At 39.6% G+C, this 144,179-nt stretch overlaps 1 protein-coding gene across 1 annotated transcript; it reads left to right on the top strand.

The window, feature by feature from the left end:
• The first annotated feature begins 120,859 nt into the window (after window positions 1-120,859).
• Window positions 120,860-123,513, top strand: LOC132219735 (E3 ubiquitin-protein ligase RNF4). The gene is made up of 2 exons (XM_059672254.1): window positions 120,860-120,906; window positions 120,962-123,513. Exon 2 carries the CDS (start codon window positions 121,107-121,109, stop codon window positions 121,677-121,679), a length of 573 nt encoding a protein of 190 aa, XP_059528237.1. The 5' UTR covers window positions 120,860-120,906; window positions 120,962-121,106; the 3' UTR covers window positions 121,680-123,513.
• Window positions 123,514-144,179: the final 20,666 nt, after the last annotated feature.

Below are 144,179 nucleotides of genomic sequence, written 5' to 3'. Positions count from 1 at the left end.
CATGATGGCTGTGATGACCAAACAACTGGTCACCCTGGCCCACGAGCGCGGTGGGGCGGGACTGGGGACTGGCGAGCGGGCTGAACGGCTGACCTCTGGGTCCCTACCCCCAGCCCGCAGGCTCCGATGGATCAGTGGTGGTGAACGGGGGAATCCAGGTGGGTGGTGGGAGGATTGGGCTGGCTGTCAGGCCGTTGGGATCGCCAGCTCATCCCCGGCTGCTCGGGGGCTCAGGCCTGTGGGAAAGCAGGCACCGGCAACTTCACCTCCATGCGCTGCGCCAGGCTGACCGCTGATGTAATGCGCTGCCCATTCTGGGCCACTCACGCAGGCGCCGCGGCCACTGCTGCTGGGGCTTGAGACGCTGACAGAAGCTGCAGGGTGCGCCCACGACCTACCCGCCCGGTCATGAGCGGCCCGAGCTGGAAGTGTGTGATCCCAACGGCCTGACAGCAGAAGCGGAGTTCAGCCTGGGGACTGGTGAACGGGCAGAAGATGGCCCTGAACGCAGGAGGCTAGGCCCTCGGGACCCGACCCGCACGATTTCATGCGCTGGGCCTCTAGTTTATACATAATGAAGACAAACCTATAGAAATATCGTGTTAACAATGTGAAATGACTTAAAATGATGTTCTTGAGATGTTTGTTCATACACATATTAGAATGGCAGCATTTTATTACACTTAAACTCACAAGTGATGTTATTTTTTAAGAAATTATTTTGTGCTATTTCATTATAAGTTAATTTCCCTTGAGTATTTAAAATGTTTTTTTCTATAAAACTAAAGGTTTGACTTACTTTCTATAAAAATAGGGTGTATTATTCAAAATAAAAGGTGTTGGTTGCATTCCAAAAAATTGGTATCAACTATCTCGTTCACATCTGGTCTGTAATACAGCATTGTTTCTGTCTTGACTGCTGTTTTGAATTAAACAGAATCATTCTCTATGTAATGTCCAACAAATGTTACATTTGAGGATAGAATTATATATATATTGGATTAAAGACAGTATATAAATAAATGCAGTATGCTGCTGTTTAAGGACTGAGGTGCACTGGAGAAGAGGAGGTAACACTATCGAAATCAACAGAATCAGGCATACCCAGTCACCAATTTGGGCTGGAAAGTTAGCAGCGAAGATTAAAACAAAAAAAAAACTAAAAAACAAACTACTGGTAAAGCTGGCAGAATGACAAGGTCCACACACACAGCCATGCGCACTCTACAACTAGGGATACAAATGTCTACCTAACAGAGGGGTAGCGACTAGGGAATCTAGTTTTTCTATAGCCCATTCTAAGTTGCTTTCGCATCATTTGCTGGTCTCTCACAGCATGATACCTATTTAGAGGCAATGGAACTACCTTGACATATTTCATGCAATGTTTCCTTTTTCTGGCTAGAGGCCAATGTATGTGGTCAGGTTTATATTATAATCTCTCTGTTGTAAAGCTCAACTTCAAATTTGAACTATTTAAAACCAGGACAAACTTTACAGAAATAAAAAAAGTTGCAAACATTTGTTTTTTCTTCGTTAGCGGGATATAATAGATTCAAAACGTGTGTCACCGTGGTGCTTTGTGGCGTTTGGGTAGGATTTAGCAAAAGCAGGCATTCTTGGCATTTCCAAGAGCTTTCATTGCTATTATCTCCAATACTTTAAGTTTCAAAAAACAGTTTTGGTGCTAATTACTAGATTTTGACTTTTATGAAAACCCCACACCACATGTCCCGATTTTATAGTTGCATGTGGAATAGGAAATGTGGTTTCCTCAAAATAAACTTACACTTGGTATGCGGAATTTCACTTGTAAAATAGAGATCAGGATTTCAAAAACAAACATAATTTGCACTGGGTTTTGCTTGAAAAAATAAAACACTTGGCTGTGATCAGATGAAAAATGTACTCGAGTATCGGATTTCCTCTAAAACTCCTCTGTGGCTGGAGCCAAGTGGACGTGAAAAGCATCACCACCCATGTAAGCACCTCGCCATCTCCTTATGTAATGGGCATTTTGAAGGAGGTTTTCCCCCCTTACCTTTAAGTTGTGTTTTGAGATGGTCCTAAACCGGTGATGGCGAACCTTTTGAGCTCGGCGTGCCAGCATTTTGAAAAACCCTAACTTAACTCTGGTGCCGTGGCACATATAGAAATTTTTTGATATTTGCAACCACAGTAAAACAAAGACTTATATTTTTGGTATTTATTTTATATATTTAAATGCCATTTAACAAAGAAAAGTCAACCAAAAAAATGAGTTCGTGTGTCACCTCTGACACGTGTGTCATAGGTTTGCCATCACTGTCCTAAACTATCATTGGAGTGATTGGAGATGGCAATCAGGGCCCCTTAATGCTATATTTTCCTGTCAGAATTCTACATTATCTACACATAAGCCTTAGTATAGAAATGGTTGTCAGAGATTATTATGTGTTCGTTGGTAAAATTATACTGTGGGGCTAGTAGCCTATGAAAAGACAGACATGGGTGCTAGATGTGGTGGAAGATATCCCTGGCTTGTAAGTCCCAGTCACTACCTGGTCACCAAAGATGGTTCTTTAAAAAACAGGACTCTTGAAAGACAAGGATCAAGAAAGATCCTGCTTATAAGAATATGCAGCAGATCTATTTATTGGAAGCTGCATAATTTGAATATCCTCATGATATACTATAAAAGCTCCACAAATGGCAGGTTCATTCAGTGAGATATCTCTGTAATTGTGGATCCTACCCTGATTAGGATCAATTGGCTTAGCTCTGTTATGATATTCTGGGTGTGCTAGACAAACATAAAGAACAGTCCCACCCTAACCGGTTTGGCTCAGTGGATAGAGCATTGGCCTGTGGACTGAAGGGTCCCAGGTTCGATTCGGTCAAGGGCATGTACCTTGGTTGTGGGCACATCCCCAGTGGGAGGTGTGCAGGAGGCAGCTGATCAATGTTCCTAACTCTATCCCTCTCTCTTCCTCTCTGTAAAAAATCAATAAAATATATTAAAAAAGATTTTAATTAAAAAAAGAATAGTCCTAATATAAAAGTTGATAAGAGAGGACTCAGACAAACATCATTTTCACCTCAACTTATTGCTGAGCTAGTAAACAAGCACGCTGAAAAGAGAAATGAATACATGAGGGTGGACATAGCTATTCAATGACTCCATGGTTTCTCTCCTCCAGGAGGAGTACCTAAAATTCCGTGATCTATGTATTCGGCACAGAGAGTAATTCATTGTGGTGCATGAGATTAAAGACAGCTGAGTTTACTTCCTGTGGGCTGGGGTTGTAGCCATATCAGCCCACAAACTTATTACTCTAGGAGACAATTCTTACTGCACTGAAGTCATATATTTGTGGGATGCCGTTTTTGCTGTGTCACCAGAGTGGGAGTAGGTCTGATTATGGATACACACCTGCCCAGGTATTTCATTAATATATTTTATTATTCAAAACCCATTTCCAGGCCAGTGAACAAGACAAATACGGTAAGCAGACACCGAGCTTCATTCCTAAAATGAAACAAGCTAAGGGCCACTGTATCTATGATGTTTTTATTTGAATTAGGTATTTTTGGTCTCCAAGTATCTTTACTTCTTAGTTTTTATTTTGGTTATTTTGCTCTCCCCAAATCTTGCCCCTGGTTCTGTGGTGAATGCCTTAGGAATGAGCCTACAATCTTGCTTGGTCAATAGAACATTAAGACTCAATCTCAGAACTTTTATTGGCAACACGACACTCACTCTTTCTTGCTGCTTTTGAACAGGGGGTGATGTGAGGCTGGAGCTGTGGTGGCCAATTTGTCAAGAGAATGTGCCTTTTTGAAAACGAAGCCAGCACAATGGGACGAAAGTCCAATGGTGGAGGCAGAAAAAACAGTCTACTGATGATATCATTTTATTCAGATGGTTTAGCCCTGCTTGTATGTACCTGGGTTGGTAAATCCTGTTGGCTTAAGAAAGTTTGAGTTGAGTACTTGTCTGTTGTAGAGTCCTATCATACAGCATGCCCAGTCGAAGGAGAATCAGCGGCTCTCATTCATGCACAAAAGGGGTGTATGTGTGCCTTAAGCATTTGCGCTCTTACCTATGACCTTGTCCGTGTCTCTCCACCTAAAGCAGCGATTGTTGACGCTCACTAACCGTAATCGTATTCATGGACTTCACAAATGAATGTGTTTCATAGTCTTTGTGGCTCATGAATCTTGCTGGTCGGCTGCGTACCAGCTTTCAGAGCTTGAGGGGGCTGTCCTCCTATTAGTGCTGCTGTGGCCAGCCATCCAGGCCTCAGATACCCCCTTACAGATGTCGCGTAAGTACTGGTGTGTGAAAAACTCCAGCAATCCCTTTCTGTGAGTCAGAGATAATCCGAGGCATCTGAACAGGCCTCCAGTGCATCTGTCTTGTATGCTGCACTCGTGAGATGGGTGAGAAGTATCCCTCCAGTTTTCTCATAAAACGAACATCAGTGTTTACCTATAAACAGACGCAGAAGTAAATGCTGACTGCACTCTGCTTTGTATACAATCCCATTATACAAAGAGCCCAAGCCGCGTGTCTGTCTGCCGAAATGTGTGTATTCTTCTCCAGCTGCCAACCACCTAAATTATTCAGGAAGCCCCGATCATGCCAAGTTTTTTTTTAGTCAACAATGGAGATCCTGCCAAAGAGCTAATAATGTTAAAAAAATGTTTTTGACAATTAACAGAGCCTGCAGCCTGCAACACGCGTTGGACTCATTTACAAAGAAAAATGTAAATGATATGCTTTCTTATAAATGGTCCCACGCAGCCCATTGCTAATCAACCGGGGCAGCTTCCTTTTCTCTCCCACCTTCTCTTCGGTCCGATCCACCCCAATGGCAGCCCTGTGTCAAGGCTCTTGGCCACTGACTGCTGTAGCTACGTGTGATGTGGTTATCTATCACGACTCTCATCAGCGTAGGTCAAACTGAATAATTAGCTCCATCATGGATGAATAAGGCGCCAGCCCCTTATCTCGTCTATTAATAATCACAAGTATAAGTTCACAGCCCAATCAAGAGGGATGTTACTGCTCCTCTGAGAGTCCGTTTGGGGTAAAAACCCCCGTGACTACACCAGTCTAAGTGGTGCAGATGGGACAGTGAGCCCATAATGATGGGTTGACAGCTGCCAAACCTGCAATTCCTTCCCCGCTCTTGGTAGAGAGAGAGAAAGAGGTTGATTGGGGAAGTGGGGCTGATTCTCTATGCCAAATAACTATTATTTACCAAATAATGGTTGGAGATAAAGGGAGAGGAAAGAGGAGAAGGAAGACACAGACTGTGGCTGGATCTTCAAATTACAGATTCCACAGCCCAGCCCAGCCCAGCTCATGGGCAGCACATGGGCATACATACCTTCATTTAAAAAAAAAATTTTTTATTGATTTCGGAGAGGAAAAGAGAGGGAGAGAGAGACAGAAACATCAATGATGAGAGAGAATCATTGATCGGCTGCCTCCTGCATGCCCCTACTGGGGATAGAACCTGCAACCCGAGCATGTGACCTTGACTAGAATTGAACCCAGTACCCTTCAGTCCGCAGGCTGATGCTCTATCCACTGAGCCAAACAGGCTAGGGCACGTACCTTCATTTTAAAGCACGTTTTTCTCTGCTAAGATACCTCACATAACTAGACTTTTCAGCCATAAAAATTTGTCATTTATAGAAATGTGCCTTTTTAAAATAAATGGTCAAAGTGTTTATAAGGAAAAACACAACTCGATATTTAGTATGTTACACTTTTAAAATCAAGTTCTCGTATACACTATGGTTTTCATTTTCTTTGGATAATACCCAGAAGTGAAATTGCGGGGTCATACGGTAGATAGATCTTTAGTTTTTTGAGGATTGCCAGACCTTTTTCCATAGTGGCTGCACCCATTTGCAGTCCCACCAAAAGTGTACAAGACCCTTTTTACCACATTCTTGTCAGCACATGTTATTTGATGACTTTGTGAGAATAGTTATTATGATTGGTGTGAGGTGCAGTATCTGATTGTGGTTTTGATTTGCATTTCCCTGATGATTAGTGATGTTGAGCATCTTTTCATATGTCTGTTGGCCATCTGTATGTCTGCTTTGGAGAAATGTCTTTTCATGCTGTTGGCCCATTTTTTCAATTGGATTGTTTATTTTTTGTTATTGAGTTGTATGAGTCTCATATATTTTTTATGTATTTTGGACTATATCCACCCCTTATTAGATAAATTAATTCCAAATACATTCCCCATTTAGTTGATTGCCTTTGTTTTGTTTATTGTTTCCTTTGCTGCGCAGAGCTTTTTAGTTTGAGGAAACCCCGTTTGTTTAGTTTTGCTTTTGTTTCCTTCCCTGAGGGAACATATCCAAAAAGATATCACTCAGGCTGATGTCACATGGATTACTACCTGTTTTCTTCTAGGAGTTTTATGATTTCAGGCCTTACATTTAAGTCTTTAATCTATTTTGAGTCTATTTTTATACATGGTGTAAGAGCGTGGTCTAGTTTCATTTTATTTTTACATGTGTCTGTCCTGTTTTCCCAACACCACCTGTTGAAGAGGTTGTCATTACTTCTTGTATATTCCTATCTCCTTTGTCATAGTTTAGTTGACATATAAGTGAGGGTTTGTTTTTGACTCTGTTCTGTTTCATTGATCTATGTGTCAGTTTTTTTGTGCCAGTAACATACTGTTTTTATTATTCTAGCTTTGTAGTATAGTTTGAAATCAGGAAGCATGGTACCTCCAATTTGTTCTCCTTTCTCAAGATTGCTTTGGCTATCAGGGGTCTTTTGTGGTTTTAGGATTATTTGATCTAGTTTTGAGAAGAATATCTCCAGTATTTTGGTAGGAGTTGCATTGAATTTGTAGATTGCTTTGGGTAGGATAGTCTTTTTAATGATATTAATTCTTCCAATCCATGAGCAGAGTATATCTTTCTATTTATTTGTGTCCTCTTCAATTTCTTTCTTTACTTATTATACTTTTCATAGTAAAGGTTTTTCATTGCCTTGTTTAAATTTATTCCTAGGTATTCTTTTTTTCTTTTTGATGCAATTGTAATACAACTATTTTATTAATTTCTCCTTCTGGTTGTTTGTTATTAGTGTATGGGAACACAATGAATTTCTAAATATTACTTTTGTATCCTGTTAATTTACTGAATTCTGGTGGATTATTCAGTTTTCTATATATTGTACTTTCTCATCTGCAAATATATAGTATATACTATATTATATATAGTATTATGTCATCTGTCCTATTTAGATTCCTTTAACTCCTTACTAGAGGTGCAGTGCACAAAATCCGTGCATGGTAGAGTACCTAGGCCTGGCTGGCGATCAGGGCCAATCAGGGCCTTCTGGCTGCTGGCTAGGGCCTCCCTTTATTCTGCGCCACCTCCTGATGGTCAGCACATGTCATAGCAAGTGATCGGTCTCCAGGTTGAACTCCCGTGGGGACAATTTGCATATTAGGCTTTTATATATATAAATTCTTGCACTAGAGACCCAATGCACGAAATTCCTTCTTTCCCCCAGCTGCTGGAACTGGCTTCCCTCTGGCACCTGGGACCCAGGTTTCCCTCGCAGCCCAGGCTCTGTCCAGAAGGTCGTCCAGTCTAATTAGCATATTATGCTTTTATTATTATAGATGATTGCTATGACTAGGATTTCCAATACTATAATTGAATAATAGTGGTGAGAATGGGCATCCTTGTCTTGATCCTGATCTTAAGGGAAATGCTTTTAGCTTTTCACCATTGAGTATGATATTAATTGAGTGCTTGTAATATTCATATAGCCTTTATCAAGTTAAGGTAAGTTCCTTCTATTTTCACTTTGTTGAAAGTTGTTATTATAAATACATGTTGTATTTGTCAAGTGCTTTTTCTGCATCTTTTGAGATAATCATATGATTTTTGTACTTGCTTTTGTTGATGTGATGAATCACATTGTTTTGCAGATGTTGAACCAATCTTAGATCACTGGTTTAAATTCCATTTAATCATAGTGGATAATCTTCTTAATATACTAGTATTTTGTTGAGAATTTTTGCATCGATGTTCATCAGGTTTATTGGCCAGTAATTCTTTTTTTTGATAGTGTCTTTGTCTGATTTTAGTATCAGGGTAATGCTAGCCTCATAGAATGAGTTTAGAACCATTCCTTTCTTCTCAGATTTTTGGAATAGTTTGAGAAATATAGGTAAAAATTCCTCTTTAAGTGTTTGGTAGAATTTACCTGTGAAGCCAGCTGGTCTTTGGCTTTTGTTGTTGAAGGTTTTTTTGATTACTGCTTCAGTTTCATTACTAATAATCGAAGTATTCAGATTCTGTTTCTTCCTTGTGTAGTCTTGAAGTGCTTCTAGAATTTTTTCCATACCTCCTAGATTGTCCAATTTATCCTATATAATAAAAGCCTAATATGCTAAGTGTCCAGTCATCTAGTCATCTGTTCAACCAATCAAAGTGTAATACGCTAATGATATGCTAAGGCTGCTCAACTGCTCACTATGGCGTGCACTGACCACCAGGGGGGAAGACAGTCGACTGGTCGACCAGTTGCTATGACGTGCACTGACCAAGGGAGCAGATGCTCCAACCGGTAGGTTACCTTGCTGCTGGGGTCTGGCTGATTGGGACTGAGTGAGATGGGCCAGACACACCCTGAAGCTCTCCTGTGGTCCCTCCCCTGCTGGCCAACCTCCCATGTCCCTCCCTGGCCCTGATCGTGCACCAGTGGGGTCCCTCAGCCTGGCCTGCACCCTCTTGCAATCTGGGACCCCTCAGGGGATGTTGGAGAGCCGGTTTCAGCTCGATCCCATGGGCCAGGCTGAGGGACCCCAGTGGTGCATGAATTCATGCACCAGGCCTCTAGTTGATACATAATTGTTCATAGTATTCTTTTATTTCTGTGGTGTCAGTTGTAACTCTCATCTTTCATTTTGATTCTATTTCTAAATTTCCACTCAAATCTTTATTATTTCTTTTCTGTACATACTTTATGTTTTGTTTGGTCCTATTTTTTCTAGTTTCTTTAGGTGTAAATTTAGATTATTTATTCAGGATTTTCCCACCGGTATAGCTATAAACTTTCTTCTTATAACTGCTTTTGCTGCATTCCATAAAGTCTGTAGGGTTGTGTTTTCATTTTAATTTGTCTCAGGTAGTCTTGTATTTCTATTTTGATCCACTGATTTTTTAAAAGGATGTTGTAAATGTATTTGAAATTTTTTTTTCTAGTTTTCTTCCTGTAGTTGATTTCTAGTGCCATGCCAATGTGGTCAGAAAATATACTTGATATAATTTCAATCTTATTAAATGAATTGAGACATGTTTTGTGGTCTAGTGTGTGATCTATCCTTGAAAATGTTTTATTTGTATTTGAGAAAAATTTGTAATCTGCATTTTGGGATGCAATGCTCTCTAATTGTCTACCAAGTCAAACTGGTCTAATATGACATTTAAGGCCAATGTTTCCTTATGAATTTTCTGTCTGTATGATCTATCCATTATGCAATTGGAGTACTAAAGTACCCACCTATTATAGTATTGCTGTTCATTTCTGCCTTCATGCCCATTAACTTGTGTGCTGCTAGGTTGAGTAGGTATATATGTACAATTGTTATATCCTCTTCTTGGTTTTTATCCCTTTAAAATTATGTAATGTCCTTGTCTCTTTTTTAAATTATTTATTTTAAAGGCAATCCTATATAATAAAAGCCTAATATGCAAATCAACTGAACAGCAGAATGACCAGCAGAACGACCAGTTGCTATGATGCACGCTGACCACCAGGGGGTAGATGCTCAACAGAGGAGCTTTCCCCAGCCCACAGGCCCCAGGCCAGCCAAGGTGGGTGCCAGCGCAGCGCCCCCCCCCCCCCCCCCCGCCAACCTGATTGCCCCACCATTTGCCCCACAGATAGGCCCTGATCCCCAGGCCTAGGGACCCTACTCGTGCACAAATTTTGTGCACTGGGGCCTCTTGTTTGATATAAGTACTGCTACCTAAGCTTTCTTCTTTTTTCTATTTGCATTTTTATCCCTTCACTTTTGGTCTGAGTGTGTCTTTTGATTTAAAGTGAGTCTCTTATAGAGAGCCCAGAAATCGGCCCGAACCAATATGCTCAATTAATATTTGACAAAGGAGGCAAGAACATACAATGGAGCCAAGATAGTCTCTTCAATAAATGGTGTTGGGAAAATTGGACAGATATATGCAAGAAAATGAAACTAGACCACCAACTTACACCATACACAAAAATAAACTCAAAATGGATAAAGGACTTAAATGTACGACAGGATACCATAAAAATTCTAGAAGAATCCAAAGGCAAGAAAATCTCAGACATATGCCGAAGCAATTTCTTCACTGATACAGCTCCTAGGGCACTTGAAACTAAAGAAAAAATAAACAAATGGGACTACATCAAAATAAAAAGCTTCTGCACAGCAAAAGAAACCATCAACAAAACAACGAGAAAACCCACTGTGTGGGAAAACATATTTGCCAATGACATATCTGATAAGGGCCTAATCTCCAAAATTTATAGGGAACTCATACAACTTAACAAAAGGAAGATAAACAATCCAATCAAAAAATGGGCAAAGGACCTAAATAGACACCTTTCAAAAGAGGACATTCAGAAAGCCAAGAGACATATGAAAACATGCTCAAAGTCACTAATCATCCGAGAGATGCAAATCAAAACAGCAATGAGGTACCATCTCACACCTGTCAGACTGGCTATCATCAACAAATCAACAAACGACAAGTGCTGGAGAGGATGTGGAGAAAAAGGAACACTTGTGCACTGCTGGTGGGAATGCAGACTGGTGCAGCCACTATGGAAGACAGTATGGAGTTTCCTTAAAAAACTGAAAATGGAACTCCCATTTGACCCTGTGATCCCACTTCTAGGAATATATCCCAAGAAACCAGAAACACCAATCAGAAAGGATATATCCACCCCTATGTTCATAGCAGCACAATTCACCATAGCTAAGATCTGGAAACAGCCTAAGTGCCCATCAGTAGATGAATGGATTAGAAAACTGTGGTACATCTACACGATGGAATACTATGCTGCTGTAAAAAGGAAGGAACTCTTACCATTTGCAACGTCATGGATGGAACTGGAGAGCATTATGCTAAGTGAAATAAGCCAGTCAATAAAGGAAAAGTACCACATGATCTCACTCATTCGTGGACAATAGAGACCATTATAAACTTTTGAACAATAATAGATACAGAGGCAGAGCTGCCTCAAACAGATTGTCGAGCTGCAGCGGGAAGGCCGGGGAGGGTTGGGGGGCAGGAGGTAGGGGGGTAAGAGATCAACGAAAGGACTTGTATGCATGCATATAAGCATAACCAATGGACATAAGACACTGGGTGATAGGGGAGGCTAGGGGACTGTCTAGGGCGGGGGGATAAAATGGATACATATGTAATACCCTTTGTAATACTTTAAGCAATAAAAAAAAAAATAAAGTGAGTCTCTTATAAGCAGTATGTAATTGAGTTTTTTTTTAATAAACAACCTTAATCTTATAATGCTAATTTTTTTTTTTTGCACATACAAATACAAAACAACAATAACACCCCATGTTTGTATTTTGAGGGATTTCCAAGAGGAAACGAAAATAGCATCGTATTTTTTCTGATATTCTCAAACAAGAAGTCAGCAATCATTTCTTAACATGTTTATTGTAGGAGACATTTATACTTGAACTGGAATCTCAGAGTTTTCCTAGTATCATGAGAAACTGATGGAAGAGAGATTTTGGCCAGGGGCACTTTCAAACTTTCTAAATCGACATCTGGCAGAGGCTACTAATTATATTAATTCATCCGCTGTCTGTGCTGATCAGGGTTCCTTTTGCTCAGAAAGAAACGCTTTTCCAAATATCTCAGCCCCAATGTGGCATTTGTTGCCGCACGTGACCAGATTACGGGAAGGTGAAGAGTAGAGCTGACTTTCTGGACAAATGAAAACGGGGATTTAAATGTCATTGAGCTTTCTTTTGCTGTATTTCTCATGTTTGTTCCCTCATGTGTCAGCTCTAATCTTTTGGACTGGCTGAACCCACTGTAGGGGATTCAGAGGTAGGTGGCTCCAAACGTGCGTCTTTACAGTGCCGTGTACATCACAAAAAGACTATTCTCCTCTGTCAGCACCACCGTGGAAAACCTCCCCGGGGAACAATTCTGATCAAGCTGGATAGACACCTGTAGCTGTCCCCGCAGCTCTCATTTTAGCTAGGCTTTGCCTTGCCTGTGTCTAACCAATGTCCAAAAGAAGCGTTGGTCATTACTGGAAGACTAGAGGCCCGATGCATGAGATTCGTGCAAGAATGGGCCTTCCTTCCCCTGGCTGTCGGCACAGCCTTCGCTCCGGCTGAAGCCGCCTTTCTGCCTTCCCATGCTGCCCAGAGGCCTGGAGCGGCTGGGGCAGTGTGGAACACCTGCGTTGTTGCCATGGCGACGACGCAAGCATCCCGCCCCACCCCCGGCTGCTCTGCGCCTACATATGCAAATTAACCTGCCATCTTTGTTGGGTTAATTTGCATACCCACTCCTGATTGGCTTGTGGGCGTCATGAAGGTATGGTCAATTTCCATCTTTCTCTTTTATTAGTGTAGATCAGTGGTTCTCAACCTTTTGGCCCTTTAAATACAGTTCCTCATGTTGTGACCCAACCATAAAATTTTCATTGCTACTTCATAACTGTAATGTTGCTACTGTTATGAATCATAATGTAAATATCTTATATGCAGGATGGTCTTAGGCAACCCCTGTGAAAGGGTCATTCGACCGCCAAAGGGGTCGTGACCCACAGGTTGAGAACCGCTGGTGTAGATGGTAGTGGGGAGGAAAGACAGGGAAGGTTCCAAACAACAGCACTACACAAATCTGTGGTTGTAAGACATTATGGAGTTGTTTTTCATGTTGTCTTTTTAAGAGCCATGTTGTATATATCATTTATTTAGTTTCTTTCAGTTGATAAGAATTAAACAGAAATGAAATGATTGTACCAGTGGTGGGAGGGGAGAGAAAAAAAAACTCACTGATACAAAAATTTGCCCTGTTTAATTTTTCAGGATAGTTGCACTTCACTGTGAGATCAAGTGTATCTACCTTTTTTATACTATAAAAGCATAAGGTGACCTTTATAAACCATATTATTTGTTTGAAATCTCTTTAAAGACATATCCAAAATGATGCTCAATTTCAAAGCATGTGACAAATCAGCTGCTAAAGGGTAAATGATAGCCAGCTCTCAAAAGAAAAATGATCTAAATTTTATTTTATTTTGTTCCTTTGAATAGCTTTGTAACTTTTCCCCAATCAGTCGTGGAGTAGTTTCATTCTATTTATCAGATGAATGGAAATCTCAAAATTCCTTCTTTCAGGGAAAAACAGCTGGAAAGAAGTAAAGTGAGAAATGTTTTCTTATTCTTTTGTGAATTTTATAGAGATAGTAACTTGGCACAGGTCCATATTTCTAGCATCTTACCCCTAAGGAGCTAGTTAGTATAAAAAAAGAGAAAAAGAAAGAAAAAAAAAACACTTGGGCAAATGCAAGCACCAATTTCTTCTCTCAAAAACAAGAGAAGGAGAAATAATCCATTTTCCTGGTATGTTACCTACAAGTGCAAACATGACTTTTGGTAATCATGCCTTTGTTGCACACAGGCTATAAAATATGTATGGAGACAATGTGATTTGGGTCAAAACATTAAATAAAGTAAAAGTTGCTTTATTCAATATGTGATGAACAGTATCCATATTAAAAACCATAGGGAAAAGTGTTCAAATGAAAAAATATGTTTGAAACAGATTTATATGGTCAATGTTCATAAATGTTTTAAGAAATGCAGACAAACAAGTCTTAAAATCCATATTTACTGTCCACAGTTGAAAATCTAATTGCATTTATTTAATCCAAAGGGTGAAGTAACTAAAAATTTGGCTTTTAATGATCAACAGGAAATACTTTTCCTAAGAAATTACCGAAGTTTTTGTTGTCAACTAAGCTACAATATTATTACTCTTCTCTTGGCAAACTGCTAATGCTATTAAACTAAGATTGATTTACAAAGGAAAGGTTTCTGCCAGATCTGCAGAAAATCTTAAAATCTGCCTCAAAATTCTGTCTGGGTTAAGGGAATGTGTGTCTGAAGGATGTAAATTCAAGTGTTTACTTGAGACTTGGGTATTACTCAATGGCTATTATACAGCAACTTAAGAAATATTCACTCTGATATTATCAACTGCTGACTGGGGTCAAACTGTGAGGTCTTATTCTGCTGGGTTATCCTCCAATGTCTTTTCAGAATTCTTTTTTTAAAATAAGCTTGTTTATTTAAACAAGGAAGTAAAACACAGCTCCGCCGGTTAACTGTCTTTATCAAATCTGCCCTCTGTAGCCTACGTTTGGCGTTACCCAGTAAAAGTAAGGTTAAGTTGATTATGACAGTTTCACTCTCTCATTCATTCCATATTTACTAATTATTTATAAATTCCCTCTTGAGAAGAAACAGAGTTATCTATTTTCACCAAAGCAAACTTCACATAGGTGTGAATCCAAATTCGGCCTTAAGCATTATACAAATTAGTGCGTGCTTTGCTTTCTGGTGTAAAAATTGCAATTGTAATTTAAATGAAAGATGTTGAAAAGCCTATATGACTTGGTTTGGGTAAGCTTGAATCAAAATTCAAGTCATAAACTAATAGCCAACATTTATTAGTAGTGAAGAGTATGGTATACATTAAGCCTGTACTACCTGCTAGGCACGGTTCTAGGTGCTTTATTTACATTAGCAAAGTGGTTCAAATAATTTTTGTCCTTGACTGAATCATGAAATTTTATATAACATGGCAAAGACATCTTCTATTTGTTTATTCTGCTTTTTATGGGCACAAAGCTTTGTGAACCAATACAAACTAATCATAGGTATAACGCTTATCTGTGAGAGGGTTTCATGGAAGAATAAGACAAAAAAAAGAGGCTTAAAGAATACATGCAAAAATAATTAAAATCATTATAGTTCAAAGGAAATTTAAAAGTTAAGGGATAGCAACTGCCTCTTTAACTAGGTGTTCTGTTTGCTTCTTGGATTCAGGATCTAGTTCTTTCCATCAGTTTGGGAAGTTCTCATCCACTATTTGTTTGAATAAGCTCTCCATTCTCTTCTCCCTCTCTTCTTCTTCTGGTATGCCTATTATTCGGATATTGTTTTATCTGATGGAGTCAGATAGTTCTTGTAGAGTGCTATCATTTTTATGCTCAGGTCTCTCTCTTCTTCCCTCTGCATCATTTATAGGTTCCTGTCTTTGAGATCACTAATACTTTCTTCTACCTGGTCGGCTCTGTTTCCTAAGCTTAGTAGTCTTTTTTGCTGATCTCCTTAATTGAATGCTTCATCTCCAGGATTTATATTTGGTTCTTTTTAAAAGTTTCAATCTCTTTGGTATAGTACTCATTTTGTTCATTAATTTGTTTTCTGGGTGCATTCAGTTGCCTGTCTGTATTTTCTCACATCTCATTGAGTGTTCTTAGAGCTGCAATCTTGAATTATCCATAGTTCATATCACATAGTTCCATGTGTTCCAGTTTGCTTCCTGGAGATTTTCCACTTTCTTCTTGAGTTGCCTTGCTACCTTGGTTATTTGTGATATTTGATGGGCTCCTTCTCTGTCCAGGCATCTATGTACTGGCAATTCTCCAGCAGGTTTCTATGAAGAGGTCTTTCTACTATTTTCCAATAGGTGGTGCTGGATCACAAGTTTTTAAGCCCTGTGGAATCCCAAAGTTGACCTTGTGGCTGCCATCAATATAGCTGCACCTCTTCTGGGTCTCCCCCACCATGTACCCCAATAGGAGATCAGTCACAGAGGGAAATAGTGATTCTGCACTAATAGTTTTCAGTTTCCAGGTAATGTGCTCTCAACCCAACACCAAGGCTGACTGGACGTGAGTTTTGGGATTCTAATTGGCGGCAGAGTTCTGTGACGCCATTTCTTTGGAATACCAACAGCCTGATAGCAAACAGCTGTGGTGGAACCCCGGTGCTGTGTCCTTGCCCCAGTCTATCCACTGGCTCAGCCACAGTCTGCACTGCTCACTTCTGATGGAGTGCCTACTGAGACGCTCTGCTCTTCCCAGCTGAAGAAAGCACCTGTCACAGCCAGCTTCCTCCCCTCTCCAGGCCACGCCCACCATAAGCTCCCAGCTGCAGGTCTGTGTCCTTGGCCATATGAGCTCTTCTCCCTTCTTGCCTCCCCTATTTGTTCCCGTTTATCCACCTTTAGATAGTTCAATGCACGAATCTCTTAGCCATGTCTTTATGTTGAGAAGGGACTCCTTTGTTGAGTTATGACTGATCAACGTGTTGAAATTTCAGGGGGAAAGACCAAGAGGATCTCTTACATCACCAGTCCTCTGATATCACTGCTCTAAATGTTTTTGTCTGTAATTTATTAATCTACATTTTGTTAATCAGACTTACTTATGTACATATATTTTCCAAGAGGAATTATGATGGCTGGTTTTGTTTTATTTTACTGGTATTAACTAAACATTGTTGCCCACTCTTGTTTCATTTTTGTGGTGCTAGTTCTCCTGTTCAATGAAAATATACATGGGAAATATTGATTGAGAAAACAACCTGTCTAGGAAAGAAGGGCAGAATCAAGATTTGGAGGACAACCTCTGCCAAAGTCATAAGAAAACTTTTCTTTTACCCTCATGGCTCTGAGCTTCCTCACGCCCCATATACTGAAGATATCTATCACTCAGCGAGGCAGGAGGTATACCAGTGGGAGGATGAGAGCCAGCGATTGCTATACTGGCTGCTGAGCTCTAACAATAAACTCATAACTATATTGTGGGTTTGGTTCCCAAAGGAGAAAAAAAAAACAAATAAAAAGCTCAGGGCTCCTTAGTAAGTTATTTCAGAGATAAGATGAACAGTTATTAAAAAATTAGAACTTGATATTTTGAACAGATAAGTAGTCCATTCTCATTCCTTCCAAATTGTCTAGGTGATTTGCAGAAGAATGGGGAATTACTTGATTCCCCTTTACTTTCAGAAATAGATGAAGTAATTAAAAATCTTTCCCAAGAGAAAGCACGGGGCCCTGGAAGAGCTACAGGATATATCTCTAAAACCTTTGACTTAGTCCTCTCTATAAATTTTCTTGATGAGCTCAATCACATGAGGAACTCAGGTGGACTCATCCCTGCCAGCCCTGACCTTCAGATGATCTTAGTTACTAAAAGGAATAAAGATATAGAGATACCACATCTAGGGTCACACCCCAGATCAAAGTGGATACCAATCTCGGGAAGGAGCCTGACACTTATCATTATTTGGAGTCTAGGACACAGTGATTGGGCAGTTGTTTGGAGTTGGGTCATTCTTTTTTTTTTAAATATATTTTATTGAGTTTTAACAGAGAGGAAGGGAAAGGAATAAAGAGTTAGAAACATCGATGAGAGAAACATCGATCAGCTGCCTCCTGCACACTCCCTACTGGGGATGTGCCCGCAACCACGGTACATGCCCTTGACCAGAATCAAACCTGGGACACTTATAAGTACCGCGCGCTAACCGATTGCGCCACTGGAGCTCCGGCCAAACCTGGGACACTTGAGTCCGCAGGCCGACGCTCCATCTACTGAGCCAAACCGGTTAGGGCTGGAGTTGGGTCATTCTTTGCATAAGGTGATAGTTTGTTTTTAAGCCTGGATCCCGGTTCTGTTAAAATCACAGAGCACCAGCAAACCCATTATTTTTCTATTTCTCAATGTCCTCAGGGCTGCAGTGGGAGGCTGATCTTACATCACACCATTTTCCTACTGCACGAACACACACACACACACACACACACACACACACACACGGAAGGGACAAATAAAAAAACATCTTGCAGTGTGATTCCAATTATATAACATTCTGGAAAAGGCAAAACTATGATGCAGCCTGACAAATACAATCCATCCATAGGCTGCTGGCAGGAGATTGCAGGTAATTAGAACTGGTAGGGTTAACTAAAACAATAGCTGAACAAACAAATAAATCAAACAAAATATTGGGTATATCTTGGGTAAGTAGTGGGATGTGAAGTTCCCCCATCATTTTGCTTATATAGAACAGGACAAATTTAAAATGTGAAAAATAACATTGTATCCCATGTCCTACATATCAGAAAGTAAATGGTAGGAAAGGGAGAATTTGGGGACAAAGTTTGAATGGGAAACTTTGCAATAGGACAAAGGGAAAGAGAAAAAATAACTTGAAGACATTAAATGGTTCTCCTTAGCATTTCAACATAGACACATTAGGGGGTGTACTAAGGGTAGTTAATAAAAGAAATTAAAAGCAAGTAACATTTAGACTAAAGTGCAAGAAAAGTGCTTCATGTTAGAGAACTTTAAATTTATAAAATGTCATTCAGAGCAAAATGAGTGAAACTAGGATTTTTGGCAGCCGTTAAATGTTGGGCTTTAACAAAAGATTGTCTAATAATTTTCTAGGTGATGAAACTAGAGGCCACACGGGGCTTTTTTGCTCCACCTATATTTCTTTATATAATCTAAGAATCAGTTTACCTATCTGTAAAGAGAGCACATTATCATATCAAAGCTTTTGTCTATTTTTACTTGGATTTAGAACCAAAATTATATATATATTTAAGTAATCCATTTCCTTGAGTCTGGTTGTTTTGCTCTAATATTTTCAACTACTTTATTCCTCTACTATTGTAAAAGTAGTATTACATTTTACTTTATCATTTCCTCCCCTGTGTCTGTATATTTTTTTCCCTTCATCCAGTTCAATTTACTCTGCTGATGTTTAGAAAGAATATTATAACTCAACCTTTGTGTAATGGTTTATAACCTCTTGATTTGTGATCTTTTCAAGGGCTCTGACAGGTAAATTACACTTACTTCAGCTAATTGTATGTATTTATGTCATTTTAAGTTTAACTTTATCACTAGTTGTCAAATTCTCTCCTGTGGCCTTTTTAATGTTCTGATATACTTGGCAATATATTTTTATTGACATTTCAATGTTGTTTTGCAGTGTGCTAAAGTTATAAGAAAACAAACGACAGAAAGTTAAACCTGAGCCAACCCAGGCTAAAGTTAAATTGTAGGACTCCTTGGGAAGACATTAGTTTTGTTGAATGCGTTGACTTCTGGACCAATGAGGACCAGGAATCATTCAGTGGAGATCTGGATGTTGAGCTCTGTTTGGTAGGGCATAAGAACAGGACAAGAGAGCCTCGCAAAACAAGCGCAAGGTTTAGATTCCATTACTAGCTTTATGTTCTCATTTCTTGTTTGGTGGTCAGTGAAACCAGCTTTTTTAAACATGTTGGTTTGTTAGTGATTAGCATTCACCATTAGTACATTAATTAATATTTTGCTTACTTGTTTACTTTGTTTCTTACTCCATGCTCAGTTTATCCCAGATGTTATAAATTGCCTTTTGCATTCTTGCTTGTTCTGATCTCTGCTATTTTTCTTGTGCACTTAGGACCATGCCTGGTCCTACTAAATAATATATGTTTGATGATTTTCTGTTGCTATGTCTCTCACACAGACAATTCACACTTTAAACAGAAACATAGATTGCACAGTACAGATTATGATTTGTGTGTTTTTCCTTTAATTTTATTAATTTTTTTTTTTGGGGGGGGGAAAGCAGTGAACTCTTGATTTTCTCCTTCTATTGGCTGTAACTCCTCACAGCCCACGCTGCCCAACACAGTAGCCACTAGCCACATGAGGCTATAAAGATTTAACTTTAATTAAAATTAAATGAAACTTGATTAAGAATTCCATTTATTTATGATTTTATATTCCTTTAGGAAATATCTGCTAGTTCATATCTATAAAGACATAGATAGATATGAACTAGCAGATATCTACGGTGGCCAGCGGAACAAAATGATATTAACATTACTGTCATCAAAATCTCAGAATAAGATTAAAATGCCAGGAGCTATATTTGTCAAATGATTTTGTAGTGGTTCTTTGGTTCTTTACAGAGCAGTTTAAATCATGCATTAATGTCTTTAGAGGTTGGCTTGCTTTTTTGTAAGGGATTGCTGTTGGACAATGGTCCTACTAAATAATATATGGTTAATGATTTTCTGTTGCTATGAGGAATTTATACATATAGCATGTTTCTGGATATTCTGTCTTCAAATAGAGACAAAAATCACTCAGAATAATGAGAGTAGCGACCTCATCTCTTATGCCACCTCTCTTAGCTGCTACAAAAGGAGGCGTTCTGTTCACCCTAAGGAGATACTCATTTTTCAGTTGAGAGACATGAGGAAGTTATGCTTCCTGCCAAAAGGAGATTTAAAGACTGCACCCTCTGACTGGCTTATTTCGCTTAGCATAATGCTCTCCAGGTCCATCCATGCTGTTGCATATGGCAAGAACTCCTTTTTTACCACAGCATAGTATTCCATTATGTAGATGTACCACAGTTTTTAATCCACTCATCTGCTGATGGGCACTTAGGCTGTTTCCAAATCTTAGCTATGGTAAATTGTGCTACTATGAACATAGGGGTGCATATATCCTTTCTGATTGATGCTTCTAGTTTCTTGGGATATACAATATAATGAACAACATAAACTGATGAACAAAAATAGATCCAGAGGCAGAGAAGCAACGATCAGACCATCAAACCTCAGAGGGAAGGTAGGGGAGGGTGGGGGTAAGGGGGAGAGATCAACCAAAAGACTTGTATGCATGCATATGAGCCTGATCAATGGTCACACACCAGGGGGATGAGGGCATGAGTAGGGGGTGGGGGAGCAAAGGGGAGATAAGGACACATATGTAATACCTTAATCAATAAAGGGGGAAAAAAGAAAATGTTAAAACCAAAACAAACAAACAACAAAAAAGAACTCACCCTCCCTGTATCATAAAGAGAAAACAGATCACCCAAAATCCAGATAGCAAATAACAAGGAGATCACTCTAATAGAAGAAGGAGATCTAAGAAACAGAGCCCAACCACTTTGGACTGTAAAGAGAGAACCTTTAAGAAATCTCTTGTTGGTTTTCCTATAGTAAGCTCTTGATAAACTATACACAATGACTAAGATTAAAGGCCTCCATATGAAAAATTGACTATCATAAGCCAGCAAAAACCTACCTAGAACAGTATGGGCTATTAAAACAAAAAATAAAAGAAAGATGCAGATGGAATCAGAACACAAGCTGTTCTTTTTGCCATTCTAGCTGAAGGGTTTTCATCAGCTCTTGATGAAGAGAAACTAGAAGTGGGTATCAGAAGCCCAGTATTTTCTCGTTAATTTTTTATGCAAACACTTTCAAAATGTGTTCTCTAAAACTACTGGCTATAGAAAAAAGGTTCCACGGTAAAGAAATTTAGAAAATACTGGGATAAGATTAAATAAGTTGGAAAAATAACTGAAAGACTTCTCAAGACTTGGTATACAAATGTTTGTTGTGATTCTCTAAAAGGCTAAAGGAGGGATAAAGAACTAGTATGTCTTAAGCTTTCGTAATATTTACTTGGGATTTTAGATAGAGCCCTTGAGGCAGAGAAAACTTAGTGTCAGTAGCTTTATACTACTAAGGGTAGCTACTAAACACATTGCCAAAGGACTTCAAGGGTGACCGTCTGAGCATGATAATGTGAGCATATAATGAGTGGATACATATAAAACTCTTAGGGTCCTTGAGATCCAAGACAGCAGTGGAGTAGATAGAAACCACACTCACTTCTTCCCAGGACCAAACTGGAATTACAACTACATTACAGAACAATCATCCTGAATAACCAACGGAAGTCTAGTTGAAGAGAAGTCTGATAGCCTAGGATTTCCAGTCATTCACCTTGAGACTGACTGGAAGGGCAGAGACATGAAACAGGATGGCCCTATTCCCACGGGTGGCAGCTAAGATTCCAGAGGAATATGCCAGCTGTGGGGGGTCTGCTCTGAGAAGGCCATGCTGGGCTCCTCAGCCCAGAGCCCAGAGCCGGGAAGAAGTGCCTACATAACATCTGGCTGTGAAAAGCAGCAGGGTGTCTTTCTGCTGGGGAGAGATGCCAGTCCTAGAGACATAGGTGCTGTCTTAAAGGGCCAATGTACCAAATTTCATTCAGAGCCACTCATCTTGGAGGGAGGTTGGAGCGGACTAGAGTGGCATGAGGAGAGTCTGGGGTTGGTGGTTCTGGGACAGCCCCCAGGACTCCTGTACTGAGCCACTCTCTCATACTGCAGACACAACCTTCCCTCCCTCTTGGTGAGTGTGGTCCTACACTGGCAGGTATGTGATCTGTCATCATACTGGGGTAGCCTTGACTTGACCAGTCTTACCTTCCTATTTCCTCATGACAACTTGCTTTTCCATTTTATGTAGATGGGTTCCTGCCTCCTCCTATTGTTGTCTTCATATTTGCAACACAGTGTCTCATCTTAAAATAAAAATCTTCCATTTATGTGATTGCTATCACCTGCTGATGGGACTCGGGCCACCGACATTTCATCAGAATGAATGCAGAGGAGAGTGAGTGCAGCAAAAGCAGGGAAGCCAAACGCAGAGCTTCTGAAGGCGGGGCCCTAATCGCAGGCATCAGAATCATTTGGGTGCTGGTTGAACATTCAGATCCCTGCATCTTACAAAATCAGAATCTTAACTGACACACCAGCCCATGAGATTCTCAGAAATTCAAGAACATGTGCATCAGGATATAGTTTTAAAGTGTAATATTGAGAGGATTTTTAAATTTAATGTACCTCACGGTTAAGCAAAATTTGGAAAATGATGAACATCAGGAAGGTGCTTATAAACCTACAAATTAGTGAGTTTTCTTAAGTTGTAAGCTTCTTGAAGGAAAAACAAAAGCCTTAGCATCATCTAAGCTCAACATTAGAGGAGCTCAGAAAACAGACATCCAACCAAATTGTATTTTGATTGAGTAACTTTGAAAAGCAGAAATGTCAGGTAGGGAACTTGCTATTTAGACATTGGATTTTTACCTGGTGCTAAAGGCAATTTCTATACTTAATTGGCATTTTCTAGGGACACAGAAACTCCATCAGGGTTTGGCCCTAAGATTAATTGCATGTGCTGTTTAGCAAATTTTATGTTATTTCTGTGCCTAAAGGTTTTTATCTCTCAAATGAGGAGTGTACCAGTACCTACGGAAATTTCTATTTCAGGGTTTGCTATAAATATTAAATGTGGTTTGACATGGAAAAATGGTTTTTCTTCAACTATATTTAATAAAATCTGTACCAAAGTATCAGTCACATTTATTTTTTAATCAGTAGTATTCACTTAAGTGGTTGCTGATTCAAAATCTGCAAATCTTTTCCCATATAGGCCTTTAATAACTGCCTACTTAGTGAGTGAATGATGTAATGGTGGACCCATAACCTGCAAAACATGCCGGCTGTTTTCATGCACCCAAACCTTTCTAAACTGCTTTTTTGAAAGTTATTAGACACCATCATTTAATTACTATATAGTTTTAGAAAATGTACTTTATCTGAATATTGCTAATTTGCTTCAGCATGACAGTAGCAATATTAAAAATATTATCCATCCCATCAAGATTTGGCTCAAATTTATGATCTTGTAGTTACTCTATAAATAAGTGAATATAGATAGTCCTCATCCTGCAGTCCTTAAAATTACCTTTTTATCTTATATGTTGTTTTCTATGGGTTTTGTTTGTTGTCCTTTCTCCTTCTGTCCCCATATTTTTCCCAGGAAAAGGCTGAAAAGGATCTGATGTTATGCTTTCTGTCTGATGGGGACCACAGTTTGGTCTGTTTGGAGTCTGGACATTTTCGCACCCCCTTCACGTTCCCAAGGCACTGGGGTGGAAAAGAGAAGAGAGGAAAAGGGCCAGTGGGGGCACCTTTACAGCTTTCATTTAGTTCCTACTCTGTCTGGTTCCCTTGCTGATTCAAGGATGCTGCCTTCTGCCCCGCCTCTCTCAGGGTTGTTAAGCAATGGTCGTTCCTGCCTCTTCCTGGGAACCCCAACATTGGAGAGGGTATACCTCAGGGCATTGGACCCCACCCTCAACCCTCACTGTGGGTCACTTGGTCAATAAGGAAGTGCTGCAGGCAATGGAACAGGTACCCTACCTCTAATCAGCTCTGGACTGAGAAAAAACAAAGGAAACCAACCCGTTTCAGTGTTTTGCTAATGAATGTACACTCGGCTAAGGCGTTTACAACTGCCCTATACTTGGGCATTATCCAGCTTATTTTTGCCTGAATGTAGCTAATATTGCTGAGTATGTCTACCTAATACCTTCCTCCTAAAAAGATTATACTGCATTCACTGTATTGCTAAGGACGAATTCTATTTCAAAACAAGTTCCAGTGTAGACACTTCCTTTGTTTCCAGTATCTGGATTTCCATGCTCGTCATTCCTATAGTTAGTGATGTATACTTAATGATTACTACAAAGCAAGGATCGCATTTATGAAAAGGAAAGAAATATTGCATTCTACATGTATTTAAGTCTTAATCGCACACAAAAGAAGCACACAGCACAGAATGTTATATAATTTGGAATATGTTCAGGGCTGACCATTGGGACAATAATGAAGTGATGTCACTTGCCTTTCAACATCCTTAGCTCCCGTTTTCTGAGTTCTTTGTAACATTCTATACTGCATATCATTATTCTTAATGACCAAATATTTAAAAAGCCAAGTCAATGAATCTCTAATTGTTACAACTTTTTAAAATTAAAGGAGATATTGGGTGTTGGTTGAATTGGTTTGAAATCACAACATGGAGGTAGGATCCTGTAGTATTTGTGAGAAAGGGTGACCCGTAGCATTGGCCTCCCACAATCCTAGAAGTAAGGTCCCACATTTTAACGGCTGCAGAGTATAAACAAGGCAGAAACACTGAAATCATTCTTTGAAGAATAAAACCAGGCTGATAAGATGGCTGGCGCTCATGCCCAGCAGCACTAAAGCAGAAGCCTGTCCCATGCTGGTTCTGACTGTCAATGCACTCAGAGTTATCGCTTTACAGCTGCTGTCAAAAACGGGTGAGGACAAACTCTTGCTTTTCTCCAAAATTGTTTTTCTTCCTATCAAGGTAAGGACAGACATCTCAGTTCGAGGTCTTCTATTAATATTCCAGAATAAGCAGGCAGAATTGTAAAAGGTTCTATAAGCCTTTAAATTTCCATTAGCTAATCAGAATCATTGTTCAGTGATAATTATCTTTTATTAAATGACCATTGAATCAGAATGTTCATACTGTTTTTCAATTAAAGTGTAGAATAGCCAGAACTGATTCAATAGCAACAATATGACCCACTGAAGCAGCCATTACCCAGAGCTAATTGGCCACTTAAGAAGTTAACTTCTTGAAGCAGCCAGTTATTTCTGCTATCATTTCTAAAGGCTTTTCCTTTATAAGAAAGAGCATTCTTTTAAGCAATATAGCCTGTAATAGGGTGTTCAAGATGAAAACTGCTCATAATTTTTAAAATTTCATCACAGCATGATGCTATTTTTTTTTCTCATTATTTGTTAAAAATTCATACCATATCCTAGGGTAATGAAACCAAGAAAGGTGATAGCAAAATAGAGGCACTATGGAGAGATCAAGTTTGACTAGTAAAGGACTTTATATTAAATTAAAATATATTTACACACATGCCTAGACATACGCACAGATATACACAACTCTCTGAAAGATCAAAGCAATTGACGGCAAAATGAAAAACTCAAACATGGCCATTAATTCAAACATGACAGCAGATTAACTTTACCCACTTCTTTCTCACAGAATTAACAGAATTGTCCTTTTAATTGTTTTTAGTGTTGTCCCATGAAAAGTAGAAAGAGCCTAAATTTACCAAGATAGAATGAACTAGCTACCAAAGAGTTAAGTTTTCTATGGGAAAGAGAAACACAGTTAAATACTACATCACAAATTACCATTTTTATGTCACTAACCCAACATGACTTTAGCACTAAGCCTGCTACATCTTCACACTCTCATTAGGATATAATGCATATTCATGGTCCTAATTATATAGGCACTTTCTTGACTTGTTTTAATTGTGCATAAAGACACTGTGACAGGAGACCTGACCTTTTCAAGATCATTTTCTCTCCACTGCTTTTCACAAAGCTATTAACTTGTCTTCTTCCCAAGGATTGCAATAATTTATTTCCCATTAATAAAAAATTCCTGGTGCCATGCAAATTAAAATTTATTCAGCAAATAGAATTTTTTTTGGATTATTTTCTAATGGCTTTAAATACTTCCAGCTTAGAAAGAAAAATAGTATTAATGAGTACAGGCTGAGTGGGTAATTGCATACATTAGAGAAAAATTAATATAAAACTGATGCTGTAGTTTGCTTCACATCAATTACCCAGAAAAGTTGCTTCACTTCTTTTCCCCCCAAAAAATATATTAAATCACTTATTTCAGGGGGTATCATTATGGTCTTGAAATTATCCCTATTGTATGAAAAGCTCAGCAACTTACACATATAAATAACACATATTGGTATAAGAAAACAAGACCAAGTTAAATGTGTGTAGGTGTAAATGAGATTATTTTAAGGGGATCACTTAGCTAAAGTGGCAACTGAACTCCAATTTACCGTAATCAAAGGATAAATAAAATGAAAGAAATTGGAACTAGGTATCTGCCTTTCTCTTTGTAATCAAGATTACCCCATGAGAGAGAGAAATAGCAGAGAATGTTACTTTTGAGCATCATTATCTTGAAGAAATATATCTTCTTCATACTATGCTCTTTTTTCTTTTTGTTCCATGTTAATGTGATGAAACTCTGGTGTTCAAATGTTTATGTACAAAATGTTTTAGACCTAAAGCTCTGGGGGTATCACAAAATAATTACTGTCAACCTATTTGCTCCATATAAAAATAATCAGTGCCTAAAGGGTGACATTTCCATATGACATGATACTGCTATATATATAGAAAAAAATTACTAACACTGATAAATGAGTTCAGCAAAGTAGCAGGATACAAAATTAATATTCTGACCTGTACTCAGAAAGTTATGACATTCAAGAAATTGAAGAAAATACAAATAAATGAAAGCATATACCATGCTCATGGATAAAAAGAATTAACCTTATTAAAATGTCCATATTACTCTGGAGTAATCTATAGATTCAGAGCAATCCTTATCAAAATACCAATGGCATTTTTCACAGAACTAGAACAAATAATCCTAAAATTTATATAAAACCACAAAAGACCCTGAATAGCCGCAGCAATTTTGAGAAAGAATCAAGTTGAAGGTATCATGCTACTTGATATCAAACTATACTACAAGGTTATAGTAATAAAAACAGCATGGTACTAGCATAAAAACAGACACATGGGTCAAAGGAATAGAATAGAGAATAGAAATAAACCCACCCCTATGTGGTGAATTAATATATGACAAAGGAGGCAAGCACATACAATTCAGTAAAGACAATCTATTCAATGAATGGCATTGTGGGAAAAAGACAGATACATGCAAAATAATGAAAATAGACAACCTTCTTATACTATATACAAGAATAAACTCAAAATGGATTAAAAACTAAAATGTAAGATACAAAACCATAAGACTCCTAGAAGAAAACATAAGCAATAAATTCTCTGACATTGTTCTTAATAATATTTTGTCTGATATATCTCCTTAGACAAGGAAAACAAACAAATGAGACTACATCAAACTAAAAGGTGTTTGCACAGCAAAGAAAACTATCAACAAAATGAAAAGACAACCTATTGTAGAATAAGACATTTGCCAATAATATATCTAATAAGGGATTAATATCCAAAATTTATAAAGAACTCAGACAAACTCAACACCAAAAAACAACAACAAGCAATCCAATTAAAAACTGGGAAGAGGACCGAAATAGACGGTTCTCCAAAGAGGACTTGCAGACAGCCAATAAACATATGAAAAAATGCCCAACAGAGAAATGCAAATTAAAACCATAATGAGATATCACCTAACAGAATGGCTATCATCAATAAATCAGCACAAGTGTTGGCAAGAATGTCAAGAGAATGGAACCTTTGCACACTGTGTTGGATTGCAAATTGGTGTAGTCACTACAAAAACACATTCTTTAATAATTAAAAATAGAACTACCTTATGATCCAAAAATTCTGAAGAAATCTGAACCACTAATGTGAAAAGATATATGCACCACTATATTAATTGCTTCATAATGTAAAATAGCCAAGGTAAGACAATTGGATAGGCATATATATGCTATGAAACATTAAATAATGAAATCTTACCATTTGCAACAACATGGAAAGACCTAGAGCTAGAGGTCTTTATGCTAAGTGTATTAAGTCAGACGGAAAAGACAAATACCATGTGATTTAATGTATATGTGAAATCTAAAAAACAAAATAAACTAACAAACAAAACAGGAAAAGTCTCATAGATACAGAGAACAGACTGAAGATTGCTACATGGAAGGAGGGTGAAAAAGGTGAAGAGATTAAGAAGTACAAATTGTTATTTACAAAAAGTTATGAGAATACAAAGTACAGAATAGGGAATATATTCAACAATATTGTCATAACTAGGTATGATGCCAGGTAGGTATCAGAATTATTGGGGAATCAGTTCATAAATTATATAATTGTTTAACCACTATGCTGTATACCTGAAAATAATATACTAGTAAAATAACATGGAATGTCAAATGTAATTTAAAGATAAAAAATTAATAAAAGAATGACATTTCTTTTATATATTTTATTGATTTTTTACAGAGAGGAAGGGAGAGAGATAGAGAGTTAGAAACATCAATGAGAGAGAAACATTGATCAGCTGCCTCCTGCACACTCCCTACTGGGGATGTGCCTGCAACCAAGGTACATGCCCTTTACTGGAATTGAACCTGGGACCCCTCAGCTTAGGAATCAGACAACCTGAGAAGAGGACATGAAGCCCATCTTTAGCTCTTATTGGTTTATGCATTGCAAAAATTTCCAGTGTCTTCAAACATCTGTTTCCTATTTGGTAAACTAGGAATAAGATCAACTATCTCCAGGAGAGTATTAAAAATATTTTACAACTGTTATAGTATGGATCCTGACCAAACAGAGTGAGTGCACTGACCAGTCAGAACGAATACAAGCTGTTAACAACCAATATGGCCAGACCAGTCACTCACCATCAGCCCTGCCTTGTTCACAAGATAGTAAAAATCAGCATATAATCAACATTTAGTTGATAATGTGTTGAATGGATGGGCAAATTAATGAATGTGTGATCTGTCATGTTCTTCCCAACTCCTCAAGGCACAATTGTCTGAATTCCCACACACTGTTAGCTGTGTTTGTCTTTTGGAGCCCAGCTCTGGATTCTCAGTTTAATTCCTCTATCATTTCACCAATCACTGCTTTCAAGAGCGATCAAGAACCACACTAAAACATCAGGGGAACAAATATTTCTTCCTCTCACTAAAAATGATTATTTTGCTTGACCATGGTTTGTTTCTACCTATGTCATCTCATTATTCCTGTTTAAACAAAACTGTGACTTTTAAAAAGATATACCTTCAACAATACCTTCGCGTTAATCCATTAGCCCAACTTAAGGAAACTCGTTTTCTTCTGCACCTAGATAAAAGTAAAGGAAAGGATGCAGATTGAAACGGAAAGGACGGGAACCCTGCTGTTTCTCATTTGCCAGTGTAATCAAGGCCGCGGGAGGAAGTTTCTGCCTCCATTAGCTCATGTTTTCATTTTCTATTTCTCTCTTATTCTTTCAGTCTTTATTTTTTTATGCCACACACCTGCGTCTTTTACACCTTTTCAGCACAAAAATGAATTTTATTCAAGCTTAAACTAGCCAAAACACTGTACTAATTGTAGTACAGTAACAGAGAATCATTGCAAAGGCATACAGAGTAACGTGTTTTATTTTTATGAGCACTTTTCCTAAATAAGAAAGTATACGTGTCCATTTTTAGTAAATTTGGAGACCAGAGAGGGGGAAACACACTAGACAGCACATACCGAGTGCTAGGTTAGTGGTGCTGACCATGGATAGTTCAGCGATGCTCTCATGGCTGATCATATAGAATCGGTGCTCTGAAGTTCAGGAGAACCCTGACCTTTGTTATTTTGAAGGAGACAGCTCTGTCCTCACAAATTTCCTTAATTTATCTACATTTTAATCTTTTGGTCACATTTCAAAAAGATTCCCTATTTAGCTCCTTTTCTTACTCATCACTCTTCTGTAACTTTTGATTCATTGCAAAGTTTTATATTAGTCTTAAACAAAATGCTCCTGATCATGGAAACTGACACGAGAACTGCTGCCACAACTTGGCAGATCTGTTTGGGGGATTTCTGTCAGCAAAGGCCATTTTTGCTGAAAGTGACTTTGCAAGCATTTTTCGGAAGATAGCCATGAGATATCCACCCCCTACACCCACCCCTCTGAAAGCTTCTTATGGGTGCCCTAGCTTATGTGGCCATTTAAAACTATTGATTTATTGCCTAGTGGACCTGGAGATATGGGTGCTGAAATCAGGACTGAATTATGGATTACTTAGTTGAAAATTCACTCTGCGGATTCCTATCTGCTTAATTAAATAGAAGTCATATACTCTTATGTGAGACACTTGTTCAGCTTTGCTTATCAAAACAAGAATATGAAGCAAAGATGTCTGCCTAGGAAGATGAAAGGCTGCCTAATATAACAAGCCTGTAGCTATTGATCAGCCTCAAGCTCCAAAACACATTATAATTTGACGTCCCCAGCTGAGTAACCAGTCTTTGAGTTCCACTTTTACCTCTGCAGGGAATTGTCTTAGCACTTCCTGGTGTATCTAAATAATGAGGCTGCTGCCCCTGTGAAATAATCATCACACAACCCACCACTGCCTATGGGACGCTCAGTGCAGCAGATGTTTCAACTCTGTTCTACTGGTGGGCTGTTTTCCTCCTTCCACTATCTGCTGCCTCTTCAATGCAAACATGTTATTTAATCAAATGAAAACGAACTCAGCAAATAGCATAAAATTCATTGGCACCTTCTTCAAACAAGCACTGAATACAAATTTCCTCATCTTCAATTTTCTGTTTGAAATATGGTATGAGAATAAGATGGATACATTCAAGGGCACCAGAGCCTCTCTGCTAAATGATAAAGGGACGTGAGAAACGGATGGGAACACCCATAGGGCAAATCTCATTATTTGAAAAGAAAAATCAACAAATCATGAAGTATTTTTTCTTTCTCACACTGAGAAAATGGCAATTTCGTTAAACACATGGTGATATAAAAATTTCCCTTTTGGGTCCTATGCAAATTTCCACATATGAAATGCCTAAGTAGATTGGGACATTTTTGGACTCCAGGACATGGACAACTTCATCGTAAACTTAATTTCCACATAATAACAATATATATGTGCAGTAGAGTCTGTAAATCTCTTAAACAAATTCATAGTAATTTTTAAAATCAACTCATAATAATGCATCAATGATTTATGTCATAGCTCTGAATATTAAATATCTGGGTTAGCTTTCTCATCCTCCATCTAACTCTCTTCTAATTAGAAATTTGAAAAGTTTAAAACTACCTTTTTTTAATGTTGCCTCGCAAACACTATTCTGATTTCAAAGTCAGAATTATACTTAATAAGAGATTTGGAAGGTAGACTTCAGGAGAGGATCACCTTCTGATACCTCGACCTAGGTCAGGGGTTCTCCAATTTTGGTCCCTGGACCAGCAATAGTACCATGACACGGGACCTTTTCAGAAGTACAGATTCTTAGACCTCCTGAATCAGAGATTGCTGAAGTGGGCCCATCAGCCTATGTTTTCACAAGACCTCGGTGTAGTGCTGATGCATGCTGAAGCTGGACAACCACTGCAAGGTTGTTGGCAGTTGATCAACAAGATGGTAGACACGTATGCCTTCCTTGAAAACAGTCTGTTTTCCAACTTCCTGGATGTTGAGAAGAAGTGAGAACAGTGACATTTTCGTGACCTGATGTCTTAATTGAACAGATGGATGTTCACGCTCTAGTTTTTTTTGGATGTGAGAAGCAGATATACCCCTCACACTGGCATCTTGTGTTCAACAGAGTTCTACAGGTTGATCTCCCAACTATAGCTGCCCTAATGAATCGCCTGTGTTGTTCTGGAAGTCATTTGAGAGGGACCAGCCTAGAACTTGCTTCTTCTGTCCTTGTAATCTCGTGAACATCTGCCTATATTAAATACTTGATGCTTAAAATATCTAAAATGGTGTCTGTTTCCTATACTGAACTATGATTGAGGCATTCACCGAGGCAGTTTTGAAGCATGACCTCAATATTTCTTGAACTTGTTTTCATGGAGAGGCAAAATCTATGTGCTCTTTTCTTGATTCGGAGCTTTGTGATTGCTAGACCAATCGCATACAGCAGAGGTGACATGGTGCTAAGGTTTTAAGAAACTGGCAATGTCCTGTCTCTTTGGACACTAGCTCTTGCAACTCAGACACCAGCCTGTGAGGAAGCCAGGCCACAGCCAGCACTGACTTACCAACCATATAAGTGAGCTGTCTTAGATGTGGATTCTCCAGCCCCAGGCAAGCTGCCCAGCCTGATGGCACAGAGAGAAGATGAACTTTTGCTGCTGAGAGCTGCCCAAATAGCAGACTCATGAGAAAAAAAAATTAAAAATATGTTAAATGTATAGCAAATATCAGCTTGTCATTTTAAGAAGTCTGATATTCTTGATCTGCCTTTCTATTATTCCTAAATCCATAGTTTTGTAATATATGTTACATTTAAGGTAAAGCTAATTAAGTGTAAACCTTGCTCCTTTTATTTGGATAAAGAACCTGCTATTGTTATGTCATGATCTTTTATGCAGCAATAAATATTTGGAACAGTTTCTAACTCAGAATATTTGTAAAATAAGAACAAAGATGTCAAATACAGGCCAAAGTGTTGTCATAGTTTGGATTTCTCTAAAGTGCACCCAGATGTGAGGTCGCTGGGGTATAACAGACATTAAGAACAGATAGGAAGGAATTTTGAAAACAAGAGGACCTTCCATGGCTCTCACATCACAAAGTTAGTTCTAATATTTTCCCCATTTAAGCCTGGTTTTGTAAAAATATCCTATTTTATGCCATGGAAGCACCTGTTAGGGAATGTATGATTTTTTCCTTCTTCCAGCTTAAGTGTTAATGTCTATTGCAAACCTCTAGAATTAGGGATGATAAGAGGTAAATCAAGAAATAACAACTTCTTAGCCAACAGATGACATTTGCTGTAACCCGAACAATTTCACAGCAATAAGTCCTAGAATGTCACATCTTCCCCTGGTAGATTCTTCTTCATAGACAAACCATCTCACATATTTTCCAAGAGGCATGATTATCCTCTTTTCCAGATGAAAACATAGAAGTGCAGGAAGGTTAGGTAACTCTAACAACATCATATGTTTAACAAGTGAATAAAATAATTAGGTACCTGGCCCTGGCCTCTCGGAACCCTAAGCAACACGGTGACAGAACACGGTGAAGTGAAGCAGAGATGTGGCTATACTTATAGAAACTATAGGCTTTCTTAGTGTGATCAGGCACATTATACAATTTGAGATTATAATAATTAAAACAAATTATTTATAGCTATTAAGTATTATTGCCTTAAATAGGCCACATATATTTTAGTTGGTTTTCAAAAAAAATATGTGATGGATGGGGCAAGGACTAGGCTTCATGTATTTTATTGTAGTTTAGAGTAATAAGACTCAGAATGTATAAGAGATTTTCCCAAACCAATGTTTGACCTGAGTCATCTATTTTGATTATGAACATGGAGCAAATTTTGTAGGTGATTCCTAATTTTCCACCATTAAGGCATAACAAATAGGTCATTTTAGTACCCTTTATTAATAATTAATTGTTCTATGTTTTAATGACCCTTTCCTTTGAAATATTTTGTTTAATTCTATATTTATATCTTTACTAGAGGCCCAATGCACAAAATTTATGCAATGGGCTCAGCCCTTGCAGCCCTGGCTGCCTCAGCTGGCCCTCACAGCTTTGGCTGGCCCTCACAGCCCTTCACAGCCTCAGCCAGCCCTCGCAGCCCCAACTTTGTCCAGAAGGTCATCTGGATGGTTGTCTGGAATGTCATCCGGATGGTCGTTCGGCTGTTCAGCCTAATTAGCATATTAGCTCTTTATTATATAGGATTTATTGAAGTTAAGGATTAAGTGTAATTAGTTTGAACTCTTTATTTTTTAAATAAAAAAATCATAGAACCACAGAAATTTAAAACTTGGAAAAGACCTTCAAGAAGATCTTTTCAAATGTTCCCCTTTACAAATAAAGAAATGAGAGCTCTGAGAAGTAAAGTGACTTTTTCAAAGGTCAGGGTTAGATTATGCAGTGGGACCTAGACTCAGAATTTCTGACTTTTGCCTTCAAGACAATGCATAGACATGCTGTCTGCTTTAGGTGTGTGTACAATGCCTGTAGCAGTGCGGGCCTTTAATGTTTACTGAATAAACATTATTCAGAACCGACTGTTTTCAGTTCTATGATAAGCCACTTGAAGGCAAGATTTATGTTTTATTTAATTCGCATTTCTTACAGTGCATAGGATGGATTTTAAGCTTAAATCAAATACCCAAACAATTAGTTGAATTTGATTTGAATGACAACCTGAGAAGGCACATCTGTATACAATAGTAAGCCATTCCCTAAAGAAATATGTATGCTCTCTCCACAAACACTTTCAGTTGTCACAAAATGACTAACAAGTGAGGTTTGTATGTCTTCTTCCAAAGTACTTTTGCATGTATGCTTTTATTTTCCCCACCACAATCACATGAAGGTTTGCGTGTGAAGGGAACACGTTTTGTAGAAAGTAATTGCTTTATGCAAAGCTATGAAAAGCAGGGATTTAAACCTAGGCTTTGTGTTCCAGAAGTTATGCTCTCTTCAGGTCCTGCCTTACCAAGGGACCACAGAGAAGATCATGCCGTTAGGACAGTGGGGCAAGAAAGAAGTCACCCTGGCTGGTGTGGCTCAGTTGGTTGTATTAAACCATGGTCTGGGGCTCAGTCCCCAGTAGGGGACATGCAAGAGGCAGCTGATCAATGCTTCTCTCTCTCTCTCTCTCTCCCCCCCTTCTCTCTCTAAAATCAACAAAAACAAATTTAAAAAGGAAAAATAAAATAAAAAGTCATGTTTGAACAATAGTTTTACCAAACATATCCTGTTACCTCTAATAATTCTAATTTGTTTATGGAAAAATCCCACTTAAGGCAATCCCAGAAGGAAAAAGAAAGGTGTGGAATGAATAGGTACTTCCCCCTTTGTATGTAGTAAATACCACCTTTGTTTCTAAACGCTGTGGTTCAAGATGAAAAATTCTAAGTCCCCTAACATCTCAAACTATTTTATTATCAAATAAAGATTTTTGATTGAATTTGAAAAAGAAGATAATACTTTATATAGGTACTAGGTTTCAGCTAATAAAAATGTGAGAATACTAGTTCACAGTGAATATTGCTTTCATTTCTTCCAGAGAATAAATAGCTGGGTGTTCGTGTTCTATCTATTATGCTATTATCACTTTATTTGTAGCACATAATAAAACCCAAAGAGACATCTCTTTTGTTCACAGTGTGACTCTGCAAAAGAGTTGGCCAGTCCGATATTCCAGGAGAGAAGGGCTGTCATTAAAATCTTGCATACTATCAAGTAAGAAAGCAGACTGATATTGCAATTACTTTCCTATTAGCTGCTGCCCATTGCTCCTGACAGGTATAAATTAGGTCTCACTAGGTTGCCTACAGATTAATGAGTTCCAAAATTGGCATTCAATTGTTTGAGAGTGAAAGGCAGAAAAGGGAGGTAGAAGCAAACTCTTTATGTACCTGCGATTAGAGGATATTTCCTTTCATTTCAGATTTTTTTCTGTCTGCCTCAGGATGGCTCGGGTGCTAACTGACACTTCTATCCGAGGATTCCTTTCCACGCAGCAGAAACTTGCAGCTGAGGCAAGGCCAGAATTAATAATTTGCGTGAGCAAACACACAGCTGCTGTTTGTGGAGAGAGATTCTATTAACGAACAGTGAATTCTCATAATTAGCCGAGCGGTTTCTGCAGCTGCCTGCCTGACCCCCAGACTACGCAAATTGTGGGTGGTGTTCGACTTCAAAATCAATCTTACCTAATTACTATAAGCATGCTCCTCCAGTTCTAATAACTGCAAAAATAAGTAGACTTTTCTTCCTCATTTAAACACTCTTCTTATTAGATTCTCTTTTGTACCGAGATTCATATTTGTCTATTAGGCTTTCTAAGAGTGCACAGGTGTAGTTACAAATCAGACACAGAGAAGTATCGGTTGTGTTTCTGCAAGCGTGGGCCCACAAACATCTCCCTTGTATAAACAAGAGCAGGATCTGTGCTCCCTGAAAGCATCCTTTCCCAAAGAGCATTTAGAGAAAATTACTCAAGGTCCTGCTTCTATTCTACCTCAGCCCCCCCCCCCCCCCCCCCCCCGCTGTTCACTCACCTGCCACTTCTCCCCTCTTCCCTCCTCCAGGGCTCCCAAACTCTATTCAATTAAAACAGAAGAGAGTGTGTACGTGCAATAAGCCCAGCCTCCTGGGAATCAGGGTTTGGTTTGGTTTTTCTTGCCATTTTGTCACCTGAGAGCAAACCAACTCCTCTGACATTGATTTTTCTTGACAAGGGTGTGGCCTAGTGCCCCACTCTCCACACGGCCCACCCACACTGCAGAATGTATAAGACATGGTTGGTTTAGGTTGTTCAGGTGACTCACTGAGTTTTCTTTGTAGAAGCAAATGGAACAGTCTCCCTGCTAGCCTGAACATCTTGCTAGTCTTCCGTCTGCAATGACGGGGCATTAGGAATTGTTTGCTGCTGCAATGGGAGTAGGTGCCCATAGCCCACATGGATTCAGCTACACTATTTTTCACTGAATCTTAAGAAATGCAAGACTGATGATTTTGAAGTGAAGTTATTACACTCAGGCAGTGCAGTTTGGGCCACATTGTCCAGTCTACACTTAGAATAGGGTTTGAGTTTTTCCTTCCATAAATAGTCTTAGCCAGGTCTGAGATGAAGGGGTGTGAGCACCAATGAAATTAACTTTTTGGTCAATGATAAGATCATTCAATATTGAGTTAGTTATCTTCTGCCCCCCTCCCCATCTCCCTTCCCGCCTCCCCCCCCCCCCCGCCCCTTCTCTCCTTCCTTCCTTTCTTCCTCCCTCCTTCCCTCCCCCCTCCCTCCCTCCCTCCCTCCCCCCTCCCTTTCTTCCTTTGTAAAGTGCCTAGTTACTATCTGCCAAATACTGTGCTAGGTATCAGGTTAACATATGGACAGAATCAATGTGTCCCCTCACTTCATGAATCTTCTACCTGAGAGGGGGAGACCTAAAATAAATGAGCACATACATGCATACATTTATAATTACTAATTAAAAGAGGCAGTACAGTGTTATTTGACAAACATGAACTCTGGGATCATGAGGCTTGCTGTTTGTAAACAAGTTATTAAATATATAATGTTTCATTCCTCAATTTCTTTATTTTTAACATCATAAAAATATGTGTACTCATTTTTAAAATGAGAAGTGAACTGAAAACTGCTTAAAACAAAACATGGTTTGTTAGGTGGGAAGAAGAAGAATATTAGATACTATTATAATTGTCATGAAGGAACAAAATAAGCTTTCATATCAAATAAAGGGGAAACTGGATGGGAAGGGTAGGACTTGCATTGGAATAAACATTAAGCAGAGACTTCGAGTGTGTGGAGGAGCTGACCAGGAGGAGATTGACACGTGCTCTCTAGGTAGTGAAACCACACGGGCAAAGGGTCTGAGGTAGGATATGCTTGATGTGTTGCAGAAACTAAAGAATGGCCAGTGTAGCAAGGGATCCATAACAAGGTAGATTAGAATAGTTGAAAGACAAGATGCTCCAAAGAGTAAGCATGAGGAATACTTTTTAATATTCTTTTGAGAAATATATGTCACAATTCCATGGTTATCTTAAATTCTATTAGAATCTTTGATGTAAAGATGAGAAAATATAATCTTTTAAAATGACATTCTGATGATAAAAGAATTACATGTAAGGTGTGAAACCATAAAAATCCTAGAAGAAAACATAGGCAGCAAAATTTCAAACATCTCTCCTAGCAATATATTTGACGATACATTTCCTAGCTCAAGGGAAAAAAAGGAGAAAATAAACAAATGGGACAACATCAAAATAAAAAGCTTCTGCACAGCAAAAAAACATCAACAAAATGAAAAGGGATCCCACTGTATGTGAGAATATATCTGCCAATGATACATCTGATAAGGGGTTAATTTCCAAAATATTGAAGAACTCATACAACTTAACAAGAGAAAGACAAACAATCCACTTTTAAAAAATGGGCAAAGGACCTAAATTAGCGGTTCTCAACCTGTGGGTCGCGACCCCTTTGTGGGTCAAATGACCCTTTCACAGGGGTCGCCTAAGACCATCAGAAAACACATATTTGTAATTAGGAATAAATATTTCACATTATAATTACATATTGTTTTTGTGATTAATTACTATGCTTCAATTATGTTCAATTTGTAACAATGAAAATACATCCTACATTACAATTCATAACAGTAGCAAAATTACAGTTATGAAGTAGCAACGAAAATAATTTTATGGTTGGGGGTCACCACAACATGAGGAACTGTATTAAAGGGTCGCGGCAATAGGAAGGTTGAGAACCACTGACCTAAATAGACACTTCTACAAAGGGGCCACACAGATGGCCAAGAGACATATAAAAAGATGCTCAACATCACTAAACATCAGAGAGATGCAAATTAAAACAACAATGAGGTATCACCTCACATCTTCCAGAATGGCTACCATCAACAAATCAACAAATGATAAGCACTGGCAAGGTTGTGGAGAAAAGGGAACCCTAGTACATTGCTGGTAGGAATGCAAACTGGTGCAGCCATTATGGAAAACAGTATGGAGTTTCCTCAAAAAATTAAAAATAGACATGCCATTTGACCCAGTAATACCACTTCTAGGAATATATTCTAAGAAACCCAAAACACCAATTAGAAAGAATATATTGCATGGAGGGACCTGGAGAATATTATGCTAAGAGAAATAAGGTAAGTATTTCAGAGAAAGATAAGTATCACATGATTTCACTTATATGTGGAATCTAATGAACAAAATAAGCTGATGAACAAAATACATCCAGAGATACTGAAGCATGGAACAGACTGAAATCTTAGAGGGAAGGGGTAGGGGATGGGAAGGCAGAGATTAACCAAAAAACTTACATGCACATATGCTTAGTGCAGGGACACACATAATAGTGCCCGGAAGGCCTGGGGAGGGGGAGGGAGTAGGTGGAGGGGGTCAACGGGTGGGGGTGGGGGGAGAGGGAAACATCTGTAATAATGTCAACAAAAAAGATAAACTTAAAAAATAATTTAAAATGAAGAAAAAAAAAGATCCTCGGCTGTGTGTATGTGTGTTTTGCTTATTCCTATAAGGACTATTATGATGCAAGTTTTCTCTGCATTGTTTCTGTAAGTTAATTTTGTTACGTGAGTATAATATCCAGGGGTCAGCATTAAGTTACTGTTTCCAATTTTGAAGGAAATATTCTGATTTTTACTCTTGAGATATTGCTACCAGAAAAGACCCAATAAGAAAATGAGTATCCAGAGGATGTAGACTTGTGTCCATTTGAAAGAATAGGTTGGGAATCAACCCTCTGTTTGCTTTTCTCATCTTAGAAGAAAGAGTTTCGATGAGTATTCTCTTCCCCAGAGGTTTCTCAGACAGAGGAAAGGGCATCATCTACCCCTGGGCTGGCGAGGGCAGCTTTTCCAGGCATTAGCCCAGGGGTGGGCAAACTTTTTGACTCGAGGGCCACAATGGGTTCTTAAACTGGACCGGAGGGCCGGAACAAAAGCATGGATGGAGTGTTTGTGTGAACTAATATCAATTCCAAGTAAACATCATTACATAAAAGGGTACGGTCTTTTTTTTTTTTTTAGCTTTATTCATTTCAAATGGGCCGGATCCGGTCCGCGGGCCGTAGTTTGCCCACGGCTGCATTAGCCTCTGTAAGTTGGGGAAGAAACATTTCCTTCATTTAAAAAATTTTATTGTTAACCAAAGTACCAGAATGTTCCTATTTTTCACAATTGAGTCTGAGTTCCACATGTTCAGGGATCTATTAGGAGCTCCAGTATGAGGACGTATTATTCACAGTAGAAATATCTGTAATGCAAACATCCACTCATTAACATAAGAGAATTTGTTGGGCTAGCTATGGATGTTTGCTTTGCAGATTTGTACATCATGCAGACATTCATGCATAAAAATAAGTTCTCTGTGAGGTTCCATGGCAAGAAAAAGAAGCTATTTCCTTGACCATGAGAAGATGCTAACTTTTATCTGAACATTGATTTCGTCTTTAGGTAAGTCAATAATTTCACAAGACCTGTGAAATCTTTTTCTTCACCTTTCTATTCATAGGAAATAACTCATTGGGGCCTCATCTGATAGCTTTCCCTTTAGTAGGGGGTGTTAAATCCAATGGTTTTTGATGGTAGGATTCATTGCCTTGGGCCAGAATACTTTAATCATGTGGGCAGACCAACATTTATCATTCACTTCTTCCCATTTAAATTTCAAGAAAAGAAAGGGAAAGCAAGGTGGAGGATTTTCCTTATATATATTCCAATATCTAAAACTGCTGGTTTCCTTTGTTCTAAATTATATAACAAGAATTTTAAAGACTTGTTTCAACCTCTCCAAACAAGTTCTGGCTTTATCTCATTTGTGGGCCCATTTTATGAGCAATAGAATTTTTATTAATATAGTAGCCATGTATTTTTGTCTTCCTTTATCTTCAATACAGAGATGCATTTCCACCAATGAAATGTTTCAATAAAAGTCAAATTTTTCTCCTGTTTAAATTAAAGTAGATATAATTACAATCTTTTTAGGTTTTATAAAATGTACCCATAGCATGACTATGTCTTGGTTTGGAAACAAAGTCATATAAATAAAAACTGACCTGCAATACATCTCATAATTCTTCTTGGATTGTAAAATAGGTTTGAATACGTTAGCACCTACTCAAATCCTTGATATGTGGATCATGAATCTTTGAGACCCATGTGTGTTTACACATTATATATATTTCAGAGGGCAAAATCACAACCATGGTAAAGCTTAAAAATCAACAATTTGATGAGTTAATTCAAAGTGAATCAGAAACATATGGATGAAACTTCTCTTACCAAACACATGGGTTTAAAAAGAAGAGAGAACTTGGAAAATGTTTTGAATTTTCTCAAACCCAAAATATTTGAAAAATAATTTGAAGCAATTGGTGGGATCAGATGTGTTTGATACCTCCCAATCGTGAGTACACCTACCTACTGAGTCTGCAGGGATAACATTTCATCTTTTAATTGAATAACAAATAGCAAGGACACTCAGCTCTTCCTGGACATTCCACACATATGAACAATGGGGTAAGTAGTAAGGGCATGGGTACTGGGTCAAGCTCCCTGCATTCAAATCCTGGTTTCCATCACTTACTAGCTGTGGGGCATGGAGTGAGATCCCTAACCTTTGGAAGCTTCCACCCCCATCTGTAAAATGGGAATAATAATATTAATATTGATATCATCAGGATTGTTCTGAGTATCTACTGAGATAATGCATGAAAAGGGCTTAGACTGCTGCTTAGTAACTAGCTATGAAATCAGCTTTTAACATTATTGATAAGGAAAAGAGCTTTGTAGGAATTAAAGGGGAGAAGTGTCTGCTGTTTTACATACATCAGAAAAGTGCCTTCTCTATTAGAACTTACATCTTAAATTCTAATTATTATATAAAATAATGAATATTTTCTTAGAATTAACTAGAAACATGGTTTCATGCTTCACTTACAGAGAAGAATCAATGTAAGAAAAAACAAACAAGAGAAATTTCTGATGTTACTGAACCAGTTTATACACCCCTCTAGACCACTTAATACAAGACACTTATCTGCAGAAAGGGTAATAGAATTCTGGTATAAATTTTAATAATTGCATCAGTGATTACCTTTAGATCCTGCAAGTTCATTACTGGTTAAACAATTCCAGAGGCTTTTGTTAAATGGCCCATGGAATGACTCAGGCGTAGAATTAAACCTATCTTTAGTTCCCTAAAGCTTATGTCCCATGAAGGAGTACTCATATTGCTGTGTGTCTATCAACCTATACCCTTGATTCTTTTTAAAAAAAATATATATTTTATTGATTTTTTACAGAGAGGAAGGGAGAGGGTAGAGAGTTAGAAACATTGATGAGAGGGAAACATCGACCAGCTGCCTCCTGCACACCCCCCACTGGGGATGTGCCCGAAACCAATGTACATGCCCTTGACTGGAATCGAACCCAGGACCCTTCAGTCCCCAGGCCGACGCTCTATCCACTGAGCCAAACTGGTCAGGGCACCCTTGATTCTTTCAAAAAAATATTTAAAGGGGTTAAACCCTGAATTTGGTTCAACTGACCCTTAAGTGATTAAAAGTGGAAAAAATCTGGCAGCAAAAATTATTTTAAATGACTACCATCTTTTTCTTGCAGCTACCTTAACTGCCAATTATTGGCTATGCTTGGTGGTTTGGTGCCAATTTCAAGGCAGCTGCCCTGTCCTACCCTGGGAATTATCTACAGGGGAGTCTTCAGGGATAGAGGTATTTTGTGCAATGGAAGGATAAGTATTGGGTTAATAACCACTGAGGATATATCTTTTTCCAAAGCTTCAGTGACATTCAAGTGACATTTTAGCTGCTGAAAGTGTTTGTCTAATAGGGATACGGAAATGGGTTCACTGAATTTGTGAGAATAGTCCTTGGCCATGTAATTGTTTTCTACCATGGAAGAAGTGGCATTGCTACTTTAAAATTGTTGTCCTGAAAGTATCTTATATAATAAAGGGGTAATATGCAAATTGACCGATAGGAGGAATGACAGGTTGCTATGATGCGCACTGACCACCAGGGGAAAGACACTCATTGTAGGAGCTGCCCCCACCGTGGGGCCTGACGGAAACCTTTCAGACCTTTCCCCCAGCAGGCAGGCTCCGATCGCCCGATGGCGAATGGGGAAACAAGGGTGGGGGTGGGGGGGCAGGGCTGGCTGCCGGCAGCTGGGGAAGATGGCCCTGATCTCAGGCCAGGCCTAGGGACTGTACCTCTGCACAAATTTTGTACACTGGACCTCTAGTCTTTAAATAAGATGCTATTTTAGAGACTTGCCATTTGTGAATTTTGGAATATTTTTTTTAGTCCTTTTTTTTTGGGGGGGGGGGGCTCTAAACCATTATAGATTAATTGAATCTGAGGGTTTGCAGGAAATCTCATCCAATCTCTAAACCCATGCTTGAATCTTTCACCAAGTCAAATCACTTTGTAATATGCACTTCCGATATTAAAGAACTCACTGTATCCCAAGGCAGACTATATATGAGATAACTATACATTGGAAAGCTCTTCTATATCTTTTTGTGAAATCAATTCCTTTATAAAACTTACCAAGTAGCCTACTTATATTAATTGACATCATACAGTAAGGATCTAATCCCCTTTCTACATCTACAGTATCTGCTCCCAATTCAGTTTATTTCACATGCTGAGACTTACTGTGTGCAGGCAGGCATTGCTCATTTGAGGCCATTTCAGCTCTCTTATCATCTGGTTTACTCTTGGGATGCTCTAGTTCCGTGGTCGGCAAACTGCGGCTCGCGAGCCACATGCGGCTCTTTGGCCCCTTGACTCTGGCTCTTCCACAAAATACCACGTGTGGGCGCGCACGTACAGTGTGACTGAAACTTCGTGGCCCATGCGCAGAAGTCGGTATTTTGTGGAAGAGCCACACTGAAGGGGCCAAAGAGCCGCATGTGGCTTGCAAACCGCCGTTTGCCGAGCCGCAGTTTGCCAACCACTGCTCTAGTTCATCTTTGTCTTCCCTAATGAGTAGACAATGATATTCCAAAATGTGACCAATGCACTATATAGTCTTGATTATCATCAACTTTGGGCCAATACAAATAAGTCTTTATAGAACTGACTCATGATAAGCTTGAGGCTATTCCAGCACAAAGAAGAGAAGCAAAGAACAGACCTGATGCTACCAACATCCACCTCACACACGAATCCCGGCATTAACCGCACTCACAGACTTAGGAATGTGAAAAGGCTGGGGTGAACCCACTGATCTCATAACCTCATGGAGAAACATATTCTTCTGTCATTCACCTACTTTGTCTTTTCCCAACTCTATTCTGCTATATACTTTCCACAAAGAATCAAATGTAGAATTGGGTGCTTACTGCCATTATCATCTTGTTAGATCTAGAATGCTTATCAGATGTTTTGGGAATCTATTTTGTCATATAATGTATTCACTATCCTTCTCAGATTTTTTTATTCAGTTTGATCTGCTTATTGCCATTTAGCAACCAAAGTTGTTCATATCCAACATTTACCAAAACTAAAGAATTTGATCATATTCCAGGTTCTGGTTCTACCACTTGTTTGATAGCTTCAGAAAAAGCAAGTTCTTTAAGATAATTTGTCCAAGACTTTGAAACCACAATCTCTAGGAGACATCAATACCCAGTTTTATTAATATTCCCAATAAACCATTTAAGGGCTTTCATACGAGTTAAATTGATGTGCAACAAACAAATGCACTTGTGATGATATGGATAACCTACGCGTGAACTAAAACACCTCTCTCCTTGACATGGAAGACTTGGCCGGACATCCTTTATTTTATTTGTCATGGATGTTTTCTCATAAGCTTGGAGTAGGTAAAAACAGGATAACAAGTTGGTTCACAGTTTGTAGGACCTCATGTATAGTTTTCTATTGGATTGCTTTTATGGAGAACAGCACGGACCACAGTATTAGTTCTACTTATGTCCTTTAAGAAACAGGATCAAATAGGAATGAAATTTTAAAAACTTAAAAAGCTTCACAGAATTGGTTAAGATCCCTTCCCATGCCCGATGGTAGAACTATTGAAACACACACACACACACACACACACACACACACACTCCAAAAACAAAAACCAAACCAAACCAAAACCAACCTCATACACCCTAGTCACTAGTCTTCTCCAGGTATTGATTTATTGGACTCTTTCCACCAGCTGTTTAGAGGTTACAGAAAATGCACCAGGCTTTGCTGGTGACCCCAAGTGCTTTAATTCTTATGCATGCATATTTTAACATTATTACAGAAAGGTTTCATTTGCAATTTTCAGGCTGAGTAGCAATGAGTCTGTTTCGAAGAGGTCAGTGCTTTCACCATTCCTCCGAGTGATGGAATTATAGTTTAAACAGCTGGAGCACTGTCCCAGGAGAGATGCTGGGGTAGCGCTCCTTAACAGCAGAATAAATCCATCAGACATATTTCATATGTCTGATAACATTAATAGATACCAGGGCGGTTTAAATATTTAATGGACTCACTCAGAGGCTGTTTACCAAGGAGTGAAAAGAGCTATCAGAAAAGACGGTCACGTCGTTTTGATCTACAATGACAACAAAACCCGAAATCTCAGCCAATGATTTCTCTTTCTGGCCGCAAACTCCATCAGGGAAACCCATTTGCTACATGACATGTTTCATTTCCACGGTGTGCACAAGTCTGTTTTTAGTTTTGTAGTTCAAAAGTTAATCATTTCCATGTGGCGCACGACTTAATAGAGATGCCAGAAGTCACAGGATCGTTTTCAACTGGGATGGAGAAAACAGGAGAGCAAAGACCATCGGAGACACACAGAGCCAACCAACGGTGTGCAGTGTACAGAGCCCAGAGGCTCTGGGTGTGCTAATGAGAAAGCATTCGCTTGCAAAGAGCCAGCAAACAGGATTAAATTGTGGCTCCTGGCTACCTTTGCTATCAGTCTTTAGGACTGCTTGCTACAGAGTCTTGTTTCTGGGGATGAAGAGTGGTCATTAATGAAAACAAAATAATGGTCTGATATTTGGCATCCGTTTATTTTAGTCAGAGAGAAATTTTGTTTTGGTTTACAAAATTCCACGAAACGTGGTTTGGCTAGGCAGAAGAAAAATGGTTTTATTCGGTGGCTTCAGATGCCTGGTCGGTCATGCAAAAAATGAAACAATAGCTAAATTTGAAATGGTGGGAAATCGCTGGCACGCGGTCCTTACTGTCTGCTGGCGCCAACTAACACTAGTGTTGGAAAATAGTTTATTGCCCACTTTCCAGAAGATTTTTTTCTCTCTCAATTACATTACATATAACCTGAATACAGTTCTTTTGATGGGAATAAAGCTACGGCTCGTCCTCGTGCACACCTTTGTGGTCTGTTCAAACACCTGAAAACTCAGCCTGGTTTAGAAGGAATTCAACATGCCTCCTAGACCTGGTTGAAAATTTCTGTCCATTTGGCAATTTAACTCTAAGCCAGAGTGTGGAGACATATATATATATATATATATATATATATATATATATATATATACACACACACACACACACACACACACATATACATACACACACACACACACACACACACACATATATATATAATTAGTGGCAATTTTCTTTGGGGATTAAGAAAGGATCTTGGCTTAATTAGAAATGCATACTTTTTAAACGTCTCAAATGAATGCCATTAGCATTATTTATACTCTGTTGTCTCTCAATTCTGTTTTGGTGTAGGTTTGCAATTTGTAATAAAAGCATAAGAAAGCAGATGGCAGATTTCCTGAGTGCATAGTGTTGCTCTGCTTTCTGAAGAACTGCCATTTTCAGAAATGAAAAACCTATCCTAGGCCATACCTTTCCAAACAAGTTATTTTCAAGTATATAAAGAGTATAATTAATCACAATGGAGATATAAAATGTTTAATTTGCAGATGGACTAAAACAAAGAAACCTATGTATAAGACTACCTGAAATGTTCAATGCTGCAAACTTTTAATATGCTTGTAAAATGGATTTTGGGGACCATGTTTTCATTTAAACTTTATTGTTAGAATTTTTTCTTTTCAAAAACAATAAACAGCCCACCTAGCTGCTGTTTTAAGAAAGCAACCAAATCACTACCTGGCAGAAAAGAGAAAAGCCAGCTAAAGTATCCTAACAGCATAACGACCGGTCGCTATGATGTGCACTGACCACCAGGGGGCAGACGCTCAATGCAGGAGCTGCCCCCTGGTGATCAGTGTGCTCCCAACCACTCAGCCAGAAGCCAGGCTCACAGCAGTGCTAAGGATGTCTGATTGCTGGCTTAGGCCTGCTCCCTGTCAGACATCCCCCAAGGGCTCCCGGACTTCAAGAGGGCACAGGCTGGGCTGAGGGACACCCCTCCTCCCCAGTGCATGAATTTTGTGCACCAGGCCTCTAGTACATTTATAAGGAAACAGTTTGTACTCTTCAAATTCTCCCTATTATAATAACTGATAGCAGAATTTCTGCATGTCCTGGAAAAGAAGTCAATGGTAGAAATGCTCTGTGGAACAATGTAGTTAGTGCACGAAAGGCACAGAGCTTTGATATGGATTATAACTTTAACTATTTTAAGTTAGTGCACTTTAGAAAAGGGAAAATTCTGACAGTGAAGGAGCAGGGAACTCCTTTTGGAAATCAAGTCTGGTTTGGACTAAATTCTGCAGCAATGAGAGCTGAAATTAATTTCCAGATGGAATAAATTGGTTCCAGAGTTTCTGACATTTGGGTCAGCGTGTTGCACAGCTGCAGCTGATTCTTGCTCAGCCCTGTTACCACAGGAGATGGGGAGGGAAGGGTGGGAACACTCTGGGATACGGTTCCCAAGAGAGCCCGAGGTTGGGCTGTTGGTGTGGTCCTGTTTGCTTCAGCTATCCATTTCTTCGTGTTTCAGAGGATGGTGGTTTATATTACGTCTCTGAACTTCATGTGGACTCTACTTCTGCCCCCACAGTTTGTCAGACAGACTGGCAGACACAGTCTGTCAGGGTAATTCTCCCAGCAATAGAACAGTAGAACACATTAGATATGTGGGCTCACCAGGCATTTGGTCATATTCTGAACGTACTGAAGTGGGGCAGTGATGTATGGGGGCCTGAGAACAGACAGATATTTCTTTTCTAGAAAAAAGAAAGAAGATGCATTGCTAGGCACTTTAGAAAATAGCTTTGAAACATCCTCAAGTAGACATAGGCTATAATTTCCTGAAATTGCGGCCGTCTCCTCATAGCATCATCATGGTGTGAAGGCCTTGAGGAGCATCTGATGTCCCTGGTAGGACCAGGCCACTAGGGAGAAGGTTGTCACTCATGCCCAACGGGCAGTATCATAGCAATGACAGGGGAAGGCCCCAGGGTGTGGCATCTTATCTCCCATCCAAAGAAGGTCCCCAAAGGGAAGCCTCACTATAAAGATGGCATTAAACTTTTGAAACCACTGAGGCACCAGTGCCAAAAATTTGCCACCCAAGGTTATAACATACTGAGTTGTACATGGGAAATCCTAAATAATTGATATTCCTCAATGTGGCTTATCTAAACCCAACAAGTACATTATTCACCGGAAGGTCATAGAATGATTCACTCCTCTCATGCTTCACAAACACTTACAGATAATTACGCTGGGCAAAGAGGTAAGTGCATGTCTATATAGAAGCCAAGTGACTTCTTGCTGACAGAGTTGCATGTCTGTGCCATGAATAAAAATATGAAGTGTCATTTGGAGAAATGAGTTATTTGACATTAATGATGTTTTCCAACCCACTCATGATTGCTTCCATTTGCAATTGCCATTAATAAAGGAAAATGTTCTATGTTTAGTATGAGTGATTCCATAGGAAATCTAATAGTTAACAGAAGCATCTAAGCTGTTTACATCTCCCAATTGTGTTAAGATGGCAATGTTTTAATCTTGAAATTTAGTTTTATACACATGTCCCATGCCATTTAAGGTTTATACAAACATGAGGCAACTTACCTTTTGTGTTTAACAAATAACGGATGGCACGTTTCACCTTCGTTATGAAAGCCTGTGTTTCTCTCTGCTCAGAGAACTCTTCCTAGTGTGTCCATCTCAAAAGTGGTCTTTATATAAATACTCAAATTAGTGAGAACATTTACACCAATTATTGGACAAAGCCATACCACATACTGAATACTGTCACACTAGTGTTTTAAACAATTTTCATAAACTTGTCATGCTGTTTGGTGTAATGAGGTAATAATATCATTGTACATGAGGCTGTTAGAATTACGTATGTTAAATCTATTTTCACGAGTATTTTCATTTTTGATAGCAAAGGTAAGGGGTTTAATATTAAAATAAACAGGTTTTTTTTACTTTTTATTATTCTTTTTGGGAAGCAATTTTTATTTCTTGAGTTCCTACATCCAATATCTGCTCTCCAGAAAACAACAAACAAAACTCTAAATAAAATAAAAATACTTTGAGATTAAATATTATTAACCATTCCAGAGAAATTAAATCTCATGACTTCAGTTACTTTCACAATTATATCTCCCTTCATCTCAATTGCCCCTCAGTTCTGTGATTTAAGCTCACAACATAGGGCCAACTTGTGAAATAAATAATCAATATATAATGACAATAGTTTGTGTCATGTCATTAATCAACACTGATGCTGAACTAGGACTTGAGACTAGGTCTTAAAGATAAGGAACACACACTCTAAGAAGGCAGTATATGATGTTTCCATTGCAAATACAGAAGTCAGACATTTTTTGGCTTGCATTAACTTTCAGGTTAACCTGGAATTGAGCAAGAGAGATATAGGGACATCTTTTAAAAATCTAGGTACAAAACACACGCAACACCATACACACAGGAAAATAAAAGACACAGTCAGGAAAACATCATCCTTTGAGAGGTGGTAAAGCGCTGAGGTTAAAGGCACAGAGCCTGGAATCACTTTGCCTGGCTTTGACTTCTACCTTTGAATCACCTAATAATGCTCAACCTTCAGCAAGCCTTTTAATTGCATGTGTATCTCAATTGTATTTATAAAATGGATGTAATGTAGCATTTAACTCACAGAGTTGTCCTGATGTTTAAATAAGTTGTTTCTTTTTTAAAATTTATTTTTATTGTTGAAAGTATTACAGATGTCCCCCCTTTTCTCCACTGATCCCCCTCCCCCAGGCCTTCACCACACAATTGTCTGTGTCCATAGGTTATGCATATATGCATATAAATTCTTTGGTTAATCTCTTATTTCTTTACCTTATGGAATATGACTCCTAATATTAACCAAATAAGCCATGATTTCCTAGGGATTTTCAGACATGTCTCAATTTCAGAGATGTCAAATGTGAAAGAAAATGCTAAGAGAATTGATAACAACGTAGTCCATCTGAACACCTGGAACAGTGTCTGGCAAATTACATATGTGTATTGGATGTTAGATGTTATCATTTGAAATGTTTAAATGATAATTACACTGAGAACCGTCAATAAGATGTGTTTGTGCTGTTTCCATTTTTAATTTTTGGAGAAGGGGTAATTGTGTTCTTCCACAAAACAGGGCCTGTGGAAAGCAAAGTATTGCCTCTGGTCACATTCGCTAGCATTTCACTGCTATTTAAAGATGACTCAGGGAAGTGCTGGTTGGAGAGGCCACACACCCCAAAGGCACAAACAGCGCCCAGGGCAGAGCTTTCTCTGGTGGGCCAAGGAACCATCCCTTCGTCTCAGTTAGATGAGGTCCTGCGTCTCTTGCTATATATACTCTCAGGGCTGATGTATAAAGTTAATGAACGGTAGGAAAGACCACAGAAAACTTCATAAAACTAACCGTTTAGAAACTCAAAAATTACAGAAAAGATCAAGTTATTGAGAGCAAACAGCTTATTCTTTTTATTCATGAAACTGAGACTTTCTTACGGGCTATGAGCATAGTATATGTATGCATATATGGCTTCACCCGTATTTTCTCAGACTAACACTTGGATGACTTGAATAAAGAAAAAAATAAGCACCTGAAGCAGTAGGTTCCTAAGTCCTTTTCTTCTGGAGGAAGCAGTAACTACTGTTTACCGAACAGAGGAATTAAGACACGAGGCCGCAAATCAAGTGAAGGAATTAAAAATAAGTACACGTATCAGTAAGTTCCTGGCATGGCAGGGGTAGGGATGTTACATTTCAGCCAAAGTGCTGTCCTTGTCATCTCTCTCAGAACCAGGGTCACAGTACTTTTGGACAGGGAAGTATATTGCCGAACAGACTAACTCAGAAAGAAAGGGTTTAGCTAAGTCCCCGAAAGGTCAAGCAAAGAGTATACACTAAAATGGAAAGATTTGTTTCCGTGGCTCATGTCAGCAAGGTCAGGCATTTCCTTGGCTAATAGCCAGTGAACCAACGAATGGCCCAACATTAATGGATGTCTTAAGTTATGGGAAGGAATCAGGTTTCCCAAATGATTGTTCTTTCAATGCACTAAAAAGGAAATGATGGACAACCTAGAACTGGAAGAGCTTTTACATTAAAGAGTTTCCTTTACATCTTGAAAAGGGCATCGGTAGTTTAGTTAAAAAAAAAAAATGAAATGATAGATGACTAACCTCCCAAAGGAAAAGAAAGTACCATGTTCTTGGTCACCAGTTGGGCCACATCTCCACTCACAGCCAGTGGCCAGGATCCCAACTCTGAAACAGACATAATTCTAAAGTCCACGAAATTAAAACAAAAGCCTTATGGCAATAAGCCAGGGAATGACGAGTTAAAAGTAAAGGGGTTCACTTAAGTTTCGTTTCGAAGCTCTTAAATCTGTGGCTAAAAATTGGACAAGATTTGTCTGAAGGAAAAAGGAAAGGATTTGGTTGCTTGGATTCCTAGTATTATCATAACATAGCCGGATAAGAAGGGGAGAGCTGTACGAACTCCCAGGGGTTGGAGAGAGATTTCTGACCTTCACATAGGATTTTTTGGTTGACTAGGTATCTGATACCATGGTGGGATTTCTCTCTTAACCCTTAAGCACCTGTCTCTGTTGTAGACAATAAAACTCATGAGAGCTACCACTGGACACACAAAGCCCAATTCATCATTCCATTGAATCACAACAGGGTCCTTATTGTGGAGCATCAGGTCATGATCACTTTGTCAATCCCCTTAGCTGATGGGAAGTGAAAACCATCTTTGAGGAGGCTATTTATCGCACTCTAGGTTAATGGCGCTTGTCCTTCTTTTCTACAGAAACAACGTGCTCTCTGGGGTCATTGTTTCATTTTCTCCATGTCCCGCACTGCAGATTCCAGTTTAGTGATACGCACTGACTTCAAGGGGGCTTCGTAGTGCATGAAGAAAGACAGACGTATGGCAGGAATATTTAAGAGATGACTTTACAAGGTCAAGTTTTCTTTCTTCAATTTCCTTAGGCACATCTCAAACCGTTTTGTCTTTCTATTTCAGGAACCAAGGGGTGTGTGGTCCGTTTCTTATCCACAACCCTCATTAAAGTCACGAAAATGTTTTGTTTGAATTCTACACACGATACCATGGTTCCATGGACTCTGCTAGTCTGTGCATGCAGTTCATATTGCTTTACTTTGAAGCTCTCTCACCAGTGCTCTGTGGATAAAATCCGAATTTCAATACTGACTTGTAGTCTCTGCCTCACATGTAAATAAATACACTTGCGAAGATGATGAAAATCTAAACCTAAAATGTTGCTTTTTCTTAATATAGCATCAAATTCCGTTTCATCCATAATGCTTCTTTTAGTTATCTCCTCCCTCTCCCCCCAGTTGTCTAATGCCATCATGTTGATAATGGTAGAGAGTGAATGGATTTAAGACCTTATTTTCTGTTGAGCCTTGGGATAAAGTGCTTCTAAAAACATACTCCATTTATAGAAAATTACTATACATGTATACACAATCTCTACCTATGCCAAAGCATGGTCTTTATTATAATGAGATGCATCTTTCTGAATTTTCTGCACAACCAGAATGCAGTTCAGCACGGGATGACACAGGTAAGTGCATGAGTTGCCAGTCCAATTACAAGAGAAAATGCTGGTTAAGTATCCATTTGTGTGACATTCATTTTACAAGGAAGATTCAGAAAGCTGCTCTCTCTCATATATTTACTTTTAGATGTACATATGTATTTACATACATGTATGTTTTCACACTAAAATCGTAGACTTCATGTCATATGCTAGAGCTGCTGCCCCATGCACTGCCCTCATCCAAGAGAATATTGATATATATTGAAAATCCCCATGAAAAATAAAATGCTTGCATAAATTCATGTAGGGGAAGGAAAAAAACCCCAGCCAGGACCCAGCAGGCTGAGTCAATGTATAAGCTTGCACATGGAAACAATGACATGATTGCTTACTCGCTTGTTCAATGATATGCACTGTCTCCTAATGGCAACATGGAGAATGTGGGTGCCAGACGCTGTTCTCAGAGCAGAGAAGAGAGAACAGGGGAAGGTCTGCAGTAAGAAATTTATCTTAACACCAGAATGTGGTGTAGCTCTTCAGTTTATTAATGCTGTGCTTTCTATATATATAAAACTTTGAATGTTTGCAGCTTAAATTTCCATATTTTTGTAACAGTTCAGCAACAAATTTACATATTTCCTGGAATCTGCAGATATAAAAGCGGTAAAACACTCCAGGCATTATTAGACAGTAGATTATAACCCATTACTATTGTTTCCAATTAGCAATGTAAAAGTGACCTGCAGTGTTCAGATGACCCGCTAATGGATTTAAACGCTTTCAAATATTAATGCAGGTTTTATAAAGATAAATCCCAAACCCATTATTCCTGGAAAAACTGTGAGCTGAAAAGCTGGCAATGATTGTGTATTATGTGGAAAGGCTCATGGTTAATTAAATGAATACCTAGCATTACACTATTCACTTTAGTGCTACAACATTATTGCTCATTGATTTTTACATTCTGAGCCTATGATTCAATTTACTTCTGCAATTTGTGTTGCTGTGTCAATAAAAGGGAGCTGCTTGAAGATGGAAGCATTAGAGACTGATAAATACATTAAGATCCAAAGAAAATTGCTGCTTTCCTATTGTTTTCCTCTACTGAGATATCATTTGCAGCAGCACTTTGTTGCACATTATTTTTTTTTTTTTTTTTTTAAATTAAATCTTTATTGTTCAGATTATTACATTTGTTCCTTTTTTTTTTCCCCCCATAACTCATCCTCCTCCCAGTTCCCACCCCACCCTCCGCCCTCACTCCCCACCCACTGTCCTCATCCATAGGTGCACAATTTTTGTCCAGTCTCTTCCCACATCTCCCACACCCCTTTCCCCCCCAAGAATAGTCAGTCCATTCCCTTTCTATGTCCCTGATTCTATTATAATCAACAGTTCATTCTGTTCATCAGATTATTTATTCACTTGATTCTTAGATTCACTTGTTGATAGATGCATATTTGTTGTTCATAATTTGTATCTTTACCTTTTTCTTCCTCTTCCTCTTCTTAAAGGATACCTTTCAGCATTTCATATAATCCTGGTTTGGTGGTGATGAACTCCTTTAGCTTTTCCTTATCTGTGAAGCTCTTTATCTGACCTTCAATTCTGAATGACAGCTTTGCTGGATAAAGTAATCTTGGTTGTAGGTTCTTGGTATTCACCACTTTGAATATTTCTTGCCACTCCCTTCTGGCCTGCAAAGTTTCTGTTGAGAAATCAGCTGACAGTCGTATGGGTATTCCCTTGTAGGTAACTGAGTTTCTTTCTCTTGCTGTTTTTAAGATTCTCTCTTTATCTTTTGCTCTTGGCATTTTAATGATGATGTGTCTTGGTGTGGTCCTCTTTGGATTCCTTTTGCTTGGGGTTCTCCGCGCTTCTTGGACCTGTAAGTCCATTTCTTTCACCAGGTGGGGGAAGTTTTCTGTCATTATTTCTTCAAATAGGTTTTCAATATCTTGCTCTCTCTCATCTTCTGGCACCCCTATAATTCTGATGTTGGTACGCTTGAAGCTGTCCCAGAGGCTCCTTACACTATCCTCGCATTTTTGGATTCTTTTTTCATTTTGCTTTTCCGGTTGGGTGTTTTTTGCTTCCTCGCATTTCAAATCATTGACTTGATTCTTGCGCTCCTCTGGTCTGCTGTCGGGCGTCTGTATAATATTCGTTATTTCAGTCTGTGTGTGCTTAATTTCTCGTTGGTTCCCCAATATAAGATCGAGGGTCTTATTAGTTTTCGTGTAGATCTCATTAAGTTTATCGGCAGCTTCTAAACAGTTCTTGAGAGACCTTAAAAGTGTGGTTCTGAACTCTATTTCTTCCATTGACAATTTTGTCCTGTTTCTTTGTCTCCGCATTTTGTTATGCTTCCTTGGTGCACCCCCTAGTGGTCTTTGTTCGCAGTCTTATAGATAAATCTTGGTTGTTGTAGCTAATTCCAGGGAGGGTTTGACCTCCAGGCCAAGTGGCTATGAGAATCAGCTGTGTCAGCAGTGAGAGAACTTCTGTCCTCTAGGGAGGTGCTAATCTAGCCTTTGCCTGAGGCTATCCGGCAAATGCCTGTGTGCAGGGTTTGGGCAGGGCGGGTCGCACAGGATCAACAGGGTGGGCCGGAGAGAGCAGTTATGGCGGCTCTCAGTCCTGTCCCAAGGGGCTCTGCCTCTCTGAGTCCCAGCACCCGCTGCAAAGCTGGGAGAGAAAGCTGCACTCGCTCTGACGAAGCCAGACAGTCCCGCTTCTCCCGTTTGAGTCTGGGTCCCTAAAGACTCGCCTGGATCTGGTGCTCAGAGTCTGCGACTCCCTCCGGATTGAAAACAACAACCGCGCCCTCCGCCGCCAGCCCACTCCGCGCACTCCGCACCTCAGAATTTGACTTCAGCACTGCACCTCCTCTGAGTGTCCGTATGCGTTTCTCTTTCCTCCTAGTTGTAGGACTTCCACTCAGCCAGCGTTCCTGTGGTTCTGGGTGATGTCCCTTCCGTTTTTTGGTTTCACTTTTGAAGTAGTTGTTCAAAGCAGCAAACTCCTGCGTTAACCTATGCCGCCATCTTGGTTCTCCTCGGCACTATGTCTGTTGCACATTATTAATACAATTTTTGTTTGCCTCCATCTGCTCTCTTTTACACTTTTCTATTCAGGACCTTGAATGCTAGCGATTCCTTGAGGGTGAGTAGCTAATTTTTCAGTAACAAGTTCTCTCAATATCAAGAACAAAAGCACCATCAACACAAATCTGTTATTTCATGTTAAATGAACTAGAAGGCTAGATTCTTCATCAAGGACAATAGGGGGGAGTTACCGTGTGTATCTGTGTGTGTGCTTTGATCTCAACAAGTAAATGGCACTCCTGTTTACTACACCAGGAAAGCTACAAAAATAACAAATAGCTCTAACCCCATTATTCGATTTATAACATGTAAATGCCATTTAATGCACGTATGAAGTGCACATTTTATTTAAAAACCTTATTACACCCTAGCTGGTTTGGTTCAGTGGACAGCGTCGGCCTGCAGATTGAAGGGTCCCAGGTTCGATTCTGGTCAAGGGCACATGCCTGAGTTGTGGGCCTAATCCCTGGTGGGGGGCGTGCAGGAGGCAGCCAATCAGTGATTCTCTCTCATCATTGATGTTTCTCTCTCTCTCTCTCTCTCTCTCCCTCTCCTTCCTCTCTAAAATCAATAAAAATATATTAAAAAAGAGTTCTATCCTTTTAAAAAAAACCACCTTATTAGGCATTTTACAATTAAATCTACATGTGTCTTTTCGCAAATAACATGGACTCAGTTTTGTTAAAGTCTAAAGTTCTAAGTTGAGGTTTGTTTTTAACAATTTTCTTTACTCCAAAATGTTGCAAACTTTCAGTTTCTTGATGTTGAAAGAAAACTTAGATGTGCTATCTTCATGCTATTTACACTCATAAGCTGGGACGTGTTTAGTATGTACTGTAAATTTAACTTTTCCTGAGAAAAGTAGGTTTACCAGTAATAGAACAATCAATATCTCATTGGAGATTACTGTGCTACAATTGTCTCCCTGGGGATGGCCAGTAGGTCTCATCACACTGCATGTCTGCATTTGTCTGGACTCTACATAAGACCCAATGGAGAATCAATTCTCACACAGGTGGTACACCCATTGCTAAGGAGCTCCCTTTTATTGTCTATAACCTCCTTACAAGCCTTATCTTCAAGTTGTTGTTTTGCATATTGAACTGAGTTGAAGACAAAATTTAGTTTGACTATTGATTTGATATTAAATGTACAACAATGAAAATTTTATATTGAAATCATTTTGCAAAGAGTGTTAAGAAAAGACCATCCAGTTGGAGAAAGACAAGTAGCATATAACCTCACTCATAAGTGGAAAATAGAACTACCAAGCAAATAGAGACAGACTCATAGATAGAGAGCAGACAGACAGTTTCTAGGGGTTGGACGTTGGGGAGATGGGTGGAGGTGGAAGAGGGAAGAGAGGGACAAATGGTGTTGGAAAAATAATAATAAACAAACAAATAAATGAAAAGATCATATACAGAAGTAAAAAATAAATAAAAGAATACAAATGACCAACAAATACAATAAAATTTCAACTTCTCTTCATTAATCAATGAATGCTGATTTAAAATAATTAGCTATTTTTGCCTATCATTGTCAAAGGTGAGAAGAAAGAATGATATTTCATATGGGTGAGGGAAATGAAGCATGCATAAACTTACATTGCTGATGGAATATATAATGATGCAATATTTTAAAGGTGGTTTGAACATATATATTTTTTTAATTTTAACAGTTTTACATGCCCCTTTACTCTGAAATCCTACTCTTTGGAATTTAACCTCAAGAAATAATTATGAATGTGTGCAAAAATTTAGATATAGAAACTGTCATCTACACCTTATAGCAGTGGTTCTCAACCTTGGCTGCACATTAGAATCATCTGGGAATCTTTTTAAAATCCTGATTTCTGGGCCTCATCCTCTGGAAATTCTGTTTCTCTGTTACTAATGTTGTGGTCTCACCCCATAACAAAGAAACAGAATTTCTGGAGGATGAGGCCCAGAAACCAGGATTTTAAAAAGATTCCCAGGTGATTCTAATGTGCAGCCATGGTTGAGAACCACTGCCTTACAGTGTCATTCATGAGAGTAAAAAAATTTATTTATTTATTTATTTATTATTTATTTATTTTTTAATTAAATCTTTATTGTTCAGATTATTACATTTGTTCCTCTTTTTCCCCCCCCATAACTCCCCTCTTACCAGTTCCCGCCCCACCCTCCGCCCTCACTCCCCACCCACTGTCCTCATCCATAGGTGCACGATTTTTGTCCAGTCTCTTCCCACATCTCCCACACCCCTTTCCCCCCCAAGAATAGTCAGTCCATTCCCTTTCTATGTCCCTGATTCTATTATAATCAACAGTTCATTCTGTTCATCAGATTATTTATTCACTTGATTCTTAGATTCACTTGTTGATAGATGCATATTTGTTGTTCATAATTTGTATCTTTACCTTTTTCTTCCTCTTCCTCTTCTTAAAGGATACCTTTCAGCATTTCATATAATCCTGGTTTGGTGGTGATGAACTCCTTTAGCTTTTCCTTATCTGTGAAGCTCTTTATCTGACCTTCAATTCTGAATGATAGCTTTGCTGGATAAAGTAATCTTGGTTGTAGGTTCTTGGTATTCATCACTTTGAATATTTCTTGCCATTCCCTTCTGGCCTGCAAAGTTTCTGTTGAGAAATCAGCTGACAGTCGTATGGGTATTCCCTTGTAGGTAACTGGGTTTCTTTCTCTTGCTGCTTTTAAGATTCTCTCTTTGTCTTTTGCTCTTGGCATTTTAATTATGATGTGTCTTGGTGTGGTCCGCTTTGGATTCCTTTTGTTTGGGGTTCTCCGCGCTTCTTGGACCTGTAAGTCCATTTCTTTCACCAGGTGGGGGAAGTTTTCTGTCATTATTTCTTCAAATAGGTTTTCAATATCTTGCTCTCTCTCATCTTCTGGCACCCCTATAATTCTGATGTTGGTACGCTTGAAGCTGTCCCAGAGGTTCCTTACACTATCCTCGCATTTTTGGATTCTTTTTTCATTTTGCTTTTCCCGTTGGGTGTTTTTTGCTTCCTTGCATTTCAAATCATTGACTTGATTCTTGCGCTCCTCTGGTCTGCTGTTGGGAATCTGTATAATATTCGTTATTTCAATCCGTGTATGCTTAATTTCTAGTTGGTTCCCCAATATAACATCGAGGGTCTCATTAGTTTTCTTGTAGATCTCATTAAGTTTATCAGCAGCTTCTAAACAGTTCTTGAGAGACCTTAAAAGTGTGGTTCTGAACTCTGTATCTTCCACTGACAATTTTGTCCTGTTTCTTTGTCTCCGCATTTTGTTATGCTTCCTTGGTGCACCCCCTAGTGGTCTTTGTTCACAGTCTTATAGTTAAACCTTGATTGTTGTAGCTAATCCCAGGGAGGGTTTGACCTCCAGGCCAAGTGGCTATGAGAATCAGCTGTGTCAGCAGTGAGAGAACTTCTGTCCTCTAGGGAGGTGCTAATCTAGCCTTTGCCTGAGGCTATCCGGCAAATGCCTCTGTGCAGGGCTCTGGCGGGGCGGGTCGCACAGGATCAACAGGGTGGGCCGGAGAGAGCAGTTATGGCGGCTCTCAGTCCTGTCCCCAGGGGCTCTGCCTCTCTGAATCCCAGGACCCGCTGCAAAGCTTGGAGAGAAAGCTGCACTCGCTCTGACTGAAGCCAGACAGTCCTGCTTCTCCCGTTTGAGTCTGGGTCCCTAAAGACTCGCCTGTATCTGGAGCTCAGAGTCTGCGACTCCCTCCCGATTGAAAACAACAACCGCGCCCTCCGCCGCCAGCCCGCTCCACGCACTCCGCACCTCAGAATTTGACTTCAGCACTGTGCCTCCTCTGAGTGTCCGTGTGCGTTTCTCTTTCCTCCTAGTTGTAGGACTTCCACTCAGCCAGTGTTCCTGTGGTTCTGGGTGATGTCCCTTCCGTCTTTTAGTTTTACTTTTGAAGTAGTTGTTCAAAGCAGCAAACTCTGGCGTTAACCTATGCCGCCATCTTGGTTCTCCCGAGAGTAAAAAAATTTAGACATGTAGAGCACTCATGTCTAAAATGAAAAATCAGCTAATAAATTATAGTGCATTACTGTAACTGAATATCATTCAATGACTTAAAATAACATACAACAATATCTGTGATATGGAAATACATTTGTTTACAACACTAGAGGCCTGGTGCCCGAAATCGTGTGCCAGTGGGGTCCCTCAGCCTGGCCTGCAGGATCAGGCTGAAACTGGCTCTCCAACATCCCCCAAGGGATCTTGGATTGTAAGAGGGCGCAGGCCAGGCTGAGGGACCCCACTGGTGCATGATCAGGGCAGGGGAGGGATGAGGGAGGGCTCCAGGGTGTGTCCGGCCTGTCTCACTCAGTCCCGATTGGCTGGACCCCAGCAGCAAGCTAACCTACTAGTCAGAGCATCTTCCCCCTGTTGCAGTCATAGCGACTGGTCGACTGGTTGACTGTCTGCCCCCTGGTGGTCAGTGCAAGTCATAGTGAGCGGTTGGGTGACCTTAGCATATCATTAGCATATTATGCTTTGATTATTTGAATGGATGAGCAGACAACCGGACTACCGGACACTTAGCATATTAGGCTTTTATTATAGAGGATTGTTGATTAAATGAAACATCACACATACACATACACACACTCATAAGTGACCAAACTATATAATGTATTTGGTGTTTAGACAGTCATGGCATATAATTTCTTCAATAATTTTGAAGTTATTCTAAAGAATTTGAATTATTTGTTTAGAATAATTTATTTTTAATTAAAAAAGTAACTCAAGTCCGGCCAGTGTGGCTCAGTGGTTGAGTGTTGACCTATGAACCAGGAGATCACTGTTCGATTCCTGGTCAGGGCACATGCTCATGTTGCAGGCTCCATCCCCAGTAGGAGACATGTAGGAAGCAACCAACCAATGATTCTCTCTCATCATTGATGTTTCTATCTCTCTATCCTTTCTCCTCCCTTCCTCTCTGAAATCAATAAAAATATATTTCAAAAATGTAAAAAAGAAGTAACTTAAATTTATTGCACCACAATTTAAAATGCCTTTAAATGAACCAAAAAGACCATCATGCATCTGAACATTCAGAAGGAAGGGTAGACTAAAAAGATGCAAACTAAAATATTATCAAAATTATTTTTGAGCTATGTTATGAGTTTTTCTTATATTTTAACTTACATATTTCAATATTTCTACATGGATAACATTTTTAGTAGTTAAAGCTATGACTGAGAATTTTATTTTAGTTTTTCTACAAAGAAATCAAGTGCAAAGAAGCCCTTGTAATGTTTATGGAAGGAAAGAAGGGATAATTAAAAACAAGTGTAACAGAGGAAAAAATACTGATATACTTGTCAAAACCCTGTATTAGAATGCTAGCTCTCTGAGTTACCAGCTGGGGGACCTTAGGCAACTCATTTAATTTCTCTGAACTTCAGTTTGCACCAAATATAGTACTTACGTCTTTTAAAGCAGCAATGGTCAAATGCGAAAAGAAAATGCCTGCGTAGTTGCATCTTAATATTGAAATATAATGACTTCTGAGAGGACTGCAAATGGGCTTAAATGTCACTGATCCCTTCTTCCTGCCCAGTTTACTGCTGTCTTCAGAGTCATGCACATTAAAAACCAATGCGATCAACCAAAAGACTTGTATGCATGCATATCAGCATAACCCATGGACACAGACAGTAGGGGGTGGGGGGAGCTGGGCTGGGAGGCGGGAGCGGGCAGGGAGATGACAATGGGGGGAAAAGGAGACATATGTAATACTTTCAACAATAAAGAATTTTAAAATTAAAAAAAAATAGTAAAACACAGACACACACAAACACAAAACCAAACAAAAAAACCAAGCAACTTTTACCTTGTGATATTTGCTCCAAAGAATTTTCTGTCATTAAAATCAAATGTGCCTTTTCAGAAGAAAGTGGAGCAATAAGTAGCATAACAATGTCCACAACAATTTCACTCCTGATAGTTAGTAACACATTATACTTATTGTTTTGGCCTTTGGGTGACCTCCTAGAGTACAGGGTCTGTGTCATGTTTTGCTCGCACCTGCATGGCCTGGGTGTAATGTAGTTAACTCATATTGTCCAACAGATACAGACAACACACCCAAGTGAGTTTCAACATTTGAGCACTGAAGTTTTACTGAATACTTATTCGCCTCCAACAGCAAAATTGAAACAAGAAACTAAAAAATAATTATATAACACGTTGCTAGTTATTTAGCTGCTAAATAAAAACGGTGTAATACTAAAAACAAACAAACCACAGTTGCTGCTCTTAGAAGCTGGGGTCCTTGCATTTGGTAACTAGAAAACTAGCTCTTTCCTTTGTCAAAGGCCCTAACCACCCGCACCCCAGCCCCAAGTCCAAGTTGCCCAGCTTGGAATTGGCTCCTTGTGCCCCTTAGGCAGAACCTGTGCTTGTTGAGGTGTTACTGGCTAGTGAAGAGGGTCAAGGACAGGCCTTTGGGCCATGCACGTAACTCTCTTTCTCTGGAAACTGGGCAAGGAGACAGTAAAAAAGTGATTTCTTTATAACAGAGTTTTTCTGTATCCAGACCCCTATGTAATCAGCATCAGTAAGGCTGACTCCAAGGATGACCAAACACACTTTTAAAAGATGTTTTGGGTTCACGCTGGCTCTCAGTTCAACATATTAATGGAGAAGAAACCTTCGGCACTTACTACCTCAGTTTGTTCATCTTCAAAATGGGGCTATGACAACATATAAATCATCAGGTTGCTATGAAGGTGAAGTGAGTTCCTGTGTGGAAAGCAGTTTAAAGAGTGAAGCCACTGAGAGTAAGCTCTCAAACACTAGTTCCTGTTTCTATGTCTACGACTCGACTACTCCAACTGGAAATTGGAATCATGTGTTAGGAGGTCTCCTCTGAGGTGAGACAGAGCAGATGGGAGTCTCCACAAACTCCATGGTAAAGTGAGAGAATGGTTGAGATAATTAAAGCTATGAAGCTATTTGATATAAATTCTTTTACAAGTCCCCTAATCCTTTACGTGGTGCGCACAAACATGGCTATAAATATGAAGAAGGCATCGTTAGCTTTCTGGCAGAGAGGAACCTTACAGGGCATTCAGCATGGTCGCGTTACTTTATTCTTGCATTGGAGAGGTAGGATGTATCGCTGAGTGGTGCCCACCCAGATGCCGGATGAAACCTAGCTCTTCTCATGCTGCATGGGACAGACGCTACCGTATCTTTTTTTATTTTTCCTTAATGGCCTGGAATGGACTATCTTTCAATTAAAACAAACAAAAACTAACTACAAAAAAATCCCTAAGAATACAGTTGTACTCAAATCCCAAGGCATTAAAAGAGACACAATTCTTGTGGTATTGCAGTATTGTATCTTAACAAATTACCTTATGTTCACAAAACACAGCGTGTGCCTATACAGGGCAGAGCAAAAGTAGGTTTACAGTCAATCATATGAACAATAACACAATAACTAATAATAATACAATAATAAACTGTTTCATGTACTCACACCTGAAAACCTACATTTGCCCCACCCTGTATGCATGCATACCCTCCATCCCTAATTATGAACCAATATGCTGCCAGATCTGGGGCTTAAAAATACATTTTATAGAAAAAGTCGAGATTTCTATGTGAAACCACGTTTTCGTGGGTTTTGCGGATAAGTGACTGGAATAATAATGAGGCCGGCTGGGTTGGTATTCAGGGCATGGGCGGGCGGTGTGGCGGTTGTCTTGTCACGGGTTCTGGGAAATGCGGAGGGAAGGGCTCCTGTCGCTGCAATACCTGGGAGCACCCGCTCAGAGCACGTGGCGCCCATTCATTCTGAAAATGGGCAGAATGAAAGGGACCCGGGACGAGGCGCGCAGCTCTCAGTCCCACAGAAGGGACTGCTGTTGTCAGCAGATAGAACATTATTCCAGGCAGGATGGTGTCACCACCTGTACCTGCGGTAAGTTAACAGGCAATGTGAAACTCTTCACGTTCGCTCAAAATTCACACGCGATAGATTTTTGTTTCAATTTTGCTGAGATTATCCTTAGTGACACCATGACCTGGTTAATAAACAAACAGATAATAGGATATAAATATTAAAATAACGGCAACCTAACTATATGGCTAAATAAAAATAGAGTGGAATTTAATAAAAGAGTGCTACACCGCTGTAAAACAGGAGCGCCTCCCTTTTGTGACAGTATGATGGACCTTTTGTGCTACGTGAAACAAGGCAGTCAGAGAAAGACAAATACTATATGATCTCGCTTATATGTGGAATCTAATGAGAAAAAGAAACTGACAAACAGAATCAGAGGCACCGGATACCTGGAACTGACTGACAGCTGTCAGGGGGGTGGGGTGGGTGAGGGCGACTGGATGAAAGAAGATGAAGAGATTAGCCATGGACACAGACCATGGTGTGGTGCTGGCCAGAGGCAGGGGTCGGGGGGGGGGGGAGGGCTGGATGGAGGTGGGTAAAGGAGGGGAAATGGAGGGCATCCGTAATAGTATCGACAATATATATTTTTTTAAAAAGAGTATTTTATAATGAAATACATAAGGAGCATATTTAAACATGAATTTTCTTTTAGAAGTTTTTATGAAGTTGATAACTATATTTATTTTATTTAAAGTTAGCGAAGATTAACTTAGACCAAGAGAAAAACAAATCCTTTGTCTTGTGCGATAGAAAGTATTATGGACAGAAAGAACCAGAATACAATAAATGGTATGGATTTTAGAAAATTACTGTCTAAGGCAGACAGTTACACATTGTTAAGCGAGGTGAAGTTGTATGGAACAGTATTTATTTAGAAGTGAGCTGAATAAAAATGCCAAAATTATTAAGATCACGAAAAAGATGTTAAACACAGAGAGGGAGGGGGAAAATGCTGAAAACAGATCAGTGGAACATGTAGTGTCAGAAATAAGCAAATAACAGAATTATGTGTTTGTGAAGACATATTGCATAAAAATACTTTTTAAATAGTTATATAAATAGCTTCATTTTTCAAAACAACAGGAAGTACATTATGCCTCACATAATCAGAGCAGCAAAACTGCATTTTGTGCAAAGCTTACTGTGAATTCATTTTGTTTGTTATGGCTTCACTGGCCCTAGTCTCTCACCTCGAATCCTGACAGGCTCTTGGTTTAATTATGTTTCTCGTTCCAAAGATGAGTTAAGCACTTTCACAGGGAATTTGACTTTCATTGACTTGGGGGTGGGGGGTGGGGGTAGGGGTAGGGTGGGGGGGGAAGGCTATGATATTCTGATTAACCATTTAACTGACCACCATCCTAGCTCCTTGAAATGGTTCTCTTACAGGCATTGGGGTTAAGAAGCCAATATATAAGACAGGATGGAAGACCTCCTCAGACACTCAAAACAACTGCAAAGAGTGTTATAAATTAGTTTCTCATTAAACGCACAGAGAGCCAAAGGGCTGAAATGAGAGAGGACTTTAACTCCCCTGAGAGACCAAATGGTAAAGAAAATTACTGGAATGAGTAGGACAATTTAACCTGAACTGTTTTGTGCATCATATTCTTTTGTCCAGCTAAAGATCTATAATAATGAAAGTGTAATATGCTAATTAGACCAGACATCCTTCCAGAGGACCTTCCGGACGAAGCCCGGGTCCCAGGTGCCAGAGGGAAGCCGGTGCCGGCAGCCGGGGGAAGGAAGGCCTACTCTTGCACAGATTTCGTGCATCAGGCCTCTAATCAATAAATAAATTCCTCAGCTTTCTCTTGCAATTTAATTGGAAGGCCAGTGAAACCACAGAACAGCAAACATAAAATTAGGTCTGAAAATATGTAATTTACTTTGGCAAACAAATAACAACATACAGCATTCTTTTTACTTATATATTGAGCATGTGTTTTTAACATATTCTGAAATGCATGTCCACTCTACGCACACATATTATAGTTTTTGCAGAAAGTAACTGAAAAACTAAACATTCATTTGGTCTACATATCAGGGTTCTGGGCAGCGACTACTGAACTTCACATTGGATTTTGTGGCAATTTTTCCTATGTTGAGTCTGTAGGAAAGCAGATTTGATATTTAATGTTATTCTCTCTCCTAGATTCTCTAGATATGAAACTAAGAGCAATGATGTATACGTATGAGAGAGCTTGCTATATGATGAACTTTCTTCAGAGCTATACATTTCAGTGTAGACATGAATTAGCTCTGTGGATTTAACCCATATCTATTCTCAATGTTTATTTTCCAGTACAAGATTTGCTGGACACTATTTCAAATTTCCAAGTTCCTGCTGCTCAGTGAGAAAACACAATTTTCTGTGATCAATAATACAACATACTCCTTAATATAACCAGAGCTACTTGCCTACCTTTAAAATGAAAAAGGCAGGGAAATCATTTAAAAACAGGCAAGAAACACAAAAGGCAGCAGCATGTGCCTTTAAATACTTAAGATTTAAAAATAAAAGTATGCAAAATCTATGGAAATGTAAAATATATATGTATACATATATGCACACACATTATATAGTATAATATATATGTGTATATATATACATGTATATATATATACACACACATACATACATACATAAAATCAACCTAATTTAAGATTACACTAAAATTCTATGAGATGAAATTCACTGTTAATATGAAAAGCACGGGTTTGACTTTACTGGAACTTACCTTCGTTGGACCTTAGTATATACAATATAATAAATTCACACTTTTCTATGTCAGTTCATATAACAGAAGCTTATAAAAATATATAGACTAAAGAGTAAGTCACATAATGAGATTTAATCTATATAAAATATGCCCAGAAGAAATGTCCTTTACTTTGATCATATCCCTTCAAACAAGATTCCCTGCTGGAAACCTCAATAAAATAATAATTTGTAAAAAAAATAATAAAAATAAATAAAAAACTCCTCTGGCAAGTGAGCTTGCTTTTTAAAACAAAAATTTATCATGCCCGCCAAGCCCAAGATCCAGGAGTGGGCTTAATTAACGTCGATGAAGTCTCAAAGGTTCCCTGAGGCTTAATGCGTAAATAAATCTCAATGGGTTCTCCAGGCCTTCTTCTCTGAGAGACTCAGATTGGACACACACACACACACACACACACACACACACACACTACATATGGGCACATGTGTACATAGATATACACACCACATGCACATGCACATTAGGTATCTACTTCCCTATGAAATACCCTTTATAAATTGTTCTTTATTTCAGAATAGGTTCACACATCACTTTCTCATCATTTTCAACATGGACTCAGAATGTTGACAGCTGTACTGTAATCCTATAATCAGGATGATTTAGCATATTGCTCTAAGTGGACATGATAACATTCCTGCCTTTCTTTTTGGTTCTGCCATTGACTCATTCTTATACTGAATCTACAGAGCTGCTTTCTCAAGCTTTACTGAAAAGAGATACCCGGGTACCTGAGTAGCATCTCCAGCTATTTTTTCATTAAAATTTTACTTCATGTTAAATAATCTCTCATGGAATTAAAAGAGTTGTGTTTTTTTAAAGTACACAAGCCATTTAACTTTACTCAGATCAATGGGATTCTGGACCTAATTACATAACCATCTAGAGGACTCAAGTGAATACAAATGCCAATGAAATGTTTAATTTTCTTTTATGTTGGTTGTGTATTCAATAAACGTATCAAGAGCAGGTTCACAGATTACATGAAACCACCTTGTCCCTAAAAAATCTATAAGGAGGCTAGAGATCAGGTTTCCTTAATAGCTAAACGCACGGCTAATGCTGATTCTCTGGCTTAAAAGTTGCAATTCCACTCTATAAATAGCACTTGTGACTTTCAATGTGAAACACACACACACACACACACACACACACACACACAACACAACACACAGTTTCAAAATCATTAAGCTGCTGTCCGACCCAGGAAAAACCATCATATTCACACTGAACAATGAATTTAAATATTCTCTTCCAGCTGTTCTCTCTTTCCAATTATGCCAGCCACATCATTTTGAACCTCTGTCCCAGCCACTTTAAAGGTTTGTGTTTTTTTTTTAAATGCAGATTTCAATTTTCTAAAGATCTCAGAAATATACAAGTGGTCTTAACAAATATGGTGTGACTGCAGTGTGGCTTTGTGTGGGCTTTGTAGTTTCCAAGACACTCTAACATTATTTAATTAGCTAAAATTTCTCTTCTCTTGAGAAATGGAAACTCAATGAAATGTCAACAGAGCTGTCAGTCTGCTTCAGGCTAAACTCATTACACAAAAACTAAAGGTAAAAATGGTCTAAAGCAGAATTCTTTGTCATAGTATGAGGCCTACACCTTATGACAATGAAATCTATATGTGGTTACATGAAATGCTAAACTGGAAAGAGTAGCTAATAAATTATCTCAACAGAGGCAATAATTGACCAGTCCTTGCATAGAAATTTATCTAATTAGCCAAATAACATATCAAATTCTGTTGGGGATTATCTGAGTACTACATTTATTGCTTGACGAACCTTTGCTTTTCAGTTCTGAAAAGGCCAAAAACGTTCTGTGCTCCTTTCTACTCCTAAAATGAATTACTTCCCCAAGAAAGCAAAAAACAAAACAAACAAAAAAACCCCATTGTCTTTTTAAGCCACGTAGAGCCAAGAACTGAAGAAAAATGTCCCACTTTATCTGAATTATCAGGGAGGGCTTGGGATCTATGAACGTATTACTAAAGATAATAAAATTTGGCATTTTTATTGTCTGAGGGTTTATATAGGCTAAATTTCATGATTTATTTAAATTGATGATAGGAAAGAGCAAACTACAAAAACAAGTGCTATCTACTGAAGGCATGTGAATTACCTCCTTCCCAAGGATGATGCAAATTAGAAGCATGTAAAGCTTTGTCTGCACCTGGGATCTTTAATGAGGATAAAAAAAAAAAAAAAAGCAGACAGAGATTCTCCTGGGGAAAGAGAGGATCGTTATTTGAATAACCTGCAGTGAATTCTAATCAATGCAACGTGACTTTGAAAATGAATGTGGTCTTTCAACCCATTGTACTTGAGCTGTGATATTAATCATAACTTCATGGTACAGTAAAGCTTATGACAAATGATTATTCAGTGGACTCAGGAAAAGACTGGCTTGGGTATGCCAAAGAAATATGGAACCACGAAAATACAAGAGTCTTTTTATTTCCTCCTTGCCAGCTCTTTTATTTGCCGGTATATTCTATCTTTCTTTGATTATCTCAAAAGAGGTTGATGCAAATAGCATGTCATAACTGTACTTGTTTTTTTTTTTTCCAAAGGTGACATTTTTACATGCAGCTTATTTCCTGACACACTCCTAGGAGTGTTCTTTAGCATTAAATTAAACCAGGATGTGGGTGTGCCAATATGCCATGAGTGCATTAAACAGCCCAGCAAACCACTGCCACACAGGAGGGAATTTTAGCCCTGCCCCATTATTACCCTGTATTCTCTAAAAGTGCATCTTTGACCTGAAGGTTGAGCACACATATAGCAGAATTTCTAGAATGCTAGGTAGAAAAGTGATGCTGACTTAAATAATTTTCCAAAATAAAATAAAAATCAACCAAGTTTTCTGTGAAATTTGATGAGTTGATGTTAAAAGGAGAAACATGTGTTAAAAGCCAATGCTCAAAAATCACACAAGGTAGAAAATGATAAAATAAACATCTTAAAATAATTGAAATAATCTTTTTTTTTAAAAAAAATATATATATGTATGCATGTATGTATGTATTTTTTTTTTTTACAGAGAGAAAGGGAGAGGGATAGAGAGAGACATCAGTCAGCTGCCTCCTGCACACCCCTTACTGGGGATTGAGCGAAAACAGTTCTTAGATATGTTATGCGGGAACAGCGTGGTCAATAATAAAAGTTGAGTCAAATTCTCATTGTGCAGAGATTGCTGTTGGCCGCCAATATCCATCCTCTCTTCTCCCTTACAGTACAATCATACCAGGATTTTTAATTGAGTACATGCTTGTCCAGCCTCTTTTGCTGGTCATTAGTGATACATGCTATGTTCGGGCCATGTCCTTAGAAAGAAAATGGAGTGCTTTTTACTTCTCTCTTCCTTCTCCCCACTCGCTAAACTACGGATGGAGAAGTGGTGAGCCATCTGCTACCATATGAACAAGGACAACATGAGTGAATCATCGGGATCAAAAGAATCATCTCCTGGACTGCCTACTAGCTCAGTCTAAAGTATAGAAAAAGAACTTTCATTTGCTTTAAATTATTATTTTCTTCTCTGCTAAAGAACTAGACCGATAACAAATATACCTGCTAAAAGCATTCAATATTCAGAAAACTCAAGCAAGCTAACTTTCGGATGTTTCCATTCCCATGGGTATTTTTTTCTGAACACATTTACTTCACATAAAGACATGGGTTTCTCGGCTATTCTGTACAATCAGATGTTCAATTTGAAGAGCCTGAGAGGTCAGAGGAACATGGCCCCATAAAAGTTTGTGGAGGAGGTGGCAGAGAAAAATCTAGTTTGTATGGCAGGGGTTTGTACATTTGGTCTCACACTTTTGGGCTTGATAAACGTAAGATCACTGGTCTGAGTGAACGGAGGCCAGGGGACTGGTGTTGGTGATCTTTGGTTTCTCCAGAGGACTTGGCACACAGTGAACACCTAAAGCTATCTGTCGATTTACTAGTATCCTCAGGAAGGCCTATGGCAGGGAAGACTGCTGCACAGCATGAGTGCAGAGAGAAGGAAATTTGTAGACTCATCAGTAGTTAATGCACACCCACACTGGAACTCTCTCTTTAAAAAGGAAATGTGAGAGTGTGCAATATTGGGCAGGTGGAACTGGCAATTGCTGGGATCCTTCCAGCTCTAACACGTCATGGCTTTCTCTCCCTCCTCCCCCAAATCTGTTGCCGATTCTCTACTATTTTAAGAATAAAGTAACCAAACCAAGTTGAACACCTTTCATAAATGCACCCAAGTTCACTTTCTTTCCATCTTTATCTCTTTCTGTACTTGCTCTGAATTTTCCCTGGCTTTTCCTGACCTCACCTTCTGTTTCACCTGTTTCCTCTGCTTGGGGACATATCTACCTATTAAATTCCCATCCACTCTGTGTGAGTGAATGCCCTTCAGTGTTGTGTGCATACAGAAATTCCCTGATGGCAGGAGAGGTAAACAGCCCTGACAGTTCCTGGATGTCATTTTAATAGATTTTGAATGATGATCTCTCACTGAAGAGACTCCATATGGCACAACTCCAAGTCAGAACCTAGAGCTGTAGATGCATGATGATCAATAAGGACTATGCCCATATTCCCGGTCACTGATGTATGCCCCAGGTGGACTAAGATCAGAACTGCTTCTCTGCCATAGGCCTTCCTGATGGTTACTTCCATTTAGGAAATCCTGTGGGGACACAATCACCAAAGTACCTTCTAAATGCCCTCATCATCTCTACCACATCTGGGTACCATCCACACCTCCCCCACCACTACTGTCTGATCACCATTAGCTCCTACCCGAACTCATCTGAAGTACTGAAATAGCCTCCATACTCGTCTCTCTTCTATTCTCATCCACCCACTCCAGTTTACTCTATACAAAAAGATCTGAAAGGCTTAAAGTCCACCAATGACTTCCCAATTGCACTGATCATGTTACAACAACTCTAATGATCTGACTCCTACCAGTCCTTCTGACTTCATCTTGTACTACCCTCCCCGAGTCCACTGTACTTCAGTCACACCGACCAGTTCCTCAATATACCAAGTTCCCTGATCCATAGTCCTTGCATTTTTAGTATCTTCTGCTTGGAACACATTGTCTGTTCAGCTTTGCCTGGCTGGTTGCTTCTCATCAAACAAGTCTCAATTCAAAAGTTACCTCTCAGAAAGAACTGTAGCTTCCTAACATTCCTCTCTCACCATATCAGACCATTTTCTTCAGAGCACTTAATATTATTCAAAATTAATTTATTTTCATTGAGTATATTATTAAATATCAATAAATTGCTGGTAAGTAAATGAGTTTAGCATTATGTTTAAGAACTCAAGTTCTGGCCTGGCCAGCATGGCTTAGTGGTTGAGCATCGACCTATGAACCAGGAGGTCATGGTTTAAATCCCCGTCAGGGCACATGCCTGAGTTGTGGGCTCAATCTCCATTGTGGGGCTTGCAGGAGGCAGCCAGTCAATGATTCTCTCTCCTCACTGATGTTTCTATCTCTCTTTTCCTTTCTCTCTGAAATCAATAAAAAAAAAATATTTTTAAGAAAGAACTCACTTCTGGAGCTAGTCTTTCTGAGTGAGTCTTGGCTCTGACATTTGAGATGTGTCTGTGGGAAAGTCTCTTATACTCTTTGTGACTAAGTTTCCTCATCTGTAAAATGGGGGTGCTAAGAGCACCTACTTTACAGGATTGTTGTCAAGGTTAGGTAAATTAATACATGCAAAGAGAGGAATGATGCTTACATCAAACATCTGATGCACCCAGAAAAGTCAGCTCACAATTTAAAGAATTATATTTAAATGTCTAACCACGATGAAAGCTGAAAAGCGTTTTGTTACTACATAGGTTTAAAAAACGCTTAAGGCTCTTAGAGGAACCAGAACCCTAGTGATCATTATATGCAAACATTTTTGGCCCCTGAATTGTTCGGGGAAGCTGTTGTTGAGGATTTTGATTTTTTCCTCATTAATTCCCTCATTTATCAGAGCAGTTTTCGGAATTATTATATGTAATGGGTTGTGCTGGGTTCTAAAACAGATGGATTGCCCATAGACTTGAGAACAGATATAAACAAGCACTTACAGTACGATGGACATCAAGATCTATGTTTCCAGAACCATGCATACACCGAGGAGGAAGCATGGAGAAAGAAGGACCTACCCCAGCTCGCTTGGGGTCAGAGATGGCTGGCCAGGAAAGATTTGTGGTCCCTGCAAGGCAGACTCTAGCCTTGCAGTGCTTGAAATTTTGGGGGTACCGGTGGGCTCCCCACTGTGGGTTAAACTACCACGCAGGAAACATGCAGTCACTTCATTAGCGCATGTCCAGGAAAGAACACAGAGTGGTTTGCTCTACCCAGCAGCACGTGAGTAAATGTGCCACACATATGTATTTACACAAACGCAGCATGAAAGGCTTGCTCTGAGCGGGGAGGAGAGTGCTGAAACCTGATTGCGGAGCAAGCATTTCCTGAGGGATGCTGTCTGTCGGTCTGTTTGTGCTAGCTGACTGAAAGTCACATGTGGCTTTCAGATGTAGGAAAGGAAAAGTATTTTCGTTTAAAGACGGGAAGGTTTTTTTATTTATTTATAATGCTTGACATAAGCCACTTGGGCAATCCAACCATATTTCTGGGTAAATCTTTGGGCACAAATTTTTGGAAAAACTTCTAAAGACCATCTTATTGGTCCCATTTCCCCCACCCCCCTTTTTTTTTCCTCTGACCTTGTCCTCTTTCAGGAATGGGGTGTGTTCTAGCCTAGTGCCCCTTATTTCTATATTTCAGGGAAATGATAAGGGGGTGAAATTTATTTTCTGCCTGGTCTTCCTTTAATCAATGCCAAATCTTACTACCAAAAAAAAAAAAAAGTGAATGAGAAATAAAATTCTGGTAAGATTGGTGTTGTGAATAAAAAGATCTGAAGGTAAGTTTTAAAATAGGGGGTTGAGGCCTGTGAAAAGGACAGTCAAGAAATGTAAGAAGAAAAGCAGATTGGCTGTTTATCTAATTCTCTCCTAATGAAAAAGTAAACAAAGCCACCCCACATTGCTCAGTGGTTGAGCATCAACCTATGAACCAGGAGGTCACGGTTCGATTCCCAGTTGGGGCACATGCCCAGGTTGTGGGCTCGATCCCCAGTGTGGAGAGTGCAGGAGGCAGTCGATCAATGATCAATGATTCTCTCTCATCATTGATATTTCTATCTCGCTTTCCCTCTCCCTTCCTCTCTGAAATCAATACAAATACTTTTTTAAAAAGTAAATAAAGCTTCAGAGAGAAAATGACACAGCCTTCCAGCTGAGGGTATTAGTTTGGGAGTCACCTAGATGTAGATCTGAAGCCGGCCCGCTGGTTACTAATCATTTTACCTTGGCAGAGCCAGTTAGGGGGTCTCACTATTCACTATTCCTCCTGGGCACGTGGCCAGATTGCATTGCCCAGCTTCCCTAGCAGTTCCATGTGGTCACATGATTGAATTCTGGTCACCGACCATCTCCACCCTGATCCATGGCCAAACTACACTGGAATATCACCTGAGATAAAAATAAAGTTTTGATGGGTTAGGCAGTAGAAATTTTGAGGTTGTTAACAGCTAGTCTATTCTCACACATTTGATTAAAATGCCTAAACTCTGCGTTAGTTTCATGTATATGGTTGGGGTAACATAACTACCTTATAAGTTTATGAGGACTCCCAGGCGGTTCCTTTTACTAGTCTTTCAGTTATTTTCTCCTTTCATATACTTATATTTTCCATTATTAAAATAAAAAAAAATCATAGTCTTCATTCTCTGATGCCCACTCTGTTTGCTAGTTGGAGAAGATTTGTAAGAAAAGTAAAGTCAGCAAAGAACTGTGACTCTAACCAAGCCATCATCGGGAAGGAGTAGCCACCTGCTGTGAAGCCCTTCCTTCAGTGTAAGAGATGAGCTCAGGGCTTGTGGGGCCAGTCTCGGAGCAGTTCTATCACACAGAAACACAAGGTGAAGCTTGGATGCTTTGAAGGTTAACACAGACCATGACTGATCTTCTCAAAAGGGATGCCACCGAGGCTGCACACAGACACGCTGCACAGAGTTCCTCAGAAACACTTTCTAGACATCAGACTCTCGCCTCCAATTTCACACTCACGCCAACCACTAAAAACCTCTCCCACGCTCTAATCCATTCGGTTTCCTTTCCATCAGAGTTATCATTGCCTCTGCTCTCTCCTCCCCCTCACTGCTGTGCCCCCGCTGGAGGAAACTGACGGACTTTCTGGTCCTACCCACCCGCCCAGCCAGACCACACCTTGCCGTGAGTCTCAGGTTCTATCATCTGCTTCATGGAGGAAGGTACACGCCCTGGTAAGTATGGTTCTAATTTCCTCCATCAGCTGAACCTGTAAAGCATTCACATGGGGTGTTTTCAGTGAGTAAAGTTCTCTATTTGTTATATGATTTAATCTAATGGCTTCTCAGTGACCCAAGAAGGGAAAAATCAGAATGGGAATATTCAAATCTTCATTCTGACAATACTTTAAGCAGTTATGAAACAGTTACTTTACTTCACTGTCGAAGTAAAGCTGAGAATTTTTTTCAAGAAGAGGAAGGATGAATAAACCTGGCCTAAGAGGCCTGGGTAAAAAACACCAATCCTTGACCTCTCTGAAGGGGTGGGCCGAGCTAGTCAGACGGGAAGGGTTGGTGCAGTCCAGGTATACTCTGAGTTCACGGAGGGAGAAGCCTCTCTTGCTAATAACACCTCTTGCTTGTGGCTTCCAGTGGTACCTGAAACGCCCACATTTCTGATATATAAGGATAAGACACTGTGAAAATGCAATTTTCATGTATGAGAGGTAAATGTAATAATCACTTCCATTACTTTAGATGGTCATGTTTATTCGGGTAATGGGGAACTGAGGTCCTGGGTGACCAACCTAAGTTGAAAATAGGACAAACCAACAACTTGGGGTCCCAGGGGAGTAAGCAGCTAGGAGCAATCCAAACCCTTGTGATCGCTCACACTACTGAAAGCATGGTTGTGAGGGATTGTGAAGGGTTAGAAATCTTGCTCTACTTCTAAACTACCAAGAGACATGTGATGCTTGAGTGAGAGAAGGAAGAATTTATTACTCATAGAACAGAGACAGCATGAGCTCTGTGTGTGCCTGGGTTCGCCTTGTCACCCAGGTCCCATGGGGAGCACTGTGCGTGCAGTGGGTTTGGGGCATATCTGAGTGACATTGAAGTTAGGAGATTCTGAGAGTCTATAATGGGTTGTAAGCAAACCTATCCAAACTTTTCCCCACAGGGAGATATTATCTTTATTATCCTGGACAGCAAACAAATTTGCTCTTTTCTCTGGAGGGAGATAGTAGCCCTACCTTTCAGTACTGTTGGCTCTCTACACATCCTTGAAAAGACAGTCCTGAACAAAAGTTGGTCAGTGTCTTTGTTCAAGAGGTGTGCAGAAATGTGAGAGATCCATGGAGAAATATTTCCTAACGGTGGAGGCTGTGGGTACTGAACCAGTCATATTGAGAGTAGTTTAATCGACCTGGGTCCAAGTCCAGCTCTACCATTTTTGTTTAGCAGATTTCAAGGAAGTTACTTAAACTCACTGAATTTCAGTTTTGTCATTTATGAAATAGGAAGGATATGTAAGGTTTCCATCAAAGTTGTAAGGATTAAAGAATATGCTCAGAGATATAAGGGTTAAATAATATGCTCTGTAAAGTAGTAACATGATTATATATGTATATTGTATGGGGAATATATAACATTTTAAGTTTTATAATATAATGCTATGTATTATTTTATTTTGTACTTATTAACATGCATTGTATATACTAGTTAATATATATTAACTATATATATATACTAGTTATATATATGCATATATATATATATATATATTTGTTTTGACTAATAAATCTAGTTAGGTTTGATTTGCTATTTAACTTGTTAATACTGAGCACTGTAAAGAGCCCTGACAAGAAGACAGGGTACCTGGGTTGCAAGTCCACCACAAGCCACCTGTGTAGATTTAGCCAGTCATTAAAACTCACTGGTCAGAGGAGGAGACTGGACAAGCATTCAGAGATGACAAAAAGATGTGATCTTCGTGCCAGGCCTGAGCAATGGGTAGTGACTATCTGTAGAGTTGGGTTGAGAAAAATTTTGAGCCCGTATCTAGGCTCAGCAGAAAAGTGTGCCCATGATGAGTTAGCCATACCTTCAAAGTGCAGCCATATCTTTGTTGCGAGCCTGAGTGGGGCTGGGGTAGGGTGGGTTGGAGGGGGTAAAAATGTGATAGCATCTGGTCATTGTTTTACGTATAACAGTTGCTAAATTAATACGTGTTAAATTATTAACAGAGGAATTGAGCAATAAGATTTTCAGAACCCTGGGTAAAGGATGAAAATGAGGGCGTAAAGTGATTGGCAGGTGAGGGGGTGGCATGTCACTTTGGGATGAAGGGAGACCTACTTTTAGTTAGGCCATGACCTCTAAGCCAGGTTAAGTACTTCTGGAAATCCCAAACTGTTATCAGGCTGTATGTGGAGCCCAGATGGTCTTTTTTCAGATGGCCTGGTCTGTTGATGCTGCCTCTGGTTTCTCCTGGGCTCCAAATTACTTCTATGAAGCAGCTGCTCAAACATTTTAATGGCCGCAATTAAACGTCCCAGAGGCTGACCTTTAGACATGGCAGTGGCTAACTGAGCCAACTGCCCTGGACTCTGCCATAGTTGACAAAGCCTTATAAGTCCAGTATGGCTCAATATTTTGTTTGGGTTTCCAGCACATGTTTAAGGGAAAAGCTTACTTCCAATCACACTAGTAGAAATGGCAGCAACCTGGGGATGAGGCAAGAATTTTGAAAAAATACCAATGTCTTTATAAGAAAAAGATCTTGTAAGTGGCAAATTTGAAGGGCTCTCAAAATTATCTAGACTTAATAAGTTATTATTAAACAGGTAAAGCCAAGCTTTACCTGGAAAAAAGTGTGTGTGTGTGTGTGGGGGGGGGGAACAGTGACTAAGAAAATCAGAAATGAAACAGGCAAAGTAACAGCTGACATCACAAATGCAAAGTATTTTATGAAAATACTATGAACAACTCTATGCCAATAAATTGGACAACGTGGTCGAAATGAACAAATTCCTGGCAACATACAATCCCCCAAAACTCAATCAGGAAGAATCAGAATCCTGAAGAGACCAATAACAACTAAAGAAATTGAAGCAGTAATCAAAAACTCCCAGCAACAAAAGTCCTGGACAGGATAGCTTCACAGGCAAATTTTAGCAAACATTCAAACAACTATCACCTATCCTCCTCAAACTATTCCAAAAAATTCAAGAAGATGGAAGACTTCCAAGCTCTTTTGATGAGGCCAGCATTATCCTAATTCCAAAAACAGATAAAGACACTACAAAGAAAGAGAATTACAGGCCAATATTCCTGATGAACATAGATGCTAAACTCCTCAACAAAATTTCAGGAAAATGGACACAGCAATACATTAAAAAGATCATACACCATGACCAAGTGGGATACATCACATAAACCAAATGAAAGGTAAAAATTACATGATCACGTCAGTAGACACAGAAAAAGCAACTGACAAAATCCAGCACCCATTTACAATGAAAAATCTCAGCAAAGTGGGAATAGAAGGCTCAGACCTCAATATAATAAAGGCTATATGTGACAAACCTACAGCCAAAAACTACACTCAATGGGCAAAAAATTAAAAGCATTCCCCTAAAGATTAGGAACAAACTAGGGATGTACGTTTACAGCACTCTTATTCAACATAGTACTGAAAGTCCTAGCCACAGCGATCAGATAAGTAGAAAAATAAAGTAAAAAAAACACATCCAAATTGGAAAAGAGGAAGTAAAAAGCACATGGCATGATATTGTACATAGAAAATCCTAAAGACTCCACCAAAAAATGACTAGAGTTAATAAATGGATTTGTCACAGTAGAATACAGAATTAACACACCAAAATCAATGGAACTTTTATAAAATCATGAACACTCAGAAAGAAAGTCAAAAGAATACCATTTACCATTGCAACAAAAAGAAATAAGGTTCCAAATCTTAGCTATGGTAAATTGTGCCGCTATGAACACAGGGGTGCATATATCCTTTCTGATTGGTGTTTCTAGTTTCTTGGGATATGAACAACATAAACTGATGAACAAAAACAGATCCAGAGACAGAGAAGCATCTTTCAGACCATCAAACCTCAGAGGGAAGGTAGGGGAGGGGAGGGGTAAGGGGGAGTGATCAACCAAAGGACTTGTATGCATGCATATAAGCCTAACCAATGGACACACACACCAGGGGGGTGAGGGCATGAGTCGGGGGGGGGGAGGGGTTGGGGGGTCAATGGGGAGATAAGGACACATATGTAATACCTTAATCAATAAAATAAAAAAAGAGAAAAAAGAAAGAAAGAAGGTACCTAGGAATAAACTTAACCAAGGAGGTAAGAGACCTTTTCTGAGGAAACTATAGGACATTGAAAAAAAGAAATAGAAGGAGATACAAACAAGTGGAAGCTTATGCCGTGTTCATGGGTTGGAAGAATTAACATCATTAAAATGTCTATACGACCCAAAGCAATCTACAGATTCAACGCAATATCTATTAAAACACCAACAGCATATTTCACAGATCTAGAACAAATATTCCATAAATTTACATGGAACCAAAAGGGACCCTGAATAGCCCCAGCAATCTTGAAGTAGAAGAACAAACATGGAGCAATCACAAACCAGATATCAAAGTATACCATGAACCCATTGTAATCAAAAGAGTCTGATACTGGCACAAGAACAAGTATATAGATCAATGGAACAGAACAGAGACCCCAGTAATCGACCCACATCTGTATGGTCAATTAATATTTGACAAAGGAGGTAGGAGAATACAATGGAGTAAAGAGAGTCTCTTCAATAAATCGTGTTGGGAAAATTGGACAGACACATGTACTCATTTCCTAGAAAGAGCAAAAGCAAGGTAAATAATATGTGGTAGGTATTGTGTTAGGTACTTGACATGCCTAAATAGCCATTCATTGTTTGGATGATGGTCACATTTAGGAAATGGGCATGATCCGCTACCCAATCAGTAGGAATTAACTCAATTAATTTTCTGGCATATGCTCCTGAAATCCAGAAATGATTTTCAGTAACTACCAACTGGAGTCAAAATAAAATTTCTGCAACAGATTTTTAAAAAGGCTTATTTTTGCACTTATCTAAAGGTGGTATGTGTTTTAATTGGCAATTAAGGCATACCTAACACACTATGGGGCCGGAGGATGACATCTGGGAACATGAGCAGGTGGAATACCTGAGAAAACCACTTGTGTTTTTAATCTGGACCCCAGTAGTAATTACACAAGGTGTGCGTCAATTTCTTCAGAAAAACCTGAGTCCTTTAGTTGTGTTTTAATCTAACTTGTTCACTTGACACATTTATTCTAATTGCTATTACTTTGAAAATTGCTAAAAATATGAAAATATGAGGGGTTGCCTCACTACTCTCCAGGGAACTCCTGTGAGGGAATACTAGTACATTCAATAGCTGGCTTTTTTGCACACAGGCTCACAGATAATTGTCTAAGTTCACCCCACAAGTAATTCATAGTTGTATAGAAGACCCAAACATAAGATTTAGAATAATGCTTTTTTACTTCAGTTGTGTCGCTGACAATAGCCTGTAGAGAGGTAAGTCAAAAGTTAACAAAAATGTTTCTGGATTGAAACTTGCCTTCCACCTCATCAATTGTGGATTTATCTCAGGCAGCAGCTAACCCAGCCTTTGAACACTAGTAGCTACCAAATCATGACACTTTCACCTGAACCAAAATAAAGGCTCCTTTGAATCTTGTTTCCAAATCTGTACGTTAAGGATGATGATAATATATACCTCACGCTACTACAGTGAAGATTAAATAAAATAAATGATCAATGAATATAAATCAACCTCAAAATTTAATTTCATTTTCTCCAATAATATTGGCAAAAGGCCTGGGAGGGGTGGGTGTGGGGTGGAGAGAATCAATAGGAAAAAAAAGTAGACATCTGTAATACTTTCAACAATAAAGATAAATTAAGAAATATATATGAAAACAAAAGCAAACACAAAACACCGAATTATATAAATACACACACACACACACACACACACACACTAGTACAGCTAGTTTTTTCAAATGCCTATATTCACAAAAGCCTGTGAAAATTGTCACAAATAATTAAGGAAATATTTAGTTTTTAAAGAGTATGTGTAAATATTTATAGTTTGCTATATGCAGATGTGTTAAATGTCTTCCAATGGAGACAGCCTCAGACATGCCTTCAAAGAAACACCCCTTTGTTTTCGGGTGGCTCCAGGGTTGGGCAAACTTTTTGACTCGAGGGCGACAATGGGTTCTTACACTGGACCGGAGGGCCGGAACAAAAGCATGGATGGAGTGTTTGTGTGAACTAATATAAATTCAAAGTAAACATCATTCCATAAAAGGGTACGGTCTTTTTTTTTTTTTTTTTTTAGTTTTATTCATTTCAAACGGGCCGTAGTTTGCCCACAGCTGTGTAATACTCTGCTCTGTAAACAGGTAACGCTGGCGCACTGCTGTGGCAATCTTTCTGCCGATGGTTTTGTAAAGTAGTCCCACAAACAGGATTGAGAGTTAGGGGTACGTGCAGGCTGCAGAGTTGGGAGTGTTGCTTTCTTCTGACCACAGGCAGGATTCGTCTCTTGTTCATCTTGGGTGTTGGTTTCTGCCTTGCAAATGGTAGATGTTCAATGCCTTCATCAGAGTAATAACCATCATTATAATAAGCACAAGGTCAGATTTACTCGAGGTGTTGAATGCTAGCACTGCCTTTTTAGAATTTATGCCATGTACCCTAAAATGTCAAAATATATATTGAGGATAATTTCAGTTAGCTGCACTAATGTAAATGGACTTATATCTGTAGAAGAGTATGGTCAAAAGATACATCACATTCAGAAAGAAATACTCAACTGTGTTCAACCTTTGTGAGTACAATTTATGAGGTAATTTTCAAAATTCAAGAAAAAGGGCAATGTAAGAGGAAGGCCAGTTATAATGTATCTATGACCTCTAAGGCGAGATGATTTCGAAAGGTATTTTAAAAAAGTGATAGAAGATACTAAAAATATAATTTTAATAATCTAAGCATTAGATGATTGGGGGATAAGCCAGTGTAATCACTAACTATTTAAGTGGTGCCTAAAGCCGCAACTATTTAAATGATGTGACAAACTTGGAAAACTAGACTCAATACACGTGTCCACTTAGAAGTCTATAGTGAATAGCTTAATGCCATGGTCATTCCTGGATATTTCAGAAAATATCGCTGTCTGAAAAATTTTTATTTTTTTGTTTTCCTATTTCCAAATTTAGAAGAAATAAACTGGCAACATCATATTAACATATTTACATGATGAAATATGTAGATGCAGTATAATTTTTGCAGATGGCAGAATTAGAGAATGTATACTGAACAGGAGGAAGGCCCGATATTTGAAATGTCAGTCATGACACTATTTTTGAAATAAATTTCCTGATAGTTTTTTCATTAACGGAACTGAAGTCCTTTTATTAAAAGTGCTTTACATGTTTGTATAGAGTATTTGTATGTGGAATTTTGAAAATAAAGTCTTTGAAAGAAGGTGAAGTGACGGACAATTTAAGGTATATTTATGTGCACATTCTATTTGTCAGGCACTTCACAATAAAGTAGGTATTAACACTCCATCTTACAGATGAGAAACCGAGGCTAAAGAAAATAAATTGCTCTCCCAAATGCCCATAGATAGTAAGCGAGAGAATCAGAAATCACATGTGAGTCTGTCTAAAAGCAAAGTTTACTTCCTAATCTTCTAATCGTTCTAATTTTCTAACCTTTTAACTTCCTTTTTCACTCCATTCCACTGTGCATTTTCAGATTCCTGTTTTCTATTCTGCCAGCCCCCTTCACCTTCTTAACAATAAAGCAAATCCAACGAACATTCTTCAGGGTCTCTCAAAAGAGGTGAGCTCTAGTTTGTCATAATACGCTAGACTGGGAGTTCTTTGAAATGGTGCCAATTGCAAGTGCTTAATTTTTACCTTGTGACAGCTGTGATACAGAAAATGCAGAATTTTTCAAAAATAGGCATAGTAACGATACCAGCTTAACCAACTAAATCTTTACAGTCCTTACTATGTGTCACTCATTAGACCACGTGTTTTACCTGAATTATCTCATGTAATCTCCATAAAAATCATATAGTTTAGTTATTATTTGGACCCACTTTTATTTATTTATTAAATATATTTTTATTGATTTCGGAGAGGAAGGGAGAGGGAGAGAGATATAGAAACATCATCGATCGGCTGCCTCCTGCATGCCCCCTACTGGGGATCAAGCCCGCAACCCAGGCATGAGCCTTTGACTGGAATTGAACCCGGGACCCTTCAGTCCACAGGCCTCTATCCACTGAGTCAAACCCGCTAGGGCTTATTTTGACCCTCTTTTAAAGATGAGAGAATTAAACTTAAATAGATTTCTCAGGATAACCCAGAATTTGGTGAAGAGCTCGTATACGTTCATGTGGAATTGGTGTACAGGCTTTGTCTCACTGGAGCGCCCACCTATTTGTATTAATCGTTACCTCTGTGACATGGACATTTAGGAGGCATTGCATAGTTTTATTTATTTCCTGACTCAAAAGAAACAAAACTTACCCCAAATATTCTCCAACTGTTTTAGTTTTTGGCAATTTTCAGTGTCTGAGACATACAACTAAAATAATTTTATTTCCAGTTTCTTTTTTTTAAAATTTTTTTAAAAAAAGATTTGTTTTGTAAATTGCCTATTTTTAAGTGATTTTTAGAGTGAGAAGAAGGGAGGGAGAAAGAGAGGGAGAGGAAGAGAGAGAGAGAGAGAGAGAGAGAGAGAGAGAGAGAGAGAGAGAGAGGTGAGAATGAAACACTGATGGGCTGCCTCCTGTATGCCACCTACTGGGGACCAAGCCTGACACCTAGGCATGTGCCATGACTGAGAATCGAACCAACTGGCAATCCTTCAGTACACGGGACAATGCCCAATCACATGAGCCACACTGGGCAGGGCCTTTCCCAGTTTCTTAAATATGATATATTAAATATTTGAAAGATTTTCTGTTCTTAAAGGTTTGCTTCCAATTTTTACCCTAAAACAACTGTGCCACCTTAGAAATTATTTTAAAACGATATGCTCTAAGACGATGTCTCAGTTTGACTTATGAAAGCTTAGCATTTTAAAACGTTATAGACATCTCCAGGATGACTTCATTTTAAAATGCTTCACAGAACAAGGAAAAACATTTGAACTAAAACAGGAAATTTGGCAGTGTGAGCTGTGAGCTGGTAAAAATAGGTGTCTAATTCTGGAGAAATCCATTATTAAGCACTCCAGAGTGAGAAGATAAAAATACAACATCCCCCACCCTTTGTGTCTGATATTTTGCTGGGGCTCCTAATGCCAGTTTTGATGCAGACAGTCAGTGTGCAGCAACCAGCCACAGAAGCGACTTTCTCTTCTCTTCTTGCTCTTGGGATTTATTCCGCCACGTTGCCACCCATAAAATCAGGCACACGCGCTCGGAAAGTGCTAGAGAGGTGGGGAGACATGCGATTCACGTTTGCTGGTCTAGGTGGACCTTTCCGCCTGATCCAACCAAAGCCAATGGCCCCGCATTCATCTTCCTTCTCCTTAGACACAGGCAATTAAAAGTTTTAAAACTTTACATATGCTGTGTAAAATGTTTAAACACCCTCCTTCCGCGGAGATCACTGGAAGAGTCCCAAGATTTTCTTTCAAGAAAACATCATATTAATATTCTTGTGTATTTGAGATTTAACATTGCATAGTCTTTCCCCGCACCTTTTCATTGTTCCTCTTTGCAGTGCACCTGAATCACATTGTGCACTTGGCAGAGAGCCCAGATCTCCCATTTAGGAACAGTTTGATGATTTCACTTTTTCTTCTTCTTCTTCTTCTTATTTTTTTTCCCTCCCAAACAGCAGGTGCTCTACTTTGTAAACAATGCCAGTCGCCCTAATATTATTAGCTTTTGAATTTTTATTACATCCTCGCCTCCCTGCATATTTTTAAACTTCGGTGCAAGGAAGCTTTTGGCACCAGCTCAGCAGGCTCCTTATTTCACAAGGAAGATAGATTCCAGCAGATAGAGTGCTTCATTGTCATTTATAATGAGAAAGCATAAGATTTACCTAATCATAAAATTAGCCAGTATTTTCAGGTTTGTTTCTAATTTTTTTCTTTTTTTTCTTTTTTAGGTAATACATTCACATCTGTCCCGTGCAGCATGCTAACTCCCTTTCAGTGCATTCATTTCACAGATGTTTAACCCTTTCCACCCATTATCTAAAGGGAGCTCTCCTTTGGCTTGTGTTCACTGTGAAGGCTGTAGTTAAAAGCTAGATTTTTTTTTTTAACACTTCACAAATGGCCAAAGCCCACAAGAACCGATGCATTCAATTGAGTTATTGTAACAATCAATATGTATCACTGCATGATCGATTTGGCTTCAGCAGTCAGCATGAAATAAGGAGATGGCTGAGGTGATACCATTGACCATGCTTGTTGTCAAATGTAATTTATTATATTCCCAGCAATGGTGACCAAACACTGGGCAAGAAAAGTCTTTTGAAAATAGCAAGTGCTCAATAAGTATTTGTTGAAACAAATTCATATAAAAAATGTCCCCACTGTCCTCAGAATTTCAAGTTTTATCCCCTATAATACTATATATTTATGAAATTTTTGTAAAAAACTGCTTTCTAAAATCAGTTCAAGTCACTCTTGGAAATACTGAATTAAGCTAATCCATGATGAATTGACAAGAACTGCTGTGTGTAACTGATGAGAAACAAGAAATTATTTCCAGCCCAAGTCTACATATTCCTTTCATTTTCCATTTTCTGAGATGAATTTTAAGATAACACTCAGCATAAATAATATTAAAATTTTTTCCCCCTTCAGGTTGTGAGGGACTTTCCATGAGCTAACCAAAGGGGAGAGAAATCAAGCTATTTTAATTCTACAGCAATGATCTTTCCCGGTAAGCTGCACTTAGAGCTACATATTTTCCAGATCACTTCAATAAGGGAAAGCCCAGCTGAGAACAGATGCAATAGAAGAGCCATACAGGAAGAAAAAAATCAAAAATCCTTTGTTCTCCCTGCAGATTTACCACCATAAATCTATTAGCATTATTTTCCTTTCTTCTCTCTTCCTCCTTTTTTCTGTTTGTTTGCTTTGTTTTGTTTTGCTTTTGCATCCCGAGCCAGATCCCAAGTTCTCTGAAGCAACCCTTAATCAAGCTCCCCAAAGGCCTAGGACTGCACGCAGCAATTTCTCCCCTGCTCTCAGCACAGATGTTTCAAGCACATTCCATTACACCTACATGCCATTACAGCTAATGGCTTACTCTGGGGAAGAAAGCTGCTTTCTGCTCAGTGCAGCAAAGGGGAGAATCTCCGCCTGCACCGTTCGATCCCTGCGACAATGAGATGCGGGGGCAGGTGGTACAGCAGAACGCTCTAATGTTAATTACATACTGTATTACCCCCAAATTTGGCTGGTCATTAATTATGCTAATTTACCTTCTTGAAAATGAGCGCCATCCATGTGAACATTTGAGCAGATGATAGCAAAACGTAGTCTATCATAGCTGCTTGTAACCCTCTGAACCCTCAGCCATCCAAAGAAATGCTGACCGGTCTTGGACATAGCTAACTTAAGAAGAAGTGGTTTCTGGCTAAACTTGGTACCCCTCAAAATAAATATTCTGATTTTTCAGAAAAATAATAATGGCAGGAAACAATTTCTGCAAGTCCTGGGTAGAAATGCATTTTATTATTTTTTTTAAAAAATGTATTAAATCTAAAAAAATAAGTATACGATCTAAAACATCAAAGAAAAAAGGCTAGTTTACTTTGCATTGAGTAAAAATCATAAGGTCCTTTTGGAGCAGAAAAGGTGGAGGAAAAGGGGAAAATAAAACTTCACTGGCAGTGTTTAAAATTTTCATGACATGGAGAGCTGCAGTGATTTTTTCCTATGCATTTTTCATTGAGTTTTGATAAAGGGAGATGAGCATTGTCTTTAACAGCCCCTACAGTTGTAGATTGTATTTTTAAATTTATTACCTCATAAAAAATTAACACGTGTCTCCTTCCAACTAAAGCTCAGGTTTTACTATATTGATCATCCGTGTAATAAAGTGTGCGAATCAGGGTAGGCTATTTTTCCCTGAGTTAAATACATATGAATTAAGTACAATTTCATTTCGATCTGTAGACATTGATTGGATTTCAGAAGTAAACAGGATATCTTTTCTATGAACAGCCTCCCTTTCCTCTTTAAGGCTGCTGTTTCCTTCTCTCCATCTCCAAGAAGCCATCATCATATTAACATAGATGACAATCTGGCAAGGAGGTGCTGATCAAAGATAAATTTCACACTCTCACTTCGAATTTTCTAATTACACCATCTGTGTCAGACTCTTTCGTGGCAGTTCTGCCCAATCTGTCAAATGCTGCGTGCCTATGGGAATGCAGAGGAGCTGAGAAAACCTCCTTGTCTCTCCCCACCCTCCCCGACAATCCATCACCCCCAATCGGAGCTGGGCAGATATATTAGTCTAATTGGGGACTGGAATGAAGTTTACAGGTTGCATCAGAGATGAGGTGTTTTGGGGATGCAAGACATGAGACTGCAATTTGAATAATATTACAGGGCCTGCCCCAGCATGTCTCCGAGCAGGCGGAGAACAAGCCATGCATGCAGTATCAGGAGGGGAGGGGGGAAGCCAAGAGGACCATCTTTAAAGGAATCGTGAATGACAAAAGTGTCTCCTCTCATTTCTCTCTTTTTTAAAATAAATGATTGTGAACAGGCACTGATGGAAGGCGTTTATCCTTTTATTGTAATGTTATAAAACATAAGTATAAGGAGTTAAACACAATGACCTAGTTGATGTGGCCAGATCTATATGAATCAAGGCCCAACAAATAAATACAATAGTTCTTCCTAAATCACACAAATTAGTTCTCGAGGAATACACATGACGATCCCAATTGGACATAATAGATTAAAAACAAGAGACACTGAGGGCTGCAAATACATGTTGAATTTTAAGATCAACTTTGATCTTCTTTTTTAAAAAAAATTTAGGATAAAAAAAGTCCATGAAATACCAAAGAAAAACAAAATGACTGCCCTTTCAAACTAGAGTCATGGCATAATAACTATTTCTAGTTATTGATTTCTCTCTGCTCCATGTCACTGCCTTTAAGTCATGTTGCAACTGATGCCAAGGTATGTGACTAAACATAATAAATCATTTTTAACTTTTCAAGGGTATACTCTGATGTGTGTTTATCTAAAAATGGTACTGCTCTGAAACCCAGGAGATCCATCCTTTATTTTTTCATATAAAAAGTTCTTATAATAATAATACTTCTGTTGCCCTTGAGAAATTTGTAATCACTTTGTATCCTAGTCATGGTCAAATAAGAAAGTCTGTGGTAAAGGGAAACAGGAAAGTAATGTCAGACAATTTGACTCTGGACCAAGCTGTGTTAATTACTTTTCTGATTCTCTATCAACTTCACTCTTCTCATTTCATACATTTGTGGCATATGCATGTAAAAGCATCTTAAAGATTAGACAACGTCTCCAACATGATAATATCATGTTGTTAATGCATTTAATTAGTTAATTGGAGAGATATTTTCCCAAATATACTATCCCAATATCCAAATGCAGCAGTAGGACCTCTCCTGCAGGCATTTCACCTTCTGAGAAATCAAATTTGGAAGAACAGGACTATGTCTGAAAATTCTGTCTTGCATATTGTATATGATCACAAGCTGTTTATTAAATAGCACTGGCATATTTAATATTCATAAGGAAAGGAAAATGCTATTTGAGTCACGGAGCAAACCAGACTGACGATGCTGACATGACTGCATTTTAGGGAAGGAAACCTAACAACCTGTGCCTTTAGCATTGTCTTGCTTCTGAAAATCAGGACTTTGCCATCAAATATTTATGCAAACTTTGCAGGTTTTTTTTTTTTTAGATTCTAGAATGTTTCCTTTTCAAATAATGGACAAGGCAAACTCAATATGGACAATTTCTCAACAACTCCCTTGTGAGGACATGTGTAGGTAAAATTTAAACCTCTGCTTATGGAGACTGTCTTCTGCAACCTTGGTAACAAATCCTTGGGTATACTGATTTTATCAGAATTTAGAGTTTCTTGATTTATTAAGATGTAAATTCACTATTAGCTTCTTTCTCATAAGTATATATACAAATATACACATTCATATATGTCACATCTATCTATCTATCCATCTATCAATCATCTTACCTATCAATCATCTTATCTATTACAACTTAAGTATTTAGAGAAAATGGAAAAAAGAGCATTATAGATTATCAAGTTATATCCCAGAGACTGGACATACAAAGAAAACACTAAATAAATCTATCCTTTGCATTGAAGAGTAGAAAGATGAGGAAAAAATTTAAAAACAGTATTCAATTTCATGAGGAGTTATTGTCCATGGTGAGTAAAAAAAGTGTTTTTCATATCAAACCTCTTGAATAATCTAACATGGGCATCTGTGAAGGTTCCATTGAGTACATGTTGTCATTGAATTACTTAATCATGTCACCTGCTAATTCACATGTGAAGAACATTGGATATTAGCAGAAGCTAATTACCACCATTCAACAGCATACAAGATCTAAAACCTATCTTTGGTCTTCTTTATTCTCATGAATTCCTAGAAAACTAGAAATAAAATATTCATAAATCCTGTGCGCTTTTAGAGAAAGTAAATGACCAACTCCATCATTATTTGCAGAAGTGTACATTTCTGGAGTATTAACTTCTCTCCATTCTGCTTAAAGAACATCTATATATAGAAAACCCTAATATGCAAATAGAGCAAATGGCAGAACAACCAACCAGTCACTATGACATGTGCTGACCACCAGGGGGTGCACGTGGAACATGGTGGGCATTGGCAGTAGGCTGCAGAGCACAGAAATGGCAGGCATCAGTCATGGTGGGATGGTGGAGCAGGTGAGCGGGGGCGCCAGACCAAGGCGGGGTGCCAGTCACTGTCATCAGGGCGAGCCTCTGGTGGTTACTGAAAATTCTTTGCTCCTGCATACCATGGTCCCACCTGGTGCTTGCACCTGCTGCCAATGCCAGCCCTGCTTGCACCCATTGCCAGTGCCCGGTGCTAGCCCCAATCTCCCCTTCAGGGATTCTCTACCTGCCCCTGCTCCTGAGGGGCAATCAGGGCAGCAGCTGCCGCTTGCACCCACCCCACTCACACCCACTGCTGGTGCTGGCCCCAATTGCTCTGCACCGTCAGCGGGTGCGTGAGTGGAGCCAGTGCCATCAGTGTGTGGGAGTGGCGGCAGTAGGAGCAGAGCTGTCAGCGCAGACAGGGGACTGGGGGCCTCAGAGGGAGGGCCGGGCAGGGGCACGGAGGATGGGCCAACACCCGCCCCTGTGCCCACCACCGCCTTGCGACGCACAGTTCCTTTTAAGGTGCACGAATTTGTGCACTGGCCCCCTAGTTGGCTATAGAATAGGTCTGTTATAATGAATAATCTTCAAATTTAAAATTGAGCTATTGCAGGTGATGCTTTATTTATATGAATATTTTTTCCTTGATACATATTAGCTAGAACTTTAACAGCTTTAAGATATTTTCAATGTAGTTTCAGGTTTGAAAATACTCATGTTTAAATAAAGATCTTTGGAAAGTTCACTACTTCATTTTATCACAAACACCTTAAAACATGAAATGCTTTACATCTTTTCTAAATTCACAGATAAAGCTAAGAAAATAGCTGATTGTTTTGAAGAAGGAAAAGGATGTAGAGACTTGGGAAAATCAATAACAGTTTCTTAACCATTCACAGTCACTTCTGCAATTTGGTTTCTGCCCAAACACCCACTTCCATGTCATGTTTCCATTAAGCACTAAGAACTAAAAATAAAGTAAATATATCACAGCTATGTAACCCAGTCCAAGGAATCATGCATTCGTATTTCAGTAATGCTTCAATGTATAAATATTTTAAGATTAAAGATTATTTTGTGTTTTCTGGCTCACTAAAACTCTACAACTAGAAGTATAATATTTACAAAAAGAAGAGTAACATTTTGGGCCAGTGTTCACAGAGCTGTCTCCTAGATAAGGCATTCAAGATGGTAAACCTCCAGCTTCACCTCCATCATCCTGGAAACTAAATGGGGAAAAGCCCTACTGCCAATTCTATTTTGTCTTGATCACTGTCCAATCCCACCCCAACCTGTGCTTCACACCCCATTTAGAGCAGGCTGGGGGGGACCCCCAAAGATTTGGAAATAGGCTCAAAGCTTATCTAGACTCTCCAGACATCAGCAGTGTTAAAAACAGGACTTTTAAAAATAACGTTTCCTGCTCTTCCTGCTTCTGGTCAAGCCAAAAATTCCATACAAACTGCTGTTCTCGGGGAATGTTGGCACTTCCTCTGCAAGACACAGCCAGAATCTTGAGGTGCAAAGGGATGTGGAAATTAAAACTGATTGAAAAGTTTCAAATGAGGACCGCAACAAATGTTAGGAGAGCACATCTAACAGGGCTGGAGTTCACAAGAACACGAAATATAAGAGCATAGTTTCCCTAATGATATAGCTGAAGTCCAGCCAACCTCCCTATGATTCACTCTCATCATGGGTATTTTAATTAGAATATGTGGGATATCCATGTAGATTCGCAACCAGCAACTTTCCATTCAATCCAATCTATAATTTTAAAAAGTTTAAAAGGACCCTTTACAGTTAAAGGCGTTGCTTACCGCAACCAAACGCGATTGACTGGCAAACAGAAAGAACAGTAAGTGTAAAAAAAGAAATAACATTGCTATTAAAAAATGAAAAAATTTTCTATGAAGGTAACATTTTATAAAAAGAATGAGATTTAATCATGTAAGTGCAGAGGGTCCCTGACTGACAATGGTTTGACTTACGATTTTTCGATTTTACTATGGTGCAAATGCAATACCAATTTAGTGGAAACTGTACTTGGAGTTTTGAATTTGATCTTTTCTCAGGCTAGCAGTATGCGGTAGGATACTTCCTCATGATGCTGGACAACAGCAGTTGAGCCACAGCTCCCAGCAGGCACGTGACCACCAGGGTCAACAACCATACTCGATAGTATTGTCCTTGTGTCGGATGATTTTGCCCAACTGTAGGTGAATGTAAGTGTTCTGAGCAGGTGTAAGGTAGGTTAGGCTAAGCCATCACATTCAGTAGGTTAGGTGTGTTAAATGTATTTTTGAAGTAATGATACTTTCAACCTATGATAGGTTTATTGGGATGTAACCCTATCATAAGTCCAGGAGTGTAGTTTCAGACAGTGATAAAATACAGTAACTGAAATGTACAGTTAGCATACCAATAGGTACTTAAGGATAGAAATGCAGATTAGTGAAATTTTTTATTTTCCAAGGTATTCTAAAATGTCCCTCATTCACAGACATTTTTGTTTGAAAATTCCATTGTATTAATGGTCATTGTTTTGTGAACCTATTGATTTATGAAAGCACTGTTTGATGGGATGATAAAAAATGGGCAATTAAAATTACAGCCACTTTTGGTACATGTTTTAGTCAGAAAACTTTATTCCCTACCTGGATTGCTTTCTCTCAAATGATTTCCTCTTCACAATTTAAAAATGGCACCTAGTTATGATCAGTTTTTGTAACTATCGTTACTGGGGATGTGGCCCTTGTTCCACTCCTATCTTCTGTATTCTTGATGGAATCTGGCCTTTCCAAATGTACCCAGAATGTCCTTGACTCAGTGTTGGAAATACCACAAGTGATCTGACTCACAGAAAATGGGTAAAACTTCAGTTTACTGTTTTATAATATACGCTCCTATTTTAGCATTCATTTTATGATAATCACCAGTAGATACAGACAAATCTAAGAGATTGGAGAAGGTGCTATTCTGTATACAACAATATTACAACCATTGATGTCGAAGTATCTAAAAAGGTTCTCCCCCAATTTTCTGTGGACAGATGTTTGCTCTCCCAAGAAATACTGAGAGCTATGGGCTCCCTCAGAAAACTGCTGTCCTGGGCAGTAGATTTGGAAGTATGTAGCATGTACCGAAATAGAAGATTTCTTTTCCTAGACTCCTTCTCTGATGATCAGAGCTTTAGTACTAGATCTTTGGATTGTCAAGGGATGTAAGAGAAGTCAGGCATGACTCTTTCCACTGAAGGATCTCTTTAACCAGCAGAGTGAACAAGGAATTTAACCATCCAGGAGAATTATGAAGCTGTCTTCTATGTAGGCAGAGTCACATACAGTCTGGCTCAAAGTTCAATATCTAGCTTCTTTGCCTCAGCTCTTCATCTTAAAGTTACCTGATACATCCCTGAGGCAGCTAGGCCCTTACAATAACCTGAGGGCAGGCCAGCTGTGCCCATCAAAACCATTCACAACGTTTCTTGATTGTCCTGGATAGTTGCTCAAATCTTTTCCATTGCCATATACACACACAATCTCATTCGCTACCATCTCTCCTATCTTAGACTTTGCTTTTTGTTTCCCTTGTTTTAATTTTTGGCTTTATTGATAAACTTTAGTTAAGACTCGCCTCTATGGCTCTTCTAATTCCAGGTTGGAGTACCTTGCCAGTATACCCTGCTTTTGCTGGGGGGGTCTCAACTCCTAGCTCTGTCTGTTGCCTGGTACCCTAACCCAAAACCCCAGGTTACCAACCAAAGGAATTCAAGCAACAAAATGGTATCAATTAAATTCTGATCTTAAAAAATATATATATGTAAGAGAAACAGTAATATTTTCCCAAACTTGCCTATTGTACATTGAGTTAGTTTTATTGTTCTGACTTACATTTTGGTTATTTAGGCATGGAAGGAAAATTGGATTAAAGACCAAAGGCAAAACAAACAAAACAAAAAACTGAGTTAGATGAAATATAAGTACCACAGGTACTCGAGATTAGAGGAGGAGCTGGACTTTTTTTCTCCCACAAGCACAGTTGTGTTGAACTAACGTTTATAAAACACTTCCTATACGGCTGACACTGAGCTAGGTGCTTATTCATAAAGTCTTTCTCTATCTTTTCAGATGGATGACTAAGTCCACTTGTGTTTATTTTCACTTACCAGCGGTTCTCAACCTGTGGGTCGCGACCCCTTTTGGCGGTCGAACGACCCGTTCACAGGGGTCGCCTAAGACCATCCTGCATATCAGATATTTACATTACGGTTCATAATAGTAGCGACATTACAGTTATGAAGTAGCAACGAAAATAATTTTATGGTTGGGTCACAACATGAGGAACTGTATTTAACACTAGATTGCCCAAGGAAGTCATTTTGACTGCTTTTTAATTTCAATTAGAAAAACAATTATGTATATAAGGACACAATGTCTTAGAATTTTGTGACTTTTTGTACAACATATAAATGCGTTTATTAATAATTGTAGTTACCTCCCCCTCCTTCATTTCCGGTATATATATATGTGTTATACCTATATTGCCCAAAAGCAGTCATTTTGACTGCTTGGGGAAATTATGACTCTTATTATTGAATTGAGTAAATTTCTTATATGACCAGTTCGGCTCTGTATTGAAATAACAGTTTTCATTTTTTTTCGATTACCGTCATATGATAACATACAAGTATATGATAAATTGTCGATACTTGATAAGTTGCAGTTGCTCAATAAGCTAAACTAGTACTTGTTATTCGAATCTTTATGCAGTGATACTTGTTCTAATAAGTTGTTTATTTTATTTCTTTTGCGCCCTAAATTCATGAAAGAAATGTCGAATAGAAGTGAGTTATTGGAAAAGCTAAGGAACATAAGTGAAGAGTGCTCCGATATTATTCTTTCACAATGCAGTCATTTTGACTGCTTTTGGGCAATATAGGTATATACTAAGTTTCAGTCTTTCTAGTGTTAAAGGGCCAGAAGGTTGAGAGCCACTGACTTAGGCCATGCTTCCTTTCATGTAGGTGCAACAAAGCTCTGCTCTGTAATATTCATAAAGTGTCCACATCTGCATAACACCTTGCTACCAAAAGGAACAATAAAAGGCAAGTGAAAATGACAAAGGCCCTGCCCTCTGGCACTTTACAATCCATAACAGATGGGCGGAGAGGTATGGGAGGGGGACCTGGCCCTTAAAAAAATACTCAGCAAGCTGGAAGGTGAATGCAGACCCAGAATCAAGGTAATCCAACCACAGGATCAGTTGCCACTGAATCCACAGGGTCTGCCTCGGAGAACAACCAGCTAAAATTCTGTCACCATGAGGGAGCGAGGGTGGAGGGTGGGGTGTAATCATTTTAACCTGGGCAAGGACAATCTACACAGCTTTAGATTTGTCCAGTCTCCTTACTCATCCGCTATCCGCTGTCTTCCATCAATTTGAAGCAAGGCTTTTAATCAGCTGTCAAATTAGTGAGTTCTTCTGTTCCTCTGAGTATTTTGTTTAGCTATCATGTCACTCTTTGCTGTTTCACTCACTGTACATGTGTGTTGAGAGGACTGGGGTGGGAGCCAGGCTTTCAGTTATGCGGACCATCTCAATGCATACAGTGATGGGAAGTGGCTCAGACATCTATTTCAAAATGACTGTGTTTTTTCAATAACGTTTCAAAGTAAAATAAAATCAGGAGTGGAGGCATAGTAAGGTGCTTCCCACAGTCAAGAAAAAGACATTTCTTTATATTTGAAAGCTTGGACTAACAGTAAATTGTATAAATTGCTGACTTGGCTTCTTTCAGTTCAGCTTATTAAATAACAACATTCTGTAGAAGGAAAAAAAGTTATGTGAGATGTATGGCTATGCATGAAATGGCTAAAATATATTTAGACTGTCTGAAGGCTAAGAAAGTAAAGAGGGAGAGGGGATATTTGCTGGGGAATCTTCCATTGTAAATGCATTAAAACATAAATTAATGGAGGAATTATCTTAGCCATGACATCACATATGGACTATAAAATCTGAAAATAAGAATGGTTATTTTCATAAAATTTTAACCTTTTTCTTGCAAACATCCTGGCAGATTAGTATTGCATTTACATATGTCCATTCTTATGCAATTGCTTACTCTAGAGGGAATTTCAGTTCTATGAGGACGTGGGCACTGAAAATATGATTTTCTGTCTTCGCAGAATTTTCCTTTTCAGAGATGCACTATCCCTTCACAGCTTGTTACTCAGAGAGAACAGTATTAATAAAGAGGCAGTTCCTGTCCAGTTCTGATGTCAAACTCTGCTGAGGAAATCAACAGCCCCGCTGGTCTAACAATCCACCACACTCTTCCTTTTCCTGGTGGCTGTCCTCCTGGGCATTGACAATGACGTGCGTGTACGATATAATTATACTGTCCAGGGGCTTATGCAACTCCATTGCATATTTCATTGCTTTCTCTGGGTCTACTTATTAAAACTACATGTTACATGTCTTAATAATGAAATTCAAATTGTACCAAACATGAAACCCTGCGGTGCAACGTAGGGAAATGACGCCCGCGCCGTTTGAACGGATTGACCGAAGGACAGGAGACGTGCGTGTATTGTAACGAGCTGCGGAGGAGCTTTGGGCTGCTTTTCCACGTTTGAGACTGTGTCACCTGCCTTCCTCTCGACATCTAAAGCCCCCACCTGCTCCCATAGAAAACTTGGATGCGTTTCATACTATCTTGCTCTCATCCAAGGGAAGGCGGTGGTAGAGGGAAGGGAGGGTGGGGGGGGGGGGTTGCTGTTGGTTTACAGATCATCTGAACACCCATGGGATGCTTTTCAGAATCCAAACAGAATTCAAAACATAAACACTCCACGTCATTTGTTGTTTCCATACATCATTTGCCTCTTTAAAAAAAAAAAAAAAACTGAAAAAAAATGTTAATGTGTGACTACAGTGGCAGAGAGTGGGTGCCAACAGCTCTCTGGATGGCTTTTTATCTCATCCCCTTAGTGAAAACAGTTAACTAGGCACTGGTGAGAGATTCTGTAACTGCGCGACGCAAAGCTGGCGCCAATGCCAAGTGCGCGCGCCAGATGTGGGAATACGTTCTGGAGCGCAGCATCAGCAGCCCCCACAGCCAGGCACAGCCATTAATCTCCGGGCCTCTGGGAGTTCCCGGTAGCGCTGTAAAAGCCGGCCCTGCCAAGGCTGCATCAGATAAAGCTATCAATGCATTGTAAAAAAAGACACAAAACCTATTTCATGGGCTGCACTGATCAAGCAATTACAACCATTGACTACATTAAGCAAAGGAACAGTGGGGTGCCCTATAAAATTGACTGCCAACTTGAATAATCAATAGACTCCATGTAGAGTAAATTAAATAACTGAAAAACTATTTGGAAAAGCTGAAGTTAAAAAGCTAATCAGTAATCCCTCATCCATGGCAAAACAATACTGCTTCCAAAAGATGGCTGGGTTAGGTCTCATTCTTATCCCTGGGAAATCCTGGGATGGCCACTCGCTGGGGGGAGGGGAGGCTCTTCCCTCTTTTATTCTTCTCCTTTATCGCTGAACCTGTGATATGAATGCTGTTTGCAATCCACTGATGTGCTCTTGCTGCTATCCACAGCTGCGTGCACACCCAAAGCAGGAAGGTTTTTGACTGAGTCAACGTTCTGGCTGGGCATTCGGGTGTGACATGGCTCATGGCCGGACCTCGGGTTCACAGTAGCAACGAGGATTTTTTCTTCTATATGTAGAACAATTTGGGATTTGGGGGTTTGTAATCACTAGATTTTATTTAAAATAATGCCCTTAGGGCAAGAGATAGAGCTGCGTGAAAGCCCTTTTTAATATTTTGCTGCGCTACCTGGTCACCATGTTAGAAGATTGAGCAGTCACAACCAAATTCCACATTTCTTTCCCCATAAGTTGTTGTTGTTGTTTGTTTTGTTACCATTTTGCTCCACTGGAGAGTAAACATATTCAGAAAAACAAACATTAATTTATACTTTATGTTACTGGTGCCAAGAAAAGTGTGCATTACTTTGTAAGAAATTATTTTTTCATTTACACACACATTTATGTGTTTTGTTTAGGGCTAGAAAAAAAAATTTAGAAACAATTTCCCTATTGTCTTTTTAGAAAACCCAGGAGAGAAAAAAAAAGATAGAAATATGAAAATAAATTTTCCTCATATGCATTAAAAAAAACCCCACCCAAGTCATTTTAATGGATATCCTTCATGATTAAAATGTAATGATAATAATTCCAGAGTTCAGAAGTCATGTTAGTTGGTAGCAATAAATCTGGATAGAACTGGAAAAATTACCAAGATTTATGTGTGCTTAACAAAGATATTTTCCACCACAAGAGAAAAAAACATTCAAATCATTATTGCAGAGACAATACAATTTTCTTTGTAGCCAAGCCTATTTCTGAAAACAATATATAATAGTAATAATATGAAGACACCTACGGCACTGATGAATATCGTTAAGCAGTCATTATTGCCGTTCCCACTGAATGGGAAGATCACCTGACATGATGAACAATTTGCCTATTAAAGAAAATAATATTGAGGTGTATTTAATGTGGCATTTGAATGAACTCTTAACGACATTCAAGTTCTTTGGAACAGGTAGTGAACAAACTGCAGGATGAATTTGAAAATAATTGTCCGTAGTGAGGCTTTGTGGACGAACGTATCTAGGAAATAACTTAGTGGCATTATTTTTAACACGCTGATGGGTTTTATCGAGCCTCCTCCATTGGAACACAATAAATTAGGTGTCAATAAACAGCCTGTTTTAACAACACTGCTTCCTTTCCTATTACATCTAATAAGGACAACATCCTCTGAAATGGTGAATTTAATGAGCAAACTTTATTTTTTTTAAAAATGGCACAAGGAAAAGGAGAAATACAATGAACTGAAAATGATTATGTGTCACAATAAAATTCTCCAACCTGTCTGCTGATGAGATGATAATGTTGCTCATAAAAGCAGGAAGAAAGTGCTGCTGAGCTCTTGATAAAATGTCTTCTTGAAAACTATTGTATTTACTTCTTATTAGATTCTGAGCTCAAATAGATCTTGATTGTTGAAAGCTTGGGTATTTAAAAGCTTTAAGATCATCAATTACATTACTCATAATTTCCACATCTGCCTTTTCTGCTACAAGTCAGAGAGAGAGAGAGAGAGAGAGAGAGAGAGAGAGAGAGAGAGAGAGAGAGAGAGAGAGAGAGAGAGAGAGAGAGGAGACGAGACTATTATAACAGCCTTCCAGCAACTTGATCACTCAGAGTCTCTGTTACAATGTGCACTTGAAATGCTGTTAAGATGTGAACCTAACTGCAATTTTCAGTGACATGGAACTGCTCCTGCATGGACAGCATTTGGTAATAATAGAAATAAAATGGCCAAAGACCTGCCTGATGAGCTGGGAGAGACAGAGGGCCGCCCGAACACCTAGACCCCTACAGAGCAAAAGGAAAGCTTGCCATTTCCAGTTACCCCGTTGTACCTTCCTACTCAAAATTAGCTTTGTGGGAGCTAATGTGCATTTTGATTTAAACAAAATACTAATTAAAATGGCCATGATGTAATGGAGCAGTCATTTGGTTATGTTTATGTTAGGTAGAAGCTGGCGGTGGGAAGTAAGAACCCAGAAGATTCTCACTGTCCATGTTGCCAAAGCAGCACAATCCCCCCCCCCAGCCCCCCGCAAACACCTTGTTTCTTGATTCTTAATGGAGCGGACATCGTAGGGGCAGTTTTCACAATACCCTGAACATTTGCTCTGTGTTCAAGGTTCAGGTGTCCCCACAGGAATAGTTTAAAATAACCAGTTATGTTTCAATAAAGCAGCTCAAAGCACAGAATTGTACACATAAATACTTTGTTTCACTGGATCTTACCACACTCAAGGAATGGAGCATGGGATGGTCACATAGTTCACAAAGTGGGAATCCCAGATTCAAGTTATGATAAAAATTCTGTATTCATTTTGATTGTGGAGTTTTTTTCAAGATACAGGTTTGCATATACACGTACGCAAACACACACATATGCATACATGCATGCACACACACATGCACAATTATGAACATGTTTTCTCAGAAGTACAAAAACAGCATATTTGAATGCTACATTGCAAATCTTGGGAAAGGGGGTGGGGAGAAGACTAAGGAGATATTTTTCTAAAAAATTGACTCCTCTTGGAGAAAAGTCTATTCTCTGCAATTATACCTTTTAAATAATACTTCTCTCTCTCTCTCCTCTCTCTCTCTCTAAATAATTAGCTCTGACATCACAATTGGAGAAGATTGAAGGTCTCATGTAGTAGCTATTGAACACAACAGCTAGTGAATGTTTTGGGTATCCACCCCCAAAATTTTAAAACATTTATTCCAAATATATATGCACCCCTACGTTCATTCTGGCATATTTTCTGCGGCCAAGACATGGAAACAACCAAAGTGTCACTTGATAGATGACTGAATAAAAACAATGTGATATATATGAATACTACTCAGCCATAAGAAAAGATGAAATACTGCCATTGGCATCAACATGAGTGGGTCTTGAAAATGTCATGCTGAGAGTAATAAGTCAGACATTAAAAATGAAGAAGGTGATTTTACTCATATCCTATACAATAAAAGTCCAGTGACTGAATGGCGGAACCAGAACAACTGGTAGACCAGTCGCAATGACACACACTGACCACCAGGGGGCAGACGCTCAATGCAGGCGCTGCCCCCTCGTGGTAAGTGCATTCCAGATGGCGGGTCCACAGCTGCTGGGCTGACCAGGATGAGTGGAGCTCCCACAGCGGGCTGATCCCCACAGGCCACGCCCCCCACCAGTGCATGAATCATATGCACCGGGCCGTTAGTATGGGATATAAAACTGAAAGCAACAAATGAACAAACAAGATAAACAAAAACTCAGAGACACAGGTTCCCAGAGGGAAAAGGGGGAAGGGAGCAGTTAAGGGTAGAGGGGGTCAACTATGTGGTGATGGAAGGAGATCTGACTTTGGGTGGTAAACATACAATGGAATATACAGATGATCTATCATAAAATTGTACACTTGAACCTACATAATTTTGTTAACCAATGTCACCCCAATAAATCTCATTAAAATGTGCTCAATTATCACCATCACGTTTTAAATACCAATAATAAAGTTATGGAAATAAATTTTTTTTATTTCAATCACCATTATGTCTCTGATTCTTGAATTACTTTTACTTAATTCCCTTCAGCTGACAGTCTAGCTTTCTCTGCCCACCTTACTAGTAGAGAATTTGCTACTTCTCTAGTCTGTCTGTTTCATTTATGAACTCAGATTCTTAGAAAGTTCCTCTTTAGAGCTGACCTACGCTTTCCCAAGTTCTTTATTGGTCTTATGGGGATAGGTCAACTTTCTCGTTTTTACCTGTGCCTTTCAAGTATTGATAGGAATGAATACATCTCTATCTGAGCTGACTCTTTTGCAAATTAAACAGTCTATTTATTCACCAACTGCTCATGTTATACCGAGGGCCACTTCCTGTTTTGGTTACCCTTCTCTTACTAAGTTTACTTCAATTTGTCTATATTTTTGCATTAGTCTATTACGAACTTCTACTCATTTTTTTTCTCTTTCATTTTTAACCCAAAGTTAATTTTCTTTAGCATCAGAGTTCTGCAAATATCTTTACTCAAACTGTGGCAAGAGGCATCTGGATATATATATATGGGCCATTGTCCCTAAGATAAAAATGTGGCATTTGATAGACATCATTATAGGAAGTGAGAAAAACATGATTTTTCCAGGTTGAATTTTCAAAGAAAATATGTGTTAATTTAGTAGAAAGAGCACAGGTTTCTGAGTCCAATGAACCTGTTTTGAAATGTGTTTCTATCCCTAGTAGTTACAGTGTTAATTCTTTTAAACCTCAGTCTTCTCTTGGGTAAAATAGGGAAAATATTCATTTTGCAGGGTTGTTTGAAGAATTAGAAACATGAGTCAACTGTGAAAAAACAGAGCTGAGCCCATTATAACTAATCAATAATAAGAGTTTCTTTCACTGCTTCAGGAGTGAAAGAATTGTTTCTAGATCATGTTGAATAATGATGCAAAATTGGGGAAAACCAATAGAGGTACTGTCTTTAAGAACTACTTACACTAATTACACACTTTTGGAGTGTGGCTCTTGTCCACTAACAACAAATTTAAGACCACCATCAATCATTCACAGAGATGGCTCCGCTGAGCTCACTCAGCACCGGCACTTTCTCACCCTGCTCTGCATTTGGCGTCAACAATACAAAGGTGAAGAGACCATGATGGGCTTTCTGTCCCCAGAACATCCCCAGTCCTTGAACACTGTGAGTTTTGCATCATATTGTTTCATCAGTTTAATGACAATTGTGCTGAAATAACTCCTTTAGTCTGGGGATTTATTTTATTGTATTTTGTGCTTTTTGTTTCCTTATATTTTGGGGGGTGGCAGGGAATACATTCTGAATAAAGGACTTCAATACAAAACACTGAATACTAGTTTTTCTTTATATAATGCAGCTGAGAAATAATTATATGGATATTCCAGTGCAGAAATACCTCCTACCCTTAGTGATAAAGCAGCATGTATGAGACCATGCTGTCACAGATTCTTACTCGTGTGTATTTTTATCTTCTCCACCCTGGCTTCTTTATACGTGGCATGCTGATTTTACATTATTTCCACTCTGTTAAAAGACAGTGTCAAATAAAATTAGTCCTCTCAACTCTGTGCTATAACAATGTCTATACAAGTGTATATAGTCTTTATTTAATTTATTAACTACATTTGTGCGTATGTGTCTTTATAAATCATAATGAAAGCCCTAATGCATTTTAGAATCCAGCCACATGTGAAGGTTTCTAAAAAAGGCCCTCTTCTGAATAAAGTCTCACTTAAATGGGAGGGAAACGAAGACATATAGCCTTGCTGAGAAGAGATGTTATTTGAAGAAGATGGAAGATTTACCATTGCAGGGAAAACTTGTAACCTATACATAAATTACAGCATCTTAGGATGAAGCATTTGGTTTGTATTCATATTCTGCTCTGTGTGTGTCTGTGTGTGTTCCATGTGATAGGAATAAGGCAAGAAGTCATATTGCAAACCAAAGAAAAAGAGAAACTGACGAGAGGAATGCATCACCTTCATAAGCATAAAAATTATATGGGCTCTTTTGCACAAGGCCAATGAACTATCAAACCAAAGGAGAAAGTTCTACATTAATGGCTCAACTGGACACTAGCTCACACTCTATATTTCTAAGGTAGCTGATGATAACTTAGAGGGACCAGAGAGAAAAAAACCCTACTCTTCCGTGTGTGTTTGGCAAGTAACTGAACCAGTGGGATAAACAGAGCTGAACAAGTGAACACATAAAACCCAGCACATTACACCCCTCATGGCCTCAGGCAAAAAGCAGCTAATGAAGAAGATGATAAGTGAGTTCAACTCACATTTCCATTCTCAGCTCTGTCTCACCAACCCCCCAGGCTCTGGACTAGATGTTCTATTTCCTGCTTGAGATCATGGTTCTCTGATTCCAGGATAAGCAAGTCAACGTCCCATCTGGCTGAAGCTTTGCTTTCTTGGAACTTCATCTGAAGTTTCTGTTCCGCCAAGCATGGCGGCATCTTGCTTTCTTGGTTTCCTAAGACTGTCTTATGATTATACAGCAAGTCAATGGAGTCAAACAGCAAATCCAAACTGTAAGTCTCAGGGTTCCTCTTCCTTGACCAATTTATAAACATTTATTATACTTTGTAATATGGGTAATCTGTGGGATATTGGAAGCATACAAGCAAGGTATGCTTCCATGGACAAAAAACCAAAACAAACAAACAAAATATCTATGTTTATGCATGTACAAACTGCCACAATTAAGTATTTTCTGCTCATTTGGAAAAAATGTTACTGTAAGCCAGAAAACAGAATTGATGTTATGTTGTTGTGTTTTTTATGTTTGTTTGTTTTTTGTTGCTTAAACTCACTTTTGTTTTTGTTTGTACTTGAGTGTAGCTAGTTAATCACCACCCACTCAGTTCTATAAATTAGAAACCAGGGTTCATCTCTGCATTTTCCTTTCAGCTCACTCCCTATAGCCCATCACTCCTCCCATGAGAAGGCTGCCTCTCTCCATATGGAGCTGGGGGCTTAGAAGGGCTGGGGGAGAGGTGTTGGGGGTAATGTGAAGCTGCCTCCCCTACCCTCTTGAGTCAATTACTTCTTTTATTTCTGGGCTCCACTCAGCTGCTGTCATCCCTCACATGGAATGCTTAGCTCTTGGGAAGGTATTTTTATGTGGAGGTAGTTGTTGAAGTTGATGTTTCTAAGAGGTTATGGTTCCTCAAAATTCTTATACCACTGTCTTGCTATCACTTCCGTAACTTACTACATTTATCTTCTATAATAAAATGTTTTGAGTAAAAATTTTTGAGTAAAAATTCTAGAATGTTTATCCTGTAAACACAGTTTTATAAAAATAATTTATCAATATCTTGCAAATAAATTACACAATTATTCTAGAAAAGAAAATACATTAAAATAATTAAAAATCGTATTGCACCAGAGAGCAACATGATGACCAGTTATTGCTCTATAAATGTAGTCAGTCAGTCAGTCACTATTCAGGTACACAGGCAATTTTAAATGTATTCACTCAATACACATTTAGCAAATGTTACTCACTCTTGAACACAAAGATAAATAAGATACAGTCCCTGATGGAGCAACTCACATTCAATATTAAAAAAAATAGTCAAGATATTCATTCAGTCAAACACTTGAAATTTACTGAGCACTACTGGATGATGGATAGTCCAAGATGAATTGTCTTTATGGCCTCTGCTCTTGAGTAGCACTGAAACTAGCGAGCATGATCAATCCCAATAATATGTTCAAAGCTTTATGGTAAAGGACAGAGGAAGAAACATCTGGCTCCCTGGGCAAAGCAGTGGTCAAAAGGAGGTGACAATTGACCTGGAGAATGAGTAGAAATAACATCATGGACAAAGATAGAAATATCTATTAGCGGGTTTGGAGACCTGGAAATAGTTCACAGAGTGTAGAACCTGAGTGAAGGGAGAAGAGGCTGAAAAGTTAAGAGGGAGACAGACAACGTATGACCTTTTACCTCTGTGCTAAAACCCTGGACTTTATCGTTTTGGCAATGTATGATTTTAGATGGTTTTAAGTAGATTAGTCACAAGTTCATCTTGCATTTTTTAAAAAAATAACTCTCATGGCAGCATGGAGGATAGTAATAAAAATATGACAACCTAGAGAACATGTATATGTCAGAGAGGAGGGTGGTGTATGTAAGAGACATCCCAGAAGCAGAGGTAAAGGTATTGCTGGCTGCTTGGGTGTGTGGGGAAATGGTCAGTGAGTTTGTAGGGATGTTCTTCTAGCTCCGGGATATGCAAGAGAACTGGGGGAAGATCAAGAGTTCAGTTTTCACTTGTTGAGTTTTAAGTGTCTAAGGAATAAACAGAGAAGAATGACCTTGAGGGCAAGGATCACATTTAAATCTCTACAGACCTTTAATACAAATCCATAGCCTTGTTTTTCATCTGATGAATGACAGTAAGACTGTTTTCAGAGTTATAAACTAAATGTGTTTATGTTAATGATTACACTTTTCTACTGGAAGCCTGATAAACCCTTCAGAGCAAGAATAAACTCTGTGGTCCCTGTTCCATAGAGTATCATTAGTCCTCTGTAAATAGCTCTGTAAATATCCAAAGCTCCATTTCCTCCCAGGGAGTCATGCATTTTCTCCTCCTCTAAACACCCCACTCTTAACACTGACCACAAAACAATTAAAAAGAGATTTTAGATAGTATCTGTAACTAAAATAAACACTATAATTTTGAAATTTTAAAGAGCTGAGAGCTGAATTGATCTCCGACATCAGTCTTCTCTTCCTCTCTGTATGCAGTTGTTAGTAAAAGACAGTCTTATTTTAAAGTCTGAGTCGGGCCCTAGCTGGTTTGGCCCAGTTGATAAGAGTATTGGCCTGCGGACTGAAGGGTCCCCAGTTGGAGTCCAGTCAAGGGCACATGCCTGGGATGTGGGCTCAATCCCCAGTAGACAGAATGCAGGAGGCAGCCAATCAATGATTCTCTCTCATCATTGATGTTTTATCTCTCTCTTCCTCTCTGAAATCAATAAAAATATATTAAAAAAAATAATAATAAAGTTTGACTTGGTGGCCTTATTTTCCAAAGCAAACACTCTCAGTATCCTGGTGTGCTATTTATTTCTTAAATAGCCACTTAACTTTTCCTCCAGTGCACACATTATTTCCCTAATTACATCACCAACTCACCGAGGGTGTGTCTTTAAGTGTTTTTGTATCTTCAAAAACCCTCAGCATAGCACAGTGTATGCAGTCTGCACTTAGAGATATTTGCTGATAGTTATTTGATAGTTATTTGCCGATAGTTATTTTAACTAATCAAATAATATAATTAAGTATTTTAATAAGTCAAAGCTTAAACCTAAGCTGCAAGTCTCGACTTTGACAAATAAGAAATCTGGATCTTTAAAATGGTGCAAATCTTAGAAAACATGCATCATGCCTCTCACAAAGTCAACTTCCCTAAATCCTTGTTGCTGCATTCTCTGACTTGTAAAAGGAAAAGAAGTTTGATTCATAAAAGGGGAGAGGGTAACTCACGTTTTGATACTCAGAGTGTTAATACCAATGTTTCTCCCTGCTATTGAACCCGATGATTTGCCAAAGAAAAGAACGAAAAACCCCCACAAATCCAACAGTGACCTCACTTGTGTCCTGCTGGCGAACCACGTGTCATCGGGTGGACAGCTAGAACATTCCTCAAGGCCATAGGGCCTTCACAATGAATTGGTAGCCAGAAGGTCTGTTTGGGGGAACCTGGCACATTGCTATTGTCAAGGGACATTCCACAATCCCGTCCTATTTTACAAATTAGAATCAAAGCGTGCCACCAAATTCAGGAGAGACAACGGTGATTTTTGGAATTAGCAAGGTCTCTGCCCTGAATATGAAGGACTCTGGTGAAATCTCCTACGGCTCCTGCGTGCATAAAACCTTGCTTCCACAGAGACCTGCTTTTCTCCCCAGAAAGGAATTCATCTCCTTGTGGATGACCAGTGGAGCATGAGGAGTCTATTGTCAAACAGTGATGATGATCCCTTACCTTGAGCTATTTATGAGCCTGGAATGCCTCTGCCCACTGGGACAGGAAGCTTAAAAGTGGTAAAATTGATAGGATTTTAAGGTAGTTCTCTAGGTAAAATAATATCAAAGCAACACTAACTTCATTAAAACTGAGTATTAAAGTAGAACCATTTCTCACCCAGAGAGCTCCCTCAGCCCTAACTGAAGTAAGGGTTACTGCAGAAGATGTTAGATGACTAAGCCGCAGAGGTCCGCCTGATTGTGTATAGACGGCTGGCTGGATCCTTTTATTGTATGTTGGTTATTGTAGCACTTAAGACCCAGAATATTCAGAGACAGTTAATGCAAATGCTTCATGCTTTACCTACTCTACTTTGAAAGAATTCTTAAAGTTACCAATCATCTATTAAATCCACAAAGTTGATGTGTCAATTGGTCCAATGATTTGATTGCTGTTAAATCAGTGGTTCTCAACCTCTGGCCCTTTAAATACAGTTCCTCATGTTGTGACCCAACCATAAAATTATTTTCGTTGCTACTTCATAACTGTAATGTTGCTACTGTTATGAATCGTAATGTAAATATCATATATGCAGGATGGTCTTAGGCGACCCCTGTGAAAGGGTCGTTCGACCGCCAAAGGGATCGTGACCCACAGCTTGAGAACTGCTGTGTTAAATGTTTACTGAACTAAGCCACAATATAGCAAACATAGTATAGACCAGTGATGGCGAACCTTTTGAGCTCGGTGTGTCAACATTTTGAAAAACCCTAACTTAACTCTGGTGCCGTGTCACATATAGAAATTTTTTGATATTTGCAACCATAGTAAAACAAAAACTTATATTTTTGATATTTATTTTATATATTTAAATGCCATTTAACAAAGAAAAATCATCCAAAAAAATGAGTTCGCGTGTCACCTCTGACACACGTGTCATAGGTTCGCCATCACTGGTATAGATCAAGTCCATTCAGAGTTTACAAGCTAAAACTGACCTAGCATTACTCATAAAAACAAACAAAGGAACAAAAAACTTGGGGTGGTGAACACATAATACAATATACAGGTGATGTATTATAGAATTTTATACCTTAAACCTATATAATTTTATTAACCAATGTAACCCCAATAAATTCAATTATAAAAACCACAGATTGTAAGCAAGCATATGTTGATCAAATTTTAGTTCATTTATAGATGATGGACTTGAGTGCAGACCATAGGGGAAAACAGTTGCTGAAAAAGAATTTGTGAAGCTCCTTCTGAGAAAGTTTCCGAAGTAAGCTGTGGCTTGATGAAATGTCTCAAATGCTAGCTATCGATGAGTTTTGCAGACAGGAGGTAAAACCCGGGTAGGAAGAAATAATTCAAAACAAATAGTTCAAACCTAAATCTGAAACAGATTTCTCAATTAAAATAGAAAAGTAACTTAAAAATTGGGCGAGATTGGCAATTACCTGGTCACTTTGATCAGTATTAAATATCTGAGTAACTTTGGAATTGAGCCACGTCACCTTTCCTTTCTCTTTCAAATGTTTACATTCTGTGTGACTGAATTAAGCACACACTTGCTCTCCCACTTCTAAGGGTGTGGCTATCAGTTCAACAAAGTCACAACTTACAAACCTCACAGAAACAGCGTGGTGCCCACGTCTTTCTGCTTTGAGGCCCTGGAAGCAAGTGTATAAGGCTGAGTTGCTCAGGGAAATAGAAGGCAATGCATGGGGTGATTTATCCCTATAAGACGAACATGGAACTTTCTACAAATATAGACTCCAGGGTTCTACTGCGTTCTGGCACTCATCAGTATACAACATTTCTTTTTTTAAATGAAATAAAAATAGCAACATTATTGGTTATGGCTCAGAAGAAGCTGCTGGTCTTATTGTACTGAAAAAGCTTATCTTATAACTATTGCTGTTACTATGTGGTCACTACATTTAACTTGGCTTATGCTGGGAAGATCCTGTTCCTATAGTCTTTGTTTACAAAACCCCTTTGCATCTCTTATCTCATTAAACCCTCATAATTACCGTATTTTTCTGTGTATAGGATGCCCCTATGTATAAGATGCCCCCCACTTTTCCAACCCGAAATTAAGAAATCAATATTTTAAACATTTTGCTGGTTTTCCTCTTAAGGCCTCCTTCTTTTTTGGCATCTTAAGAAGTTGTTCTTCCTGTTTTCTCCATTGTCTGATCATACACTTAGTGGGAAGAGGTCCAAATTGTCTCTCTGCAGCTCTATTTCCATGCTTTTTTGCATAGCCAATTACATTCAGTTTGAATTTTGCAGAGTAAGACAATTGCTTACCGGTGTTTAGTACCTTTTTATTTTTTGACATCTTTATGGGCTCAGAACACTCTGGTCCATGTTGCATCTGCGCACTCCCCACCTCCATCTCCAATTATGGCATCAGCTGACATCAGTAACAATAAGGCTCATGACTGGAGGAAGCCTGTTTGACAAGGTATGGGCAGCTATGCACGTGCACTGCTCCCTCCTCAGCTGACTTCCATGTATAAGATACCCCTCAATTTTTAGTCTAACGATTTTAGAAAAAAATAGCATCTTATACACGGAAAAATACGGTACCCTCTGAGGGAATGCTTATTGTCTGTATTTAACAGATGAGGAGAACAAAGCTCAGAAGATTGATTTGTCCAAACTCATGAGTTCTTACAGAGGCAGAGCTTACATCCCAGGGTCCTAGCTCCTAGCTTTAGAGACCAAAAATCATATCAGAATATCTGCTAGAATCTAGAGAATAATCATGCTGTGGAATATTTCTGGAACTTCAGAGATCAATTCATAAAACACGAAACAGAAATCTTAAGAACAGGCTTAAACAGGAATGCTTCTAATTGACTTGTATTTTTTGAAAATATATCTTTATTGATTTTTTACAGAAAGGAAGGGAGAGTCAGAAACATTGATGAGAGAGAAATATTGATCAGCTGCCTCCTGCACATCCCCTACTGGGGACTGAGCTTGAAACCAAGGTATCCTTTTGCCGGAATTGAACCCAGGACCCTTTAGTTTTATGGCTGAGGCTCCATCCACTGAGCCAAACTGGTCAGGGTTCTAATTGACTTTTTAATGAATGGGATCTGTCCTGGGATTCAGGACATTTATGTAGTCCACTTCTCTCACTGATCTGCGTGTGGAGATCGGGTGGAAGAAGTGACCCCAGCACTTCAGAGCCATTGTCCTTGGGGAAGTACTGAACCCAGAAATGTTCTCAGTGGAGATGGTAGAAAAAGAAAAGAAATATAACTTCTCGAGAGAAAAAAAATCAAACTTTTCCTTCGTAATGACTGCAGTTTGCCAGGATGAAAGCCAGAGTGGGTCAGAGTCATCCTTATCCCAAAAGGCCGTGGCAATGGCTGAGCTGGTAATGCCAACCCTGGCTAGGTTAATACCACTCGGTTAAAATGGTCTTTTGAGACACAGCGGACTCTCATAGCCAGTTAGCCTGGAGTTCAAATCACCCCCGGTATTGGCGACAACAATCAAGGCTTAACTACAACAAGACTGCGCACAAAGACCACTAGGGGGTGCACCAAGAAAGCATAAAAAATGCGGAGACAAAGAAACAGGACAAAACTGTCAATGGAGGATATTGAGTTCAGAACCACACTTTTAAGGTCTCTTAAGAACTGTCTAGAAGCCGCCGATAAATGTAGTGAGATCCTCAAGAAATCTAATGAGACCCTCGATGTTATGATAAAGAACCAACTAGAAATTAAGCATACATGGTCTGAAATAACGAATACTATACAGACTCCCAACAGCAGACCAGAGGAGCGCAAGAATCAAGTCAAAGATTTGAAATGCGAAGAAGCAAAAAACACCCAACCAGAAAAGCAAAATGAAAAAAGAATCCGAAAATACGAAGATAGTGTAAGGAGCCTCTGGGACAGCTTCAAGCGTACCAACATCAGAATTATAGGGGTGCCAGAAGATGAGAGAGAGCAAGATATTGAAAACCTATTTGAAGAAATAATGACAGAAAACTTCCCCCACCTGGTGAAAGAAATAGACTTACAGGTCCAGGAAGCGCAGAGAACCCCAAACAAAAGGAATCCAAAGAGGACCACACCAAGACACATCATAATTAAAATGCCAAGAGCAAAAGACAAAGGGAGAATCTTACAAGCAGCAAGAGAAAGAAACTCAGTTACCTACAAAGGAATACCTATACGACTGTCAGCTGATTTCTCAACAGAAACTTTGCAGGCCAGAAGGGAATGGCAAGAAATATTCAAAGTGATGAATACCAAGAACCTACAACCAGGATTACTTTATCCAGCAAAGCTATCATTCAGAACTTAAGGTCAGATAAAGAGCTTCACAGATAAGGAAAAGCTAAAGGAGTTCATCACCACCAAACCAGTATTATATGAAATGCTGAAAGGTATCCTTTAAGAAGAGGAAGAAGAAGAAAAAGGTAAAGATACAAATTATGAACAACAAACATGCATCTATCAACAAGTGAATCTAAGAATCAAGTGAATAAATAATCTGGTGATCATGATAGAATCAGGGACATAGAAAGGGAATGGACTGACTATTCTTGGGGCGGGGGGGAAGGGGTGTGGGAGATTCGGGAAGAGACTGGACAAATATCGTGCACCTATGGATGAGGACAGTGGTTGGGGAGTGAGGGCGGAGGGTGGGGCGGGAACTGGGAGGAGGGGAGTTATGGGGGGAAAAAAGAGGAACAAATGTAATAATCTGAACAATAAAGATTTAATTAAAAAAATAAAAATAAAATAAAATGGTCTTTTGAACTATAAATGATAAAATGCTGTTGCTGTTGTGATTGGGAGTGAGGGAGAGGGAGCCAAAGGAATTTGTTGTACAAACGTGCTCCCAGATGTCCTAAATTGTGATTAAAAAATAATCATTTGAGCTGTTTCATACAAATAATTTGTAAACAAATGTATTTGCAGTATTGCTCTTTAAAGGGGGATAAAAGACAAACATTATATCTTTTTCAAATTAATTTTATTGATATTTAGAGAGAGAGAAAGGGAGAAAGAGGCATGGGGTAGAGAGAGAGAGAGATGTGGGAGAGAAACACTGATCAGGTTCCTCGCATGTGCCCCAACCAGGGATCCGACGGCAACCTGGGTATGTGTCCTGACTGGGAATCGAACAAACCACCTTTTGGCGTACGGGAGGATGCTCTAGACTAGCCAACTGAGTTACTCTGGCCCCCGACATTACATCTGAAGCCATGAAGAGTGGCTTTTGGAGCTCTGCTTCAAAAGTACCAGATACTTTTATCAAAGAGACGGCTCACAGAGGGAGGATGGACTAATGATTTGCTAATTTAGCCCAATCTCAAATTTCCTTACAAGATACAGTTGATCCTCATTCTTTGCATAGTCCACATGTGCCAAATGCCTACGTGCTAAAATGTATTTGTCACCCTCAGATCCATGTGCACCAGGCTCCTGTGGTCACGCACAGATGTGTGCAGCACAGTGTGAAGTGTGTGTGGATCCTGGAGCACATTCCCAGCAGAAGCAGACAAGGCAACACGCTACCTCCTCGTTTCAGCTCTCCTACTGTATACAAGTTCTTCTCATGGTCTAGTTTCATTTTTCATTTTGTACTTTGTGCTTTTTGTTGGTGATTTTTCTATAGAAAATGGACCCCAAGCCTAGCGCTGAAGAGTTTATTGTTCCCATGCACTAGAAGATTGTGTTGTGTCTTATAGAAAAAAACAAACAAACATGTTTAGAAAGCTTTAATCAGGCATGAGTTGATGAATCAACAATATACATTACACAATATACATGGTGTCTTTAAGCCGAAACTCATAAGACAAGGTTATATATATTTAGAAATATTTAAAAATATATCTTTATTGATTTCAGAGAGGAAGGAAGAGGGAAAGAGAGATAGAAATGTCAATGATGAGAGAGAATCATTGATCGGCTACCTCCTGCATGCCTCCTACTGGGGACAGAGCCTGCAACTCAGGCATGTGCCCTTGACTTGAATCAAACCTGGGACCCTTCAGTCCGCAGGCTGACACTCTATCCACTGAGCCAAACCGGCTAGGGCAAGAAGGTTCTGTATTAATCAGCTGATGAAAATGTTGTTAGCAGAGGCTTGCAGAGCAATGGTTAAATATTTGCTAACTCAGTGTTTGCAGTGACTTTATAGAACATGTAACCACAGCAAACAGTGAAATTCAACTATAGATTTGGCTTCTGGTATCCAGACATATCAATCAGATAAAAGGTCAAAACAATAATTTTCATTACTGCTGAGAACTACAGAAACTATAGCTACAAACCCAAAATTGTGAATGTAGTTGCAGGTTTCAAAAAAACACCCCATATTTTAAATATATGGTTCCAGGCATACCTTTTCCTTTTTAATAGGCATACAATTTGGAAAGCAATTCATGTTGAGTAAAACATTTCATAATGTTGTGAAAGGGTAATATTATAAAATAAAGTTTAAATAACCTCGAGTTGGTGTTATTGAAATATAAACACTACATACATATTTGCACATTAATGTTTATTGCTGAATAACAATAATCCTCTTATTTGTGTAGTTTTGCTGTGGTTTTAAAGCCTGTTCGTGTGCATCAGACCCCTGTATCTGCAGGAGGGTGCACAGACACTCAGGTATTACCATCACGATTTCGCTGATGGGAACAGTGGGCTCCTTTGGTCATGTGACTTGCCCCTAGTAATGAACACCTGCCATTGTCGAAATTAACATTCAGAAGACCCCAGATATTTACATTGAGCCCTGTGCTGCCAGGCCAAGGGCCATTTCTAGCCTTGAGACATTTTTACCACATCTTACTTGTCTATGGATAAAATCAACTACTAAGGCCATTTGAAAACGTCCTAAATGGATGGTTGTTAAACGTTTTTCATTTTTAATTCGACCTACCTATAGTTGAAACAGGGCCTTAAATAAACACGTTTTATTTTACATTTTCTTCTGACTCGGAGATCCATTATATTATGTCTATTCTATGAGATGTATTTACTTAGCTACAAGTTGTATTTGTAACCTGTGTCTTAGGACTCCATGCTAAAATTACATTCCTTAGTTACACAGTAAATCCTCGGTGGGACGGTGAGTATTTAAGTGGAGGAGACATGTACGTCTGGTTTATATCTTGTACCAAAGAATATTCAGTTTCCTTTTCTGGAACATTCAGTTTTATGCTGAACAGAAAAAAGCAAACAAACTTCAAGATAAGGCAAATGTGGCTGCCGTGAAAAATTATCTTTTGAAAACTTGCTACCCTGTCACCCTCTAACCCAGTGGTTCTCAACCTTCTGGCCCTTTAAATGCAGTCCTCATGTTGTGACCCCAACCATAAAATTATTTTCGTTGCTACTTCATAACTGTAATGTTGCTACTGTTATGAATCTTAATGTAAATATCTGATATGCAGGACGGTCTTAGGCGACTCCTGTGAAAAGGTCGTTCAACCACCAAAGGGGTCGCGACCCACAGGTTGAGAACCGCTGCTAACCGATTAAAAAAAACTGTAGCTGTGTTTTGTACGGTAGCCACAATGTTAAACAAACGAGGGAAACGCATTTATTTTTGCCGGGGGTATGTGGTGGCACGTATTTACTTGCACTTGGCAGATTATCTTATTTTCAATGGATTCAATAGTCAATGAGGGGGCAGATGTTCATGACAACAAAAGGAGGACAAATTAGACTTCGTCAAAAAGGGAGCATACGGGAATAAATACAACACATGGTTATTAGCCTACAGAGTGCTATAAGAAATCAAAACTTGACATGAATGAGCAAGCAGGGTGATGGTGTATATCAGGGAAACAGGGCAGGAAGACAAGTGGCAAGATTTTGTCAAGTAAAAAAAAATTCTGTGCCAAAATATCAACATCTCATGAAATACTTTTTCTGATTCCATTCTCACTCACCTCCTCAACCCATCTGACGTAAAAGAAATCGTAGGACTGCACAAACGTAGGACCGAGCTCAGTGGTCAGACTTGAAGAACTTAAAGATTCCTCAGCAGTTCAACGAGGCCATAGAGTCACTTAGAATGCGGACACAATATTTATTTCCATCACATTTTCAGGGAACAACACAAGGTTAGCTAAATCGGTAAAGCCTGTTTTTGGTATACCCAGGAGACAGAAGTTTCTATTGTAAAGTTCAGGAGGTGAAGGGATGTAGTATACTTTGCTGTGAGTTTGCTGGGACAGGAAAGAACTTGGTTTCGTGAGTATTTGAAATCATATGGTCAGGGCTAGAGATGGCTCTGCTCAAAATAAAAAACAAAAAACAAAAAACAACTCGCATGGTGCAAAAGGGTAAGCCAATGATGTTTAATTAGGATGTGTTAGAGACGCTCTGTGATACGGTGCGGTAAGAGGCATTGTGTTGGAATTACTGCTGATTTGTTCAGTGTTGTTTTGACCCTTGGAATCCTGTGAGGTACCCTGCCAAAAATTAGAAGTGTGACTTAAACACACTGAAGATTATAAACAGCTTATGTTCAGTCTTCATGGAACTGATATTGTCAGGGAACATTCAGTTGTTTGGATGAAAAAGAGAACATGAAAGAAAGGAAGGACTAAATCCAGCCTTTGAACGAAAAATAAACGTGAAACATTTTCAGTCGCACAATAATTTAAATGTTCTGAATTAAGGTTAAATAGACTCTGTGGGAGAGGCAGGTAAGACTTTGCTCCAAACATTCCATTGACAATTAGCGACCAGCCCCCTGAGGCCGCCTCTATATACTAACATGGTGGATTAAGGACATGAGGCTGTTTTCCCCCCCAGGACACAAGAAGATACCATTTATTTTAGAGAGATATAGCTTTACCTAGTAGACAAATTCCTCAAGAGTGATTAAGTTTTTGTTCCTGAAAGCATTTTTGTGAGCATTCAAAAGACTGTACTGAATGTAAAACTAGTAAATTCTAATACTTGTTTGATAGAGATAGACGCTCAGATATGGCCCTAATGCAAAGTGGAGTGGGCTTAGGCAGAGCTCCTAGTGAAAGAGTTAACTCTGTTTTCTCAAGTGCCTGATTTATCACAGCGTTCCTTTAGGCTTTGGGAGCATCTGGCTCCACACGTACATATTTTTCAAGTACAAATTAAGGACTGAGAAGGAGGCCAGGAAGACGCTGTTCTGTGTAGCAATCGCATAGAGTCAGAGAGAGAGAGAGACAAAGAGAGAGAGAGAGAGAGAGAGAGAGAGAGAGAGAGAGAGAGAGAGAGAGAGAAATATCGCCTCAGATTTTAATAAGGACGAAACCCCATATATCACTAATGATTCTTTCTTTGAGATCTTGAAAACCTGCAGTCATTACACTGGACCCTTGCTTAACTGTGTGCATGTGTGAACTGATGTGGGTTGAGGTGGATTTAAGCAGGCGGGGCATTCAAAATAAGACTCCTCTTTTATATGAAGATGTTTATTAAAGAAAACTTGCTTCATGTGACCTATCTTGCAATTTGTGCCAACATATGTATCTGCATACCCACTTTTGTCTGCCCTATATGATAGATAAAAGACTCAACAGTCATTCTGCATACTCTCCAATCATATTGATTGTCCATCTCTCTTTATATTTAAAAAAGTCAATCTTAGTTTTGGTCAACTGTGGTGGTGGTGGTGGTGTGTGTGTGTGTGGGGGGGGGGGGGCGGTGAGCACAGAATAAATCTTTTGCAATTGCTTTATTTCTTCACAAATTCTCAAAATAGCCAAAATCAGTTAAAAGGGTGTTATGGGGGTAGGGGAACAGGGCAAGCTTTGATGAGAGAAAAAACAATGATGCTGCCGATAGGTTCCAGTTTCTCTGGTGTCACATGATCTATATGGATGACGCATGTTTCCTTAAATCAGAAATCATTTGTTCAATCTGCCCCAAGCAGAGTTACAGGCACGTGCTCAATTGTCTTGGGAGTGTAGGGAGATGCCTGCTCATCAACAACTGGCTGTAGAATACATGGAAGTGCATGAAACATGGATGGAAAAGCTCAACACGGAGAATGGTAAGGCATGACCATGGATTAGCTAATGTTGATATTCGAGGTGAAATAAGAACCAAATCTCTGTGGAACCGTCTTCAGATCTGCTCTGACACAGACACAACAAAACATCTCACTTTGGGAAATGGAACTCTAAAATCTCACTAAACATCATTTTGTCCTAAAGTTCTAATAGGAAGAGTTCATGGAAATACCCAAGAGGGACTATTTTTTTCAGAAGAGAAAAACACAGGGAAGATGATGCTACCTCTTACTCTGCATTACAAAGGCACCCAGCCTCCAAGGTGACCAGCTTGACCTTCCTCTTAAGCACTATTTTTTTAAAAGCCCTTAAAAATGCCAACTTGCAAATTGTATATAAAATATTTAAAATGTGAGTCCTCACTTTGAAAAGTTGAATTAATGAATTCATCCATCAAAGCCCCGAAGTCCTGAAAAACCTCTAATTTACTCTTGTTTTAATCCAGTGAGAGAAAAGTAGCCTTCCTTTGGACAGCTCCACAAAAAATGTAATTAACTTGCTTTTGATGGAACAGGTGGGACAGTAAGTTGAGTTAGATGATAAATAACACACACACACACACACACACACACACACCCTGAAACACAATTTTACAAGGCTCTTCCTGCCCAAGTTATTTTTAGGATCAAAATTTGAAAATGCCTTGGAACTGTAAATTACTTTAGAAAGATAAGGTGCTGCAATAGCTGTTTTTAGAAAGAAAATAGAAAGATAGATAGATAGATAGATAGATAGATAGATAGATAGATAGAGGCAGACAGACATCAAAATGTTAACAAAATATCATAATAATCTGTTATAGAAATTGAGCTATTTTCTTTCTTACTGAATTTTCTAATGATTTTTTTCAATTAACATGTATTACTATGAAATAAAACAAGTTGATACACCAATGTTTCATTATTTTATCAATAGATACACACATAGCTGACCCACACACATATATATTCAAACATAAAATTTGTAGCATATGGTCTGACAAATTATGTAGACAAGTCATGTAGGCAATGGGTCAGAATTTCTGAAATGAAGATTGCCCATAATATAGATTTGATTCAGTTCAAGAAAGCAAAGAAGGTAATCCTCTTTCTGTAAGACTGAAGTGTGTAGATTAAAACGGGACGCTGTAAGCTCTTTTCTACCTCCCAACTCTTGTCTTTTCCTGCTTCAGGCCAGACTTTGCCTTTTTCCTCACTGTTTCTCAGTAAACCTCCAACTTTTTCTCTCCTTTGCTTAATGAACTCAAAGTTCATTTATATCTGATTCTAGTCCACGTTAAGGCTTGACAAAAGCTTAGGAGGAGGGCAAAGGCATTTTGTATCATGCGGACCATCGGATACTATACAGAGAAGAAAGATTTACTCTTCCAATTTTTACAAGTTATTTCTCCCTTAATTAATATTACTTCTACAGGTGAAAATGGGTGTTCCATTTCTAGGAAAAGTAAAGAGCCCAATTTAAAAGGGGATAATCTATTCCACGGAGAAGAAATGAGTATGCCTTCTTTAGCATAAGTCACCCATATATACCCGTGGCTCTGATTTCTTCCCAGGGTTGTTTTTTGTTTTTTGTTTTTAATCTCACTCATTAAGGAATTGTGGGGGCCTCTAGCGTTTGTGTGTATATATGTGAGCACATATACATATGTGTCTCAGAATAGAACCATAAGGGATTTGACATTCTTTTTCAATACAAATATATTATGTAAAACCTTATTTAAGCAACCAGGACTCCTGCATTACCTAAGTCATTTTGCTTTAGTACAGTGGTTCTCAACCTTCTGGCCCTTTAAATACAGTTCCTCATGTTGTGACCCAACCATAAAATTATTTCCGTTGCTACTTTATAACTGTAATGTTGCTACTGTTATGAATCATAATGTAAATATCTGATATGCAGGACGGTCTTAGGCGACCCCTGTGAAAGGGTCGTTCGACTGCCAAAGGGGTCGTGACCCACAGATTGAGAACCGCTGCTTTAGTAGGAATAACTAAATTCAGGTTGGAGTTTTAACATGTTCTTCTTTCTTTGAATATGCCCTTTCTCCAAATGATTATGTGCTTAGCAAAAAAATAAATAAATAAAAATAAAAAAATGTATTAGGGGAACGCAAACATTTTAATAAATCACAGCACCCAAAGTTCCCTTTAAAAAAGATCCAGAATAAGTCTAAGAAATGGTTCTGCTTTGATGGATCAGGCTATATTTTAAAAGACGACCATAATTACTACATATATAAGTATAATATGTACATATGTACACACATATAAAAATTATAAGATTATACATATGTATAAATATTATCAAGACTAGTTTTGTGCGTATATATAACCAGAGGATAAGTTGCACACTGGAAAGGTTGTAGAACCATGCTCATCTCGCTCCGTCCCACTCCCGTTCTCTAATTTTTTTGTATTGGGAACAGGTATTAGTGGAAGACCTTATTGTTTCTGCCTTGTGTTGGTTAAAACCTTTGTCTTTGTGTTTGTAATGGGTCCCTGCACACTGATTGTGAAGTTCAACATGTGGTAGAGCTGTTTTTCTTGAAGTGGTGAGTATGTATGAGACCGTGTAGGTGAGCCTCTATGGCTTCCTTCTCAATAAAAAGTAAATCTTTAGTTTCATTAGACCTTATAATTATTCAAACAAAAATGGTCAGAGTGCCATGAATAGGTTTGGCTAGCAAGACAGTTTCGTACAGCAATGTGATTTCCCTCAGTAGGAGGACCATGAACTGCTAATTAGCATCTCAGACCGCGAATTCTCTAGCAACCAAGAGTAATATCAGTAATTCCCAGGTTTATGCAGAGTACAAGTCTCCAATATTACCAGTGCTCTGTTTCATTTGTAATTAACTGCAATCAATTATTGAAGTCAAGAAAGTATATCCTAATGCTCCTAGGTAATAAAATAAAAAGAAATATTGTTTGTAAAACTTATATATGTGGCATGCTGATTGACTGGAGTCCTTTGAAAGCCTTGAGGTTCTGTATATATCAATTAAATGTTTTTTGTCTACACGGGTATCATTCTTAATTTTAATCTGTAACTTTTATTTCACAACTTAATTCTTTGTCCTTTGCTTGTAAACAAATATTTATTAGATTGGGTTTTGAATTCACAGATACAAAACAAAAATTTTTAAAGCTAGTAAGTAGGGGGAGAAAGTCATGATATTAGCTGATTGTTTCAAGAGATAGTTAATGCACATTTCTTAGGTAGGGATATGCAGGGTGGGGCAAAATTGGGTCTACAGGTGTTCTTATAGGAAATAATCCAATACTTAATAAATAATAATGTTAAGAATAAACTCTGTTTTGCATATTAACAACTGTAAGCCTACTCTTCCCCAGCCTGTATTATGCACAGGAAGAATGGTTTATGAGGTGGAAATAAAGACATTTTATTTAAGATTTTCCCATGAAAGTTATACTTCTGTGAAAGTCAATAGAAGTGTTCTATAAAAATTTAAATTGATATTTACGATTATTTCTTACATTTAAAAAGAGAGCAAAGGTGGTGGCGTCTGGCTGGAGTGCCTCTCCGCAGCCTCTTCCGAAGGTGCTTCCTAGCTCGAGTGCGTCGGCGGGGCGCCTACCAGCCCAGAGCAGCCCAGGACTTGGAGGACATCTGTGTGGCCCCGAATGCCGTGGCAGCCAGAGGATGAGTGAGCAGCAGGCATGAGTGACTGAGAACGCTGGACGTCCCTGCAGGCCTTGGCTCAGTCACTTCCTTCTCTGTGGGTGCAGCCGGGAAGCACCATGAGCACGAGGAAGCGTCGAGGAGGGGCAGCAAATTCCAGACAAGCCCAGAAGCGAGCTCGGGAAGCAGCCCCCACCCCGGTGATGGCCTTGGAAACAGAACCCATAGAGCTCGTAGAAAGCGCTGGCGATGAAATAGTGGACCTCACCTGTGAGTCTTTGGAGCCCGTGGTGGTGGACCTGACGCACAACGACTCTGTAGTGATCATTGATGAAAGGAGGCGGCCCAGGAGGAACACTAGGAGGCAGCGCCAGGACCACGCTGACAGCTGTGTGGTGAGCAGCGACGACGAGGAGCTGAGCAGGGACAGGGACGTGTATGTGACCACGCACACTCCCAGAAACGCCAGGGAAGAGACATCGCCGGGGCTCAGGCCCTCCGGCACGGTCAGTTGTCCGATCTGCATGGATGGATACTCAGAGATTGTGCAGAATGGGCGTGTCATTGTCTCTACAGAGTGTGGCCACGTCTTCTGCAGCCAGTGCCTCCGAGATTCCCTCAAGAACGCGAACACTTGCCCGACCTGCAGGAAGAAGATGAGCCACAAACGCTATCACCCCATTTACATCTGATACGCTGCGAGCTGCCTCGGAGAAGGACGGACAGTGACATCCCCGCGGGCTCATGCGGCCTTCGTGGGTTCTCTGCCTCCAATTTCCTGAGCTCAAAAGACTTTTAAACCAAGGCCTGATATGTAGACTCCTCCTTATTTCCAGCCCTCTGAGGTCCTCTCGTTACCTCCAGCTTGATGCCTCAGCCGGAGCCACAGCCCTGCCGGCCAGGTGCGGCCTGCTCCCCTGGCAGCCTGGTTCCAGGGCAGGCGAGGAGCTGAGCACCTTCGAGTTGAGAAGCAGGTTCCAGCCTCTCCGGGACTGCACGTTTGCCAAGAAGCTCCCCCGCGCAGGAGGTGTGCGCAGCTTCCCCCACAGTGTTGTCGGGGAGCCAGCCCTGGTCAGGGCATGAGCCAGTCCACCCAGCTCCTGCGGGCATGCTACCTCACCCGGCCTCTGCCCGCACAGTGACCGAGCCGACAGCCCCGGAGGACCAACCACTGGGCTCCTTCCCGACCTTAGCAGTGACGGGCAGGGATTTCTGCAGGGCCATGCCCAGGCCTCTGAGGATGAAACGTGCAATAAAGCCCGTCCACCGCCGCCTCCTTGCAGCCCAGGACACGCAGCACCGTGAGTGTCCCTTAGGCCCCGCCCTGTTCTGTCACCCCGTTCTCAGGAACTGACCAGGCCCCAGAATTCCCCTCCTGGCGCGGGCCAGTTACGGTACACAGGGCAGGCCTGTACTCGGTGTCCGCTCCTTTCTGATAAAATCCGTCCTCGTCACCATATGCCCGCTGGTCCTCAGTCCCCGCTGCCCACGGTCTCCTCAAGTATGGACACCGGAAGGCGGTGCAGTATTTGTGGCCTTATCAGCCCCTGTCCAGCTGTTGCCCAAGCCGCAGCCACCCTGTGTCTCAGAGCGTGGCCCACCTGACGAGCTGGGTCCTGCCTTGGCCTTCTCACCACCCCACCAACCCACCATTTCAGAAGCTGGTCCTCTGGCCATCTGGACTGTGGCCCTCTGCAGTTCTGGTTGGCAAAGTTCGGTGGCCTCTCCTCACCAAGGGGCAGATAACACCCCCTGCCCACTCTGCAGGCGTAGGAGCCTCTGGTTTCCAGGTGGCAGCACTGCTCCTAACGCACAGGGCTGAGGGGTGACGGGAGTGCCAGCCTGCCCCACCTCCCCACCCTCCCCACAGGCCTCAAGCCAGACAGCAGCCTCTGCATGTGGAGCGTCAGCCGGGGGAGAGGCCCCAGCTTTGCAGCAATAACTGGCCTTCAGTTCCCTGGAAGGAGCAGGGACTGGGCACAGTTCACTTTAACGGGGCTGAAGGAGTGTCCCTCTTCTGTGGAAGTTTTATTCTTCATTCTGCCTTTGTAGCTGTTCGGCTCACTTCCAATTAGTCAGTTTGAATGAAAGGAATAATGTTCTACTTGGAGGTGAGGAGGCAGGACATGGTTCCCACGGGGGCTGTGCCGTGTCTGCCCTCCGACCGGACGTGGTTGCCATCGCGTTTCTTCCGGGCTGCATGGGAGCGTCTCCTGTGACCTGACATTACAGCCTCCAGGAGCCGGGATGACCACGCAGCCCAAGCCCTGCTTTACATTTTAGGACAAACGACTGATCGTGAAAGCTGTGCTTCTACATTAAATTGTGGGGGTGTTAAGTTTCTACTGTCAGAAACTACAAAATAGGAAAAGGTCGATATGAAAACCCCTCCTTCTCAGTGTACATAATCCAAATCTTTCTTTGTTATGTTTAAACTTTACCCATAATGTCAGTCTGTTTCGGACCTCTGCTGGTGTTACAGATGCAAATAAAACCAGGAATTTGAAAATAAAAAAAAAATAAAAAGAGAGCAAAACCATCTTTATCTAGAACTGTGAATTATCATTTCCTGTGTGATTTTTTTCTCCTACATAATTTGCCCTTTAATCATCAAAACTGTATTAGCTTCACTTTAAGCTTTTCAGGTCCTAATTTTTATTGCTCTAAGTTTACAGTTCTCTAAGTCTTATGAGTAAAATCTTAAGAGCAATAAAAGCAGATTTTTACAGTTTTTTTCTGAATCAGTCCCTATGCCCAAACAAACTTCCACAACATAACTGCAATAACTTTGAAAAATTAGCCCTATATATAGAATCTGATGCTGATGCTACTATTAATGAATACACATCAACACTAATAAAAGAGAAAAATGGTAATTGGCGTACGAGCTACCCTTTTCATTGGCTAATCAGGGCTATATGCAAATTAACTGCCAACTAAGATTGGCAGTTAACTGCCAACAAGATGGTGGTTAATTTGCATATGTAGGCACAATGCAGGGAGGTGAAAGGGAAAGCAGGAAGAAGCCCCCTGCCACTGACAGTGATCGGAAACCCAGGGGGGAGCTAAGAGCTGGGGGGCAGGGCCCCAGCCATGATCGGAGAATCAGGTGCCTTTTCCGCCCTGGCCAGTGATAGCAGGAAGTAGGGGTGGAGCCAGCGATGGGAGCTGGGCACGGTTGAAGCTGGCAGTCCCGGGAACTAGGGGCCCCTTGCCTGGGCCTAAAGCGAAGCCCACAATTGCGGGGCTGCTGCAGCTGCGGGTCCCCGCTGCCCGGGCCGGACGCCTCAGCCAGAGGCGTCCTGCAGGGGCAGGGGCGGAGCCCGCGCGATCGCGGCGCCCCCCCGCTGCCACTGCAGGTCCCCGCTGCCCGGGCCGGACGCCTAGGCCAGAGGCATCAGGCCTGGGCAAGGGGCCGATCCTGCGATTGGAGGGTGATGGGGGTCAACGCCTGAGGGCTCCCAGTATGTGAGAGGGGGCAGGCTGGGCTGAGGGACACTCCCCGCCACACACACCCAGTGCACGAATTTCGTGCACCGGGCCCCTAGTAATATTCATAATATTCTAAATGTATGTCTGGCATCCCGCTGTGACCGAAACCACTAACACATTTTTTTTTCAAAGTATTTCATACAATGGCTTAATGTTTATGTATCTATACATATAACTTGAAATAAAACGAAATACCTATTTTCCATCTAGTTCCCCTTTTTGTACTGTCTAATAGGAGGCTCCTGCCTTTAAGGAGATGCCGGTTTTCTGATGTGCAGTATCATCCTAGTCGTGTCTGTTTCCTGCCAAGACTGTAAGGCCCAAGGACAGTGAGAGCACTTCCTTCTGGATCCACATTACAAATCAGCTTTGTAGTTGTTACTAACGTACACGCCCAAGAGAACAGCAGACATGTAGTTGAAGAGTAATTGCCTCTCCTTGGGAAGAATAACTTCACATTCACTATACTCTCTGGAAAACCTAAGATGAGATCTCTGAAATGTTTTTCAGGATTGCTTTTATAGATTCTAGGAGATAATTAGAGCACAGGGCTACATCTGCTCGTGAACTGTGGAAATGAAGTGACCTGAGGGAAAATTGGAAACTGCGGCATTACTACCTGTGAAAAGGTTGGAGTCTGAGGCTTACCTGAGAAGGGCCTCCAAGCCTTGATCTGTCTTGGGTAATGAATCAGTAACTCAGGGTGGGGGGGGGGGGGAGAGGAGAGAGCTGGTCCCAACTTTGGGAGGCAAAGCAGGATGTGACCACAAAGATACCTATCACTGAATTGCTCAGAGTCAGAGGACAGTGGTGGTTTGGTTTGTAGGGATGGGGGGGAGGGAGGGCATAGGGAACCAAATTGAGTTGTATTCTGTAAATGTTATTGCATTATGAGCTAAGGAATATGAGAATCAAGAATGTATTCCCAGAATATTTCAGGCTGCCTATGAATATTCTCCATCTCAACCAGGTTACTGGGCTGCCCTGGTTTTGGAGACTCAAGGATGGAGAGGCTGAGGATACACAGAAGATCTAGCAGAGAAAGAACATAGAAGCAGACTGCTCTCTGCATTGAAGGACAAAGGTAGTGCTGAATCTCCATTCTAATTTATCAATATTAGCTTCAATTTACGTCTGTGCAACCAGGGCAATGGACTCTACCTCATGGTTGCTATGAGGGTAGATAATGCAGTTCTTTGTGCATGGATGTTCAATCGATAACTGCTATCAGGGTTAGAGAGGGTGCCTCTGGTGGTGCTTAAAGAGGTTAGGACGTGGTTACCTTCACAAGTCTCACAGAGCTACTGATGATGCCCTCTGAGCCTTAAACTCAAGAAAAGTCTCATTGTCCCTGGCTGGGTAGCTCAGTTGGTTAGAGCGTCATCCCAAGATGCCAAGGTTGCAGGTTCGATCCCTAATCAGGACACATACAAGAATCAACCAATGAATGCATAAATAAGTGAAACAACAAAAATTTATGTTTCTCTCTCTCTCTCTCTCTCTCTCTCTCCCTCCCTCCCTCCCTCCCTCCCTTCCTCTGTCTCCCCTTTGTCTCCCTCTCTTTAAAATCAATCAATAAATTTTTTTGCCTCATTTAATGTAGGAAGGAAAGGATAATTTTCTAATTTTCAGATGACTGGGTACTCCTTGCAAAGAAGAAATTGATAAGAGGACTAAAACTTCTACCCTTTGGGGGAAACTAATTTTCCATCAATATGCTAGATTCGAATCTTAATCACATTAAAGTCAAAGTGAAGTTAATACCCTAAAGAACCCGAATAAATTGTAACACACCTACATTAGGCACGTGGAAAGTAAACCTAATTTTCTCAATTAAATGAATCTCACATGGTCTAATAGTCCCATTTGCAACTAGTATTGTTGATTCACATGAATGTGAAAATGATGGCTTGAATCCAAGAACTCAGAAGACAATGCTAATTCCCTAAAATTAAAGTGAAAATCAAGTCTTTTCAAAATGCCCCCCTGCTCTTTTTTTGGTAAATTAATTAGAAAATAAAAAATAGCACTAAAATTTGGAATTTGATTGTTGCTAAGTTGTTTGTGTATGTGGTGAGTTGCCTTTGAACACAGGCATTCTTCCATGTGTAAAATAAAAAGTCATGTGAGGTCTTACTTAGTCTTTTGTCACCCTGCTCACTTTGAAATTTGGAATTTATTGAAGAGTCAATGCAGGAAGACCTGATAGCCAGTATTTTACTTTTAATATTTATAACATGACTATTTAAACTTAGTCTGGGTTATTCTCTGCCATAAAAATAAGTATATCACGGAATATTATTCCTATGTCCTGAAAAAGCTGGCCGTGTTCTGGGTTTAGAAAGTAATTAAATACTAGTTTTTAAATGTTTTGGTTTTGGAAAGTTGCCAAATAAGTTTTGCCAAACACATTTTTCTGTCATTTCACACCCCATGTGTGTGTTTTAATAAATGTGTAATCTTATGTTCTGATTCTCTTAAACTTAACTTGACAAATCTCTTTTAAGAGTAATATTATGCCAAGAAGACTTTAGAGCTGTCCTAAGAAGCCACATCTTTTATTTTTAAAAGGAAGTCATAGTTGATGATGAATGAACAGAACTGATCTATAAATTTGGACTATATTTCTAAATCTGAGAGCCACATTTTAAACAACTCCCAACAGTTTTTAACTAACTCATGCTTAGTAAAATAAATAAGAGATTCAACTCTGAGTTGTCATTATTCTGTGTGAAATAGAAGGTATAGTGAAACATGGTACATCTTTCTACTTCTATTAATTGTACCAAGAAGGAAGGTAGCAATGGTGGAAGACAGGAAGAAAATTGTATCCTACTATGCATCTTTTACACAGCATACTTGACCTAGGAAGTTCCTCACACAATAATTTACAATACACATGTTTTAAAAAGAAAATAAACAAAAACAGCTTGGGAAAAGCAATGAATAGTGATGCGAAAGTAATGTGCTCAGGGAAATGCAGATACCAGCTAGAATCAGGAATCATTCTGGGCTCCACAATGAAGGGGAGCTGAACCCTGAGAGGGAGAGGGACCACCTAAGATGGTCCTGAGGTTGGTGGCAGCCCTAGAGCACAAGTAAAGAAAACAGAAATTTTCACTAGATGAAAGCATTCTCTATTGAGGCCCTCAGAATGTTTAGAGAATTATGTGATATGCTATTTATATGCCTAGAAGTTAAAACAAACCTAAAGTTATATGCAATGTGTGTTCACAACCTAAAAGAAGGAATAACACAAACAAAGCAATGGCAGAAGAAAGCAAGCTACCATAATTGAAAGTGGGCAGAAACAATAAATAGCAGATTAGATCTTCAGGCACTTTAGATATTATAAGAATCAAATATAGTATAACTTGAGGCCTGGCGCATGAAATTCATGCATGGGGGCAAGGTGTCCCTCATCCCAGCCTGACCCTCTCCAATCTGGGACCCCTCGAGGGATGTCTGACTGCTCGTTTAGGCCAGATTCCAGTGGGGATCGGGCCTAAACGGCCAGTCGGACATCCCTTTCACAATCCAGGACTGCTGGCTCCCAACCACTAGCCCGCCTGCCTGCCTGATTTTCCCTAACTGCTTCTGCCTGCCAGCCTGATCACCCTTTAACCACTCCCCTGCCAGCCTGATCGACGCCTAACTGCTCCCCTGCTGGCCCAATTGCACCTAACTGCCCTCCCCTGCTAGCCTGGTCACCCCCTAACTGCTCTCCCCTGCTGGCCTGGTTGCCCCCAACTGCCCTCCCCTGCAGGCCTGGTTCCTCCCAACTGCCCTCCCCTGCAGGCCTGCTCCCCCCACCAACTGCCCTCCCCTGCAGGCCTGATTGCCCCCAACTGCCCTCCCCTGCAGGCCTGGTCCCCCCCAACTGCCCTCCACTGCAGGCCATCTTGTGGTGGCCATCTTTGACCACATGGGGGTGGCCATCTTGTGTGTTGGAGTGATGGTCAATTTGCATATTACTCTTTTATTAGATAGGAAGATTGCACATAAAGAGTTTAAAGAAACAAAAATATAATTTAGCCCAGCTGTTGTGACTCAGTGGTTGAGGGTCAACCGACCCAGGAACCAGGAGATCACAGGTTTGATTTTTGGTCAGAGAATGTGCTGGGGTTGTGGGCTCAATTCCCAGTAGGGGCATGCAGAAGGCAGCTGACTGACGATGTTTTTCTCTCATTAGTGTTCCTATGATGTTCTTTTTCAGGTAATAAGTTTATGTATATTTATTTTTTCTTATTTAAGTTCCTCACAATTTAACCAAATATGTTATGTATATATCAAACATAATGCAATCTAAAGAAAAAAAGGTTTAACAATAATCCTTCGGTAGTTCAAAGTTTTGAAACCTGAGAGTCAATTGTGGTAGATGCTAACACACCCTTTTTAATTTCCATGAAATAATAGATGACAGGGGAGAGAATTCAAGAACTTTCTGGCAGGAATTTTGGACTCTGAACGAGCTACAGTGGGAAGTTATGTCTCCTGAGACACTTGAGTGTGGGTTTGACCATTATATATGTCTTCTGGGCTTAGGAATGGTCTTGTTGTTCAAAGACTGATGTTCAAGAGCTACGTTAAATGACCTCTGTGATCCTCTTTAGCATATGGTCCTTGGTCTTTCCGTCTTGTCCTTTCTCAGGCCTTTGCAACAGCATGGTGTCACCCCTTGCCTGTCTACCTTATGAGTCAGCCAGGAGACAGGCATTCTATTTTCAAGTGAATGAATACCTCTTACTTGGACAAAACATGCATTAGAGGCAGCATATAAATCTAACAAAGTAAATTACTAACCCTGGACTTTGAACTGTTCACTTTCTTGAAGGAATGTGAGTGTCCCCAGGGACTAAAGAGAGTACATGCAAAGCATATTCATACTATGCATTATTACGTTAAAGAACCTGTGCGATGCCTTTATCAGCAAAAGATTTAAGAAATGTATGTACCACAGCAAATATATGTGATTAAATGTATAAATATGCATATTATACGCACACACAAAGATATACACGAAAAGCAATTTCTAAACAAGATCCTAAAACTACTAACCATAGTTTTAAACAAAGTGATAATATCTGTATTGCTAATCTCTTGGTGGTACCTCAGCAGTATCTTGGCCAAGGAAGCCAACGACCCAGACCCCCAGTTCCCAGGGATGCCCCAGATGCTGCCAGCTTCATTTCACTACAAACACAGGAGGGAACTTCAGAATCTGAAATCAGCCATGTGCTTCTCACTTAGAGCACTTGTACTTCAAAATAATTTGAAGTTCAGGTACACAAGTATCTTCACACTGAACTTCTTAGGCTCATCAAACCAATCCAATATTCTCCCTCCCCACACCCTCCTCCATGGCAATGTACATTAATATACAGCTTCTTGTACGGTATTTTCATTTTGTGATTTAGGGTAACTTAATGAAGTTATTTTATTTTTTTCATTTGGAAAAGTTTTGGAGGTCTTTGAAAACCTGCTGACAAACAGATATAAGACTAATTTATTTTTTTATGGAGAGGAAATTTCAACTCCTTAGAAAACATCTCACTTATTCCATGGGGTGGAAGAAGGAGAACTTTCTTTTTGTCTCTTCCAATAGAAAATTTTTACAATAACAATATATTCATGCATTAGTTGTGTCCTTAACACAAATAAATGAAAACAGAGTAAAAACAAAAAATAATCAGAATGAAATGAGACATGAGCAGGGTGTGTACTATAACACACATGACCACGACCTTTTGTTTTCAAGGCAAATGTCTGTGTTGGATTTGCCACTGGGGTCTCAAGGCAAACATCATACTTCCCCCGTCTACCCCACCTTCCACGCAGCAGCCAGCTGCAAGGCAGAGTCCCACCCAGGCGGAATGCAGGTGAAACATCAATACAGCGAGAGCCCAGTCAAAAAAGCACATGTGGAGTTTGGAGAGTTTTAGAAAATTTTATTGCAGGAACACATGTGTTCATGTAGCAGATGGAAGCAATTATGGCAGGAAAACTTTGCCCTGTGCTGAAAACCAAATTCCAATCGTGTGAGCTCAAGCTAATGACTATCCTTGAGGACAAGTAAAATCGGACCACAGTGAATTTTGAGAATCAACTTCACTTGCATTAGGTCGTGATCGGCACTGCTGAAAACTCATCAAAACTTGGTATTATCTCTGCCTCATTTTTCATTGGAAAGGGATGTGACCTCAAACTCCCTCATCTAAAATTAATATGCTTTCCTGTCATTTCTGTTAAAAACCTCACCTCACACCGGTATTTGTAGTCTGATTTACAGAAAGTACAATTAGGATTGCTAGTGGATAGCATAATTATTCCAGACAAGAGAAACTTGCTTTGTTTGGATACTTATGTGCATGGGGTCATTTCTAAAATGTTCTTCTCTTTGAAGGAGACGGGCAGATCCCTGACATCTCCCTTAATAAATAGTATCATGGGAGTTAAGATGAAGAATATAAAGCAGAACGATGTTGAGTGCAAATCTGTGACCTATAAAGCAGTCAGAGGGATTAGAAATAAATTCTGCCCCATGAACTCTCTTATCTATGGGTTTATCCTATAGGATTGGGCACTACAGTAATTTTTCTCCCTCTTTGGTGTTGTCATATGATTACCTCTCCTTACTGGTAACTCAAAAAGAAAAAAATCTGACTGGTCATGGTGATGGATGTATAGGTTTATGTTTGTTTTAAAGTGATATAGTATCAGTCATCACAGGAGTTCAACTCCTTTACTATCACGGAAACACTGGCTGAAGGATTTACTGAAAAAGGAGCAGGAGTAGAAAGGCATGCACATTCAGGGCTGAGAAGGAATGAATTGCCCAGTTTCTTACATTGTCTTCCGTGAATATGCACAGGCTAACTTCCTACTGAAAGATGAAATAATATGGATATTTAAGACTTGACTTTTAAAATATTTTGTTATTTTTAAGTAGAGGAGTGAATGAGAATGTAAGCAAGTAGAATATTTGTTTTAAGCTGTTTAGTTAAAGACACAGGCCAAATTCCATAGGTGGTTCAGACAGTCACGCTAGCTCACTGCACGAACACAGCTGGGAGGAAACGTGAACGTGGCATAGCAGAAAGAGCACAGCCCAGAAGTTAGAAAGTGTGGTTTACATTCCTAATTCTTCCCCTCATCAGGCTTGTTCCTTTGAACAAGCAACTTTACTTCTTCAGTTCTTAGTGGCCACAGGCAAAATGGGAAGAATAATACCTGTGTATTTCTTTCTATCTTTTTTTTTTTCCTCCTCACCAGAGGATATTTTTCCATTGATTTTTAGGGATATTTTTGCATTGATTTTTAGGGAGAGTGGAAGAGCGATGGAAAGACAGAGAGAAACACTGATGTGAGATGTGAGAGAAACACATCGACTGGTTGCCTCCTGCATGAGCCCTAACCAGGGGCCAGGCCAGGGAGGAGCCTGCAACCAAGATACGTGCCCTTGACTGGAATGGAACCTGGGACCCTTTGGTCTGCAGGCCAACAACACTATCCACTGAACCAAACCAGCTAGGGAGCCTCCAGAGTTTCTTAATCTCCTTCCTACAGCTTCCTGGAAGGGAGTCTACTTGGTTTCTGGTTCACCAACAGTCCCATGCGGACCCAGCTGCGGTTCCAGGAAGGGTGCTCACAGGATAATCCTGTATCACGGTGCGTTACGCAGCCTCGGCCTGCACGCTGGGTGCGGCGAGGCCCTCGGCAGATGTTCCTGGGCAAGAGCGTTATTAACAGGGCAGCTGTGCACACAGAAGGCAGTTTAAATTTCCACTGTTCCCTCCACAGGCCCGTTTGGAGTCTAATCTTCCATTTCCCCATCCCAGAGCCCTTTGAAAATTTCACAGTCAATTTTTTAAAAATTGAATTTAGAGGCCTTGGGAGATTCACCAATGCAGGTGCTAAAAGACAGCCTATTCTAATGTGGCTGATATATTTTTAGGGCTGTACTGTAGCTGGGAGGAAAAATAAAGACTTTTTAATCTCCCTGAGAGAAAACTTAACTGCTAGAAGTTAAAGCCATGTCTTCTCAGAGTGAAAATGTCTACCTCCTTTTCGGGCCCCGATCGCCCCAGGGTATCTGGGGAGAGAAAAGGTTATTTCGAGTACGGGGATACTTCTACACTTGTACTTCCCAAGAAAATAAAACGCCTCTTCAAAAACTTGACAGCCTACAAGCTGGCAGGTATTCCATTGTGGCCCCTGCTGAAAATGCCTCATCTGAGTGAATTTTCTTTTTCAGCTTGACTTACCTGGTTTCTCTAGCTATAGTGATCATATTCACTACATTGTTGCCAGATCTACGCTTGATTGCTTTGTTTCTCGGACATATTTCTAAGCTTAAGCAGAAGAATCATAAGCCCCTCCAATGAATACACAAAATTTGCAAACATACTTTGTGACCCCCAAAGCCCGTGAAAATCCTGAGGTCCTGGAGCCAAATATACTTACTTTCAGTTTTAAGAAAATGCTCTTCTATAAAAGGGAGGAAGAGAGGAACATGAGCAGAATTTTGCCCGTAGTACAAGTCAGCATTTTCAGTGTGTATGTGGTTGTGTGTGTTGTTATTGTTTTTTGTTGTTGTTGTTAATCCTCACCTGAGGATATTTCCCATTGATTTTTAGAGAGAATGGAAGAGAGGGGAAGAGACAGAAAGAGAAACATCGATTGGTTGCCTCCTGAATGTGCCCTGATCAGGGCTGGTGATCAAACCTGCAACCAAGGTATGTGCCCTCAACCAGAATCGAACCATGGACCCTTCAGTCCTTGGGCCAATGCTCTATCCACCGAGCCAAACCGGCTAGGGCTGTATGTGGTTTTTAAAGGGTAAATCGGTTTGTGAGAACGTTTTGAAGAGACCCACGCCGCATTTACAAAACAGAGTCTGAGGAAGGCCACGCGGACTTTCTTCGGGTTTGACCACAGCCATTTCAAAGGGGCCGGGCTAGCGGGAGTCAGTTTCTCTGGTTCAGCTCTCCCTCCCATTAAGGTTGCATGTTAACGTCACTGTGGACTTTTGCTTTTCTTTTATGGTGGCCATTTTCATGAGTGTGTAAAGGTGACAGGGGTTAATGAGCGCGGCAATTGTCAGGTTTGGTTAACTACCCCGACAACCACTCTGACCCTCAGTGGCTTTACACAATGCAAGTCGATTCCTTGCTCCTGTCAGAGTCCAGCAGGACCCTGTACTCAGGCTCCTCCTGTTGAAAGCCGTGGAGACCCCACACACCTTCCCTGCACGCAGGGCACAGTACAGAGGGCCAAGCAAGGGGTTTTATTGGCCTGGAAGTGGTACACGTCGCTTCTGCCCACCTTGTACTGGCCAGAATGCAATCCCACCGCCACTCGTGACCACGACACAGGCTGCCACCAGTGGCCTAGCCGTGTGCCCGAGGAAAACGCAAGCAGCTGATGCCTAACTAGGCAGACTCTGCTATGAGGGCAAGTCATAAAGGAACTGGTCTTTCTTACTTCACAAAACGACTTCAAAACTTTTGCAGGCGGACACTCCCTTCAACTCTTTTCTTTTTAAAGGACTGAGGAAGGAGAGCTATTTCTTTCAGAGGGAGACTCAGAGAAGACTCAGACTCAACAAGCACGCAAGCAAACAACAACAAAGCCACGTGGCGTGGAATGGGCACACGGGCCAAGGGTGTGGGGTCCGGCGAAGAAGAAATCACACTTTCTGCATTGATTCCTTTGCATGTTAATATGTTCATGTTACCAAGCGATTTTGTGAGCATAAAAATAAAGCAAGCTGCAATTTTTATAAGTGGGAAATCTCATTATATCTGAGGTGAGTCGGGAAAGGAAGTAAAGGAAAAGTGTGTATTTTTAGGTTCTGAGCACAGCTGAGGCGCCCTCCACGCCTGCCAGTGAGACACAGCTGGGAGAGCAGCGCATGACTGTCAACCACCTGCACGCTGAGCAGAGCACCTGGTGGTTTTCTTGTCATGTTTCTGGTCCTCTATCCTGAAAGTTATAAAAAGCAGAACCAAATATGACAGCGTTTCCAAAAGTGTTAAGTACCCTTTATATGATTCTGATAAATAAAATATTCCAGGCAAGACCAGCACTCATCTATGGAAGGAAACCTCCTCTAGCTGGCTAGATTTAACTCTCCTAGACTTAAATGCATGTTATGAGCAGCAAGATACCTTAGTCTTGCTTCTAATCCTATTTACTCAGTGGTGATGGTTTCTTGGTCATTAGAAACCACATCCAATCTAAATACTTTTGAAGCATATGACCAGGACAGTTGCCAGGTACAGTAAACACCGGTTTAAAGTGGTATAACCTAGCACTATTTTATAAGACCATTTAAAACGGTAACCTGGCAACCAGCTTGCTTTTGTCCAAATAAATTACAGAGCCATAATTTGCACTCAGAATTTCCAAATAAGTCTCTTAAAAACAAAAGACACTTCCAAGTAAATATTTAAATGGGCACATACTTGGAAAATGTTCAGCTAGAACTTGTTCTAGGAAAAAAAAATGCTTGCCAGAATTTCTCTAAGTAAATCAAAATGAGACAAAGATATGATTAATCTAATTTTATATACTAAAAGGTTCCAAAATCTTTAAAAAGTGAAATAAAAGTAAACTGATTGACAGAGATAAATTAAGAAACAAACCCAAGTAAGTAAACTGAATGACGTAAATAAATTAAGAAACAAACTACTATTGGTTTAGTTGGGAGAAGCAGAGCTTTATTCCCCCTCAGACAGATGCCCAATGGCAATTCATTCATTCACTAATAGGTAATGAGCACCCCATAAGTATCTGGTGCTGAGGTGGCACTAAGGATATTAATGATGCACAAACAGATATAGGCCTTGCGCAAAACCAGAATCCAGGTATTGACAAAGGGTGACATCTTATCATTTAAGCAGTCTGGCATAGCCCTTCGCAGGTGGCTCAGGTGGTTGGAGCATTATCTCCCCTCACTCTAAAATCAATAAACATAGCCTCAGGTGATAAAGGAAAAAAAAATCTGGCATATTCTGGGAGTTACCAGGAAGTATATTTCAGGAGAGGTGACATGAAAGCTAAATACTGAAAGATAGTAGAAGCTAGATAGGAGAAAGAAAATGGGGGAGGGTCAGGGTTGAGAGACAACTCTTATAGATTGTACAGCTTGTTTAAAAAGACTTATAATTCAGAGAGAGCAGGACAAGTTAAAATTCAAAGAAGTCAAAATGCCTGGAAAATAGTAGAAAAGGCCCAAAGTGGTGGGAGAAGAGGTTGCAGAGATGAGCACTGGGTAGAGCACAGGAAGAATGTTAAACATAGGGACAGAAACATAAAAAAACTGTAACAGCAACAACAACATTTATTCCCCTCATTTTAAAAAATATATTTTTATTGATTTCAGAGAGGAAGGGAGAGGAAGAGTGAGATAGAAACATCAATGATGAGAGAATCATTGATCAGCTGCCTCCTGCACGCCCCACTCTGGGGATTGAGCCTTCAACCTGGGCATGTGGCCTGACCAGGAATCTAACGGTGAATTCCTGGTTCATAGATCAACTTTCTGCTATTACCCTGGCTACATCTGGAATCCCTTAACTCAGTGGTTCTCAACCTTCTGGCCCTTTAAATACAGTTCCTCATGTTGTGACCCAACCATAAAATTATTTTCGTTGCTTCTTCGTAACTGTAATGTTGCTACTGTTATGAATCTTAATGTAAATATCTGATATGCAGGATGGTCTTAGGCGACCCCTGTGAAAGGGTCCTTCGACTGCCAAAGGGGTCACGACCCACAGGTTGAGAACCGCTGCCTTAACTTCTTTAGTTAGAATCTAATTAGCCTCATTTGAATAATAATAATCTGCTAGCGAATGCCTTCTACTGCCAAGCACTTGCTAGCTTCATTCACAGACATTATCTCATCAGATGAAGGTAATCCTGTGAGCTAAAGGTCAGAGTGGTTAAGTAACCTGTCCATGGTCACACGGCAAAAGAATAGCATGTCTCCTGTGTCTAGCCAGCCGTGGGCAAACTACGGCCCGTGGGCCGCATCCGGCCCATTTGAAATGAATAAAACTAAAAAAAAAAAAGGCCGTACCCTTTTATGTAATGATGTTCACTTGGAATTTATATTAGTTCACACAAACACTCCATCCATGCTTTTGTTCCGGCCCTCCGGTCCAGTTTAAGAACCCATTGTGGCCCTCGAGTCAAAAAGTTTGCCACCCCTGGCTAGGCTCTTTCTCCTCTTTCTACTTCACTGCCTTTAGAGATAGGACTAGCTGCAGTTTACCAGCCTTTCCATATATGTTAATATCAATAATATCCAGGGGGCAGGGCTTCTTTTGAAATCACTTTGACCAAGAATGGTAGCATAAGGTTTAGTCAAATACGCATCAAAAATATCTTTATTGTACAACTGAGGGACTGTGAACTCATACTCACTCCACTGTCTCCTCACATAGTTCCTCAACTGTTCCAGGACTCAAGGAAGAAAATAAAAATGACAGTACTTCGAATGTTGTATAATTTTAAAGTCACTGAAAAAGAAAAAATAAATTGTAATACTAATAAAGGTATTGCTATATTAAATTTTTCTCTTACTAATAGTTGAAATTAATTTTAAATGACATACTATATGCATGCAAAAATGCCTGAAATGAAACATCTTCAATAAAGGATTGAAGTTTGAAGAACTACTTTTTTTATTTGCTATGATATATTGATAAGTATACAATTTCTAGTCAGAGAGTAAAGATTAATCTATATATGTCTGTTGCCTGACATATATCAGTGGTAATATATAATGACCTGACAGACATTTCCCCTGCAAAAAAAATGCAATGATGTATTGATATGTAAATATACTGCTTTAATGCATTGGTGATGAAGGAAAAATAAGATTGTCCAGCCAGTGAACAATATATTTCTCAAGACAAAATTAACTGCTAGCAAGACTCTCTGTAGAACCTGACAGCAACTTCAGTCTCTGTAGTTAGAAGTCTGCCAATTTTTCTCTCTCCTAATTCTCTACTCACAGTCATTTAATGAACTTCATAAAAGCTAATATCCCAATGTAGTGGTCCCCCCATTGTGTTTCCCTGAGAAAACAGGTCATACAATAAAATAAACATGCATAAAGCTGTAGGGCAAAGGTATATTCTGCACACAATTTTAATAAATACATGTTTTACTTTGTGAAGAAAAAAATACATCTAGCAATAACCTAAAAATATAACATAGAAACCTGTGTGAGGAATCATCTCTCTCAAATATCAGAATTATGTTATTTCAAATCTCCCCATTTCCTTCCATCCATTAATTCAGGACAAGGTTTATGTCCAAAGCAAAGACAGAGAACACGTCACAGAATGATGCTGAGAGGTTCAGAAGGCACAATTAGGGCGTGAAGGCCGAAGTTGTTTGGAACCAGAATGGCGTGATGAAATTGGTGCAAATAAAATGTGTGCTACTTAGTCCGGGGTAGTCATTTTGTTAGCTGAGTGGGAAGGAGCTGGGGGAAATACCAGTCCATTCTAGCACACAGTTCGGAGTTGTGTTTCAGTTTGAAACTGCCAAGGAGTAAATAATAAAGCCCAAGAGGAGCTCTGGGGATGGTCCAGTGTCCAGTCCCCGCCCCACTCAAAGATTCTGATCTGCGTGGGAATGTTAATTGAAGACTCCCAACAAAATGGGGCCATCTGATCATCCGCCATTCTCATTCACCAGGAGAATGCAGTTAGTATCTGGAGAGATCTCTGAATCCAGAGAATACTTCTGGGGATGGGCTCCCATTCCTGGAAAAACAGAGCCATCTGCCTAGCTGACTAGGGCTTTGAAGAGTAATTCTGTGTGTGCGTGCATGTGTGCCAAAGTTCTTCATACATAACGAGTACTGTACAATTAGAATTTATATACTAGTCAAATGATATTAATGAAAAGAAAACCAGGTAACTCTACTTCATTGATAATTCTGTTTCAATGCACATATTTATTTGTCTGCTCATATAGAGAGGCTAGCAAATTTAATTACTTTCCTTGTTTCAATGCCACTGCTTTAAAAAAAAAACAAAACTCAACAACAGCCTTCACACATGTCTTTTCCCCTTTCTGGCTGCCCATAACCACATAGCTGCTGCTACCACCACGCCTGCCCTCTTCTATACTTTCTTTCTTTTTTTTTAAAATTATATCTTTATTGTTCAGATCATTACAGTTGTTCCTCTTTTTTCCCCCCATAGCTCTCCTCCACCCAGTTCCCACCCCACCCTCTGCCCTTACCCCTCCCACTGTCCTCATCCATAGGGGTACGATTTTTGTCCCATCTCTTCCTGTACCCCCACACCCCTTTCCCCCCAAGAATTGTCAGTCTACTCCCTTTCTATGCCCCTGGTTCTATTATATTCACCAGTTTACTCTGTTCATCAGATTTTTTATTCACTTGATTTTTAGATTCACTTGTTGGTAGATATGTATTTGCTGTTCATAATTTTTATCTTTACCTTTTTCTTCTTCCTCTTCTTAAAGAATACCTTTCAGCATTTTATATAATACTGGTTTGGTGGTGATGAACTCCTTTAGCTTTTTCTTATCTGTGAAGCTCTTTATCTGACCTTCAATTCTGAATGATAGCTTTGCTGGATAAAGTAATCTCGGTTGTAGGTTCTTGGCATTCATCACTTTGAATATTTCTTGCCACTCCCTTCTGGCCTGCAAAGTTTCTGTTGAAAAATCAGCTGACAGTCGTATGGGCACTCCCTTGTAGGTAACTGTTTTTCTCTTGCTGCTTTTAAGATTCTCTCTTTGTCTTTTGCCCTTGGCACTTTAATTATGATGTGTCTTGGTGTGGTCCTCTTTGGATTCCTTTTGTTTGGGGTTCTCTGTGCATCCTGGACTTGTAAGTCTATTTCGTTCACCAGGTAGGGGAAGTTTTCTGTCATTATTTCTTCAAATAGGTTTTCAATATCTTGTTCTCTCTCTTCTTCTGGCACCCCTATAATTCAGAAGTTGAATTATAGGGGTGCCAGAATTATAGGGGTGCGCTCGAAGTTGTCCCAGAGGCTCCTTACACTATCTTCATATTTTTGGATTCTTTTTTCTTTTTGCTTTTCTGGTTGGGTATTTTTTGTTTCTTCGTATTTCAAATCTTTGACTTGATTCTTGGGATCCTCTTGTCTGCTGTTGGATCTCTGTATATTATTCTTTATTTCAGTCAGTGTATGCTTAATTTCTAGTTGGTCTTTTTTCATATCCTCTAGGGTGTCACTAAATTTACCGGGGGTTTCTAGAAAATTCTTGAAAAACCTTATAACCGTGGTTTTGAACTCTATATCCAGTAGTTTGCTTTCCTCCATTTCTGTCATTTGCGACCTGTTTCTTTGTCTCCACATTTTTTATGCTTCCCTGTGTTGGTAGAGTGGCTTTGTGTGCTAGGTGTCCTATAGGGCCCAGTGGCTCAGCCGCCACAATTACCTGAGGTGGATACTCTTGGTGCTCCCCTTTGTGGGCTTTGTGCACAGTCTTGTTGTAGTTAAGCCTTGATTGTTGTAGGCATCACTGGGAGGAATTGGTCCCCAGGCCAATTGGCTGTGAGAATCAGCTGTGTCTAGGTGGGAGAACTTCTGTGCTGAAGACACCCTTATGAGGCAAGACTTGCTTCAGTGGGGCTTTGGTGCTCACTAAGTCTGCCCCCTTAGTGTGTCCATTATGGATCTGAGGAGTTGTAATCTGGATGGTCCCACTCTGACCACTGGGTCCACTGGCTCTTGGATCTAAAAAGGTGCTAATTTAGCCACTGCCTGAGGCTACCCAGCAGGAGCTACGAAGAAATCTGCAGATTCCCCTTCCTTGTTTGGGGTTTGGAGGTGCCCAGATGAGGCCCAGCTGTGAAGCAATGCAAGCTGCTGTGGGGCCTTGGGCCTTCTCTTGTAAGTTCTGGGTCTGTCTGGCCCAGCTGCAGTTTGTTAGGTAATTTTCAGATTGCAAAGGGCCAGGGCATTCATATGCAAAAACCTCTGCCACAGCTTGGGTGGGGTGGGGTCTCAGGGAATCAACAGGGCGGAGTAAACAGCCCTGTCCTAAGGGGCCCTGCATCTCAGGGTCCTGGTAATCACTGCAAGCACCTCTGAGAGAAAGCCGCCCTCAAGTTCAGAGTTCTGTCCGCTGCCACAGTCCAGTTTCTCCCCGTATGAGTCTGGGTCCCCAGAGACTTCCCGGAATTGGAGTTCAGAGCAGTCAGGGGCTTGTGACTCCCTCCTGATTCAAAAAGACAGCCATGTCCTCAGTTGCCAGCCCTTGCCGTGTGCGCCTCCATAACTCTGCACTTTACTTCCGCACCTCCTCTGAGTCTCAGTATGCTTTTCTCTTTTCTTCTAGTTATAGAATTTCCACTCAGCCAGCCTTCCTGTAGTTCTGGATAATGTCCGTTTTGTCTTTTAGTTGTATTTTTGAAGTTGTTGTGGGAGGCAGCAATTTCCAGTCTTTACCTATGCCGCCATCTTGGTTTCTCCCTCTTCTATATTTTCATTGCAGCTGGTACTTTTGTAACACTGAGTCCACTGGAATTCTATAAATATTTATATGGTGAATTAATATGTATTTGTTCCACAGTACTGAAAGCCCACAATGGTAGGAGCCGAATTCCTTTGATTTGTTGCTGTGACTAAAAAGTGACTATCATAATTCTGGTATATAGTAGGTGCTCAGTAAATATGTATTGAGTAAATAAATGAGTTTACTTAAACATCAATCAAATTTGTACTTGTGAGAGATTCACAAGTAAATTAGATAGGATTTTTAAGAAGCGATAAGTCATGTTCACAAGGAACTATACAGCAAAGCAGAATGTCATCAATATTATTGTAGAAATATAAGAACTAAGGAAGAATTATTTGTGGGGAGGGTAATTAATTCTGGTCACTAATGAAGACAGAATGATTTCATTATGTAAACACTCATTAGCTTGTGTGGAGATCTGTAGACAATGTGTAATCCACTAACTTCTTGATGGCTGATGCTGAATACATTGTGTTTTACTTTTGGCGTATGTATCGGAGAATGGAATGCCAATTTGAACATTTACTTTATAATCCAAAAGAAGGCATTATATAAACAACCGTACATAATGGAGCAGAAGTACTAACTAGGAAAGCATGACTTCTCCATCATTGTAATTTTGCTCTTCAGATCCCATTCAAGGGTGAGCATTAATTAATGCATCATATTAAGCTCCTTTAAAGTTGTTTGTGATTGTTCTTACTCACATTTCAACACAAATAATTAGAACATTTCTTATTTTAAAATGTAAATGAAAGATTTAACAAACAATAGTCAATGAATATTAACTAGTAAATACACACATGCTGCTAGTAGGAAAGAACATTGATATTTCAGTTCTAAGAAAATTAACCTTAGTACATCATACTCTCTAAGAAATCTCATTTCAATGTAGCATTTATATTCCAAAATATTTATAGAGGAGATGTTTATTTAAGTTTTTATCTATAATAGTAAAAACCTAGAACACCCACAATTTAAAAGTAGAGAATGGGTTAAATCATGGAAATTATGAAGCCATGAAAACCATGATCACAGAAAACATATTCTCATTTTTTAAAACAAAATGAAATCTTATGTGAAATCCTATGCCTCCTACATCCACTGCCTAAACATGGTTCACAGTTAACTACTGCTAAGGAAGAATATTAATTGATGTGAGATTTTAAAAAAATAGGCTGTTATAAAGTTGTACAGGGAAGATGGAAAGACAATCTCATCTGAAAATACATAACAAAATATTAACAATGCTTTCCTTTGACTAGTGGAATTATAGTTCACTTGCTTCTGCTCTCTTATAGTTTGCAAGTTTAAAAAATATGCATTAATTTTGCAAATGTGAAGGAAAGTTATCTTAAATAATAAATGTATCCTTTTTTTAAAAAAAAAATATTTTTAAGCCCAGCACTGCTTAAAATATGATGCTCCCACACTTTCCCCAATGCTCATTTCTTCTCAGGCCTCTTTCAGGAGCACAGAAGGGGGAAAAAAAAATATCTGCAGTGTGTCTGTGGCCCTAATTCTGGTCATTCTCTTTCAGCCGAACTAATACAGTACAGGAAACTGTGCGCCAGTACCAGGTCCTCATGGACATGATAATGTCCATAAAGGCTGCTTGTATCTTTGTAAAAAGAGATAGAATGGGGTTATAGGAAAGTAAGGGTTGAATAGCCCTAATTTACTACTTCCTCCTACACTTACCCAGAAATATTGAAAGTGGATGAAAAGGGGATAATTTTTTAACAATGTGATTCACTGCTCTTCAATACCATGCCTGTCAATCACCCAGCAATATCCCTTGTGCTTCCAGTGGTATGTGTCTCCTACTTTGAGAATTGCTTATTTATTTTATTATTTTACTTTATTTTATTTGTTAATCCTCACCTGAGGATATTTTTTCCATTGATTTTTTTTTTTTTTTTTAGAGAGAGATTGGAAGTGAGGGGGAGACACACAGAGAGAGAAACATCCATGTGAGGGAGACACATTGATTGGATGCCTCTTGCACATACCCCATAGGGGCCAAGGATCAAGCTTGCAACTGAGGTGGGTGCCCTTGACTGGAATCAAACCTTCAAACCTTTAGTGCACAGGCTGAGCTCTAACCACTTAGAAAACTGGCTAGGAAAGGAATTTTTGTTTTATTTTATTTATTTATTGGGGGGGGGATTCTGTTTTAGAATGATGTCGTGATCATATGTAGTTGTTAACTATGACCTTCTTGCATATATCTCTCCCTTCCCATTTTAAAAGGACTCTAGGTTGATTCCCTGTAAATTATTCTTCATTTCAGTTAGTGTATCCTTCATTTCTGAATGGTCCTTTTTTATGTTGTTGATGTTCTCACTAAGTTCCTTGAAGTTCTCATTAACTTCCTTGAGCATCCTTATAACCATTGTTTTGAACTCTATATCCAGTAGTTTGCTTGCTTCCATTTCTTTCATTGGTGACATGTTTCTTTGTCTCCACATTTTGGCTGCTTTTCCGTGTTTGTTTCTATGCATTAGGTAGAGCTGCTATGTCCCCTTGAGTTGACAGAGTGGCCTTATGTAGTAGGTATCCTGTAGGATAGAGTGGCTCAGCCTCTCCAATCATCTGAGCTGGGCGCTCTAGGTGTGGTCCTGTGTGGGCTGTGCGCATTGCCTTGTTGTAGTTGAGCCTTGACTGCTGTTGGCTTCACTGGGAAGGAACGACTCCCAGGCCTATTAGCTGCATGGACCAGCTGTGACTACAACAGAAGAGCTGCTGTGCAGGAGACGCCCCTGTGGAGAAGGACTTGCTTCAGTGGGGCTTTGGTGCTCACTGAGTCTGTCCCTTGAGCAGGGCCTCTTTGGGTTCATCTTGTTTGGGACTCTCTGTTCTTCCTGGACTTGTACGTCTAATTCTTCCACCAAGTAAAGGAAGTTTCCTGTCCAAATAGGTTTTCAATTTCTTACTCTATTTCTTCTCCTTCCAGCATCCCCAACGATGCAAATGTTGGTATGCTTGAAGTTGTCCCAGAGTCTCCTTACACTATCTTCATATTTCTGGATTTTGTTTTCTTTTTGCTGTTCTGATTGGGCGTTTCTTGCTTCCTCATAGCCCAAATCACTTATTTGATTCTCAGCAGGAAAAAAAAAAAAAGAACTCTAACATTTCTCAGGGTCTTTGCTTAAGCTCAT

This window comes from Myotis daubentonii, chromosome 17, assembly GCF_963259705.1.
Source record: "Myotis daubentonii chromosome 17, mMyoDau2.1, whole genome shotgun sequence".
NCBI classification, from domain to species: Eukaryota; Metazoa; Chordata; class Mammalia; order Chiroptera; family Vespertilionidae; genus Myotis; species Myotis daubentonii.
The sequence above is the reverse complement of the archived record's forward strand: the minus strand, read 5'-3'. Positions and strand labels throughout refer to the sequence as shown.

What these genes read in the sequence shown, in the direction of transcription:
- LOC132219735 (XM_059672254.1), top strand. Translation starts at nt 121,107, where the DNA reads ATGAGCACGAGGAAGCGTCGAGGAGGGGCAGCAAATTCCAGACAAGCC.